The sequence below is a fragment of the Amblyraja radiata genome, chromosome 33, assembly GCF_010909765.2.
Source record: "Amblyraja radiata isolate CabotCenter1 chromosome 33, sAmbRad1.1.pri, whole genome shotgun sequence".
NCBI lineage: Eukaryota > Metazoa > Chordata > Chondrichthyes > Rajiformes > Rajidae > Amblyraja > Amblyraja radiata.
In genome coordinates this window covers 19,590,217-19,710,000 of record NC_045988.1, presented here as the reverse complement: position 1 = coordinate 19,710,000, position 119,784 = coordinate 19,590,217, and the positions used below count along the sequence as shown (strand labels likewise).

The 119,784-nt window shown below is 43.5% G+C and overlaps 1 protein-coding gene across 2 annotated transcripts; it reads left to right on the top strand.

Moving 5' to 3' along the window:
• Nucleotides 1–17,338: 17,338 nt before the first annotated feature.
• esam (endothelial cell adhesion molecule) lies at nucleotides 17,339–112,401 on the top strand. Of its 2 annotated transcripts, none has more exons than XM_033049634.1 (7): nucleotides 17,339–17,643; nucleotides 98,839–98,987; nucleotides 100,757–100,958; nucleotides 102,648–102,803; nucleotides 106,504–106,626; nucleotides 108,405–108,546; nucleotides 111,364–112,401. In XM_033049634.1, exons 1-7 carry the CDS (start codon nucleotides 17,589–17,591, stop codon nucleotides 111,758–111,760), a joined length of 1,224 nt encoding a protein of 407 aa, XP_032905525.1. In that variant the 5' UTR covers nucleotides 17,339–17,588; the 3' UTR covers nucleotides 111,761–112,401. The 2 variants fall into 2 exon arrangements, with proteins under 2 accessions (XP_032905525.1, XP_032905526.1); XM_033049635.1 differs by lacking the exon at nucleotides 17,339–17,643 and adding an exon at nucleotides 92,443–92,662.
• Nucleotides 112,402–119,784: the final 7,383 nt, after the last annotated feature.

Here is a 119,784-nt window from a genome sequence, read left to right as displayed (position 1 = left end):
TTGATTGATATCTGCCCCCTTCCCTCCACCCAATAAATATTATTTTCTATACTCATAATGATGGTGATTCTGCTCCATCCTCCCACAGCTCATTATCCAAGTCGAGCTATATTTTATGTAATGGGTGATCAAACTTTTGCACACATCAGTTCATTGACCTTAGGTGGATAAAAATGCTGGGGAAACTCAGCAGGTGAGGCAGCATCAATGGAGCGAAGGAATAGGTGACGTCTCGGGTCAAGACCCTTCTTCAGAAGTTCGTTGACCTTGCTACATTGATGCATGGCACCTTAAATTACTTTCTCCCTGGTTCTGAGTTTCTTAATATGTAAAATTGGAACATAAGGCTACCAGTGCTCTGTTTTCCAATGAACTCTGCTAGAGAAAAAAAAATATTAGGTTGCTCTGTGACACAACAGGTAGAATCGCTGTCTCACAGTGCCAGAGACCCAGGTTCAATAAAAGCTTTGGGTGCTGTCTGTGATTCAATCTCCCTGCATGAATTTTCTGCGGGTGCCCTCATTTCCTTTCATAATTCAAAACTCTGCAAGTTTGTAGATTAATTGGCATCTGTAAATTTGCTGCAAATGTGTATCGAGTGGACGAGAAAGTGGGATAACAGAACTAATGTGAATGGGGATCGATGGTCAACATGGATTCACTGGGCTGAAGGGCCTGATTCAATGCTATTTAAATTAAACTAAACAAAATGGTTTGTCTTTCTTAGGCCCAATCATACTTTTACACATTGAACTCCATCTGACATTAGCTTTGCCCTCCAATGTGTTCTTTCCTTGTCGATCTGCAACTTTGATCTCATCTACACTAATTAGAGCTACCTATCTTAGTGGTGTTAGTAAACTTCAATGTATTTAAATGCTCTTCAATCCTTCAAGTAATTATATTTTAAACTGTTACATGTAAATCGCTGAATGTGATCATTGTCTCTGCGCTATAGATGATAGAAATGTAACAGACCACCAAAAAGTCTGGCAAATATGTTTATTAGATGGCTTCAGACTATTACATCACTTGGATATTTCAGGCACCACAACATTGCTCATGTATTGCTATGTATTCTCTGTTCAGCTTGGTCACATAATCACATGAAATTGTAGTTTTCAGTGTCAACGGGTTTCAAAATGATCCCTGTCCTTAAACGAGTTCTTTGCACTGATTTGTTCTGTCATCTGATTTGCTATTTTCTGGTTACGAAGGGAGTTGTCAGAGCCAAGGTTTTGTTCACTGGGCTGAGTTATCCCTTCCCAGCAACAAAATCTTTGCACAACAATAGGTTTTCTGCCTATACTAGAATGCAATTTGTGGCCTGACATCTAAGTAGCGATGATAATCCCCTTCTATGTTGTCAATCAACAGATTATCTGCTTTATCTGGGTTAAAAATTATCAGATGCAATCAAATTTTGCTAACTTGGCCAACTCAAAGAAATATTTTCCAGTCAATAAGATCCTTAATTATCCACCAACTAATAAGAGTTCAGTACAACTTGCTACGGCAGTAGTACAATTTTCATTTTAAATTCAGTTTTAGCCCTTTCTGACCCCTAATAATTGGTTATTATGTATTTTCTCCTGAATATGGTTTTGACTTAATTCATAATTTATAATCTTAATTGCAATGAAAGCTAATACATATTTTTCATTATCCTTGCTCTTACTTCAACACCATGTTTTTTGACAATAAGAATATATTATGGGAGGTTTTAGAGAGGTTTAAATGGAATGGTACCAAATTGCTATCTTTTTAAAAAAAAAATTTTTTTAAAGGCTTCAATTGCATGGACCAAAGAAAGTTGTTCACGCAGTGAATGTTGAAGGGCCAAGAGACAGTCATGTTCAAAATCTTGATGGTTTGGTGGAGTGCATAAACTCTCCATAGGTTAAAATGATAGTAATCAGAGACAAATTTAAAATCATATTTTCAAAAATCCAGAGGAAATGTGACGCTTTTATGTGGTGAATTACAGCCTGGAATATTCAGCCTTGAAGCTATGGAAGCTGATTCAATGATAACTTACAAAATTCTTAGTGAAGGAAATACTGCATTACAGCGAATTTCATTTATTAAATACATTACAATAGGGCAAAATTCACTGAAGTGCACCTCCTGTACTTCAAATTCCTGGTGTGTCAATATTTGCTTTCCAATAATATGTGAATCCCATTTTTGCTAAATCTTCTGGAATACCCACAGCTGCTTTGTCATATTAGTAACAGGAAAAATATGTCTTTCCCATTATAGATCCATGTTACATTTTTTTGGACACCTCATTTGAACAAGGGTCGGTCATTCCAAATCTAAATAACTATTATTAATAACATTAAAACTATTAATAACATAAGGTGATGTGATAGAAGCAGAATTTGGTCATTCATGTCTACTGGCTGCTTCGGGTCCCTCAAAGTCCAGTTGGAAACCTCCTCTGGCCATCCTCAGCTCCAGTAAAGACGCGATGGAGCAGGAAGGGGCGGACCGTCCCAGGGAGTGACGGGGGAAGAGACTTATCCAAGCGGCGCCAACTGGCAGGAGAAGAGATCGATCTGCGCACGTGTGGTTTTAAAGTTTTTAAACATCGCTAACTTTTACGACATTCAACCGATCGGAACGAAACTTGGCATACTTGCAGCACAGGAGAACGGTGAGTGAACTGGCAAAAAATCGTTGCGCTATTTTCAGTGCCCCGGAGTCTAAATTTGGTACAGGGAAGTAGTTGCTATGTTGTCTCCTGAGGGTATATCCTGCTGGATGGGGAATGGGAGGGGGAATCCAAAATCTAATATGTATTGAGTTCACATTAAGTGGGATGGGGAGGGAAGAGATTGTAGTGCTGTGAATTATTGAATTATTTCTCCAGGGTAGGGAACAAGATTACCAAATTTGGTAAAGAAGATTTTGATGGCTAGTGCCTTTTAACATAACATCATTGAAAAAAGTAACAATGACGGAATCTTGAGGCAGATTATCAAATTAGAAATTGGGAACGTTTCCTTGAATATCATATTGCAGCGTAAGAATTATCTGGGTTCACACCAGCATTATTTGTTTCAATGGGTGCAATTTTTAGTTTAGTTTTTTTTTGTCACATGTACTGAGGTACAGGAAAAAGTTCTTATTTGCATGCTATCCAGTCAAAGAAAAGACTACATTATTACAATCAAACCACCCACAGTGCACAGATAAAGGGTACAGCGTTTAGTGCAAAATAGAGTCTGATTAAAGATATATCAAAGGTAGATGGGAGGTCAGGACTGCACTCTAGCTAGTGAGAGGAAAATTCAGATGCCTGTTATTGCTGGGAAGAAACTTCCTGAATCTGGAGGTATGTGTTATGAAACCTCTGTACCTTTTGCCTGATGAGAGGGGGAGGGGGGGGGGGGGGGGAAGAGGGTGAGACTTGTCCTTGATTATGCCCGTGGCCTTGCAGAGGCAGCATAAAGTGAAGATGGAGTTAATGGAAGGGAAGTTGGTTTAGAGTGGTCTCCTACCCTCTGCAATTTCTTGCGGTCTTCGATAGAACGGTTCCCAAACCAGGCTGTGATGCACCCCCATCAAACGCTGTCTACCGTGCATCCGTCAAAGTTGGTGAGGGTTGTTGGGGACAAGTCAAACTTCCGAAGTAATGCCTTTCGTGACCCAGGGTAACAGTCCTTTTGCAAACTTATTGCACAGAAGAGCAGTGGCATTGATATCCTAATGTGTATTAAATATGAATCAGGCCTTATCTTCTCAATAAGAAACAGTAGAGGATTGAACAATTCAGATTATTCCTTGAAAGTTAAAGGTTCCTAAACTGAATTATTTAAATTAGTTTAATTTCATTAAAATGTCCCCCATAACAGTCTTTTCGATCCATAATCAAGTGAATTCATTTAACATTTGGTAATTGTCAAAGGGTCACCAAAGCTGTAGTTTTGAACCCGAACAATAATCTGTTCAACTTTGTCATAGTTAACAGTATTTAAATTGAAGGAGTGCATATATATTAATTGGGAACAGCTGATTGCCAAATAGTTTCAAAGGAAGTTCAGTTACATTAATCTTAAATTTGTTTTTTGGTGTTTGGTGGTCGTAAAAAAATGCTGATTTTGTTAATTCATTGTGTGTGTGTACACCGTGCCATTGGACGCATGAGATCCATGGATTTTTGACGTGGTGATTCATGGTGGAGTATATTTTGGATATCACACTAGGACCAAATTGGACTTGGTATTGCTTGCAGTTGAATAGCCGCCTTGTGCCCGCTCCACAGGACCACACGTGAGGTGTAACTGGTTGTGATAGGTAACAGAAGGCTGTGTTATACAGCTACAGTGACGAGGTGAGGGGGAAAACTGGAGTGTGTCATGTTTTAGGAATCTGCTCAGTAATGACTGAATCTACTATCTGGCAAGGATAACTCAGTGCTGAAGTTTGCCAAACTAAACTGTTGATCTTACTGTTTTACATTATCTTGGCTCTGGACAGACCAAGTTAAACATTGCATGAAATTAAAAGCTGCCATTCCAAATGCCTTATCTTTCTTGTATTTATTATTTTGATGTGTGCATGAAGATTAATTACGGAGCATTGCAACTCTTCGCGGAATTAGATCAAACTAAAATGATAGAGGATCTCATAAGATGCATGTGCACACATCGCTCACAGCTGTTCACTCCTGTCCTCTGCTCTCCAGATGAAGATGATGGGCTTTGGATGTGTGTAGCACAAATGGACATATTCAAGTGCAGAAAGGGCTAGGTCATATAAAGGGTGAGGACGCATTGCACATAATAGACACATTCCTTCTAACTAACTAATTGAATGGCAGAATGTGCTGGGGGGGAGGGTGTGGTTTGGCTGCAGTGGGGTTGCTGTCCCAACATTATCAAACCACTCTCCTTGTCCCAGCTGGCCCTCAGTAATGTCATCCTCTCTTCCTACTATATGGTGGGAAGCTACCGAGACAAAGTCAATTGCAACAGAAGGCCTGGCAACAGAAACCACTCTTCAAAATACGAGATACGATCAAACTTTATTTACCCCAAGAGGGAAATTGATCCGCCAACAGTCATAAAACAAGATACATGGAACATGAAATTAAAGGGACGAGTGGGAATGATGTGCGAGGGGAGGAGAGTCAGTATCCTGACAGTCTAACATGAAATAATCTCCAACAGACGCTCAAGTGGAGAGAGTTCTAGGGGGAAAAAATGACATGTCAATCAAATCTTTTAAAATATGCTGCCGTTATTTAACCATTTTATCCCCTCTATCTCCAGCTTTATATTTGTATGTGGATTAATATCAATCTTTTTGATGGTCACAGGCTTTCCAATGATTATCCCCACTGATTACGAGGAAGGTACTTGCTACAATTATTAATACTCACGACATTTGTATTTTTCAGTATTTCTAACTGTTCGGCCACTGAATGCTTTTAGCTTTGGAATCTGGTCTGTGTTAATAGCAAAGCTATCATTCTAACAGGTCTAATGTACATTGAATAAATGTGCTTGAATTTGGCTTGATCACTAAGCAGCCCGGAGTTTAATGATGTAACATCTTTTCCTAACTTACCATTTTGCCACTCCTTTCTGATAAATGTTAATTAGAAAAAATTGCCTAGTTGTTCAACTACAGAGGCATCACGAGGCCAGTCCTCACTCAGCAACTATGACTAGCAACTCCAGCACAGGTCAGTAGACCACAAATTGAAGCATGAAATCTGAACTGTAATTTCCATTGGCACGGGTCCAAATTGGTGAAGAACCAGTGGCTGAGATCAGCTGTATCAAAACGTAATCTTCTAGGGCCTTGGCCTGAATGACACTCGCTCTTTGAAGATTGGATAGCTTGCATCTGGATTTGATTAGTATCAATCGGGATCATTCAAGAATAAACACTTTGATTCATTTAATCCCTTTAAGTTCTCTCATGTGATGTGTCAAATTTTGTTTGAAAACATCAGGCCACATGAGATGAGGAGGAAGTGCCTAAACGTTTGTAGAAAGTGACTTAGTGTAGTATAAGAGTCGTGTTTTAGTATAGAAATTATGATGCACCTTTATAAGACTGATTAGGTGACATATGGAGTACCAGGCACTCACCACCTTCTGTATAAAAACTGCCCTCTGCAGTTCTGGTTACCCCATTAGAGGAAGGATGTGGAGGTTTTGGAGAGGGTGCAGAGGAGGTTTACCAGAATGGTGCCTGGTTTATGGGGTATTAGTTACAGGGAGAGATTGGACAGACTTGGATTATTTTCTCTAACGCTGGAGGTTTCTTGAGACACCTGATGGAAGCATCTAAAATTATGAAAAGCATGGAAAAATTATATGCCAGAGGGCATAGCTTTAAGGTGAGGGGAAAGATTATTGGAAACGTGTGGGGTAAGTTTTATTTGGGTGGTGAGTGCCTGGAACGTACTGCCAGGATGCTGGTTGAGGCAGACACAATAGTGGCATTTAAGAGACTTGGATTGGCACATGGATATGGATGGAGATGGATTATGTGCAGGCCAATAAGAGTTGGTCTAGATATGTTCAACACAGACACTGTTGATTCCGGATCTAATACTCTCTCCCATGTCTGGTTCAGTAAAACCACTGAGTCAAACTCTGGAGTCCAAACCCTTCTTTATTTGTATACAGTATTTGTATTGCGGGGTCGTCCTCGGATCTACTCACTTGAGCCCTCAGCAGCCTCGCGTAAACAGAACAGAAGGAAAGCCAACCGACACGCGCCAACGAAACGATCGCCCTCGTATACCCCTCAATGGCGGGAAAACTAACACCACAAAAGTAGAGAGGGAGGCAACCCCAACAAACCATTCACAGCGTCTATTCAGTGCACAGAAACAAAGTAAAACATATTAAGTGAGGTAACCCCTCTAGACCAATCACCAACATGGAACAAGAGTCAATGTATTGAAACATACCAGAAACCTCTTTAGGAACCCAGACTTGGTGGGTCACATGGGCAGAAGCTTCCTGGAGCTTCTTCCGGGGTCCAGACTTACTGGTGACAGCCAGGTCACATGGGTCTCCAGCACCTTGCAATGTATTGTCACTATCAGTGAAACCTAGGCTTTCACAGACACCTGCCATTTTCCAAAGCACCCAAATCCCTGCATGTTCACAACACTGTGCCGAGGGGCCTTTTCACACGCTTAACTATTCCATACAACAGTGAAAGGTAGAGAGGATGAGGTTTAAGGGCCTGTACCACTTAGGTAATTTTTTTTGGGGGGCAATAGCAGAAAAATAGGCTGTATTGTCATGAGCCGTCTCCTCAAGTGTTATTTATTTCTTGTCACCACTGGATTTTGAAATGTTCAAAACCTTTCGGCCACTGAACTTGACGTTGCCTGTCTTCTCCTGTCATAGGTTGTTGCCGGGATGACGCCAGGTGACGTTGGTTATTGCCGTGTCATGACCTCGGTGAATTCCATTGGCGACAACCTACGTCAACCGGCGACAGTTCCGGCATCAAGAGAAGTATTCAGTTGTCTTCATTTGTCGCCGACAGTCGTAGCTTGTCGTTGGTGGAGGTAGGTTGACTTTGGGTGTCGTAGGTGTGGACGTCCCAAGTCGCGAGGAATTGTGTCGCCAGTTGACGTAGCTTGACGTCGACTAGGTGGTTGCTTGTCATGGACATTGTCGTGGGGTGGGTGCAAAAAGCTTCTGACGTCACACCGTGACAGTGACTGTCGCCACAGTTGCTTAAAAAATCGCCTAAGTGGGACAGGCCCTTTAGATAGCCAAATCCACAGCAATGTGCCAATGGAAATCGGAAAAATTAAACAAAGAATAGCTGTTTCTTTACTTGGTTAGTGTTGGTGTTTAATAGCTACATTTTCTTGCATTTCCACAGCAGCTGCCTGTGTGCAGACTCGAGCATCTGGGGAGTTACACCTAGGCAGGCACATCCTGCTGATATCAACACAATGAGTAGAAGTTAAACAGTAATAATGCTACTTCTAAAAGATTTCCCTGCAGGCTGCTATTTCTTTGTGATAGACAAGTGTTTGTTATATAGAAATTATTCATAGAGAAATAGATTTGCCTGAAAAGTCCTTGTTTCACCTCATTTAGGTGGCACCTCGTTTTAGTTTCAGGGCAAAGCACACATTATAACAATCCAAGTCAACCTTAATGTGAGCCCACAGATTCCAGATCGATGCCATTACAATGTCGAGCTGCCCTTAGCAATCGCTCATTAATACACTCTCCATCATATGGGCCCAATTAAATGTTATTCACCTTGTGCTTTCCAAAAACAATCAGTGTGGTGCCAAATGAAAGGCGTGCTGGCTTGTAGGTTCATTGGCTTCTGTAAATTGCCCCTAGGGTATAGGATGCAAAAGTAGGATAACATAGAACTAGTGTACAGGTGATCGATGGGTGGCATGGACTCAGTGGGCCAGAGGGCCCGTTTCCATGCTGTATCTCTGAACTACATTTTAAAACTTGGGATCCCCATACATGTGGCATTGGTTAAAATTATCGTCTAAAGTGCAAAATATTGAGAAGAGATTTGAATTGATTTGAATTGAATTTGAATTGATTTTATTAGGGACAGTGCATATTAATAAACATTTGCATGTAATATGCAAGATTGTAGCCAGTAGCTAATTTCCATCTTTAGTCCCAACACAAGGTAAACACATCCCAAACAAGGTAAAAACAAAAGACAAAAACAAATCAAACAATAAAGTAAAAAAGTAGCAATTAAAGAGTACCATAGGTTATTTTTAATGTAGATTATGATTGCAATTTTGATTTTGCAGTAACCATGTTTTTAGATGTTTGGTAAATGAGGTAAGGGTTGGCAGATCCCGTATGACGCATGGTATCGCGTTCCAGGTCTGCGACGCTCGATATGAAAATACTGACTGCCCAAAGACACTTTTCCTAAACGGGACTATACAATCACCCCTGGAGGCTGCTCTTGTCGACCTATTTGTGTTTTTCTTTATGAAGTCCTTTAACGGAGGTGGGGCTAGTCCACGGAAGATTTGAATCTTAATTCTTTAATTACCACAATATTAAGTTGAACATTTGCAATCGTGTTGCATCATAGAATGCCGCGAGCACAAAGGTGACCATTCAGCCCATCATGTCCTCTGGGGTTCCCTGAGAGCAGTTTGCTCATTCTTCCCTCTGGCTCCTCCATAGCCTTGCCGCACATTTCTAAAATGTCCTCCTGAAGGTTGAAATAGAACCTGTTCTATCACATCTGCAAGCAGAGTTCCAGAATCCGCCACATGCTATGTAAATGTTTTTCCTCATGTCGCTGTTAATTCTCTTCCCTTTTATGCTTGTGACCTCTAGTCTTTGGCCTGTCCATTAATGAGAACAACCTGCACTATTATATGTTTCTATCGAATCCCCAATGTTTTGCCACCCCCAGCTCCTTCAAAAAGCATATCCATCCTTTCCGCGGGGGGGGGGGGGTCCAGAACCAGGGGTCACAGTTTACGAATAAGGGGAAGGCCATTTAGGACTGGGATGAGGAAATACATTTTCACCCAGGGAGTTGTGAGTCTGTGGAATTCTCTACCACAGAAGGCAGTAGAGGTCAATTCACTGGATGTTTTCAAGAGAGAGTTAGATTTAGCTCTTGGGGCTAGAGAAATAAGGGATATGGGGAAAAAGCAGGAACGGGGTACTAATTTTAGATGATTAGCTAATGATGGCCTACTCCTGCACCTATTTATCTATGTTCTATGTTTCCAATTTATCCACATAACCAGCTCATTATCCAAAGAACCATTCTCGAATGTCTCCTTTGGACCCACTCTGTACCTCACCACGCTTCCTGCAATGAGGTGTCCAGAATTGAACACCTTACTGCAATGGATGCTGGACTAGTGTTTATAAAGGTTCAGCACCCCCTTCCTTTACTTTGATCCTCAATGCCTCGTGATAAAGCCATGTACGTGTGTGGTGTTAACATTTTCTCAACCTACCCAGCCAATTTATGCATCCTTATCCCCTGGTGCCTCTATCCCTGCACCCTTGCAGAACAGTATTCTTTATTCAAAATTACCTCTCCTCGTTCTTCCTATCAAAATGCATCACCTCATATTTCTCCACATTAAACTTCATCTGCCACACATTTGCCCAATGCACCAGTCTTGTGTTCTGTAGGAAATTTTCATGATATCGCCAAGTTTTGGCCATCCTCACAATGTTATTTGTCAAGCCAAATAATTAAGGCAAGCGCAGGGCATCACTGGGGACTATCTTTTTTTATGCATCTTTGGGTTTTAACAGGGCACTTCTATAGGAGTTGGGGAAATGAAAAACCTATGAAAATAAATCTAGTAGCTTGAGCTGTAACTTGATGCAAAGCCACAAGAGGGCAGCATTGAACCAGTATGCTTGGGACCCAGTCCATGGTGAATTGACCCCTGATTTACACAAGGTCACTTCAACCTCATTTTTTTTGGTGTGTTGGCATCTAGTGGAGAAGACTATGGAATGATGTATGGAGAAGGGTTGGAATTGGGCCCATTCTAATGCTTGAGAAGATTGAAAAAGAGTTTCTGAGATCACTAATTGGACCATTTGTTTATAACATTTTGTCATTAATCCCCTCCCCAGGGAATTGTATGGCTTTCAGGTAGAAGGTGTGTGTGGGTCAGACAATAGGCTACCTTTACAGATAAGCAAGGTCATCAACTCATTCGGGCAGTCACAGAGGTGGCGGGAAGTTCTTCAGGTGAAAACATTATCTGACGATCTGAAATTCACTTGGAAGTAAAATGTCCCAGCAGGGTTAGGAAGAGTTGTCATTAGGGCATTGATTTTCCAATATTTTACTGGATGCCTGGAGACCGTAAATCGACTGAAGGATACAATGCGTGGACACTGACATCATGTTAACTTATGTTGCCAATGGGCATTTGAAGTGAGATCCAGGAGAACCCTGACGACACTGAAGGTAACCGTGCAGGAATGGGAAGAGAAGCCATCGCTGATGATTCATGGCAACTATTAGATGGGGGAAGAATGTTACTCCCTGCTGGGTGAAGGTGGTGGGGACTTGGAGAATGGCCATGGGAGGGGGGGGGGGGGGCAGGGGGGGGCAGTAGACTGCTCACAAGGAAGGGCACTGTCACGCCCACAGCACAGGATGTTGTTTTTTAGTGATTGCAATGAGCTGTTTTGGCATTACTACAGGCATTAAAAAAAAAAAAAAACTTTAATACTTGTATGTTCTGTCTCACGCATGAGCTCCTCATTGCCAAAGGATAGATACAAAAAGTTGGAGTAACTCAGCGGGTCAGACAGCATCTCTAGAGAAAAGGAATAGGTGACATTTCGGGTCGAGACCCCTCATGGTCCCAACCCGAAACATCACCTATTTCTATTCTCATGAGATGTTGTATGACCTGCTGAGTTACTCCAGATTTTTGTGTGTACCTTCAGTTTAAGCCTGTTCCTTCCATAACATTGCCACAACACCCACTTCATCCCTTCCTGGGTCTGCTTCATTTACAGCCATTCTCGTTTCCTCTCTGGCTTCAGTCGATTCCCTTCAGAGTTATGGGTGGTCTAATCTTTCCACCACTGCCACATCAATGGTGTACAAGTTGAAAATAGGTGATCAATCCATCAACAAACATTTAGGTGGAAATCATCAATCTCTTCCATAATTACCTCCCTGAGGCCTCTCCTTGGCCTTGAAGTTGCTTTGCCTTCAGACCTAGTCCTCTGCCATCTTTCTGGGGCTTGGAATCATTTAGCGTAAATAGAATTTATAAAATTATCGAAGACAGATGGGAGGATGAGAATGAATTAAATAGATGATTGGGAAAAATCAGCTGTGGACCAGCTTGATTGGGCTAAAATTGCCACCCTCTGTTGTAAGGATGTAATACACGGAAGCAAGTGGCCTGATTTAACAGAGTTTCAATGGAGCAAAAGCAGATTTCTTTGTAACTTCAGTACTTCCAAAATATGCTTTTTATTTGCTAAATTATTTCATTTATGCTAAACATCTATGATTGTGTTTCTTACTGAATTGCCGTAAATCTATCAATTTGAAAGATATTTTTAAGCTGAAGTCACAAATTAAGTTTCTGCATACTTGACAAATCCTAAATCCACACACTGAAAAAGATCTGTCTACTGACATGCCAGTATAACCTAATCTGGATTTAGGAATTTTCTTACAGTACAACAGTAATGTTATTTAATGCCGGGAAAGCATTTTGGATGTCCTTAAACCATGTACATCATACAGTTTCAAACATTTTCTTATTCCATAAGGCAAGTTAATACCCAATAAACCATTTTTTCACGTGAAACCTCTTCTTATTGAATTTTACGGCAGAGACCAAAAGGAAATGTTTTTGAAAGTTAAAAAATAATCAGATCAAGGACATTTATTAAAAAATTCAATATGCCATTTTAAGGAGACACTAGAAACTGCAGATGCTGGAATCTTGAGCAAAACACAACATGCTGGAGGAACTCGGCGGGTCAGGCAGCATAGATACATAGATACATAGAAAATAGGTGCAGGAGTAGGCCATTCGGCCCTTCGAGCCTGCACCGCCATTCAATATGATCATGGCTGATTATCCAACTCAGTATCCCGTACCTGCCTTCTCTCCATACCCCCTGATCCCTTTAGCCACAAGGGCCACATCTAACTCCCTCTTAAATATAGCCAATGAACTGGCCTCAACTACCCTCTGTGGCAGAGAGTTCCAGAGATTCACCACTCTGTGTGAAAAGGTTTCTTCTCATCTCGGTCCTAAAGGATTTCCCCCTTATCCTTAAGCTGTGACCCCTTGTCCTGGACTTCCCCAACATCGGGAACAATCTTCCTGCATCTAGCCTGTCCAACCCCATAAGAATTTTGTACGTTTCTATAAGATCCCCTCTCAATCTCCTAAATTCTAGCGAGTATAAGCCAAGTCTATCCAGTCTTTCTTCATATGAAAGTCCTGACATCCCAGGAATCAGTCTGGTGAACCTTCTCTGCACTCCCTCTATGGCTATAATGTTCTTCCTCAGATTTAGAGACCAAAACTGTACGCAATACTCCAGGTGTGGTCTCACCAAGACCCTGTACAACTGCAGTAGAACCTCCCTGCTCCTATACCCAAATCCTTTTGCTATGAAAGCTAACATACCATTCGCTTTCTTCACTGCCTGCTGCACCTGCATGCCTACTTTCAATGACTGGTGCACCATGACACCCAGGTCTCGCTGCATCTCCCCTTTTCCTAATCGGCCACCATTTAGATAATAGTCTGCTTTCCTGTTTTTGCCACCAAAGTGGATAACCTCACATTTATCCACATTATACTGCATCTGCCAAACATTTGCCCACTCACCCAGCCTATCCAAGTCACCTTGCAGTCTCCTAGCATCCTCCTCACAGCTAACACTGCCCCCCAGCTTAGTGTCATCCGCAAACTTGGAGATGTTGCCTTCAATTCCCTCATCCAGATCATTAATATAAATTGTAAATAGCTGGGGTCCCAGCACTGAGCCTTGCGGTACCCCACTAGTCACTGCCTGCCATTGTGAAAAGGACCCGTTTTATTTCCGGCAGATTATTTATGTCTTCCTTAGTGAAGACGGAACCAAAGTAGTTATTCAATTGGTCCGCCATATCCTTGTTCCCCATGATCAACTCACCTGTTTCTGACTGCAAGGGACCTACATTTGTTTTAACTAATCTCTTTCTCTTCACATATCTATAAAAACTTTTGCAGTCAGTTTTTATGTTCCCTGACAGTTTTCTTTCATAATCTATTTTCCCTTTCCTAATTAAGCCCTTTGTCCTCCTCTGCTGGTCTCTGAATTTCTCCCAGTCCTCTGGTATGCTGCTTTTTCTGGCTAATTTGTACGCATCATCTTTTGCTTTGATACCATCCCTGATTTCCCTTGTTATCCACGGATGCACTACCTTCCCTGATTTATTCTTTTGCCAAACTGGGATGAACAATTTTTGTAGTTCATCCATGCAGTCTTTAAATACCTTCCATTGCATATCCACCGTCAACCCTTTTAGAACTAATTGCCAGTGAATCTTTGTCACTCTCCATCCTAATGAAGAACTCAACCATATTATGGTCACTCTTGCCCAAGGGGGCACGCACAACAAGACTGCTAACTAACCCTTCCTCATTACTCAATACCCAGTCTAGAATAGCCTGCTCTCTCGTTGGTTCCTCTACATGTTGGTTTAGATAACTATCCCGCATACATTCCAAGAAATCCTCTTCCTCAGCACCCCTGCCAATTTGATTCACCCAATCTATATGTAGATTGAAGTCACCCATTATAACTGTTTTGCCTTTGTTGCATGCATTTCTAATTTCCTGTTTGATGCCATCCCCAACTTCACTACTACTGCTAGGTGGCCTGTACACAACACTCACCAGCGTTTTCTGCCCCTTAGTGTTTCATCTGGGAAGGGAATGGAGAAGCAAAGTTTCGGGCCAGGACCCATGTTCAGACTAGAAACGTCGCCCGCCCATTCCCTCCCCACATGTTTCCTGACCTGCTGAGTTCCAAAAGCACTTTGTGTTTTGGCACATTAAGGTTAATGTTAGTGGTTTAAATTCAGATGGAGAACAGCCACTTTAAAACTCCTTTAGATTTTTATCGTAAAACCATGTTAATTTAATGGGAATATGTAACTATTTGCACACCTTGTGAAAGCAAAGAATTTCACTGTGACTTGTCACATTTGACAATAAAGTATTCAATTCAATACAATAATTTTAATGTGCGACCTTTAAAAAACAATGAATCATAACAGGATTCCATTATTGGTGTATATGACATTTAAGAACCCTTGATTGACACAAAAAGCTGGAGTAACTTAACGGGTCAGACAGCATCTTTGGCGAGAAGGAATGGGCGACGTTTCAGGTCAGAAGAAGGTCTTGACCTGAAACATCACCTATACCTTTTTTCCAGAGATACTGTGTGACCTGCTGAGACTCCAGCTTTTTGTGTCTGTCCGGTTAAAACCATCATCTGCAGTTCCTTCCTAAACACTCTGGATTCTTGGCTTTGGAAAACAAATGCATACAAACTGCAGATATAAGCTGCATTCAGATTGCTTCTTGTATTGGATGAGAAACTAATTTCACTTTAGTTTGGCTTCCGAGCAACGGTTTCAGCTGGTAATTTAAGCCAGTTACCATCTTTTAAGGTGTTTGCATCCATGGAGCTCTGTTTGAGTTGTAGCATCAATGGATTATATATCTTGAGTATTACTGCTCTTAAAAAGGAAGGATGGATGAAAACAAGGAATTTATTTGCATATAATGACTGTTTTAATATGTAGTATGAGCTTGCACATAGGAAACTCTCACAGGTAGTAATTACAGTGATGAATGCATTTTGAGTTTCAGATATTAGTTGGACAATATGCAATAGGCAGGTAAACCCACCACCCATCCACATTACTGTTCATTAAATAGTGCCCGTGGTCATGTAAGTGGCCAGAAAAGGTTAAAGATTCATGTTCCATCCAAAGTCGGTGCTTCCAATAGAGTATCATCCCTCGGAGCTCCACAGAACACCTTGAACCATTTCCTCTGAACTCTAGATAACCCAAAACAGTGAAAACACTTGGAATGAAATGTCTGTTTTGGCATAGCTTCAGGCATAAACATTAAGAACCCTTGATTGACACTACCTGTGGTAGGGACCCACCTGAGTGTTAGTAGGGTCCCAGTGCTGGGAATTTTGTACTGGGAAATAATGTTGCCATTGGATTGTTTGTCCTGCTGGGAGGTATAGAGGATTTTACAGTTGGTGCCATCTCTCCAGTGCTTTGAAGGGCCTTCTGTGTATACGACTCCGAAGTACACAGGAGGGCAGGGACTGCTGAAACCTACGAGAAGATGGGTCTTACATTAAATCTTGACAAAATAAAGATCCTCTGTCGGCATGCCCCACTGTCATCCATGAGTGTTGTGGCCAGTTTGAGGTCTTGATCTTCAAACACTTTCCTCACATGACCAAAAGCTGTGCTATCGGACTGAAAGTGATGTTAAATATCTTCATCAATGTCTGCCTTCAATGAGAGGTGGCTTCTGAAAAATAGGTCAATATGTTTGACGATCATGTCTAACTCAATTACTGTCAGTGGGCAGTGTTGGTCAGTGGGGAAGGACATTCATTTCAAGGGTAATGAAGACCTTCATTTCTTCTGAACAAGCTGACCATGATTGGGACTTGGTCTCCCAACAAGCTTGATCACTTCTCTGCAACTTCATGACTGAAGGTACAAGTATCACCGCCAATTTGATCCAGTCCAATCACTCTGACACTGTGGCCAAGAAAGTAGAACAAACACTCTATTTCTCCAGAAGGCTATGTAAATTCGGAATGTCTCCAGTAACTTTTACAAATTTCTATAAAGCACCATAGAAAACATTCTACCTTAATGCATCAACTGCTAGAAATTGCAGAGAGTTGCGTACACAGTCCAGTCCATCCAACAACCCATCTACACTTCAGCCTGCCAATAAACAGCCAACATAATCAATGACCAGTCAAACCCTCTTCTCCCCTCTTCCTTTGGACTAAAGATGTCAAAGCAGGAAAGCTCATCACCAGATGCAAGAACAGTTTTTTCCCCCCAGTTATCAGAATATTGAACAAGGCTGAATTGCCCAATCTTTCAATCCAACTCAAAGACATCCATGCACATTTTTAAAAATCTGTACTTTTGCTATTGTAATACTTTATTTTGCACCCCATTTATTTTCTCCATTGGACTGCTTGATCTACTCATGTACGATATGATGTCTCTGGGCAGCACGCAAAACAAATATTTTTCACAGTATCTTGATACACGTGGCAAAAATTAAACAAGATTATTGGAACGACTCAAAGAACAGCAGATTCTGGAATCTTGAGCAAAACATAAATTGCTGAAGGAACTCATCAGGGCAGGCAGCATCTCTGGAGGGAATGAATGGGCAACCTTTTGGGTCTGAAGTAAGGTCTCCACCAGAAAAGTCGCCTGTCCATTCCCTCCTCAGATGCTGCCCGACCAATTGAGTTCCTTTAGCACTATGTGTTTCGGCTGTTTGTGGGATTGTTTAGCTGCATGGGGAACTTTATCTAAAGGACAGGTCACAGTAACACACAAACACAAGTCTTTGTAAAGTTAACAACGGATAGGGGGGCAAATTCCCTCCAGTTATTTTGAATTTGTAGATGACGTGTTGCAGGTGCACAAGGAGGAACAAGACTGAACCCATTGCACGACCAATGCGTTGCCCCGTGTGGCGATTGTCAAGTGTTTCTGCAATTGGGCGGCGCATAGTCCAGCAGGTAGGGATTTGATTGACCGTCTGCTGCCGGGGATCAGAGAGCGTTGCCATTGCTCCGGGCCATCCGAGGCAGAGTTGATTCTTGCTCGCAGCCTTCAGTGGCCAGTGTGGTTTAATCGCATCAGCGCAGTTTCTCGAGGTCCTACAAGCTGGGCTCTTTGCAAGATTTTTTCTCTCCAAGCGATTACCTTGCGGGAAACTAATACGGAGCTGCGTGTTGCTTTCCCCTGAGCCATTAGGATATTAAATCGGAAGAATCCCCATGGATGCAATGAAATTAACACTCTGGTTCCTGGTGGCTGCAGCTGTAAACGACGGTAAGTATTTAGTTTTAATTTCATTACCAGCGGAACGGAATTTACTTTATTCATAGAATGGTTTATTTGTGCCAAATTCTAGATTAAAAAAGTATCTTTACCTCTTCACTTTTGCAATAGTTTACAGCTCGAGAAAACACAAACCGCGTCATTATATTTAATAGTGTATTTTAAGTCCTTTCAAAGTAGCTCTCTGCAATTTTCTTTAGCCAAACACACCAGGGATTTCCCTGGCCATTTGTTTTCCAAATAAACTTCACTTTAGCTCCCGGGGTTTGGGTGTGAATTGGTTTAAGGCAAGCTTTAAGTGGAAGAATGCTACAGGTGGATTAGATATTAGACAGCTCTTGTCGACTCGCTCTGTAAGTACTGCGGGAACCGTGATCTTAAACCAACTCCCCTTTGACGCGTTTTACTTTTGCTGAAATAAAAAAATCTGCACGTCAAAAAATAACTATCCGATTCGAAATTGTTTCATTTTTCTGGTGACACTCGCAAAAAAATGTGTCTTTGAAGGAGCGATTGAATAAACCCCGATGCTGACTTTAATGAACGGCGATCGCTCTCTCGTTCCACCCAACTCCTAGTTCAGCAAACGGGCGATATGGATTTTGGTGGAACTCAGCTGGTCAGGCAGCATGTGTGGAAGGGACCCTTCTTCAGACTGATTTCAACTTTGGGGTCGGAAGTTTATGAAGTACAAATGATTTGAGGGGTTTTTAACATCTGTTAAAAGCCAGGATTTTGTGAGCTTGGTTTTGTTATGGAACAATGTCTTGGTTTCTCCACTTATGCAAAGGAATTAAACTAGCCTTTATGTTCCCAATGAAAGACACACAGTGCTGGAGAAACTCAGTGGGTCAGGCAGCATCTCTGGAGAACACGGATATGTGACTTTTTGGAGTTGGGACCCTTCTTCAGACTGACTGTGGGGTGGGGTGGGGAGGGAGAGAGTTATGTTCCCAGTTATCACGGGTGACTTGAATCGACATATAGATTGGGCCAAACTGATAGTAGCGCTGAGGAGGAGGATTTCCTGGAATGTATACGGGATGGGTTTTTTAAAACCAATATGTAAAAGAACCGATGGAGAGTGACAAGGTTAATTCAGAGACTAGGGTCAAGATTCAAGAGAGTTTATTGTCACGTGTCCCAGATAGGACAATGAAATTCTTGCTTTGCTTCAGCACAACAGAATATGGTAGGCATGAATACAGAACAGATCAGTGTGTCCATATACCATTATATAAATATATACACACATGAATAAATAAACAGATAAAGTGCAAATAAACAGATAATGGTCTATTAATGTTCAGAGTTTTGTTTGAGTTGAATTTAATAGCCTGATGGCTATGGGGAAGTAGCTATTCCTGAACCTGGACAATCTCCCAGAAATACTAGGGGACCAAGGATCTAGTGGGAGGGAGGAACTGAAGGGAATCCGTAGTCAGGAAATGGTGTTAGGTGAACTGTTGGTACTAAAGGCAGATAAATCCCCAGGGCCTGATGGTCTGCATCACAGAGTACTCAAGGAGGTGGCCCTAGAAATCGTGGATCCATTGGTGATCATTTTCCAATGTTCTCTCATCTCAGGATCAGTTCCAGTGGACTGGAGGGTAGCCAATGTAACCTCACTTTTTAAGAAAGGAGTGAGAGAGAAAACAGGGAATCACAGACGAGTTAGCCTTGCATCAGTTGAGGGGAAGATGCTGGAGTCGATTGTTAAAGATGAAATAGCAGCCCATTTAGAAAGCAGTGACAGGATCTGTCAAAGTCAGCATGGATTTATGAAGGGGAAATCATGCTTGACTAATCTTCTGGATTTTTTTGAGGATGTAATAAGTAGAATGGATAAAGGAGAGCCAGTGGGTGTGGTGCATCTGAGCTTTCATAAAGCCTTTGACAAGGTCCCGCATGAGATTAATGTGCAAAATTAGAGCACATTGTATTGGGGTAGGGTATTGACATGGATAGACTGGTTGGCAGACAGGAAGCAAAGAGTAGGAATTAATGGGTCCTTTTCAGAATGGCAGGCAGTGACTAGTGGGGTGCTGCAAGGCTCAGCGCTGGGACCCCAGTTATTTTTAATTGTATTCTACTATTATTCTACTAATAGCATTATTTTAAAAATATGCTATTTTTATTCTACTAATGTTTTCCAATATTTTCTCTTTTTATTTCTGACTTCCAGCATCTTCATTTAAAAAAATAATGACTGGCTATATTTCTTAAAGTAATTTATTTTAGTAACAAAATTGCAACACAATAAATGCTGAGCATCTGGAATAAAAGTGGAAAACACTGGAATCTCCCAGCTGGTCAGGCAGCATCTGTGGAAATAAGTATGGTTATCATTTTGGACCATATCTGCCAAAGGTACTTCAATTTTAAACATTGCTTCTGGTCCTCTTTCCGCAGATGCTGCCTGACTGGCTGAGTGTTTAATTTTCCTTGCATCACCAGCTTGCATTTATCACTGGTTTTATAGTGGCAACACATTTTAAGATACTTCAGAGCTCGACACCAAGCCAGAGGTGGAAATATTAAGATGGGTTATCAAGTCCTCAAACCATTGGTTTTAAGCGTTGGGTAGGAATGAGGGCGGCACGGTGGCACAGCGGTAGATTTGCTGCCTTACTGCTCCAGAGACCCGGGTTCAACCCTGACGATGAGTGCTGTCAGTATCGAGTTTGTTCGTACTCCCTGTGATCGCGTGGTTTATTTTTGGGTGCTCCAGTTTCCTCCCACTCCAAAGACGAGCAGACTTCTGTAAATTGTCCCTAGTGTGTCAGATCGAACTGGTTTATGGGAGGGGGGGGGGGTTGCTGGTCGGAGTGGGCTTGGAAGGATGAAAAGCCTATTTTTCACACTGTATCTCGATAACTGAAAGACATACATTGAATGGCTGAAGGCAGTGTTGGGGCAAAGGAAGTGAATGAAGCTATTGGCTATATTTTGGGGGAAGATATTCCGGAGAGCTTGAGATTTAATTTTGGATGAATGCGCTGATGTGACTGATTATAAACTAATGTTTTAGGATGGTTCTTCACCACTATCAGGATTTAGAATCTCTGATCACACAAGCTCCTGGGTGTCACAAGGTGGAATATACTCACAAAGTGCTGGAGTAACTCTGCGCGTCAGGCAGCATCTCTAGAGAAAAAGGATGGGTGACGTTTCGGGTCGTGACCTTCTTCAGACTCCAGGGTCTATATCAGACTCCAGGGTCTATATCAGACTCCAGGGTCTGAAGAAGGGTTCCGACCTGAAAGGTCACCCATCCTTTTTCTCCAGAGATGTTGCCTGACCTGAGTTACTCCAGCACTTTGTTTCTATCTTCCATATAAACCAGCATCTGCGGTTTCTTTCTATTCTCAAGGTGGAACGATGGGCAATTGATAGCACAAGGCAACAGAAACCTCTCGCTTTGAGAAAATTATACTAATTCTGGCACTTTAAGATCAAAATATGTATTTATTCAGTTTCATTTTAAAAATGGACATATGTATTACAGAAAACACAGAAAATGTTACAAATGAGCATGTTATTTTAATTTATTGACCTCAAATTATTCGAGTAAAATAACTAAACGCCAGCGTCATTGAACAGAAGTGAGACTAGCTAAATGGAATCCTTTACAATGATTAATATTTCCCAGTTTAGTGCTAAACAACTAAGGAACACTTAGTTAGGAAATCAAGTGAATAAAATGGAAGTCATGCACTATTATCATTCACCAAGGGTGTAGTAATTTAGGATCTTTGGAACTTTTTCCAACAATTTGGTTCTTATTTAAAGATTTTTAATATGTACTTTACATAACATAGGAGTCGTGAGGTCTATATTAGATGGCAATCAGTGGCGGACTGGCCAGGGTGTCAGCTTGCCCGAAGGCAAGTGGGCTCCTGATGAAGTGGGCCCCTGATGAAGTGGGCCCCCTTTGTCTCCTGGCAACCAATATTTTTAGACCCAGTCCGCCACTGATGGCAATAGTTGCTGATGAGCGGTTGATTCAATTAATCTCCTCCCCCCCCCCCCCCCCCCCCACCCACCCAAAATGTCTCATCATCCTAGCCCCTTTACCCACAACTAATGGCTGGGCTATTTTACACAGCACCTCTTCCAGAACCAGAAGCACCAGCAGGGTCAGGGAAGTCCAACACACAGTTCAAACCCACAAGGTAGTGTCCGGAAGAAGAACTCTTGCTACATCCCTTTCCACGTCCAAGCTTTGTGCTTGCTCGGTGCTTCCCCGCTGAGCTCATTGTCCAGCACATTTCCTCACAGCAGTTCAAGCTTCCATTGTGTTCCTTTGTTTCCACAATCAGGAAATTATCTTTGCCGGAATATTTCTGTAGCTCAGAGATTAAAGTTATCACCCACCATCTTGATTTAGACCAGACATTCTGGCACCTATTCTGCTTTGGATGTGAAAATGAGTGGGATACACTTTATGTAAAACATGCACCAGTAACCTGGAGTACGTCTGGATCCACGCCGTTGGAAAAGAGCAGTCCCTAGTTCCAATTCATATCCCAAAACTCAGGGCACACCCTCAATACCAATTGTGAAATATGAAAAGTGTAGGAAGGAACTGCAGATGCTGGTTTACATTGAATATAGACACTAAATGCTGGAGTAACTCAGTGGGACAGGCAGCATCTCTGGAGAGAAGGAATGGGTGACGTATCGGGTTGAGACCCTTCTTCGGACTCGTATAGAATATGGAAATACTCGCAATACTTCATTTTCATCTCCATCCATGTCCTCCAATTATGCTGTCTGACCCGCTGAGTGACTCCAGTTTTATGCGTCTATTCTTGCTTCGACATATCTCTTTAAAACGTTTGTGCTGACTTTAACTTGTTATATCTCAGTTTCCAGCTGCAATTATTCTGTAAATACGATACTCTGCCGGTCGCACCACAGGTTAGGCCGAGTGTCCTGTGCAGGCTGGGTTCATCCCTTGCTCTTTTCTTGAATGAGGGGTGAATTCTATCCTCTTTCCTCCTATATCTAAAATTGAAAAATCATGGTTGGAGCTTCCAAAAGATGAACAGATACTTCTCTCAGTAAACGGGGATGCTTCCCATTTGGGCTGAGTGCTTCTCTACTTTCCGTGTTTGGTATACCTAGGTAAAAGGATAGCACAACATAGCAGGCCGAATAGTCTGTTTCTGCATTATACAACACTTTGGCTCCAGCACATGGTGTCTATTTACATTCTGCCGGATAATGGCACTGCCTTTCCCTTTCCCTAATGCTTCATCAGTATTAACTTCTGATGAAGATAGATGGAAAGTGGTCATTTAGTATCTCGGCCATGTCCTTTGTCTTCACAAGATCTTTTTATTTCTAATTGTGCATCTTCTAGATGACTATTATTTCACTGGGCTGACAGTGGTTCAATCCTCACTACGGGTGCTTGTCTGTATGGAGTTTGTGACCGTGAGGGTTATCTCCGGGTGCTCCGGTTTCCTCCCACACTCCAAAGAGGTACAGGTGTGTAGGTTAATTTGGCTTCAGTAAAATTGTAAATTGTCCCTAGTGTAAAGGACAGTGCTAATGATCAGGATGATTGCTGGTCAGCGTGGACTCGATGGGCTGAAGGGCCTGTTTCCGAGCCGTATTTCGAAAACCTGCTAAAGATGTGATTATAAGCTGGTATTTTATTTTATTTTTCCACAATGTGAGTGCTTGCAGAAATATTCCTGAGGCTATGTGTCTGGGGATGGCTGAAGTTGGGGACAACTATGTTTGTGTGTGTGTCTCCACGACTTACTTGTGACGGATTATGGAAACTTACTGGTATGGTATGTTTGACACTGGTATGTTTGCTTTTAGTGCTGACGTGATCTGTGTTACTGTTGGGAAACTTGCCCACTGTTTTTCTCACGACCCTGGGGCAGTGGGGCGGCATCTCACTGAAGAGAAAGGAAACAAAAATAACATTACTGTATATAAAGTGACATTAGAAGGAGAGACCGCCCCCTCCATTAACCCTCCACGGGCCAGTGTTTACATCACAGAAACCCAGGGAACATTGTACCACATTTATGTCATTTCACTCTATAGACAAAACAGTTGCAATAAATTTGATTCTAAACAGTGCTATGTGAGATTTTGAATATTTTTCTGATAGCTCAATCATTATGTATTTTTAATTTCACCAATACTTTGCATTATACAGAAACAAAATAGCAAAGTTTAATTTTGTACCAACAACATAATTATGAAGTAATTTGAATTGTTTTTTATACAGAGAATAGTGGGGGCCTGGGAAGCACGGCCAGTGGGGGTGGGGGTGGGAAGGAGTGGAGTTACCTTCCTCCCTTCCCATCTCCCTTCCCGCCGCATCCCAGATTCCACATACTAGGAGCATTTTTACAGTAGCCAATTCACCTGCCAACTTGCACATGTTTGGGATGTAGGTGGACACTGGAGCACCTGAGTGAAATGCACAATATCACAGGGAGAATATTCCTATTCAACATTGAGTCACTGGAGCTGTGAGGCAGAAACTAAACTAATTGTAGCACGTAACTATTCCATCCTCCCCCTCTCCAACCGACTTTATGTGGAGCATAGTCTGACTTGACCCCTTCCTGAGGAATCATAAACCTGCTGAAGCAATTCTTAACCAACTCTGGGAATGCTTCCAGATCAGTGCTCGGACAAGTCACAATATCCGTTACGCAGCACAAAAGGAAAAGATAATGCAGGAGTCTAATACAGATCTGAAATGAGAAATGAAATGCCTTTAGTAGTGGAGAAAGTGTCTACTCCTGTTACATTAAGCAAAGTCATTATACAAGATAGAGTAGCTATCATGACTAAAGTGCAACGTGGACAATGTGATGAGCATGGTTATTAATCTAATCTATGCCCTGAACAGCAATTCAAGCTCCATTATTGAATTATTCATTCACGGGACATGGGTGTGGCCACAAAGCTTTTATTGTTCATTTTCAATTGAATCCCAGGGCCTTTGGAGAGTAATTAGGAATCAACCGCACTAGTGGCTCTGAAATCACATCGAGGGAATTCAGCGAAAGATTGCAAGTTTCCTATGGCAAGAACATGTGAACTTACAGAGATTTTATAACAATCCAGAGTCACCATTACTGAGGCTAACAACATGTCATGGAGTCACAGACTTCGTACAGCCCAGGAATAGACCCTATGGCTCGACTCTTACATGCTGACCAAGATGGTCCCACGTTCCTGTATTGGGCTGATTATGTTTCTTTCTTTCCTATCCATGCACCTGTCTGAAATCCTTTGAATACTTTGATTGTAGCTACCTCCAGCACCTCCTCCAGAAGCTTGTTCCAGATACCCAGCACCGTCAGTGTGGAAAATCTCCTCCCCTCTACCCCCCCCCCCCCCCCCCCCCCCCACACCCAAACCAAATCGCCTTCAATTATTTCCCCTTGACTTTATGTCCATATCCAATTTCATCGTCATTTCTTAGCTGCCATCAATCACCTTCAAGTATGCGCCCCAGGTTTAATAATCTGAATTTTTGGATACATGTACAGTGACTTAGAACAGTAGCGCCCAAAATCAGGCCATTCAGCCCATGACTTGGCTCTACATCTCCCAACCCAAATCTAAGCCATGCTTGAAGGGTAAGGCCAAACATACTTCAATCCGAATCATCATCTAAATATGAAACCTCTTGAAAATTCTACATTAAGATTCCCCATCCTCCCCAGAACCACAGTGGTGCAGCTGGTAGAGCTACTGTCTCACAACGGCAGAAACCAGGGTTCGATCCTGACCTGGGGTGCTGTCTTTGTGGAGGTTGAACGTTCTTCCTGTGACCGTGTGGGTTTCCTCCGGGGTGCTCCAATTTCTTCCCACATCTTCAAGCCTTGTGGGTTTGCCTCTACAAATTGTTCTTAATGTGCAGGAAGGGGATGACAAAGTGGGATAACATAGAGCCAGTATGAATGGGCAATTGATGGTTGGCATGAACTCAATGGGCCGAAGGGCCTGCTTCCATGCTGTATCTCTGAAGCCAACTTAAACCCGTTAGCCAGGCAATCCATTGGGCAACAAATTGGTTTTACATTTTTTTTAAATTGGCTGCTTCCATTACTGCCTCTTCTTAGATGAAACCCCCCCAGCAAATAATTTTGACTAATACATCCTCAAATGTGTGAAATTACTCAGCCCAGTCAGTAATACATGAAATGTAAGCCAGTCATGATATGCCCTTTATTCTTCTGAGGGAACTAGTTAGGTCAAACCAACAGCCGGAGGAGAAATTCTCCAGAACCCAAGGAGGTTAAGAATAGGCATGACTAAAACAATCCCAAACTTTTTCAAAATTAATCAACTATTTCAAGCCAACTAATAATAGGAGATTAATAGAAAGTTTTAAAAAAAAGCCCCACAGTGCTGGAGGATCTCAATGGGTCAGGCAGCATCTGTGGAGGGAAATGGACAGGTGACATTTCCGGTTGTGACCCTTTTTCGTTTAGTATTTGGTTTAGTTTAGAGATACAGCATGGAAACACGTTCTCCAGCCTACCGAGTCTGCGCCAACCAGTGTCCCCGCATATTAATACTATCCGACACACACTAGGGACAATTTGCATTTATACAAAGCCAATTAACCTACAAACCTGTACATCTTTGGAATGTGGGAGGAAACAGAAGATCTTGGAGAAAACCCACGTGGTCACGGGGAGAACGTACAAACTGCGTACAGACAGCACCCGTAGTCGGGATTGAACCCGGGTCTCTGGCACTGAAGGTGCTGCAAGGCAGCAACTCTACCGTTGCGCCACCCTTTATTCGTTCCTCCATATTTTTTTTTCTTCACGATTCATCATCTACAATCTCTTATGTCTCTAATAAATTTTGGACAAAGCTCACAAATTGTATCTACATACCTTAATTTAATGCTTAACTCGTATTTCTAGACGTCCTGCCCCATGTAACCAAACGTTGAGCCTGTAATTTCCTCCTGTGACCGCATGTGTTTGCTCGGGTGCACCGGTTTCCTCCCAAAGACGGAGGAAATTGCCATAGACAATTCCAAAGATGTGCGAGTTTGTAGGTTAATTGGCCTCTGTAAATTGCCTCGAATGTGCTGATGAGTGGTAGATTCTGTGGGGAGTTAATGAGAATGTGAGGAGAATGGAATATAATGCATGATTGATGTTGTGGGTTTGATGGCCGTAAGACTTGTCTCCATCGATGACTCTCTCCATCTATAACTCTTTGCATCATTTTCAATGGGAATGGAACATGTGGTGGAGATTCATAAGATACATATCATTTTCCCATAATGTACAGTGTTGGACTCCATGTAGAAAGGTGTATCTATTTGCCATGTAAATAATATGAGCATGATGTATAATATTTTTTTTACATCATCTTCCAAATACATAGGTGTCTGGGAAAAAAAGAAAGCTAGGTAACTGTGACAAACGATGCTGGCCAGTACCTTGAGATTGGTTAGCTTCCAAAGACATCTGGATGAGGTCCAATCAGCTGTATATGAAGAGAGCAAAACCATCAGAGTTCCTGCTCCAGATTGCCCATCCCCTGATGTCCTATTGTATTGTTCAAGGATGTGGATGTTGGGGAAATAGCTATAACAGGCTCAGAAGGTCAATTTGTGTCCCTGCACTGTTTGCCTACTGTTATGTAGGAAGGAAAGCTGCAAATGGGGCAAGAGAGCCTGCAATGTTTGATTTTTTATTTTAGTGATACGGTGTGGAAACAGGCCCCTCAGCCCATTGGGTCCGTGCCTACCAGCAATCATCCAAACACTAGTTCTGTCCTGCACACCAGGGCCAACTTACAGAAGCCAATTAACCTACTGACACGGTTTTTTTAATGTGGAAGGAAACCGGAGCACCCGGGGGAAACCCGCGTGATCATAGGGAGAACAGACAAAGGACAGCACCTGTAGACAAGATTGAACCCAGACCTCTGGCGCTACAAGGCAGTAACTCTGCTGCTGTACTACTGTGCTGCATCCTGTGGCCCATGTAGTTCATTGCAGTAAGTCTATCAATGGAAGAAAAAATATAAAGGGGGAAAGGTAAATAAAAGCTATGTTGTAAACGCTCTGATAGAACTTGCACCTCAACTTCTCAGAGTACCTTTCCTTGGCAGCTCCTCTTCTTAGCTTGTACTTGGCCTGCCTGTAGAGGTCTGCATCCCCACGCCTGTAGGATCTACCCCTGCAAGCGTCAAAATGCCTAAAATCAAGTCGATGCCTTGTAAAAAACTGAACGATTTGGTGAGAGTATACCGGAGTGATATATTCTCTACAGCCAACTGTGTGCTGTTTTGCAATGCATGTGAGAAAGTAGTGAATCATGAGTAAAGATATTTCATCTCCATTCATGTACAGACAGCTAAACACAAGTTGGCGGCAGAGAAACTGAAGGTAGGAAATATGCAACCTTGTCTCCTCACTACATTTACTGCTGGCTCGAATCGCAAATCTGAGTTTTCGAGTGATCTGTGCAAAGCATTCATTGATGCTGGAATTCCACTGTGGAAATTAGAAAACAAATCTCTCAGAGGTTTTATAGGGAAATACACAGAGAAACATATACCAAGCGAGTCATCATTACGGAAAAATTATGTTGACAGCAACTTCAAATTGTCGTGCAGAAAATTAGAGATGAAGTTGCATGCAACAAAATATGGATCTCAATAGACGAGATAACTGATGATGTGGGGAGATTTGTTGCCAATGTGGTCATTGGTACACTGGAGGCAGGTCAACCATCAAAGGAGTATTTCTTGACATCGGAAGTATTGGAGAAGTCAAAGAGCTGAACTATTGCTCAGTTGTTTACATCTTCACTTGCTGTACTTTGTACTTAAAGTTCCTGGCGATGTAGGTGAAGACATACAAGGAAAATTTGAGAGGGTGATTTTAGCTAACAAAGATCTTGAAGAAATACAAAACATAGATAAAGTTCTCAAAGGTAGTTGTAATGCACAAGATATCGACATGAATTTAGAGTTTGTGGCTTGTTTCAGGTGTGCACCAGTGACCTCAGCTGGGGTAAAAAGACGTTTTTCACAACTGTAGCATATTCTGCCTGACAGACGGCATAGTTTAGCACCAGATCATTTGAAAACATGCTGGTTAGTTATGTGCAACCAGGCAACTTTGGTCATTTAATATAGTATATCTTTATACTATCATTTTTAACCATATTTTGGTGGTGGAAATACATGCCTTTTTATGCCTTTTTTGTGAATAAATGCCTTTTTCGTGCCTTTTTTGTAATTTTAATATGCCTTTTTGCCTGCCTATTTCAGAGATTTTTAGCACCTAAACATCCTGGCTCTAGTGATGAGATTCTCATCAAGTTAATGTGATGTTGATGACTCATTTGAATCTGAAGGCTCTAACACTCGTTCTCCTTGCAATGTTAGAAAGGTGAACTATTTGCTTTGATAGTGTCACCTTTTGACTTCTACTTGACTAATAGGAGGGCGTGGAGGGCTGGCAAGGGAAGTTCAAATTCAGAAAATTCCCAGCCCAAAAATAATCTATAGTATGATTTAAAAGGGGAAGTGGCCCTGAGAATGCATAATAAGGAAATGTAAACAATAGGCATTCAACTCTGTTATATGGTAAGCACTCTGCCCAAACTGTGAGCTCTATCAGGATTGCACTATATACAGCCTTGAACCCCAGCAATCTAACTCTAGACACACATTCTTCATGTATGCTCCCCACAGCACTTCTCAGCCTGCTAATCATCACAAAAGTCTTTCACATAATCCACTTTTGAATTATTGTTACATTAGCAAACATTCAGTGATGGAACTGTCAGTGAAATAAATGAACTGGTTTTAGTGGTGGTATAAAGCTAGGAATATGAATCACTCAACAGTGGAAAAACATGTATTTACATATGTTATATACATTATCCTATCTGACACTTTCCCTGTGGGCCACCTGGTATTTTAATACTAATCACAGGAATAGTCAGATGCAGCCATGTCCAAAGAATCACATCATATATGTTGATTATTTTATTTATTATTGTCTTTTACCTACCAATGTCACTTTTATCTTTTTTTAATTTTATCCTTGTAATATCATTGCTGAGATGACCCGTTGTCTTGTCAAACACACTTCATTGTACCGTTGACCCTGTGTTAACCCACATATGACAAATAAAACTGAACTGAACTGAGAATACCTGCAAGGGTTTGAGGTCTGCTTGAGGATAAAATGAAAACTTAAGCCTGAAGACCTGTATGTTTTCCCTACTCAACCTAACCCAGAGATATAGGATATTGTACTCCAACATTGCCACTGAGTTGAATTTGATATCAACATTTAAGAAAATGCAGGGTGGGTTTTCTTCTTCTTGCGTATGGCATGCACAGCCTAAAGTTGTAGGTCAACTTGTTCTATTTGATCTTATTTGATTGTGCACGCCGGGTTGATTGCATTAGTCAAAACAGGGTGGACCATGTGAAGGTTGCAATCTCCCACACCACAGGATGGGTGTCAGTGCATAACTGGGGAATAACCCCCTCATATTACCTGGCCAAGGATCCAGGTAATACTGTTTCCAATGAAGTTACCAGAATGAGTTGAATTAAGAGAATATGTAAAAAATATGTGGTAAATATGCCTCTTTATCATGTTGTGTTTTTGGAACACATGGAAGTACAGCACAGGCAGGTCCGTCAGCCCACAGTATCTGTGCTAAATGTGATGCCAAACTAAACTAATCTCATCTGGTTGAGCATGAACCATACCCATTTATTCCCTGCATTTCCATGTGCCCATCTAAAAGCTTCTTAAATGTCACTGTCATATATTTTTCCATTACCACCTCCGGCAGTGCATTCACCACCACCCTCTGAGTAAAAACAACTTGTCCTGCACATCACCTTTAACCCCTTTTGCCTGAAAGTTAATGTAGTCTTTCTAAAACAATTCACAATCTACTCTGAATTAATCCAGGGTGAAACCAGCTCCTGTACGATTCCTCAAATGTGTGTGTTTTTTTTTTTTACCCCTTTCCTTCACGTGGGCACCTAGGCACTCACTTGGACATCTGAAGTTGAGGCACAATTGCTACATGAAAGCGAATGTAGCAATCTCACAGTGATTAGGGCTTTTTGGAAATGGGGAGCTAATACATTGAAATAGCTGAGTATGTTGTATATTTCATGGTTATTTCAATGCTCATCTGACAATTTGATAAGGAAAAGAAAAAATGGAAGGCTACTAATTCTTGTGACAGCAATATCAAATTTCCTATAAAACAAGACCATTATTCTACAATAGTTTATACGTAAAGATAGTGGCAGACAGACATAATTATGCCATGTTCCCTCAACCAAGCTGATCAATTACTTAATAAAATGCTTCCCATAAGCACAATAGTCATGAGTTTGGAGCAGTCATCCTCTCATCTGTTCCACTACTTCTTTGCATTCTGACAGATCAGAAATCTAATAGCACTTTGCCTCATAATTCATGATGCTCATTTATTGAAATTAATTATTGACTCCGGTCATTCAAAATTTAAACTGCCGCTGAGAGTTCCAATTACAAGCATGTGACCGTGATAGACCCTCTTCAGGAAGCTGCTGTAGTGTACCGATGGTTCATCTGGGAATTAACCTATAAACGTGGGATGAAAGCAAACCCAGTGGGATTAAAAGAGAATCGTATCACAAATTCTGATGAAATCTGGAATTAGGATGATACAAGGATTGGGAGTCTCTTGATATGTCTCTTGATATAGGAAAACTTCAAATTCCTGGGTGTGCAATTTTCCGAAGATCTTTCCTGGAGCCAGCACACTGATGCAATCATGAAGAAAGCACATCAGCGCCTCTACTTCCTGAGAAGATTACGGAGATTCGGTATGTCAAAGAGGATTCTCTTGAACTTCTACAGACGCACAGTAGGGAGCATACTGACTGGTTGTCTCGTGTCCTGGTTCGGCAACTTGAACGTCCAGGAGCGGAAAAGGCTGCAAAAAGTTGTAAACACTGCCCAGGCCATCGCCGGCTCTGACCTCCCCACCATCGCAGGGATCCATCATAGTCGCTGCCTCAAAAAGGCTGGCAGCATCATCAAAGACCCATACGATCCTGGCCACACACTCATATCACCCCTGCCATCGGGAAGAAGGTACAGGAGCCTGAGAACTGTAACGTCCAGGTTCAGGAACAGCTTCTTCCCTACAGCCATCAGGCTATTAAACACTACAACCTCATAAGCTATGAACTGCAATAGAGTATTATTATTATTATTATTATTGCACTGTTATTGTTTGGGGGTTTTTCTGAGTTTTTGTTATATTATTTATTATGATTACATATTCGGTTGTGCTGCAGCAAGTAAGAATTTCATTGTTCCATCTGGGACATATGACAATAAAACACTCTTGACTCTTGATATGTTTTATTTGTGCTAATACACTGTAAACTACCAATAATCTAGCACCTTCATGAATTTGGTACCAGATTTTCTGAATTATCAGATGTTACTTGTGTTAATATACCGCAATGCATTTTCAGTTTGCTTTTTTTCCGATGTTGCACCGTACTATAACAAATATTTCTGTGAATTAATGGCTTTAAGCAGAGTGTGGGAAACAGGCCCTGGTGAGTTTAGAATAAGTGCAGTAAATATCAAGCAGCGAGCCATCAGCGTTTCTGAACAACCCTTGTGCTGAATCATGAGAATCCCTGCGCAATCAGATAGTAAATTAATGGAGTTCTATTGTATCAAGCAATGAATAACCTCAAGGAGGTCTGTAATTGTGTTATACTCTCTAGTGCTCTCTGGACCGCTGTTCAAAATAGTTTAAAGATGAGGAGCTGGATCTCTATCCTTGCTACTGTGAAGGTGTGAGTGAATGTAAGATCAGCCCTGCTGCAAAGCCACTCTATGAGATTGCGACTATGTGTGTCCCACAGTGGAACAGAGGGTGGTGCATTGCGAACCCTGGTGCTGTCTGTGTTTAATTTTCATGTGACAGCATGTGCTTCCTTTGATGCTCAAGTTTCCAGATACAGCCCAAAGACATGTTAATAACTCAGTTTGCAACAGAAAATTGCCCCCAGTACAGATGGCCATCTGAGAGCGAATGGGTGTGGGGTGGGACTAATGTATTGATATGGAGTCATGATGCTGCTTTACAGGACTTTTGTTTGGTTGCATTTGGAGTATTGTTGTGAGTTCTGCTAGCCCCATTGCATGAAGGTTGTGGAGGCTTTGGAAAGGGTGCAGAGGAAGTTTACCACAATGCTCCCTGGATTTAGAAGGGTTTAGCTACAAGGAGAGGTTGGACTGACTTGGATTGTTTTACTTGGAACGCCAAAGTTTGAGGAGAAACCTGATGGATGTATATAAAATGATGAGAGGCATAGATAGGGTAGACAGTCAGAAGATGGACACTAAAGGCTGGAGTATTCTTCTTTTCGTGTCCATCTATCTTGTTACAAATGTTGACCTCGCTGTCATCGTCCATCCTGAAAAGGACGCAAGCTTCCAGCGACAATCAGTGGGAGCCATCACTTGTCGCAATAGATGATGGTGGTAGCAGAATTAGTTCAGGATACTAACAGTTTCCAGACCCACGACGTGGACGTTTCTGCTGTGGGGCCAAAGCTGGAGTAATTCAGTGGGACAGGCAGCTTCTCTGGAGAGAAGAAATGGGTGATGTTTCTGGTCGAGACCCTTCCAAACAGACTGAGTGTCTCGACCTGAATCATCATTCCTTCTCTCTAGAGATGCTGCCTGTCCCACTGAGTTATTCCAGCTTTTTGTCTATATTCGATTTAAACCAGCATCTGCAGTTCCTTCCTACACACATAGACAGTCAGAACCTTGTTTCCAGATTGGAAAGGTCAAATACTAAAGGGCATAGCTTTAAGGTGAGAGGGGCAAAGATTAAAAGAGATGTGCGGGGAAAGTTTTATAGGCAGAGGGCGGTGAGTGCCTGGAACCTGCTGCCGGGAATGGTGGTTGAAGCAGATATGTTAGTGGCATTTAAAAGACTTTTAGATAGGCACATGAATTTGTGGGGAATATTGGGATATGGATTATGTGCAGGTTGATAAGTGATGGTCTTGGTGTCATGTTCAATTAACATTGTTCCAGTAAAAGGCTTTAGAAGGGATTGATTTAAACTGCATTGAATTAAGCAAAGTGTTTCCTATGTAGATTGCAGCTTCTAATTAATTTAAATTACTGATCAGAAAAACAAGTCCACTAATGGACCATTTTAAGAGCATTTTAACCTTTTTCTGACATTGACCAATGCTACAATACTATTTGCAGCTAATTTTAACAACCTCCATTTTAATTGTTAAGCAAATAATTGGCAGTTTAAACCAACTTTAGTAAATTTGTAACTTGGAATTAGTCATAGAGTCATACGGCACAGATGCAGGCCCTTTGGCCCATGCCGACCAAGATTCTCCATCCAAGCTAGTCTTATTCGCGTACCTTTGGCCCATATCCCTCTAAGCGTTTCCTATTCATGCATCTGTCTAAGTGTCTTTTAAATACTGTTGTGTTACCTAAAAGGTCATATCTAGAATTTAGAAAGAACCTGGAATTCTTTGTGAACGTAATGCAAAGTTGCTTGATATTTTCAAGAGAGCACAAACAGCAATCCTCAGCGTTTAATTTCTACATGGAACATTTTGGTCTGAAGTCTTTCCCGAACATCTTAAGTGATCTACTACAATGCAATGCAATTGTATACTGCCCAGTCTTCAACAGATTCTCCAACTATTGAAACTTTCATGTTATTGTGGTTTTTGGCCCATTACATAGCAGGCTGAGGAAGTTGGAGACCCTTGAAAGTTGGCAGGTGTTCCTGCCACACTTTTTTTACCTGGGAGCTGAATGTGGACGGAGGCTGTGGGCAACTTGCATTCACTTGTGTGCTTTGTGTGCGACTTTCAGTTCTAGGTTTGGCTTGGCTACTCAGCCGTCAAATATCTCAGGTCATTGAACAAGCTGTGTTCTCATTGTTGTACCATGTTGAGGGCACTGTATATATGCAGATTGGGTGAAGCACATAACCCACGTAGTAAGCCATTTGTCATAACATGGGTGATGATATAGGAGGAAAGGAATGGGTGGAAAGATGGTGAAAATATTTTTTATCTACAGTGCAGTAAGATGAATAGTGTTTTTAAGCTTATTTAACATTGAACGAGCTGGATGGAAAAAATTACTAAGGTCAAAGATTAGGAAATTGTGGTCTGAAAAATCGGGGAGACTTTGCTGTTATCTCCTGGAGTTATGTGACAGTGACTGTTTCCTCCTTAGAGACGTCAACAGCCTCTCTTCACAGGGAATGGAGTCATCTCATGGGAACAGAGTGGCTAACTGTGTCTATGTTGGTGGAATCAGGCAGTTGTACAGTGCATGAGAAAATAGGAACAGGAGCAGGCCACTCGGCCCCTCATGCTTGGTCAACCATTCAATATAATCATGGCAGCTCTGACTCACAAGTCCTCTGACAATTCCATGCAGCCTTCAATTCCTTGACCTTAACAAAATATAATTCTACTTCCGTTCTAAATGCCTGAATACCTGAAAGCCCATTACCCAAGTATCATCCATATACCGAGGTATAGGAATACCCAAAAGTTCAATATTGGGGAAATCTCCAGCAATATTGCATCTCTTCCAGATGAGCTTAATGTATTTTGTGGCCATTTTGAACAGCTAAACAAAGCTCCAACTTGACATGTCCCCCCCACCCATTGTTGGCACTGTTCCATTCATCATGGTGGAAGAAATCAGATCTGCTCTCATGTGCATAAACTCTCGGAATGTGGCTGGCCCAGGTAGAGTCCTTGGTGTGGTTCCGAAATCATTCATTCATCCATCAACTGGCCACAGTCTTCACCGACACCTTCAACCTCTCACTTCAACAATCATCTGTCTCCATAGGCTTCAAGGAAACTTCCATCATTCCAGTCACCAAGAAAAGTAAAGTGACCTGTCAATGATGACCACCCGGTAGCTCTAACGTCCACCATAATGAAGTGCTTTGAAAGATTGGTAATGGTCCACATCTGTGCCAGTCTTCCGGACAATCTAAAATTGGATCCTGACCCAAAATGTCACTCATCCATTCCCTCCACAGATGCCTCCTGACCCGCTGAGTGCTCTAACTCTTTGTGGTTTTGTGCAGCAATCCAGCTTCTTCAGTTTCTTGTGTGGTCTGGCCGATCCCTGTTATTGGTATTCAGGAAAAATTGGACTATGATGTACACGATCTTTTTAGCATTACATTCAACCCTGGATTACCTGAACCACCCCCCTTCTCCCCCCCCCCCCCCCCCCCCCCCCCCCCCCCGCCCCCAAGTCAGAATGCCGTTTGTCGATTACAACTCTTGACTTAGTAGACTACATGCCTTCAATAGCAAAATATTGAATAGGCTCACGCCTAAACCCCTGACCTTGGCCTTGGGATTTCCATCTGCAACTAGCTTCTGGACTTCCTGACTTACAGAGCTAAGTTGGTTAGCATTGGGAATAATACTTCCCTCCTGCTCTGACCCTCACCGCTGGTGCCCCTCGGGTTTGTGTGTTACTATATTCCCGGGATGCCTACGACAGTGTGGCCAAACACAAAGCCGCCTTGATTTAAGTTGGCCTGTGATATCATTGTTGTCAGATGGAAGTACTACAACAATGGGACAAAGTACAGAAAATAAATCAAGAACCTAGTGTCAGGTAAATAACCGAGAAGAGGTGGTTGTTGACCTTCGGCAGCAAGGGGCAGAACACAACCATCAACTGAGCAGCTGTAAGGATTGGCAACAGCTTCAAGCTCCTCGGCGTCCATGTTAGTTTAGTTTAGTTTAGAGATACAGCGTGGAAATAGGCCCTTCGGCCTACCGAATCCGTACCGACCAGCGATCCGTGTGTTAATCCCCGCATATTAACGCTATCCTACACAACCTAAGGACAATTTACACTTATACCAAACCAATTAACCTACAAACCTGTACGTCTTTGGAGTGTGGGAGGAAACCACAGATCTCGGAGTAAACCCACGCGGTCATAAGGAGAATGTACAAACTCCGTACAGACAGCACCCGTAGTTGGGATCGAACCCGGGTCTCTGGCGTTGCAAGTGCTATATGGCAGCAACTCTCCCGCTGTGCCAGGTAATCCAACCTTGTCTCTGCACACTCTGTCGTAAGTAAGAAAGTGCATCAGCCCTAGTCCCATCTGCCCATGGGATTTTACTTCCTCAGGCCTCAGAGAAGTCCAGAGATATGTTTTACACTCGTATTTAGTATTACTGCACATATACAGATCTCTCTATGAACTTCATGTGAACATGGAATTTCATTGCACCTTGTGTATCTGACAACACTAATATAATTTTTATAAGGATGCTGCCATGGCTTAAGGGTCTGAGCTATAGGGAGAGGTTGGCCAGATTAGGGCATTATTCCTTGGAGCAAAGGAGGATGAGGGGTGACCTTATAGAGGTGCATAAGATCAAGAGGGGAATGCCCAGTGTTTTACCCAGAATAGTGGAATCAAGGACCAGGGACATAGGTTTAAGGTGAGAGTGGAACTATACACTAGGAACCTGAACGTTAGGGATAGGAACTTTTTCACACAGGGTGGTGGGTATATTGAATGAACTGCGAGAGAAGGAAGTTGAAGCAGGTAATATAACACAGTTTAAAAGACATTTGGACAGGTATATGGATAGGAAAAGGTTAGAGGGATATGGTGCCAAAGACGGGCAGGTGGGACTAGGGCAAATGGGGCATTTTGGTCGGCATGGGCATGTTGGGCCAAGTGACCTGTTTTTATGCTACATGCCTCCAACTCTAATTTAGATTCCACACTCACTGTGGTAGAGAGTTCAAGCGATTCATCATGCATTTTAAATGAGTCTGCCTTGTAATTGTGTCCCTTCATTCAGCACTGTCCCAGAAGTGGTTTGATTGCATTAGCTTTAAATGACCTGCTATTTCTTCCTTGATTATAGACTCCAGCATGTTACCAACAACATGATTGATGTTTAGCTAGCTGACCTATGGTTTCTTGCTTTTGTCTCCTCCCTTCTGAGCGTGAGTCACATTTGCAGTCTCTAATCTACTTGCACCCTCTTAAAACTCAGCAACATGAAGAAGTTCAACCGTAGTCTCGTTTCTCTACTGCCATTTGCTTGGATGTAGATAAGTGGGTCCTGGCGACTCGTCTGGCCTTAGTCCCATTAGTTTTCCAATACTTTTTCCCTATGTGTTTGGAATTGTTACATATTCTCTGTTATCTGTAACCAACCCATATTCTATCCATGGGATAGTTACAGTGCCCTTACATAGAAACATAGAAAATAGGTGCAGGCGTAGGCCATTCGGCCCTTCCAGCCTGCACCACCATTCAATATGATCATGGCTGATCATCCAACTCCGTATCCTGTACCTGCCTTCTCTCCATACCCCCTGATCCCTTTAGCCACAAGGGCCACATCTAACTCCCTCTTAAATATAGCCAATGAACTGGCCTCAACTACCTTCTGCGGGAGAGAATTCCAGAGATTCACCACTCTCTGTGTGAAAAAAGTTTTCCCTAAAAGATTTCCCCCTTATCCTTAAACTGTGACCCCTTGTTCTGGACTTCCCCAACATCGGAAACAATCTTCCTGCATCTAGCCTGTCCAACCCCTTTAGAATTTTGTAAGTTTCTATAAGATCCCCCCTCAATCTTCTAAATTCTAGCGAGTACAAACCAAGTCTATCCAGTCTTTCTTCATATGAAAGTCCTGACATCCCAGGAATCAGTCTGGTGAACCTTCTCTGTACTCCCTCTATGGCAAGAATGTCTTTCCTCAGATTAGGAGACCAAAACTGTACGCAATACTCCAGGTGTGGTCTCACCAAGACCCTGTACAACTGCAGTAGAACCTCCCTGCTCATATACTAAAATCCTTTTGCTATGAATGCTAACATACCATTTGCCTTCTTCACTGCCTGCTGCACCTGCATGCCTACTTTTAATGAATGGTGTACCATGACACCCAGGTCTCGTTGCATCTCCCCCTTTCCTAATCGTCCACCATTCAGATAATAATCTACTTTCCTGTTTTTGCCACCAAAGTGGATAACCTCACATTTATCCACATTATACTGCATCTGCCATGCATTTGCCCACTCACCCAGCCTATCCAAGTCACCTTGCAGCCTCCTAGCATCCTCCTCACAGCCAACACTGCCCCCCAGCTTCGTGTCATCCGCAAACTTGGAGATGTTGCATTCAATTCCCTCGTCCAAATCATTAATATATATCGTAAATAGCTGGGGTCCCAGAACTGAGCCTTGCGGTACCCCACGAGTCACGGCCTGCCATTGTGAAAAGGACCCGTTTACTCCTACTCTTTGCTTCCTGTCTGCCAGCCAGTTCTCTATCCACATCAATACTGAACCCCCAATACCGTGTGCTTTAAGTTTGTATACTAATCTCTTATGTGGGACCTTGTCGAAAGCCTTCTGAAAGTCCAGATATAACACATCCACTGGTTCTCCCTTATCCACTACTAGTTACATCCTCGAAAAATTCTATAAGATTCGTCAGACATGATTTACCCTTCATAAATCCATGCTGACTTTGTCCAATGATTTCACCACTTTCCAAATGTGCTGCTATCCCATCTTTAATAACTGATTCTAGCAGTTTCTCCACTACCAACGTTAGACTAACTGGTCCGTAATTCCCCGTTTTCTCTCTCCCTCCCTTTTTAAAAAGTGGTGTTACATTAGCTACCCTCCAATCCTGAGGAACTACTCCAGAATCTAAAGAGTTTTGAAAAATTATCACTAATGCATCCACTATTTCTGGGGCTACTTCCTTAAGTGCTCTGGGATGCAGCCCATCTGGCCCTGGGGATTTATCGGCCTTTAATCCATTCAATTTACCCAACACCACTTCCCGGCTAACCTGGATTTCACTCAGTTCCTCCATCTCATTTGACCCCCAGTCCCCTGCTATTTCCGGCAGATTATTTATGTCTTCCTTAGTGAAGACAGAACCAAAGTAGTTATTCAATTGGTCTGCCATGTCCTTGTTCCCCATAATCAATTCACCCGTTTCTGACTGCAAGGGACCTACATTTGTTTTAACTAATCTTTTTCTCTTCACATATCGATAAAAGCTTTTGTAGTCAGTTTTTATGTTCCCTGCCAGTTTTCTTTCATAATCTATTTTCCTTTTCCTAATTAAGCCCTTTGTCGTCCTCTGCTGGTCTCTGAATTTCTCCCAGTCCTCTGGCAGGCTGTTTTTTCTGGATAATTTGTACGCTTCATCTTTTGTTTTGATACTATCCCTGATTTCCCTTGTTATCCACGGATGCACTATCTTCCCTGATTTATTTTTTTGCCAAGCTGGGATGAACAATTGTTGTAGTTCATCCATGCAGTCTTTAAATGCCTTCCATTGCATATCCACCGTCAACCCATTAAAAATCAATCGCCAGTCTATCTTGGCCAATTCACGTCTCATACCCTCAAAGTTACCTTTCTTTAAGTTCAGGACCCTTGTTTCTGAATTAACGATGTCACTCTCCATCCTAATGAAGAACTCAACCATATTATGGTCACTCTTGCCCAAGGGGCCACGCACAACAAGATTGCTAACTAACCCTTCCTCATTACTCAATACCCAGTCTAGAATAGCCTGCTCTCTCGTTGGTTCCTCTACCTGTTGGTTTAGAAAACTATCCCGCATACATTCCAAGAAATCCTCTTCCTCAGCACCCTTGCCAATTTGATTCACCCAATCTATATGTAGATTGAAGTCACCCATTATAACTTTTTTACCTTTGTTGCACGCATTTCTAATTTCCTGTTTGATGCCATCCCCAACTCCACTACTACTGTTAGGTGGCCTGTACACAACTCCCACTAGCGTTTTCTGCCCCTTAGTGTTTCACAGCTCTACCCATATCGATTCCACATCCTCAAAGTTAATGTCCTTCCTTTCTATTGCGTTAATCTGCTCTCTAACCAGCAACGCTACCCCACCTCCTTTCCCTTTCTGTCTATCCCTCCTGAATATTGAATATCCCTGGATGTTCAGCTCCCAGCCTTGGTCACCCTGGAGCCATGTCTCCGTGATCCCAACTATATCATAGTCATTAATAGCTATCTGCACATTCAACTCATCCACCTTATTACGAATGCTCCTTGCATTGAGACACAAAGCCTTCAGGCTTGTTTTTACAACACTCTTACCCCTTGTACTATTATGCTGAAAAGTGGCCCTTTTTGATTTTTGCCCTGGATTTGCCGGCCTGCCACTTTTACTTTTTACCTTGCTACCTATTGCTTCTACCCTCATTTTACACCCCTCTGTCTCTACGCTCACACATTTAAGAAACCCTTTCCCTTTAACTCCATCCTCCACTATCCCATTCGACACCCCACCCCCCTTATTCAGTTTAAAACCACCCGTGTTACACCATGAAGACAAATGGAAACTATTATTTCTCAGAAATATCCAACCCAAAGCGCCATCTGTCCATGTTCTCCAGGGATGCTGCCTGACCCGCTGAATTACTCAACCCTTTTTGTGGGGAGATATCAAATGGAAACAAGGATTGGGAAAAATAGCCTTCCCCAATTCAGGAACACAAAGTCAAGTTAGTGTATGTGAACAGCAACTTCCTTCTCAGGAACACCACACCCTAGCAAGCTTGATGAACCCTTTTTGAACATTTCCTTTTTAGAATGTGCAGAGCCCAGTGTCAATGATTAAATCATCTGCATTTTCTCATTGATGGGCAACAGGTTGGCTGCTTTATTACTAAAGGACCTGTCTCACTTGGGCGTCATTTGCGCATCATGCAGATGGCGTGCAAACATTTTGTACATCCCAAAATCCTGGGGCACCATGCGCGACCCTGCCTACGTCACCACGCACCATGCGCGCATCAGGACGCGTGCGTCGTGACGCGTAAATGAGGTGCAAATGACGCCCAAGTGGGACCGGCCCTTATCACTTTCTGACTTTTACAGTTGTACCAACCTCTCAAAGAATGTTGTTAATTCTTCAAATTTCTTGTGCAAACAAAAACTTGATGGTAAAAGGATACCTCAGGACAATTCAAAGAGGTATACATCTTCTACAAATTAAATTAGTTTAGAGATACAGCGTGGAAACGGGCCTTTCGGCCCACTGAGTCCACACCAACCAGCGATCCCCCGCACATTAACACAATCCTAATTGGGGCAATTTACATTTTTTATACCAAGCCAATTAAACTACAAACCTGCATGTCTTTGGAGTGTTAGAGAAACCCACGCAGGTCACGTACAAACTCCGTACAGACAGGCACACGCAGTCAGGATCGAGCCCGGGACCCGGATGTCTGGCGCTGCAAGGCAGCAACTCTACCGCTACGCCTCAATGCCACCCATAAGTGGACCAAGATGCCCCATTTATGCTAGTCTCACCTGCCCACATTTACCCCGTATCCTTCTATACATTTCCTATCCATGTACCTGTCAAAATATCTATTCACTTTTGTTATAGTTCTTCCCTTGACTTCCTCCTCTGGCAGCTTGTTCCATATACCCACTACCCAGAGTAAAAAAGTTGCCCCTCGAGTTCCTATTAAACTTTTCCCCTCTCATCTGAAATCTAAGTCCTCTGGTTCCTGATCCCCCAACTTTGGGGAAAAGACCGTGCATTGGCCCTATCTATTTCCCTTATGATTTTGTATACCTCGATTAGATCACTCTTCAACCTATTGCGCTCCAAGGAATAAAGTCCTAGCTTACACACCCCCTCCCCCCCTCGCTCCTATAGCTCAGGCTTTTGAGACCTGGCAACATCCTCGTTAATCTTCTCTGCACTTCTTTCCACCTTAGCGACATCCTTCGTCTAGCAGGAAGATCAAAACTGAACAGAATGCTCCATATGCAGCCTCACCAGTGCATTTGTCCAACTGTAATGTTGCTTCCGAATTTCTTTGCGAGAGTATGAAACGTTCCAGGTGAAATGAAATGCTTTTTCATTCACATAGTGGTGTCACATTTTCTTCTTCTGACACCCATTCTAAATCTATTTTAGTGGATTTAATATAGTGTGAGCCTGCGAAATATCTGTTCTGCACAGGACTCCATCTGTTCAGTCTGAATTTTTAGATTGCAAATTTTATGCAGGCACTCAGTGGTTACACACTTGTTCTGTATCTTTAATGCTGAAACATTACTTAGTGACATTTCCAATGAGTTTCTGCATTATTCATATCATGTTTATTGCTCATTGCTATTGATACTGGGAAAGCAAATCGCAAAACGAGAGATAATCCCACGCTTTGTCCCGTTCTTATCTCACCAGCCTTGTTCCAACTTGGCAGAAAACTAAATTCTAGGGATAAGACAGAGATTGCCAAAATATCACTCAGCCACATACATCATTTAAAAAAAAAAAATGAACGCTGATAAAACATTAGTTTTGTGGACTAAAATGTACTGATTGGGACGAGCACATTTGGGACGAGCACATTTTAACTACAGTTGGAGCTAGTTCTAACAGACTTCCAGGTAATCTCAGGATTTTCTTGGGTAGCACAGGTGGCTAATTCGAGTTTACTTTTGGAGTACATTTGTGGACTTTTTTGTCCCGCCGCTATGAACTTAAAATGTGCATCAGAACCCTGCATCTGTTACAGAATAATTTACACTTCTGAGTTAATGCTTTGCTAATCTACTATTCTACAAGACAAAATGATTGCACATTTAAATTAATCCTTTTGCTTTCATCTCCAGGGCTGAGTTGTGTGATTATAGTGGAACACAAGGTGCTAGAGTAACTCGGCGGGTCAGGCAGCATCACCGGTGAACATGGATCCATGACTTCCAGAGATGCTGCCTGACCCGCTGAGTTACTCCCGCACTTTGTGTTCCACTCATGATTCCAACCTGCACTTCCTTCTGTCTCCATGTGTGTTTAGTTTAGCTTAGTTTAGTTTATAGATACAGTGTGGAAACAGAAAACATATATATACATATACATATGCATTTATATGATCTAATATATGTCAGATCTAATGTATATTACTAAAAGTCTGTTCTTGACTGGTTTTGGCCATCTGTGCTGCGATTTCCGAGAGAACGCCGCCACCTACGGCCGTCATTTTTGGCCACTTTGCTCAGAGCCCCCCTCCGCCGCATGTGTGGCGAGGATTTTTCCCGTCGATTAAAAATGACAGAGATATTAATGTTTTAAAACAATTCCCCATTCTCTCTGCTGCCCCCGCTGGCGGCAGGGGGGAGGGACTATAAAACCAGGAAGTGGTGTGCCTCACTCACTCTTCAAGGTGGAGGAAGGCAGAGGGTCACGTTTCTCTGAGCTGTGAATAACACTGAACACATGTCTACTCAAATGTAAGTGCCCTTAGTGGTTCTAAAATGCTTGCAGAATATGTCTATTGGTTCTAAAGCTTGCAAAAAAATGTCTATTGGTTCTAAAGCTTGCAAAAAAATGTCTATTGGTTCTAAAGCTTGCAAAAAGGAATGTCTATTGGTTCTAAAGCTTGCAAAAAAAATGTCTATTGGTTCTAAAGCTTGCAAAAAAATGTCTATTGGTTCTAAAGCTCGCAGAAAATGACATTGGTTCTAATGCTTGCAAAAAAATGTCTATTGGTTCTAAAATGCTTGCAAAAAAATGTCTATTGGTTCTAAAGCTTGCAAACAAAATGTCTATTGGTTCTAAAATGATTCATACTAGCGCTCCAGAAAGGCGCCCGGTTGGCTTGGCTGTGTCTTGAAATTGAAAAGCACTACTTACTGCAAATGGTGGCTTGGTTGCTTTGGCTTGAAGTTGAAAGGCACTACTTACTGCAAATGATGGCTTGGGTGTGGCTTGAAGTTGAAAGACACCACTTACTGCAAATGGTGGCTTGGTTGCTTTGGCTTGAAGTTGAAAGGCACTACTTACTGCAAATGGTGGCTTGGTTGCTTTGGCTTGAAGTTGAAAGGCACTACTTACTGCAAATGATGGCTTGGGTGTGGCTTGGGTGTGGCTTGAAGTTGAAAGACACCACTTACTGCAAATGGTGGCATGAAGTTGAAAGGCACTACTTACTGCAAATGGTGGCTTGGGTGTGGCTTGAAGTTGAAAGGCACTACTTACTGCAAATGGGTGTGGGTGCATTGGCCTGAAGTTGAAAGGGACTACTTACTGCAAATGGTGGCTTGGGTGTGGCTTGAAGTTGAAAGGCACCACTTACTGCAAATGGTGGCATGAAGTTGAAAGGCACTACTTACTGCAAATGGTGGCTTTGGAGCTTTGGCTTGAAGTTGAAAGGCACTATTACTGCAAATGGTGGCTTGGGTGTGGCTTGAAGTTGAAAGGCACTAATTACTGCAGATGGTGCCTTGGGTGCAATGGCGAGGTTAAAATGCATTACTTACTGCAAATGGGGGCGTGGGTGCATTGGCTTGAAGTTGAAAGGCACTACTTACTGCAAATTGTGGCTTGAAGTTGAAAGGCACTACTTACTGCAAATGGTGGCTTGGAGATGAAAGGCACTACTTACTGCAAATGGTGGCATGAAGTTGAAAGACACTACTTACTGCAAATGGTGTCTTGGGTATTTTGGCTTGGGTGTTATAAAACCCGGTAATGTGGGTGTGGCTCAGTCTCTGCAAGATGGAGGAGGGAGAGGTCACGACTCGCTGTTAATTAGTGGCTTTGCACCCTACTTCAAATGGTATGAAACTGCCCTTGAATTTGGTGGCCTTGCACCCTGCTAGAAGTGGTAAGAAACTGCACTTGAATTTGGTGGCCTTATACCCTGCTTGAAATAGAATTTCAAGGATTAGCCGTGAGTCAACTACCAGCCCACCAACCGTGAGTGAGTGAGTTGCCAGCACAACAGGCTTGATTGACTGAGACGCCAGCCCAAGAATCCATTTGGCGCACAATTTGCATACTAGCCCTCTGGAAACCAGTCCCTTCAGCCCATAACACCCATACTAGCGCTCCAGAAACCCCCCCCCTCCCCCCTTCCCCCCCCCCCCCCCCCCCCCCCCCCCCCCAACTGGCCACCAATATTAGAATTGGTGGAGAGGTGGAATATTGCGTTGGATGACCAGCCCTCCTGTGTGATGCTGGGACCCAACGGGTCCCACTTAGTCTAGTATATTATATATCTCGATACTTGAAGAGTTTTTGTTAACCATCTGTATTGTAGTTTCACCACTAAGATCAGTTTTTTAAATAGAAAATGGGGGAAAAAACTGAGTAAATGCAAGATAGTTACTCAAACTAGCAAATAGTAGGAAGTGGGGTTCCATAAATTACAAATGTAAAATTCACTATTTTGTGTAAACAATTTGGCCTTTGGAATTGGAAGTACAATCAATGAGAAGGATTTGGTTAATGAAAAGAACAGTAACAAAGTACATCAGTAAACATAGAAATTAATTTAATTGGAAAAGTAATTTCAATACAGACAAGTGAGAGGTTAATACTTTTTAGGATACATAAAGAGAGCATGTAGACCTCCTGAAAATGGTTAAAATGTCTCTGCCCATGGTTAAATAAATGGGCAGAGTCATCTGGGAGTGCAGATGAACCATCATTTAGTACAACACGTGTACATGGTCATAACAAACCATGGGTTCAATCATACGCTGACCAAACTGAAAAAATGAGAATATCGCGTAATATGGGTTCTTTTTGTGTAAAGGAAAGTTCACGGTTAATGGTTTTAGGGTCATTTAGTGTAGAAGTAAAGATATTTTTAGATATGAGAAAAACAGGAACTGGGGCTCCAAGTATAAGATGGTAACCTGGAAATACAAAAGGGAATTTGGGGTGAAAATTCCTCACTGAGAGAATTATTGCAAAAGGGTATGTGCTGCCACAGAGAGTAGTTGATGCAAATCGACATGTGCATTTAAGGGGCTTCCAAAGAGGTACATGAGGGAGGAAAGGATATACTGATGGAGTAGCACACAGTGGGCTGAGAGAAGGTCCAGATAGGTTGTAAATATCAGCGTGGACATAATGGGCCAAAATACTTTAATTGATTGATAGATACAGCATGGAAAGAGGCTCTTCGCCTCACCGAGTCCACGCCAACTACTGATCGCCTGCTCACTGGTTCCATGTTATCCCATTTTCTCATCCACTAGGGCAATTTACAGAGGCTATTTAACCTACAAAACTTGCACATCTTTGGGATGTGCTAAGAAACCGCATCACCTGTAGGGACCCCATATGGTCACAGGGAGAACGTGCAAACTCCACACAGACACGATGTCAGGTTTAGAGCCCCGGTCTCTGGCATTGTGACCAGTGGCTCTACCAGCTCCACCACTGTTTTGCCTGAAATGTTTTTGTTGTCGAAACAATGCAATTCATGTCTTCAGGGTGACCCAAAGTGCTTTCCAATAACTACGCTACTTCTGAAGGGTTACATTTGATGTGTGGCAGTGGTCAATCTGTGCAAAGAAATATCAGACAGATTTGCAACCACATCATTCACAATATGTATCGGTGATACTGGTTGTTGACTAAAGGCTGCAGCAGATTCTCATGCTATTTGTCAATCCTTTATCTCACACCTGTTTTTTCATCTCTGGCCTTTGCCCAACCATCGGCCAACCTTGCCCACGCTGACCAACATGCCTCATCCACACTAGTCCCACCTGCCTGTGTTTTGCCAATATCCCACTAAACCGATCCTATCCATGTGCCAGTCTAAATCTTTTTAAAACGTTGTGATAGTACCTGTCTCAACTACTTCCTCAGGCAGCTCGTTCCAAATATCCTTTGTGCAAAATAAATTGCCTCTCAGATTCCTATTAAATCTTTCCCCCCCTCACCTCAAACTTATCTCCTCTGATCCGCCTACTCTGGGTAAAAGACTATGTGGACTTAAACTATCTATTCCTCTCATGATCTTATACACCTCTATAAAATCACCCCATCCTCCTGCGCTCCAAGGAATAAAGTCCTAGCTTGGTCAACCTCTTCCTGTAGCTCAGGCCCTCGAGTGCTGGCAACGTCTTCATAAATCTTCTCTGCACCCTTTCAATATTAGTTTTGTGCTGAGCTTGGACAACAATATTTTGCCTGGTATGTAAAGAGTGGTGAGCCAAGACTATTGCAAAGACTCGTGAGTCAAGACTCAGCGTCCATTAATGAACAATTCAGGGTGGCACGCTGGCGCAGCGATGGAGTTGCTGCCTTAGACGCTTACGGCATCAGAGACCCGGGTTCGACCCCAACTACAGGTGGTGTCTGTACGGAGTTTGCACGTTCTCCCCGTGACCTGCATGGGTTTTCTCCGAGATATTCGGTTTCCTCCCACGTTCCAAAGACGTACGTTTGTAGGTTAATTGACTTGGTATAGATGTAAATTTTCCCTAGTGTGTGCAGAATAGTGTGAATGTGCAGGGATCGCTGGTTGGTGCTGATTCGATGGGCCGAAGGGCCTGTTTCCACGCTGTATCTCTGAAAAAAAATTCTGCTCTTTTTATCAAGCCAACAGACTTCCCATTCAGCTGCAAGGTGACAGATGAGCTAAGGCAGGATTTGTTGGCGGTGAACTCTGAATTAATCTCCTGATCACTCTAATCCTTCTCATCATGCTTTCACCTTTGAACAGCCCAGTATGCGAATAAGATTTATATTGCAAAGTGCTTTATTGACACGATGCACATCTATGAGTTTATCTCAGCTCAGTTTAACTTGTTTGCTTTTTTGTTCAATGTGGATGGTGCAGGCAAGATGAGATTTAAAGAAATCGTCCAAATGATTTGGCGAGCTGTGGTCTTTAGACTTTACAGGTACAGCGGGGAAACAGGCCATTCGGCCCACTGAATCCATGCCAACCAGCAATCACCCCGTACACTAGCACAATTCTACACACTCCGGACAATTTACAATTTTCACTGAAGCCAATTAATCTACAAAACCTGTACGTCTTTGGGATGTGGGAGGAAACCGGAGCACCCGGAGATAATCTCGTGTGGTCCATACAGACAGCACCCGTAGTCAGGATCGAACCCAGGTCTCTGACGCTGTAAAGTAGCAACTCTATCGCTGAGCCACCATGCCACCCCTATCCTGCTCTGCTGTTGTCAGTGTTATGAAGGTACAACCACAGCACAATTGGCTAGGGAGTTGCAGGATTCTGAAGGGTCAGCGGTATACAATATTTCCAAGTGAAGATTTGGTGTGAGGCGAGTAACTTGCAGATTGTAATCTTTGTCCTTCTCGCTAGTGGAGGTTGTGGGTTTTAAAGGCACCTGTTGTAGAAATTTGGAGTTGGGTCCGTTCATTTTGCTGCTTGCAAAAGCAGTGTGATTGATTGGTTTACAGCACGCAAGGCTGATTGGAATTCACTTCCTTCTCTGGAGGGAAACATATGGGTGGAACTCAGGTTGCAGCTTCTGCTGAGGACTCCACGATGAGCTCAATAGCAGTAGGTGGGAAGGAACTGCAGATGCTGTTTTAAACCGAAGATAGACACAAAAATCTGGATTAACTCAGCGGGACAGGCAGCATCTCTGGAGAAAAGGAATGGATGACGTTTCGGGACACGACCCTCCAGTCTGAAACATCACTCATCCCTTTTCTCCAGAAATGCTGCCTGTCACGCTGAGTTACTCGAACTTTTTGAGTCTATCTTCAGCTCATTAGCAGTGTTTCTTTCCTTAGTCATTAAAAACAAATAACGTTCTTTCCTCGTCAATTCTAAGCAACTTGGCAATTTTTAAAAATATTCCTTCTTGAGTCACTCATGTTGTGAGAAGCTGGTGATGCTTGAATTCATGAGGGTGCATGGCAAGGAAAAAAAACAGTTTCAGAAGGTAGAAGGCTTTGAACAGAAACTTTCCTAGAGAGGTTAACTTTACTAGGGTGGTCACGGTGGCACAGCGGTAGAGTTGCTGCCTCACAGCGAATGCAGCGCCGGAGACCCGGGTTTGATCCTGATCGTGGGTGCTGTCTGTGTGGAGTTTGTACATTCTCCCTGTGATCTGTGTGGGTTTTCTCCGAGACCTTCGGTTTCCTCCCACACTCCAAAGACGTACAGGTTTATAGGTTAATTGGCTTGGTTAATGTAAAAATTGTCCCTAGTGGATGTAGGATAGTGTTAATGTGCGGGGGTCGCTGGTCGGCGCACCCGGTGGGCCGAAGGGCCTTTGGCCCACTGAGTCCACATCAAATAGTGATCTCTCACCCCATACACTAACACTCTTCTACACACTAAGGACAATTTACAATTTTACCGAAGCCAATTAACCTACAAACCTCTACGCCTTTGGAGTGTGGGAGGAAACTGGAGCACCCGGAGAAAAACCCACGCGGTCACAGGGAGAACATACAAACTCCGTACAGCACCGGTAGTCAGGATCAAACCCGGGAATTTTGGCACTGTCCACGAGTCTGTTTCCACGCTGTATCTGGGAAGTCTAAAGTCTAAAGTGAGAGAGTAAAAGAGGTGGAAATAGGATGAAAGATGAGGGGAAAGATGAAGCATATCCATAAAGTCTCCAATGAGGTGGATGTGAGGTTATACGAGTGGATTCCTCAACTGTTTCCGCACGTGCTGGAATTATGTATCACTTGAGGCCAAACCCAGGAAGTTCAAGGTGGTTTCATGTAGGACACAGTTTCATGGGGGACACAGTTTCATGGGGGACACAGTTTCATGGGGACACAGTTTCATGGGGGACACAGGGCATGTTAGTTTGGGTCAGATTAGGATCCAATTCTGGACTTGCCTTTTGCAGAGTAGCAAATTCACAGACAATCAGAAATGGAATGGTGTACCCACACCCTCCCTTCCTTGTCACTATCAAACCACAGCACTGTTGGAGTGCCTGCCCCTTTAAATGCCTGTAAAATCATCAGGCTTTTTCTTTCCCAGGAAGTTAAAAATATCCAGCATCATACTTCGAACTGCTCTTTAACAGGAAGAGAGTTCCCAGAATGGAGGGATTTTGTGATAATTAAATGAGATGAAGTCGCCAAAGAATGCATAGAATGCTCACATCATGTATGTTTGCGAAACTTGGCTTATTTTTTTGCTGAAGTTTCGACACTACTCACACGTTGGCCCTCAGTAGCCCAACAATTCCTATGTGGCTCCACTAAATGTTCAGTGTTTTCCCCGTGAGATTTGTAAACACTTCCTACATTTTTACATGTTTTAAAGCTGTACAGACTTTGGATGAAATTAGTGTTGATTTCACTGCCTGGGAACAAACATAAGACTATTATAGCTGAGTTCATAACACAGAAGGGAAATCATTAAACACAGGTATGTTTTCATGTCAGAACTTTCCTACCTGTGGAGACAAAGATGACCAGTGAGAGGTTGGTCTTGGGGATTTTGTGATCATAGAAACACATCACAACGAAATGCCATTCAGCCCATCGTCAAGTCAAGTTTATTCGTCACATACACATACGAGATGTGCAGTGAAATGAAAAGTGGCAATGCTCGCGGACTTTGTGCAAAAAGACAAACAAACAAACAACCAAACAAACTACAAACAGAATGTAACAGAATCACATATTCTTTTTCATATTAAATATTGTGGGCGGAAGGAAAAAGGGAAAAAAAACAGCAATTAAAAAAAAAAAAAGCAGTAGAGTGGTACAGTAAGGTTAGTCCCTGGTGAGATAGGCGATTACAGTCCAAATGGCCTCTGGGAAGAAATTCCTTCTCAACCTCTCCGTTCTCACAGCATGGCAACGGAGGAGTTTGCCTGACCATAGCAGCTGGAACAGTCCGTTGCAGGGGTGGAAGGGGTCTCCCATGATTTTATTGGCTCTGGAGTTGCACCTCCTGATGTATAGTTCCTGCAGGGGGGGGGGGCGAGTGAAGTTCCCATAGTCCGAATGCACTACTCTCTGCAAAGCCTTTTTGTCCTGCCAGAGCAATTCCCAAACCAGATTGTAATATTTCCGGACAAGATGCTTTCCACAGCCGCCGAGTAGAAGCACTGGAGGATCCTCGGGGACACTCTGAATTTCCTCAATTGCCTGAGGTGGGAAAGGTGCTGCCTTGCCTTACTCACGAGCGCTGTGGCGTGTGATGTCCATGTCATATCTGTTGTCAAATCTGTCATATCCATGTCTGTGTTATGGCCGGCTCTATTTCCAGATAATGCTGCAGTATGATTTCTACCTTTCCAACATTTCCCTTTAGAAAGGTAGTATTGAATTTGCTTCCATTGCACTTTCAAAATGATTCAGAGGTACAGCATGGGAAAAGGCCTTACAGTCTGCCAAGTCCACGCTGAACATCAGTCACCCACTGGTTCAACGTTATCCCACATTTTCATCCACTCCCTACAAGCCCCATTGTCTTTGGGATACGGGGAGGAAATCAGAGCACCTGGAGAAAAACCACATGGTCACAGGGAGGATGTGCAATCCCCACCCAGACAGCACCCAAGATCAGGATCAAACCCGTATCTTTGCCCTGTTTTGTGAGGCAGCAGCTCTACCAGATGCACAACTATGCCACCACCAGTTGTGTTCTAGATTAGATATAAAATATAGGTTTTGCTGATTATTTTATATATTACCTAAATCCTCTGAATGGGGGGGAATTACCTAGTATGACTCGATAACTAGTGGGATGGAGGTGGGGGGAGACGGGTTTGGTTGAAGTATTTGCAATAAATGCTGTCCTCTGATATCTCCGTTGATGATGACCGTATTTATCAATCTTGCTCGCAACAGGAGGGAGATGGATAGAGAGGGAGGCGAGCATTATTAGAAAATCGATATTCTTGTTGATAATTTATAGCCTGCTAAACAACTAATAATAATAATAATATATTTTATTGTCATTGCACATCAGTGCAACGAGATTTAGTATGCAGCTTCCAACCGATGTAAAAGAAAAGTAAAATAAATAAATAAGCTGTGTGAAGTGACCATCCGAGGGAGACAGTCCAGGGGGGATCGGGGGCACTCAGCAGGGCCGGTTCAGAGCTGCTATAGCTCTGGGAATAAAGCTGTTACTGAGTCTAATGCCTTTTGTGGTGTCGATAGATATTCCGCGGGAATGCTCCACCATTTTTACTGTTCGTTTTGTGTAGGCTTGTTTCAGTAGCGGGTTTAATGTGGTTTAGTGGTAGAATGTGGGTTTCTTTGGTGTTCTCTGAGGAGATGGAGAGCTTTAGCCTGCGTCTTGAGAAGGGTGAGGTTACTGACGTAATCCTGTAACTTGACACCCTGCCAAGAGCTGCTCTCGGGGCCCAGAGCTATTGACCTCTATTCCATGGGCAACTAATGACAGCATCTCACACTCTACTTTCCCAGGATTTGGTCCCTCCTAGCCTGGATCCCTACTCTTGACAACATTGTTTTTTTCCCTCTGTGAAAGTCACTGAATTAATGTATGTTGTCCTCGCGAAATTGCTCCTGTGAGTCAGTTCCATTGTGAAGTTCAACATGTCTTTAATTAGAAAAAGCAGTCAAATGTTGAGGTGGAAAAGAAAGACCCTTGAAGTTTAATGCAGGTCAGTATGAGACGTTACATTTTGGGGAAGTTCAACCACAGATTTTCCAGCATTTTTTTTGTTTTTATTTTGCAATTTTAAGCTTTTAAGGAAATAACACTGTAGGCTAAATCATTTCATGTAGCAAGTATATCAGGCCAGAGGGTAAGAAATGTGATTTTGGACTTTGTTTCTCAAAGGTCTACAACATAGGTTATTGTTATGACACTCCTTGGATCTGGCATTAATCAACAGATTGATTCATCAACAATTTTTTAATATTTCATAGAAACATGTTTTATAGGTATACGGTGAGGGGGGAAGGATTTAATAGGAATCTGAGGGATAACTTTTTTACGCAAAGGGTGGTGGGTGTATGGAACGAGCTGCTGGAGGAGGTAGTTGAGGCAGGTACTATTGTGTTATTTAATAAACATTTAGACAACTACATGGATAGGATAGGTTTAGAGTGATATGGGCCAAACTCAGGCAGTCGTGGGCAAGTTTGGCCGAAGGGCCTGTATCCATGCTGTATGGCTCTATAACTCTATGACTATAACCACCACAATGACAGGAGGTAAATTGTGTGCTGATACAATTAATCTTGTGTTCTAATATGTATTTGGTTTGTAAGTTCTGGACAATATGGCTTCACAAAGTTTCTTCAGATTTACTTGGTCACTGAAGTAGGAATAAAGTAGGAATATTGTCAAGCTTGAAAGGGTTCAGAAAAGATTTACGAGGATGTTGCCAGGACTAGAGAGTATGAGCTACAGAGAGAGGTTGAGTAGGCTGGGTCTCTATTCCATGGAGCGCAGAAGGATGAAGGAAGATCTTATAGAGGTATACAAAATCATGAGAGGATTAGATCGGGTAGATGCACAGAGTCTTTTACCCAGAGTAGGGGAATTGAGGACTAGAGGACATAGGTTCAATAGTAACTTTTTCACGCAAAGGGTGGTGGTTGGGTGTATGGAACAAGCTGCCAGAGGAGGTAGTTGAGGCTGGGACTATTCCATCGTTTAAGAAACAATTAGACAGGTACATGGATAGGACACGTTTGGAGGGATATGCACCAAGCACAGGCAAGTGGAACTAGTGTAGCTTGGACATTGTTAGTCGGTGTGGGCGAGTTAGGCAGAAGGACCTGTCTCCACACTCTCACTCTATGATTCTGTGACTCTAAAGACATACCTGTAGATCTTGACAGCCGCTAACTGGACCAAGTCAAGGAAGACTCTCTCTAACTTCTACAGGTGCACAGTCGAGAGCATGCTGACCGGTTGCATCGTGGCTTGGTTCGGCAATTTGAGCGCCCTGGAGAGGAAAAGACTACAAAAAGTAGTAAACACTGCCCAGTCCATCATCGGCTCTGACCTTCCTTCCATCGAGGGGATATATCACAGTCGCTGCCTCAAAAAGGCTGGCAGTATCATCAAAGACCCACACCATCCTGGCCACACACTCATCTCCCTGCTACCTTCAGGTAGAAGGTACAGGAGCCTGAAGACTGCAACAACCAGGTTCAGGAATAGCTACTTCCCCTCGGCCATCAGGCTATTAAACCTGGCTCGGACAAAACTCTGATTATTAGCAACCACTTTCTGTTATTTGCACTACCAGATTATTTATTCATGTGTGTATATATTTATATCATGGTATATGGACACATTTATCTGTTTTGTAGTAAATGCCTACTATTTTCTGTGTGCTTAAGCAAAGCAAGAATGTCATTGTCCTATACAGGGACACATGACAATAAACTCACTTGAACTTGAAGTGAAGCTTAATTTACTAAAGGACTGGATCTCATCTGAAGGTCACTCTCAGTCTGAGCAATTGTCGTGGAAATGGCTTGTCTCGGGGAAATAATGTGTTATGACGAACACGCTGTCTGTTCTCAAGGCTAATGGCAGGAAATGGTGATGAATCTCACATTGATCCTCCCAATTGGCCATTCTTCAAAGGTTTCAATGATTTCAATTTATTGTTATATCTACCAATTAAGGTACAATGAAACTCAAATTATCATACAGCCATACTAAAAAAAAAAGCACGAAGACACACAACTACATATGTTAACATACATATCCGCCACAGTGGATTCCCCATATTCCTCACTGTGATGGAAAGCAATAAAGTCTAAACTTCTTCCTCTTTATTCTTGCGCGGTCAGGGCAGTGGTACCATATGTAGTCTGGGCGATCGAAGCTCTTGCAGCTTGGAGCTCCTGAAGTTGGTCCCTAACTAACCAGGGATCGGGAGCTCCACGATGTTAAAATCGGCAGGCACCCGCGGTTTTTAGCGCCAAAAGTCGATCTCCAGCAGAGGCCACCAGCTCCTCGATGTTAGGCCGCAGTGCGAGAGGAGATACGACACGGAAAAAGTTGCATCTCTGTCGAGGTAAAATATATATTTTTTAAGTTTCCCCCAACCCCACCCCCCACATAAAACAAGCTAAAGAATTCTAAAACATTAATTTAACGCACACTATAAAAAAACAGAGAAGGAAAAAGGCAAGACAGACTGTTGGCGAGGCAGCCACTGTGGCGCCACCCGGTGGTCAATTGTTGGTAGATGGATTGTGATGATGTGGCGAGGGAGTCGAACTTTGCATCAAAATCACAAACAGTCTCACGCACTCGGGCCACTTCCCTGTGGGCAAGGCCGGTGAGCTATTCGGACAAGAGATTTAACACAATCTTTTGTTCTTTTAAAGTAGGGAAATTGGGAACCAATGGTGGGGAGTGGGCTGGGCAATTTCCACCACCTTCTGCAGGCTCATTCATTACTGGGGTTTCAAATGACCAAACCAGGCCGTGATGCAACCAATTAGTAAGCTCTCCACATAATTATTAAATAGGGTGTTCTATCACTGTAGAAGGAGAGGTGTTGGTGAGGTTTCTTTGGAATTGTATCAATGTGCAAATTGAAATTTGGAGTTTTCATCCATTGCATTTTTCCAAAACCAAAACCAGTATTAAAATCCCAAGAAAATCGTTTGAACAAAAATGTAATGAACAAAAAATTGTTTATGGAAATTTTTTTCTAAATACTTTGGATGTATTCAGAGCTAAAACCAAAACGGATTGCTTTGTCTGGACCACCGGTTGTGGGGGGACCTGATAGAAGTATAGAAAGTTATGGAAAAGCATAGATAGGGTAGACAGTCAGAACCTTTTTCCCAGGATGGAGAAATCAAATATTAAAGGGCATAGCTTTAAGCAGAGAGGGGCAATTTTAAAGGAGATGTGCGGGGCTGCTTTTTTTTTTTACACAGAGTACTAAGTGTTTGGTACAGGTTGCCAGGGTCGGTGGTTGAGGCCGATATGATCGCGGCATTTAAGAGACTTTTTAATAGGCACATGGATATGGAGGGATATGGATTATGCACAGGTAGCATCGAACAACTATGGATTTAGCACTGAGGTTGTATCATGTACTACGGCTTACTTCGGCATGCCTTGGTTTAACTGATAATTTTATTTGTTGTGTTGCGTTTAATCTACATGTAAAGCTGCAGCAATTAATACTTTCATTGTTCCAGTCCCAATGTATGCAACAATTAAACACATTTAACTACACTTGAAATTGATTAATTGAACGAAGAGTTTCAAGGACCTCTTCCAAGTTGTACATTTTACATATCCCGAAGGAAGTACATCGTCCTCTAACAGACGGACCAGCTGTTAAAGTCTGCATACTCACAATGCACCAGCACACACGCAAGCTGGTCTTTAAATGACTAAACACATGTACCCAAGATTGACACAATCTCTGATTTACTGCATTATTTACCACTCGCACATTCCATGTGGAAGAATAATGTTTACCAATCGTTATAAGCCTGTGAAAGGAAGGGGAGAAAAGCAAATGTGATCACTGCAACAATGTGTGTTAACATTTTAATTACTTCTCTTTATCTTTAGGTTTTCCATCTAATGGTTACGTAAAATGTGCTCAACAACTATCTATTTGTAAAATAAACGTACCTAGATCAGCACTGTTCTAGAGTCATAGAGACACACAGCACGGTAATAGCATTCACCCAACTTGTCCATGTCCACCAAAATGCCCCATCAACACTATTCCCATCTGCCCATGTTTGGCCCATATCCTTCTAAACTACGACACAGGCAGTGGCACAATGGGAGAGTTGGTGCTTCACAGTACCAGAGACCTGGGTTTGATCCTGACCACAGGTGCTGTCTGTCCGCAGTTTGTATATTCTCCCTGTGACTATATGGGTATACTCTGGTTCCCTCCTACATTCCAATTTTGGTTAATTGGCTTCTGTAAATTGCCTCTAGTGTGTAGGTTGCGAAAAATGGGATAACATAGAACTAGTGTACGGGTGATCAATGGTCAGCGTAGATCTGGTGGGCTAAAGGGCCTGTTTCCACACTGTATCTCTAAATCTTTGTGCATCCATGTACCTGTCGAAATGTTTTTTTAATGTCATCAGGGTACTTGCCTCCACTACCTACTCTGGCAACTTGTACCATATACTACCAAATTTAATTGCAATGTTTATATAATGCAATACAAAAGGAACTGCAGGTGTTGTTACACCAAAGCTAGACACAAAGCACTGGAGGAACTCAGTGGGCCAGGCTGCATCTCTGGATAACAATCAGCACGGGAGCACCTCAAGGCTGCGTGCTCAGCCCCCTGCTGTACTCACTCTATACTCATGATTGCGTAGCCAGTCACAGTGCGAACTCCATCATCAAGTTCGCTGATGACACCACTGTTGTAGGACGTATCACTGATGGGGATGAGTCAGAATATAGAAGAGAGATCGAGCAACTGTCCATATGGTGCCAGCGCAATAACCTGACCCTCAACACCAGCAAAACCAAGGAACTGATTGTGGACTTTGGAAGGAGTAGGAGGGAGACCCACAGCCCCATTTATATCAACGGGTCGATGGTTGAAAGGGTCAAGAGCTTCAAATTCCTGGGCGTGCACATCTCTGAAGATCTTTCCTGGTCTGAGAACACTAATGCAATTATCAAGAAAGCTCATCAGCGCCTCTACTTCCTGGGAAGATTACGGAGAGTCGGTTTGTCAAGGAAGACTCTCTCTAACTTCTACAGGTGCACAGTAGAGAGCATGCTGACCGGTTGCATCGTGGCTTGGTTCGGCAATTTGAGCGCCCTGGAGAGGAAAAGACTACAAAAAGTAGTAAACACTGCCCAGTCCATCATCGGCTCTGACCTTCCTTCCATCAAGGGGATTTATCGCAGTCGCTGCCTCAAAAAGGCTGGCAGTATCATCAAAGACCCACACTATCCTGGCCACACACTCATCTCCCTGCTACCTTCAGGTAGAAGGTACAGGAGCCTGAAGACTGCAACAACCAGGTTCAGGAATAGCTACTTCCCCACAGCCATCGGGCTATTAAACCTGGCTCGGACAAAACTCTGATTATTAATAACCACTTTCTGCTATTTGCACTTTATCAGTTTATTTATTCATGTGTGTATATATTTATATCATGGTATATGGACACACTTATCTGTTTTGTAGTCAATGCCTACTATGTTCTGTGTGCTGAAGCAAAGCAAGAATTTCATTGTCCTATACAGGGACACATGACCATAAATCAACTTGAACTTAAACTTGGAGAAAATGGATGTCTTAAAAAGGACCCTGTCCCGAAACGTCACCTATTCATTTTTTCCAGAGATACTGCATGATCCACTGAGTTACTCCAGCACTTTGTTTCTACCTTTGCAATGTTTACATGTTCAAATGATCTGAGATCGCTGTAAGCGTGTTAGTCACTTTGTAACTGCCTAGAGGTCGAAGGTTCTTGTACGTTGTGGCCGGTGCTGACTGGTGAATTTCATTGGCTCATTGGGAGAAAAAAGATAAGCAGGAGTTTTCAGAACCAAGGATAATCGACCTGTAATGTTAAATGTCTGCCGAGCTTCACAGCCGTGTATCTCTGGCTTCTTAAAAATTCTCCACTCCTTCTCCCCCCTCTTTTAAAAGACTTAAAGGCCGTCTTAATTACAGAGCCCGCCTTCCTGTTCATCACGGTGTGTCTGTATCATCTTGGCTTTGCACCGTGTGAATTTCACTCAGGTAGCGCTCCCCCCCCCACCCCTCCACCCCATTTGCCATGTCCCCTGCCTGCATAACGGGCTGGTGAAGGAAGCGATGTGTTAGTGTGTGTGTGTGTGTGTGTGTGTGTTCCACTCTGACAATCGCCGTTTCAATTGCCGGTTTTTCAGGCAACCGCTGGCAACTTGACAGTCACTGGCAGTCGCCTGGAAAATCACCTAAGTGGGACAGGCCCAGAAAGCTTTCACTGCATAGTTGACAATTCTGATCAGCTGCTTATGTTGTCACTGTATCTGGAATAATAACGCTATGTCTTTTTTGGTCAATTCGCGATCCAGAACTTCCATATAAAGTGATTTGGTTTGAGGCAGTGCTGATATTTAGTTTGGACCCCTTCCATTTATACAGAATTACTTCATGCCCTTTTACAGGGGGTAGTGATCTAACTCATTGGAACAATATATAAAAAAGGAGTGAAAATCAACAAAAAGCCTTCAGACATTAGAAATCTGAAATAACAACAGAAAACGCTGGAAATATTAAATGTGCCAGGGCGCTGAGTGTTTCCAGAAATTTCTGTTGCTATCAGAAAAGACTTTCCAAACTACAGGGTAACAGAGGAATGGTGGAGATTGATATTCAGACTTATTCTTCAGTTTCCTTTCAAGTAGTCAAGGCTTTCACTGAAGTATCATCTTACAAATAGACCTGTGATTTGTTGTACCTAGAATATTGTGGCAGAGTAGAACAGAATATAGAACATAGAATCTATAACAATACAATGTGTTGGAAGGAACTGCAGATGCTGGTTTAAACCAAAGATAGAGATAAAAAGTCTTATGAGTTACTCCAGCTTTTTGTGTCTATAGAAAGAGACAGCACAGGAACGGGCCCTTCGACCCACAATGTTTGCGCCAAACATGTTGCCAAGTTAAACTGATCTCTTCTGCCTGTACATGATTCATATCTCACTATACCTTGCATTTCCATGTACCTGTAGGCTGTGGGCCGAGCATCAAAAATGTGTCTAGAAATAGGATTTCGTGACCCAAGTCACCAAACTACATGAAATTTTCACATATTGTGTAATTTTTTTAATATAAATCACCCCTGAAACTCGATATGAAGAAGACTTGCACATTTTTATTAAATTAGAGAAAAACCGGAAAAATGTCGGGAATTTTTTAGTCCAATCAAAGCACGTTTGACATTGAGTTGTCTGCCAGTTGGCCAATCACCCGCTTTGCTTCAGGCTAGCACACAAAATGGCTGAGGGGGCTTCACAGATGCCTGTTTTACTGGAGATTCCGATTTGTTGTTCTGTGGAATAAATGTCGTGGAAACTTGCAGCAGGTTAATTGTATTTAGTGGAAAAAGCATTAAAAAGGCTGAAGAAAGTGCTGCGAAGTGGATTAAAGTGCAAGAAAGCCTTCAAAGTCCCTGCTGATGTGCTGGAACACAAAGAAGACCCCCATGAATCAACTCTAACTGAAAGGTAAGACTAAAGTCTGAATTTATGAAAATCTCTCTGTATGGACTTTAATTAATTTAATTGCACCCTTTATAATGTGAATAAATTCATTCATTCATTCATTCCTTATTCATTCACTCACTCACTTACTCATTCATTCATTCATGAAATTGAGGGCCTAAACTATAAGACAGTCAATTAAACATTGTCACTAATGCCAGCCTGTTGTAGAGTAATAAGTCTTTAACAGCTAATCTCGGAGCTGCCTGCGAAAACTTGCCGGGAAAAAGTGCTCCGATCGCGGGGCCTAGGTACTCACGGTAAAGTGAAGCCGCGGTCTCAATTAATAAGCGGCCGATTCGCGATCGCGGAGCCGCGGACCATCTCCGCGGGCGGGGGGGGGGGGGGGAGGCTGTACATAGTGCCGTCTGTAGCGGTCGTTTTCAGACCCTGATAACGGGAGAAAAATGGAGGGATATCGATCGCTCTTTACCGCGAGTACCTAGGCCCCGCGATCGGAGCACTTTTTCCCGGTAAGTTTTCGCAGGCAGCTCCGAGATTAGTTGTTAAAGACTTATTACTCTACAACAAGCTGGCATTAGTGACAATGTTTAATTGACTGTGTTATAGTTTAGGCCCTCAATTTCATGAATGAATGAGTAAGTGAGTGAGTGAATGAATGAATAAGGAATGAATGAATGAATTTATTCACATTATAAACGGGTGCAATTAAATTAATTAAAGTCCATACAGATAGATTTTCATAAATTCAGACTTTAGTCTTACCTATCAGTTAGAGTTGATTCATGGGGGCCTTCTTTGTGTTCCAGCACATCAGCAGGGACTTTGAAGGCTTTCTTGCACTTTAATCCACTTCGCAGCACTTTCTTCAGCCTTTTAAATGCTTTTTCCACTAAATACAATTACCTGCTGCAAGTTTCCACGACATTTATTCCACAGAACAACAAATCGGAATCTCCAGTAATACAGGCATCTGTGAAGCCCCCTTAACCATTTTGTGTGCTAGCCTGAAACAAAGCGCACGATTGGCCAACTGGCAGACAACTCAATGTTAAATGTGCTTTGATTGGACTAAAAAATACCCAACATTTTTCCGGTTTTTCTCTAATTTAATAAAAATGTGCAAGTCTTCTTCATATAGAGTTTCAGGGGTGATTTATATAAATATTTTTACACAATATGTGAAAATTTCATGTAGTTTGGTGACTTGGGTCACAAAACTGCAGAATAAAGCTCCTCGGCCCACAGCCTACTGTCTGAAAGCCTCTTAAACACCACTATCATATCTGCCTCGACCATCACACCTAGGCAGTGCTTTCCAGGCACCCACAGCTCTCTGTGTAAAATCTTAAAGCTATGCGCCCTTGTCTTGACATTTGCACTCTGAGAAAATGGCTATCCTATCTCTATGCCTCTCATCATGTTGCGCAATTCTATCAGGTCTCCCCTCAGCATCCAGTGCTCCAGAGAAAGCAATCCAAGTTCATCCAACCTCTACTTGTAGCAATCCAGGCAGCCTTCTGCTAAACCTCTTCTGCATCCTCACCAAAGCCTCCACATCCTTCCTGGAATGTGGTGACCAAAACTGCACACAATACTCCAAATGTGGCCCAAGTAAAGTCCAATAAAGCTGCAGAAGTGACTTGCTGACTCTTATACTCTTATACTTAATGCCCAATGGAGGAAGGCAAGCAAAGAAGGTGTAAGCCTTCGTTATCTCTATCTAAATGTTTTTTGGTTTTTGTTTTAGAGATACAGCGTGGAAACGGGCCCTTTGGCCCATCGAGTCTGCGCTGACCAGCAATCCCCATACACTCGCACTATCCTACACACTAGGGACAATTGACTATTTTTATCAAAGTCATTTAACCTACAAATCTATACATCTTTGGAGTGTGGGAGGAAACTGGAGCACCTGGGGAAAATCCACGCAGTCATAGGGAGAACGTACAAACTCTGTATTGACAGCACCCATAGTCAGGATCGAACCCGGGTCTTTGGTGCTCAAAGGGCAGCAACTCTACCATTGCGCCACGGTGCCGCTCCAAATGTGTTGCCCCTTTCAAGGGGCTATTGACTTCGATCCCGAGATCGCTCCGTTCATGTGACCAAAACAGCAAATCTGCTCAAAATGATGTTGCGGTTTTGTAAGAGTTTGATGCAAATTAACTGCTGCCTTGAGATGGCAGTATGTGATTCTTTAGTTGTCGTAGCTTCAGTTTTTTTGTTATCTCCCTTGGGAAATGGCAGCCTAAGCTGCTCTGCTCAGTCTGTTACGGGGATCATGAACTCACAACCTTGTGATGCTGAGGGCAGAGTGTTCCCACAGTGGGGAAGAGATGTAACCCACTGACCAGTTTCCCAAACAGACAGAAACAAATGAAAAGAAACGAACTAAGACTTCTTTCCCGACTTTCCCGCAGTCGCTAGTAATTGACTGTGTTGGACTGATAGCGATTGAGCTGAGTGCTGCGAAATTGTTAACCATGCAGACAAATGTGGAGGTTAAAGATTTTTAAACCACTTATCCGCACTCCCTATAATGTTTCCTGCAGAGCTCACTGTTACTGCCTGACCTGTGGAATTAACACTGTTTGTTTTGACTTCTGTTGATTTGATCTTTTTAAGATCTGCTTATCTCCTGTTGGCAGCTCTTCCTGCCATTGCAAGTTACACTGCAGAAAAATATAGACCTAGCTGAATGTAGCAATTTAAAGGATACAGCTGCTTCCTTGTGATAAACTAAGGAGTGGGAAAAGGAGACCCAAGATATATTTGCAATTATCACAACCCTGTTTAACCTAACATGCTTCCGTTTCTAACTCTGCATTAAGATCTTTGAATGTATAAAATGGAATCTAAAGTGCTAAGAACAGTTTGTAAATGTATAATAAGACTGTATTCATCACAATATGAAAGATTTTTGGTAACATTGGTCATCTATGCTGGCATAGTGGTGCAGCGGTAGAGTTGCTGCCTTATAGCGCCAGAGACCTAGGTTCGATCCTGACTATGGGTGCTGTCTGTACAGAGTTTGTGCATTCTCCCTGTAACTGCGTGGGTTTTCTCAGGGTGCTCCGGTTTCCTTCCACATTCTAAAGACGTGCAGGTTCATAGGTTAATTGGCTTCTGTAAATTGTGCATAGTGTGTGGGGTAGAAGTAATGTACGGGTGATCGTTGGTCCGTGGGCTGAAGGGCCTCTCTCAACACTGTATCTCTCACTAAACTAAACTCACTGGACTCCCATCAATTTGCATACAGGGCAAATAGATCGACAGAGGATGCCATCTCTCTGGCCCTTCACACTGTCCTGACTCACCTGGACAGACAGGGCACGTATGTGAGGATGCTCTTCATTGACTATAGCTCTGCATTCAATACGGTCATCCCCACCAAGCTCACCACCAAACTCCACCAGCTAGGCCTCAGCTCACCGATATGCGCTTGGATCCTGAACTTTCTCACGGAGCGACCGCAGGCAGTGAGACTGGGCCCGCACCTGTCCTCCACCATCACCCTGAGCACCGGCACACCACAGGGTTGTGTACTAAGCCCCATGCTCTACTCCCTCTTCACTCACGACTGTGTCCCTGCATTCGACACCAACACCATCGTGAAGTTTGCAGACGACACAACAGTGATTGGGCTGATCACCAACGGTGGTGAAACAAAATACAGAGCGGAGGTGCAGAACCTGGCGGACTGGTGCGCCAATAACAACTTGGCACTAAACACCTCCAAGACCAAGGAGCTGATTATTGACTTCAGGAGGTCCCATTCTGGAGAATACGACCCAATCTCCATTTATGGGGAAAGTGTGGAGAGAGTGTCCAGCTTTAAGTTTCTGGGCACTCACATTTCAGAAGACCTCACATGGTCCACAAACACCGCCGCGCTGGTCAAGAAGGCACAGCAACGACTGTTCTTCCTGAGGACATTAAAAAAGACTGGTCTGCCCCAACAGCTGCTGACAACGTTCTACCGCTGCACCACAGAGAGCATACTAACGTATGGCATCTCTGTGTGGTATCTCAGCTGCACGGAGGCGGAGAGGAGAGCTCTTCAGCGCGTCGTCAACAGAGCGCAGAGGATCATCGGGACAGAGCTACCAGCCTTGGAGGGCATCTACCACACGCGGTGCCTCAGGAAGGCCCTCAGCATCCATAAGGACTCATCACACCCCTGCCACGGTCTGTTTCAACTACTTCCCTCCGGCAGACGTTACAAGGCCTTCTACGCCCGAACCTCCAGACTCAGGAACAGTTTCATCCCAAGAGCTATAGCGGCTCTGAACCGGCCCTAATGAGTGCCCCCCCACCCACCCCCTTTGGACAGTCTCCCTCAGATGGTCACGTCAATCAATTCAGCTTGTTTATTTATGTATTGTATTTATTTACCTTTCCTGGACATCAGTGGAGCTGCACACTAAATCTCGTTGCACTGACGTGCAATGACAATAAAAGATATATTATTATTATTATATTATTATTATCAAGTATGATGGCCTTTCTGGGTGGGACCATTTTGAAGAAAGGTCCCGACCTGAAATCTCGACTGTCCATGTCTTCCACAGATTCTGCCTGACCCACTGAGTTACTCCAGCACTTTATGTTGAAGTTTGCAAGACTTTGCTAATACTTAATGAGTGCAACTCCCTAATGAAGGGTCCCAGACCTGAGACATTGACAGTTTTACTCTGTTCACAGATGTGCCATAGATCTCCTGGATGTTCATAGTATTTTCAGTTTTTATTCATTTCCTTTCATTTTCACTCCTTGGTGAATCAGTCGACGAAGGGACTGGCCGTTGAGCCTGGAAAGAACAGAGCACTCCGGTTCATGTTGGATAGTTCGCCCAATGGCCTCAGCAATACTCGAGTCTTTGCTCCTAACATCAGAGTTAAAATTTGAAAGTTGATGACTTTGATGCAAGTTGAGAATTATTCTCCCAATACCAGCTGAGAGCCTCGTGCAATACCACATTTAATGGTTGTAGTCAAATCAAACATTAGCAGAGGAACATTTTTTTATGGAATATTCTTAAATCACAGGATGCCTATTCTTGACTGAATTCTTAACACTCATTTCCGTATGGTTACTCTGACCTTCAGCACAACATTTGGACCTGCCACTTCAAAAGATTCAACAGGGAAGGGAAATCATTAATGGATGAATTAAATCCAAGATATAGCTAACCTGGAAATGAATGTTTATTTGTGATGAACTGGCAAAGGAAATGTATCCCTTGCAGTTTGGAAGGAAAATTGGAGGTCGATTCTTACAGTGAAATTACTCTGAAGTCAATTGAAGGTTGTGGGAGGATTTGAGAATGAAGCAGAAGTAAGATTAGATCAGATTGCTCTTGGAATAATGGCCTTCAATTTACTCAGATAATGCTGTGGGGACCAGAAAAGGTTGAGGTTCTTCTTTTGAGAGGAGTGGGGTACAGAGTGACCTAACGGGACTGAGTGACATTTTCTATGTATGTATGTGTTTCGATGTTATCCTGACATCCACCATCTGACATCATGGTTTGTCCAGTGTCTCTCTTCTTCCTAATGTACAATGTCATGGGTTAAATCGAAGTGGTGTTTCTGCAATAATGCTTATCTGTAAATAAATGAGTTTTACTCCGGGATGAGTTCAATTATTATTGTTGAGGAAGTTTCTCAGTTATTATTAGAAGGATAATCCATCAAATGGCGTAGAAAAGAAACGACCTCCGGGAGGGAAGGGAAGTGAGAGGTTAGCAGTGACCGATTGATTTTGGAAATACATTAGGGATAGAGAAGCTAATGAATATGAAAGTCGATAACCTTCAAACCCCAAGGGCAGTCAATTGTGAGGCTCTGCTCTCCACGTAGTGCAATATAGAAACATAGAAACATAGAAATTAGGTGCAGGAGTAGGCCATTCGGCCCTTCGAGCCTGCACCGCCATTCAATATGATCATGGCAGGACAGTCTTTGCAATATAGTGGACGTGTACTCGAGAGTTAGGTTTAGCTCTTAGGGCTAACGGATTCAAGGGATGTGGGGAGAAAGCAGGAACAGGGTACTGAATCTGGATGATCAAGCCATGATCATATTGGATGGTGGTACTGGCTTGAAGGGCCGAAGGGCAGAATGGCCTACTCCTGCACCTATTTTCTCTGTTTCTGTGTTTCTATTTATATGGAAGTGAGATGGCAAAGATTGGCCCAGAATGCGGCTCCACCCTGGCTTTCTATGGGCCTTGTGCAGAAGGCAATCATGGTTTTCTATTGCGGAGAGGCTGTGGCTGGACAGCAGTGGATTACATGGAAACAGCCCCTATGTGCAGCAAATCCTGCACCATCTAACAAGTACACATTTGCTTGAACCTTAACTAACCCCAATGCATTGTGCCCATATTCTCATCCATACCACGAATGTTCAACATCCACCTACATGAGGGACAGCCCAATTAATCTACTTACTTCCTTGTCTTTAATATGTGGTCAGAACTGATGGACACAGAGGAAACCCAAACAATCAAAGGGAGAATGTGCAAACTCGCAGACAGCACCAGAGGTCAAGATTGAACCCAGACCACAGGAGCTGTGAGGCCGCAACTCTGCTTGAGGGTTGTTGGAATGACAAGGGAGCGACCCTTCCTATTCTCAGTGTTTATGGCCTCAGTTATAGTTCTCCAGGCGAACGTGGGGAGGGAGTTGACGCAGCCGAGAATTCAGGTGTGGACAAAATAAACATGGCTGGAAGAAGCTGCTTGGCATGGATCTAATTAAGAACCTTGAGCTGGCTTGGATCTTCAGGCAGTTGTGATATTTCCACCACACCAGTCTTACATGTGTAGCGCTTCTTTGCCCTCTACATGAGCTGCGCCCCAGGTTCGTAAACTTTAATTCCCTTATAGGTGTTAGTTAACCCTTAATTTAAGTATTTATGCACTCTCTTAATTTGGACAATAGGGCACCTTTAATTTCAATATTAAATGGTATACCCTACTGTAGAAACAGTTAAAATAAATCAACTGACAACTATGTTCCAATGAATTACCTTCACATTTATTCTATTAATTAAAATAAATGATATGTTGGTCAGGGAAATACAAAATAAAATATCAATAACCAAAAATATGGTGTTTTACTAGTGTTTCTCACACAGATATTAAAAAAAAAACAACACTCAATAAATAAATATTTTATAGTACCTTTAAGTATTAATTACTATGTGGGCCCACACACTCACTCACACAAGCCGGCAACATTAAAAACAAAACAAGAATAACCCCACGTTGCAGGCCTGGTCGAAGCTGGAGAGCGTCGCGGCCAAATACAGTGGAAGCCGACAAGTGCACCGTGCAGAAGCTCACAAGATGGCGGGGAGTTGGCTGACCAGAGAGGACCCCATGTGGCAGAAATCTTCCTTCTCCCTCGTTGTTTCCAGGGCTCAGTTAACCGCTGCTCTCACTCTCCTCGTAATCACAAAGTCCACACAGCGACAGTCTTTAATCCACCCCTCCGAGCTGAAGGGGTAGCAGTTAGCCTAGGCTTCTTCTGTCTTCTTCTGGACTTCTTCTCTCTTTCTCTCCTGGACTTCGATTACCCACAATTCCCAGCTCCCGCCCCCAAACCAATCACCACACAGGAAAAATGATCTAACTCATTAACAACAAATCAAATGCAGAACACATATTCACAGCAAAACTTATATAAATCTCTTAATAAGAAAAACTAATATGAAGTTACACAGGGCTACACCTGCGAGACACCAAGAATGTATCTATCCCTCTGTGCAATTGAAGTCTGCCCTGTGATTCGAATGGGAGAGTTGCCGAAGTGTGTACTGGGTCACATGATCCCAGAGCAACGTCTTGCATCTCACTGTTCTTGGGTACCATGCAGTGTTGGCAGGGTGTTTGGTGCTTTGATTTTGGGTTAAGAAATGGCTTAAAATAACAAACCTGCTGCAAGAACTTTATGGTTCCATTCCAGTACATATGACAATTAAACTGTTTTGACTTGAAACGCCAAGAGATTCTATCTGACCCGTTGAGTTACTCCAGCACTGTGTATTTGTTTTTTTTTAGTATGAATTTTGAATTAACCAATTCTAAGTAACACCACCCCAATCCTTTTTTCCCCCTCCCTCCCCCAGCAGAGCACCCATTTCTCCCACTATCCGAGAATTCAGATGTGGACAAAATAAATACCCTGTTTTCCCCTTCCACCTACAGTATATCCCTTCCTCTAGTTTCCCATTTCACTCCTCTCCTTATCATTCACCATTTTGTCTTCTATTCATCTCTAGCCTTGGTCCAGTTATATTCCAATCAACCTCCCCTCACCTCTATCCAACTGGCATATCATTTGCCAGGCTTTGTCCCACACCCACTTTTTCTCCTGTTTTCTCTCCTCCAATCAGTCTGAAGAAGGGTCCCGACCAGAATCGTCATCTAACCATGTCCTCCACAGTTGCTGCCTGACCCACTGAGTTACTGCAACATGCTGTGTTTATTTTTAAAACGTTAATGGACTGTTTGGCTCCTTCTTATCCTCAAAAACACACCGGGTTTCAGCAGTCAGCTTTCCAATAGTTGCATTTTGCTGCACTAAATGCTGATACGTATTCTATTTAAATTTGAATTTATGACAACTAAATTAATGCGATTTCTGCCTGTTTCCTGCCCTTGCTATCAATTGGCTCATCAGGGCAGGGTATTTTTTTTACAGGAAATGAGTTGAGTTACTCTTTCTGTGAAAAAGATTAATTAGATGAAAGATTAATTTATTTTAACTCCTTAGAAGGTAATAAAAAGAACAGTGATATTTTGTAAACCATCTTAATCTCAGCGTTGGAGAAAGTTGTGGAAACAACCGTCGACAATGTTCGCAGTGCAGATTGATTAGAAAAAGTGGCATGGATTTAGTAACAGGCAAATAATGGCTAACCAATAAACTTCTGGACGTAACAGAGAGGATCGATGGAGGAAATGTGCTTGATGTGATAGTGAATGGATTTCCAATTTGAACTTGATAAAATACCACGGCAGATATCGTCATGTGAAAGCCATAAAATAAAAGAGGCTGTAGCGACATTGGTCAAATATTGGCAAAGTAATAGGAATAATAGGGAAAAGTATTGCTCTTAGACAGATGTGTATAGCAGCGTTCCCTCCCGGTCAATAATAAGCCCACTGTTTTTCTTTACATGTTAATATCTTAAAAGGACACAAAGTGATTCAATGGCTCAGACAACATCTTTGCAGAATATGAATGTTACATTTTAGGTTCAGACCTTTCTTGAGACTCAATATTAATATCTTAACTTGGGAGCATAAGGCTTTATTTCCAAATTTTCACAAAACATGTGATAAGTGTGAACCGTGAGGAGGATAGTTTTAGAACCCACAGAGAGATTAATGGTATGGATTCTCAGATTGAAATTTAGTACCGAAAAATGGGAAGAATTATGTTTCGGTCGGGGGAAAATAGAAGTTGCAATATGATCCAGGGGACCATTTCCTAGTGTGTGTGAATGCATACAGCTCATGTCAAGTGGCTGGAAGGACTGAGAAAGTGGGTAAAATACATGCAGCTGTTTGGACGTTAAAATAGAAGCAAAAAGTGCAAAAGCAGGAAAACCACAAATCAATAGTGTTTAATTATCACATGGCCTGAACAAGAACAATGATGTTCTTACTTGCTGCAGCTTTACAGGCATATTAACGCAACACCACAACAAATAGATATGTAATAAACAATAATACAGTAAATTATCAGTTATATTACATAAACAGACCATAACAGGGCAAACTGATACCTTTCAAGTCTTAAGTAGTTCTGTGTTGAGGTTGGGTTGTGCAGGGTGGTTCAAGAGCCTGATGCTGAAGGGCAGAAGGTGTTCTTGAACTTGGAGATAAGCAGCCGTGTGCATGGTGTGGGTTTTTGATTCTATTGTTGACTTTCTGTTTATCCCTTCATCGGTGGGGAAGTCAATATTCATCCAATGTCCAGTACTTTATTTTTAGTTTAGTTTAGAGATACATGGCATGGAAACAGGCCCTTCGGCCCACCAAGTCCGCACTGACCTGCGATCCTCACACACTAACACTTGCCTACACACATTAGGGACAATTTTACAATTTTGCAAAGCCAATTAACTTACAAACCCGTACGTCTTCGGAGTGTGGGTGGAAACCAGAGCTCCCGGAGAAAACCCACGCAGGTCACGGGGGGAACGTACAAACTCCGTACATACAGCACCAGAGGTCAGGATCGAGTCTCTAAGCAGCAACTCTACCGCTGGTCTGCAGAAGGGCTCCGACCTGAAATGTAGTCTGTCTATTTCCCTCCACAGATGCTGCCTAAACCATTGAGTTCCTCCAACAATTTGTTTTTTGCTCAATATTCTGCAGTTTGTGGTGTCCTGTTGTGTTGTAACCATTTTTGTGATTCTGTGATTAGTGGATGGTCCGGATTAATCCCATGTCAAATCCACTGGAAGCTGCTAGTTTAGAAGCACAGATTGTGCTGTGTTGACTGACCTGAGTTCACCTGACAGTGGAGGTTGTGTGGTGGGTTGTCTGGATGCCCCCCGACTCAGACTGGGGAATAAAAACGTCAGCCTTTTTTATTGTTGATCCTTATCCAATTACACTTGTGCTTGGAGGGCTGGGAGACATTCATTATGTTCCAACCCAACACAAGTTAGGACATTCAAAAGTAAACCAGATGACAGAATATCTTCCCACACGTGGCAGCATACATTTGAAAGAATAGAGATTTTATGGGTAAAATAGATTTTTGTAGGATTGCTTTCTTGCAGTGTGCATGGTTTGCACAAGGTTTGTAGTCCTGTCTATTTAGTTATATTTAACCTGAAGGCATTAACTGTCAACCACCATAAGAGTATTTGTATATCAGTGCTCATATTTGAAATCTCTAATCTTTTTCGAGACAACTTTGTTCAAACTTTGCCTCAGGCCATAAAGTACATTAATCGCAGCTTTTTGTGATAACCTTCATAAACTAAAAATGACAGAGATGCTTCCTCTGGCTACATTTATTGTGGTTTGTTGCTGGTGCATTGGAACCAAGATATAACATGCCCTCCAGATCATGAGTTTCATTATTAGTACCATGAACACGGTCATGTCACCAGTCCCCATTTTACACATAGGCAGACTACTTGTTAGATTGCATCACTATGTAAGGACCGAGGAGCTCCTAGGCCTTTCTAGGCCCTGACTGGGGCTTCACATTGAATTGAAGATGAGTGAAGCAAGTGCAGAAATATCTGCTTGAGGAAGTCACTTGCTCATAGACAACCATCAGCAACTTGCTACTGCAATTTTAACTGGTGTTCATCCTTCAAAGTATAAGGATTCAAAAAAAATGCAGCTACTGGTTTTCTTAATGCAACATGGCCTTTCCTGTAAAGACAGGGTGGTACAGTGGTGCAGCTGGTAGAGCTACTGCTTCACAGCACCACAGACCCCAGTTCAATCCTGACCTCGGGTGCTGTCTGTGTGGAGTTTGCTCGTTCTCCCTGTGACTGCATGGGTTTTGGCTGGATAATCTGCTTTCCTCCCATATCCCAAGGACATCAGATTCAGATTCAGATCAACTTTAATTGTCATTGTCAGTGTACAGTACAGAGACAACGAAATGCAGTTAGCATCTCCCTGGAAGTGCAACATAGAATATGATTTCAATAAATAAATCTATTTACATGCATATAGTCATAGTGTTTTTCCTGTGGGAGGAGTGTCCGGGGGGGGGGGGGGTGATTGGCAGTCACCGAGGTACATTGTTGAGTAGTGTGACAGCCGCAGGGAAGAAGCTGTTCCTGGACCTGCTGGTCCGGCAACGGAGAGACCTGTAGCGCCTCCCGGATGGTAGGTGGGTAAACAGTCCATGATTGGGGTGAGAGCAGTCCTTGCCATACCATACTGTGATGCAGTTGGTAAGGATGCTCTCGATGGTGCAGCGGTAGAAGTTCACCAGAATCTGAGGAGACAGATGGACCTTCTTCAGTCTCCTCAGGAAGAAGAGACGCTGGTGAGCCTTCTTGACCAGAGTTGAGGTATTGTGGGTCCAAGAGAGGTCACCGGAGATGTTGACCCCCAGGAACCTGAAGCTGGAAACACGTTCCACCTCCGTCCCGTTGATGTGGATGGGGGTGTGCGTGCCGCCCCTAGACTTCCTGAAGTCTACAATGAGCCCCTTGGTCTTCTTGGAGTTAAGGGCCAGGTTGTTGTCAGCGCAGCATGCTGCTAGGAGCTGGACCTCCTCCCTATAGGCCGACTCATCGTAGTTGCTGATGAGGCCAATCACCGTTGTATCATCTGCGTACTTGATGATGGTGTTAGTACCATGTACAGGTGTGCAGTCGTAGGTGAAGAGGGAGTAGAGGAGGGGGCTCAGCACACAGCCCTGTGGAACGCCGGTGTTCAGGGTGAGAGTTGAAGAGGTGTGCTTGTCTAACCTAACAGACTGTGGTCTGTTGGTTAGAAAATCCAGTATCCAGTTGCAGAGGGAGGGGTCGATGCCCAGGTTACCGAGTTTGGTGATCAGTTTAGAGGGTATAATGGTGTTGAATGCTGAGCTGTAATCGATGAACAGCATTCTTACGTAAGTGTCTCTGTTGTCGAGGTGGGAGAGGGCGGAGTGAAGTGCCGTTGAGATGGCATCCTCCGTACCCCTGTTCTTGCGGTAGGCAAACTGATAGGGATCCAATGTGGGGGGTAGGCAGCCTTTGAGGTGTGCCAGGACCAGCCTCTCGAAGCACTTGGTGATGATGGGAGTAAGTGCAACTGGGCAGAAGTCGTTGAGGCTTGCCGCAGTGGAGTGTTTTGGCACCGGCACGATGGAGGTGGTTTTAAGGCATGTGGGGACAACTGCTTGGGCAAGTGACAGGTTGAAGATGTCAGTCCAGACGTCTGTCAGCTGCGAAGCACAGGCTCTGAGGACGCGCCCGGGGATGCTGTCAGGGCCAGCAGCCTTACGTGTATTAGTCCTACTCAGTGCCACGTACACGTCGTAGGGGGTGAGTGTGAGGGTTTGGTGATCAGCAGGGAGCACAGCCTTGATGGCTGTCTCTAGATTGTCCCTGTCGAAGCGGCCATAGAAGTGGTTAAGCTCCTCTAGGAAGGAGGCGTCGCTGGATGTGGGGGTGGTGTTGGTGGGTCTATAGTCCGTGATGGCCTGGATGCCTTGCCACATGCGTCGGGGGTCGGAGTTGTTGTTGAAGTGCTCCTCAATCCTGAGCTTATGGCAGTGCTTGGCCTTCTTGATGCCCCTCTTCAGGTTAGCCCTGGATGAACTGTAGGCTCGAGCATCGCCTGAGCTGAAAGCGGTGTCCCGTGCTTTCAGCAGTAGCCTGACCTCGCTGTTCATCCATGGCTTCTGATTCGGGAATATGGTCACCCGTTTGAGGGAGGTGACACTATTGATGGTGGAGTTTATAAAGTCCAGAACAGAGGATGTGTAGGAATCAATGTCTGTGTGGAAGTCAAGGGTGGCCTGGGCTGCAAACGCCTTCCAGTCAGTGTTTCCAAAACACTGCTGAAGTGTGGAGTCCGCTTCCTCTGACCAGACTTTAACTGTCCTCACAGTGGGTTTAACCCGTCTGATGAGTGGGGAGTACTTAGGGAGCAGGAACAATGAGAGGTGATCAGACTGACCAAGGTGGGGGAGGGGGACGGCTTTGTAAGCTTCAGCCATGTTGGTGTAGACTTTGTCCAGTGTCTTGTCTACTCTAGTGGCGAAGGAGACATGTTGGTGGAATTTGGGGAGTACAGTCTTCAGGTTGGAGTGATTGAAGTCACCTGCAACAATGAAGGCTGCCTCGGGGTTGTGAGTCTGTTGTTTGCTAATGGCAGTATGCAGCTCTTTCATTGCAAGCTTGGCATTAGCATCAGGAGGGATATAGGCTGCAGTCACAACAGTGGAGGTAAACTCTCTGGGCAGATAGAACGGTCTGCATCTAACCAAGAGGAACTCAAGGTTAGCTGAGCAGTGACTCTAGATGATGGTGGAGTCCGTGCACCATGCTTTATTTACATAAATGCTCGGAGTAAATGATGCCCTGTTAGCTGGATGCCGCTATCAGGAACGTCGATGCAGGTTTGTTGGTTAATTGGCCTCTGTAAATTGCTCCTAGCTGTGAATCTCCCTCAGCCATGGTACCCTGTGGTTTCTCCATGTGTCCTCTACTTCTAACCTCTCAAGCAACCCCGTGTAATCACAATTGTAGAGACAGATGAAGATACAGCATCCCAAGGACCTAAACTCCATCCTGATGAAAAGTCATTGATCTGAAACACTACCATTTATCTCTCTCCACATTTTCAATGCCTGAGTATTCCCTCCTTCTCTTCAATGAATTTGCCAAACTGCCCCTTAGTATCCAATCTTCCTGTCTAAATTTGCTCAATATTTCTATGAAATGGTTTATGCTCTTTTGATAGATTAATGATGACACATAAATGCATGTTATCACTAAATGGCCATTTGGACAACTTATCGCAAGTTGTGGAGTTTAGGAAACAAAAACACAAATCTTCCATTGTTAATTTGTAATGGCTTTCCTGTGCATTCCTAAAAAATAATGAATTGATAAGTGTCCAAAGTTATGTCAACAGATATAGTAGCCAAATTTAGTATCGCAGCTACTCAGTAACAACAGATGATTGAAATATTAAATAGTATTTTGAAGGATTGGATTGAAGGAAGAATGAATATGAAGAACTTGACTAACTTTGATAAAAGTGCGGAGCAAGAAAGAAAACAACAAAAAAAATCACCAGACATCTGTTTGGAATGGGAGAAAAATATTCTGCTTCCTGAGATTAAAAGTTAGACCAATTTTCGGAAGGTTGTGTCAACTATTTTCGGCTCTGCTTCTAACGAGGCTTCCTTTCCATCGGCTGCTCTGTGTAAACAATCAAGTGGTACATTAAGGAGAACTCTAGGACATTCCTATTCATCCCTACATGGTAAACGCCCAACACTCCCCTGGGCCTGGCTGTGGATCAGAGATAAAGTATCATTCAATGTTTACTGCTCTAATTGGGTTCTGTTTTTAAGTGAACAAACTTAAGTGATGGGTAATAGACATCATAGTTTGTAAATGGTTTGCTCTCATGGCATTTGTGCCCTGCTGGCCTTGTATCTGCAGCTAACATTGTGCAACGAGGAACTTTATGTCATCGAGGGAGGAGGAGCCATCTTGGAGGAACGGCTGCTAACCAGCAGCCGTCCGTTAAATTCGCTTTTTAAAAAGTTTTTTAGTTAGTCCTGTCTCGTCCGTTTGGAGAAATGGACTTTTTAATGTGGGGGGTAGGGGGCAATTTTATTTCTAGGTCCCTACCTGGTCGGTGAGGCAGCTTTTTCTCCGGGCTGCCCGTCGACCCGTCCTCGCGGCCTACCAGCGGGCTTGGAGCGCTGTTTCCTGGCGGGGATCGCCCAGCACCTCGGCCTCGGTGGCGGCACAGCGCTGGAGCACTATCGTGGAGCGGAGCGGGCGATGCCTTGCCTGGGTCGCTGCGATGGAGCTCCGGTGAGCTGGACCGCCGAGAGCAACACCTCCGGGCTGCGGGTCTGCGGAGCGGAGCGGGCGGCGCCGATTTCAACATCGGGAGCCTGGGAGCTCCAAACCGGCGCGGCCTTGTCGGCTCCGGAAGCCGCGGTCTACAGCTTGGAAGCGGCCGTTCCAGGTGGCCCAGCCGCTGAGAGGACTCTCCCGACGCCGGGGCAAGACCACCCGGTGAACTTGGGGTTGGGGACTTGACATTGTGCCTTCCCCCACAGTGGTATCCATTGTGGGGGGATGATTTTCTGTCTCTACGTAATCCTGTTAGTCTGTGTCCAAGATGGCTGCCGTGAAGGGAGAGTGGACGCTGGCGCGCTTTGGCTGCCGCTGCTCCCTCTTCACATTGTGTTCTTGATTTTCTGTTTTTGGACTGAATTCTGTTTTTAGTTTGTGTCTCTGTGATGTCTTTATTATTTATTTTACTCTGATTATATGTTTATATTCCTGTTAATCTATGTAAGGTGTCCTTGAGATGTTTGAAAGGCGCCCAACAAATAAAATTTATTATTATTATTATTATGTTGAAAGGACAGCAAGAGGGAAAAGAGAATGATGGGCTTGCAGATTGACACAAAAAGCTGGAGTAACTCAGCGGGTCAGACAGCATCTCTGGAGAAAGGGAATAGGTGACGTTTCGGGTTGAGACTAAAGAGTGTAGAATGGACTTGATCCGAAACGTCACCTATTCCTTTTTTCCAGAGATGCTGCTTGGCCCGCTGAGTTACTCCACCTTTTTGTGTCTACAGTTTAACCCAACATCTGCAGTTCCTTCCAATACGATGGACTTGCATTTGTGCAACACCACTCAAAATTTCAAAATGCTCATTGGAAGATTACTGTTAATTAAAGTACTTTTGGATTGTGGTCATTGCGAAAACGCAATCTCAACTCAAATTTTTAAACATCAAAAGAACCCAAAGCAGTTTACAATGGATTTGTAGCATAGTTACACTTGCAGGAAACACAGAAGCCAATCTGCGTGCAATAAGATCTCCCATGGGGTAACTTAACATTAGTTTATTGATGTGGGTTGAGGAGACAAATATTGGCCAGAACATTAGAAATGATTATCTGGAAGCGTCCAAGATTATTAATTTTATCTCCCACACTAAATCTTCATGGTACAGATATACATAATACTGCCCCAGGCTCGGCTTCCCCCCTAGTCATTTCGACATTTTGTGAGCATCTGATCACCCTTTCCCACAGCACGCTGTGCCCCAACACATTCCCACAGTTTTTCTAAACAGTTAGTACAAGAGGAAAGAGCAGGATTTTTCAGAATAAATTTAATAACTTTAAGTAGATTACGTGACTATGTTTCCTGCAAGAATGAGTTCCACCACTTCCCCCTGCCAGTCTTCTGCCTTCCTTTCCATAATCTGTTTAAGTCTGGTTCCTGGGGGCAACTTCCCTCATCGGAAGTTGGATCTGAGTTTTGTACGTCCTGTCACTAAAGAGCACATATATCTTCTCTACTTTCATTCAGGAAGTCTGCTTTAATAGAACAGGTTATATACCATCAGACCACAGAAGGGGTAGCTCTGCTGATGGAAAATACCCACAGTGGGAGGCAGCTTCGAATCTTTGGTCAACTATGCTGACTGGCGTCAGAGCTGATGAACGAAACAGCAAAGTACCAACGACATTTGTTTAAGATGTTAAACGATGGTTGCAGCTGTGGCACTGTGGTAGAGTTGCTGCCTGACAGCACCAGAGACCCAGGTTCGATCCTGACTATGGCCGCTGTCTGTACAGAGTTTGTAAATTTTCCCTGTGACCGCGTGGGCTTTCTCCAGGTGCTCAGGTTTCCCCCTACACGCCAAAGATGTACAGGATTGCAGGTTAATTGGCTTTGGTAAAAAAATTGTAAATTGTCCCTTATGTGTAAGACAATGCTATCGTATGGGGTGATCGCCGAATGGCATGGATTCGGTAGGTCGAAGGGCCTGTTTCCGTGCTGTATCTCCAGTCTAAAGTCTTAAATCTAAAGCTGGACTACCGATAGAGAGTAGGATGACTTCCTGTCCTCAGACAACACAGGTCTGGAAAGTAACAATGGTAATTTAAAACAAGACAATTAGGCTGTGTATCTAGACAGGGAAAGTTATTTCAGCAATCTGACTATCACAGTCGAGAAACTGGGAACGCAGATTCATTAATTAAACACTTTAAACATTTATAGACATTGTAGGGAGATTTGAGAGGACAGTTGTGAATTTTGTAACTACAGAGATCTTACACGTTATCTAGTTCATTCATTCACAGGGTGTGAACATGGCTGGCAATGTGGCATCATTCTGTGGCCCTAATTGTCCTTTAATTGAGAGTCATCCACATCAGTAGGTGTGGAGTGGTATAGGGACTGTCGTAGACTGGATGGATTTTTACAACATATCTGGCTGTTTCATGGTTAACAGTACAGAGTTTTTTTTTAGACTTTAGGTTTTATAGATGGCACAGAAACAGTCCCTTCAGCTCACCGAGTCCGCGCCAAGCAGCAGTCACCCTGTACGTTAGCACAGTCCAACAAACGAGGAACAATTTACAATTTTACCAAAGCCAATTAACCAACAAATCTTAGTGCGCGGCACTGTGGCACAGCGGTAGAGTTGTCGCCTCACAGCGCCGGAGACCCGGGTTCGATCCCGACTACGGTTGCTGTCTGTACGGTCACAGGGAGAAGGTACAAACTCTGTACAGACAGCACCCATGGTCAGGATTGAACCCGGGTCTCTGGTGCTGTAAGGCAGCAACTCTATCTCTGTGCACTGTGCTGCCCAGATTTGAATCCATATTGATTTAATTACAGGTGGAGTAGATCTCCTGGATGCTAATCCAGTAATTTAACTATTACTTGCATTGTACATGAAAATGTAGGCAGAATGGCGGGTATTGATGGTTGAAGAAGTCATTAGAGAAGACTATCAAGGGTAGTGGACTTGGAGAACCATTAGTTGTGAAGATGTCATGATCTGCTGGGAATGAGGAGGAGATGCACCCCCGGCCAAAGTTGAACAGAGGTAGAGGTTTGTACAACAATAGGACATTCCAGAGATTGATTGAAAGATACGGCATGGAAGGAGGCCCTTCGGCCCACAGTCTATGTCGACCTTCATCACCCTGTTCACACTATCTCTCTGTTATCCCACTTTTGCATCCACTCCCGACACACCAGGGGAAATGTAATCAACCTAGAGGCCAGTTAACCTACAAACACACACTTTTTTGAGATGTGGGAGGAAACTGATTCGTTCACAGGGAGAACATGCAAACTCAACGCCCGAGGCCAGGGTCAAACCCAGGTGTCTGGTGCTGCGAGATAGCAGCCCTGCCGGCTGTGTCTCAATGCCATGCTTTGCTGCTTGTGGGGAACGTTAGAGGTATAAAGTTATTTAATCAAACGTTTGATATTCTTCGGATTGAAATAACAAGTGATAGGTGGATACAAGTGAGGGGGAGAGTTTGATAGGCAGATGTTTGGACAAAAGCCAGAGATAAAAAGGCAGGTGTGAGATAAGGATTGAAGGGTTGTTAATTGTGAAGCCAGAAGAAGGAATATAGGTGGAAGGGAAGAGATAAGGGAAGAAACAACAGTCGCAAAAAAATGCTAGGAACATTCAATAGGTCAGACAGCATCTGCAGAAAAAGAGACAGAGTTCAGGCCAGAGACTCTTCATCATGAATGGGAAAAATATCATTTAAAGTTGCAGAGAAGGTGGCTGGAGGGATGGGTAGGGCACAAGGATTATCTGCAATAGGGTGAGGTCAAAGACTGATTTGCAGGGTCCATCTGCTCCATCTGGACAGTTGTAAAGTGGTCGTCTAATATGGGAACTTTCAAACAAGTATTTATCAGAAAAAGTGACTCGCCCTGAAGCTGATAGAGCATTGTTAGAACAAAGCAATTCCTAATGACATTTGTCATGGCAATGTGAACCAGTCAGATTTTACGCCTGGATGCTTGTAAGGTTTTTGCAGAGGATTGAAGCCTGGCTCTGTCAAGGGTTCTGGCAGTGAGACAACCCCTTGAAGTGCCATGGATGGCCTGATGGTAATTAACTCCTACCAGGGATGGGACATACGATATTATTGGGAGGAGGGTGCGGTTGGAGAGGGAGGTGGCCACTTCTAGCAGAAGGCCCAATGGCTTTTGGAGATGTTTCCTACTTGGTCTCATTACCTGACAGCTGTTATAAAGCACATTTGGATGTCTAATCGACCATGTTGGAACTAGAGCTTCCAGTAGGGCAGGCGCAATGGCGCAGCGGTAGAGTTGCTGCCTTACAGCGCCAGAGATTCAAGTTCGATCCTGATTGCAGGTGCTGTCTGTCTGGAGTTTGTACGTTCTCCCTGTGACCGCGTGTGTTTTCTCCGGGTGCTCCAGTTCCCTCCCACACTTCAAAGGTAGAATGTATAGGTTCGTACGTTAATTAGCAAATTTTCTCTAGTGCGTAGGATAGTGCTTGTGTACAGGGTGATCGCTGGTTGGTGTGGACTCGGCAGGCCAAAGGGTCTGTTTCCATGCTGTATCTCTAAAGTCTAAAGTCAATAGTGAACTGTGGCTGCAAGAACTCCCATCAATGGCAAAATACTCCACTTCATGTGCTTGCATTTCTCGACAGATGCATGAAGTCTGTGCATTATTGCACAGAGATTTGAAATTCTAATGTGCATTATAGTTTGCACAAAATTCCGTCTCAGCCCTACATGGAACTGATGTGGATTTCTTGTAATTTTGTACACTTTAACACACCTTTAAGGAAAGACAGACTGTGTTGGACAGACTGACTTGTCAAAGCACCTGTTCCTTTCTGTCATGAATTGTATGTCTTTTGCTGAACTGAATTTCTAGTTTGGGTCTTATCAAAGGAAAGTTGACATGGTATTTACTGACTTGGGCTCTCCACACGGTTTATCATCTGACCTACATTGATATTACACTACACAAGTGTGCTTATGCCAAACCAAGGCCGTAGGGTCATAAGTGACAGGAACAGAAATAGGCCATTCGGCCCATCAAGTCTACTCCGCCATTCAATCATGGCTGATCTATACCTCCCTCCAAAACCCATTATCCTGCCTTCTCCCCATAACCCCTGATACCTGTACTAATCAAAAATCTATCTCTGCCTTAAATATATCCACTTGCTTGGCCTCCACAGCCTTCTGTGGCAAAGAATCCCACAGATTCATCACCCTCTGACTAAAGAAATTCCTGTGCCTTACAGCTTTACAGGGCAGCACAGTGGCGCAGTTGATAGAGCGGCTGCCTCACAGCGCCGGAGACACGGGTTCGATCCTGACCTCGGGTGCTGTCTGTGTGGAGGTTGCACATTCTCCCAGTGACTGCGTGGGTTTTCTCCAGGTGCTCTGGTTTCATCCAACATCCCAAAGACTGCAATTTGCCCTGAATGTGTAGGACGAGGATGCGAGAGTGGGATAACATAGAACCAATGTAACCGGGTGATCGATGGTCGGCGTGGACCCAGTGGGTCGAAGGGTCTGTTTCTGTGTTCTATCTCTAAACTCTAGACTCAAGAATGTCATGACAGAACTGAAGCAATTTTGGATTATTTTTTTAAATGAGTTTGGTGCAGAAAGGAAGGAACTGGAACAAATTCAAAAGCATTTTAAAACAAATTGTACTTCTAGGCGTGACTCGTTGCATGTGTCTTTGTAATAATGGAAGTTGAGGCATAGATCCCAGTTGTTATAATGGAACTACTGGGGATTCTCAGAGGGTTAAACAGGAACTCAGTTCCCGTCTGTTGGGAAGCAATTTTCTCAGCAGCCTCTATGCGTCTTTGAGCTAAAGGTTGCGGCCTATCTGTGGCGTGGGAAATTATCAGCACGTACTCAGTCATATCAATGGGCCCCATATCCTGACATTGTCTGGCAGAGTCTATTTCTTCATTAGGCCAAGTAGCTGCTGGAGCGGCAGGACAGAGAGAATAGCGTTGCCGTGGTTGTTCTGTACAGGGCTGTTCCGCCAGCTGCATTCTCCCATTGTCCAGCTGCATTCTCCCATTGTATCGCATTCTGACGCAAATATTCAGGACTGAATTTATTTCTCACAAGTTACCACTCCCTATTGTTTAGTTTACTGCCAGGTGTATATATGTTGTGTATATACATGTTGTAATGAGTGAGATGGAATATGTTGGTCAGTGTGGGCAAGTTGGGTCCGGAGGGCCTGTTTCCAAGCTGTATGACTCTATCACTATGATTACAATCAAGCCGTACACAGCGTACAGATACTGGATAAAGGGAACAACATTTAGTGCAAGATAAAGTCCAGTAAAGTCTGATTAAAGGTAGTCCAAACGTCTCCAATGAGGTAGATGGCAAGTCAGGTGCGCTCTCTAGTTTGTGAATATTGGTTGGTCGGTTAGTTCATTATATTCACTACATAGGAGAAGTGGGGAGTAAGCCCCCATTCCATGTCCAGTGAGGCTGCTAAAATATTGCAGTTACTTCAACCAACACTCTCGAAAAATATGATAGCTGTAACTTTTGATACCGACAGCCCAAACCTCAGAGACGCAATTGTGGAATGTATTACTGAGTTGAAGAATTCATCATGCACTCTCATTTCAGGATAGAGATGAGCAATGAGAGTTTGGTTTGTCTGTGGGCTTGTAGAAAGCTGCCCTCAAGACAAACATCTTCATACACAGGAATTCACATCCAGTCAGGCAAGCATGACCGCTACTGCTTTTTTAAATGGCGTTGAAGAATGGGACAGGGTTCTGTTTAAGACCGGTTGAGTCTGAAGAAGGGTCTCGACCTGAAACATCACCCATTCCTTCTCTCCAGAGATGCTGCCTGTCCCACTGATTTACTCCAGCATTTTGATGTCTGTCTTCGGTTTAAACCAGCATCTGCACTCCCTTCCTACATGGAGTTCTGTTTTATGCAGGATTCAAATGGGCATGCTATGGTAATGCTAGGGGTAAGCTGAACAGGGTAATAATGGCAGTGTTTGGTTTATTGGGCTCAACTCATGTGGAAAGCAAGAAGGCCTATTATTAATGCCAATACTGTGTCAGCTGTGGCCATTGGCAACAGCCCTTTTATATCACCTGTAACAAAATGGGACAGGGTCTAAGTTTGTAAAGGTAAACAAAATACAATGAGCACAGAAGATAGTAGTCTACCATTATCCCAGTGGCAATCTTCATTATATAATCTGTCTCCCCAAGTTCCCAGATTTTTCTTTGTAGCCCTTCTTAAAAGAAAAAGCACAAAGTTAGCCAGAGTACCAGGACCTCACCTGTGGCTAGTGTGTTGGTGCGACTGTGTGTGTGCATGCGAGTGCGGGTGTGAGTGTGTGTGACTGAGTGTGTGTGCAACTGAGTGTGTGTGAGTGTGACTGAATGTGTGTGCGACTGTGAGTGTGTGACTGAGTGTGTCCGTGTGTGTGTGACTGACTGTGTCTGTGGGTGTGTGACTGAATGTGTCCGTGAGTGTGTGTCCGTGTGTGTGCAACTGAGTGTGTCCGTGAGTGTGTGTCCGTGTGTGTGTGACTGAGTGTGTCCGTGTGTGTTTGTGACCGTGTGTGTGCAACTGAGTGTGTCCGTGTGTCCGAGTGTGTGTCCGTGAGTGTGTGTCCGTATATGTGTGTGTGTGCAACTGAGTGTGTCCGTATATGTGTGCGCTTTTACTATTCATAGAAGCTCATAATTATTCATTTAATAATGAAACCAGGGATCTTTGCTGAAATGAAATATTGATTAAGGATGCAGTTGGCATTATCTTTAATCCCAGCCCAGGTTACACACCCTGCTGTCATTAGATAACTAAGATCACACATTCAGGTGGGGTACATGTTAGTAATGCTGAACTGTCATTGACCGTAGAAGGAGAACAATGGAGTGGAGATACAAGAGACTGCAGATGCTGGAATCTGAAGCAAAAAGCAGATGGCTGGAGGAACTTGGCAGATCAGCATCTGTGGAGGGATTGTCAGTCGAGGCCCTTCATCTGTACAGGAGACAGAGGGGGTTTGTGCAGAATTTACCAGAACAGGTGGAGCTAAACTTAATCTTCTTGGAAACCTGCCACCAATCTGACCACATGTGCTTAAATAGGGTTTACATAGTCAAATTATGTGTGAGTCTTTATTTGAGATTTATTTGGATGGAAATTAGGAACACAAATGTTTTCTTTTAATGCGGTATCATAAATCGGTGGAAACAAGGAACTGCAGATGGTGGTTTACACAAAAGGACACAAAGTGCTGGAGTAATTCATCTCTGGAGGATATGGATAGATGACGTTTCTGAAGAAGGGTCCTGAACCAAAAAATCCACTTTGTGACCTACTGTATCTTGAATTTGTCTTTTTTTTAAATATCAGTGTTTGCGGACGTGATTCTGTCCCCAGCTGTGACTATAGGAAAGGGAAGTTTGCTGGGGTAGTTTGGAGTTGTGTACTACAAAGCAGCATGACATAGTGCAATGCTTTTGAATCAAAATCAAATGTTTATCTGGTATCCAGCATCAAAGACTTTCCACAATGAGCTGAGACTCCACAAAACAATTACTATGTTACACAAACAAAGTCTGGTAATACTAACTGCCGACAATTATTTGTTATCATATTATGCTGTCTCTATGTGTGGCCCCCAGTGTGATGCTCTTTGCAATTAACCTCACACTCCCACAACCATTCTTTCAAACTATTTCTTCAAGGTTCGAACAAAATAATAATTTGCCCAATAACCGTGTCAAAACGGAAGATTATACAGGGGAGTATATTTAACTTCAATGGAAGTGAAAGGCAACGTGAAAAGGTGTTCTTTGTTTCACTCGAGTTTAGTGGTTAAATAGATTGAGTGTGGTGTAAGTGATTCATGAACTTGTAAATTCCTCATTCCTTATTGAGCTTTACACATAAGATGTTCTTATGAAGGAACAGAATGCTGACTGTGTCAGTAGCCTCAGCTTTGGTGTGCAAGTGAAGTCTGGAATCGATACTTTACTTCTCATATTATCTCACAACGTGCCATTCAGCCTGTTGAGTCAATGCCAGATCTCAAAGCAATCCCAATATCCTGTTTACTATTCTGTAATTTTCACCTCTTCCGTATCCACTAACTCCCCGTCTCCCCCCCTCCAACGATGTTCCTTCCACCCACTTCCAATGGGAATAATTTACAGCAGTGAACTAGCACGGCAGTCAGCAGCATCTTGGGACGTGGAAGGAAACTGGAGTGAACTGAGAGATCATCCTCGTCCAAAGAAATGAAGTACTACATGTGATATTCAAAAAAACAAAGTGCTGGAGGAACTCAACAGGCCAGGCATCATCTGTGGACGGAATAGACATTGGGTTGGGACCCTTCCTCAGTGTGACGAAGGGTCCTAACTCCAGACGTCATCTGTCTATTCCTTCCACAGATGCTGTTGACCCCCTGAGTTTCTCTAGCACTTTATTTTTTTTGTTCAAGAATCCAGCACCTGTGGATTTGTGTGTCTCCATGAAATGTTCCAACCTATATTTCATCAGGATCACTGAATCCCAGACCTTATCACACCCATAATCAGAATGTGCACCAAAGAGATGAATTTCATAGATGAGGTGATATTGTCGAGCCCCTGGCCTCAGACTGAGTGTGGCATCGGTCTTAGTATAGTAGGCATCAATGAGAAAGCAGTCCAATGGCCAGAGTTATCGAAACAAGGAACTACAGGTGCTGGTTTACAATGAAAGACACAAAGTGCTGGAGTAACTCAGCGGGTCAGGTAGCATCTCTGGAAATCATGAATAGATAACGGGCTGGGAAGTTCTTCACGTTGATTGAAATGGGGGGGGGGGGGGGGGGGGGGGGGGGGGGGCTGGACAAAGCCAGACAGGTAATAAGTTCCTACAGGGGTGGTGGGGGGGGGGGGGGGGTGGGGGAATATAGGTTAACGAAAGGCAGATATTTGGACAAAGGCCACTACAACTGCATTAAATATTGTTAATCCAGCAAATTTTTAGCAAAATCTCATTAAACTACTTTTACTTTGTGGAACATTTGCATCTATTCCTTTTATAATATATATGTACCTTCTGCAATGCTTATTTTAAAACAAAGTGGTGTCCCCCTTGAAATATGAAGGTTTACTTTATTTAATTACACAATGCTGCCCCCTGGTGTGTCATTTTATATTGACTATCAATGAACAAATGCCTTTGACTTTACTTCTTCATAATAAGTGTATTTGTTTCTGTTGATCAGTTTCTCAGTACTGAGTGGCATGCAGAGAAATTATTTTCCTTTTATTTTTGTCAAATGGTAGATGCTGTATGAAGCTTCAGGTGGAATGGGTGGTAGATCTGCACTTTTATATTGTACTAGACTAAGTAGGTCCCGTTGGGTCCCTGTCACATGGGAGGCCTGGTCCCCCAATGCAACCCATTCCCCAATGCAATATTCCACCACTCACCCGTTCCCCCAACGCAACCCATTCCCCCAATGCAATATTCCACCACTCACGCCTATCCCCCTCCCATCAAATCCACCCCTCCCTGTCCCCCTCTCCCTCTACTCCCGCCTTGCCCATCACCCCGGACCCCTTCTACACCTCTCCCTACTCCCCCTGCACTCCTCTACCCCCCTCCCTCCCTCTCATTCCCCCCTCCCTCCCTCATCCCTCTCTCCCCTCTCCCTCCTTCATCCCTCATCAGCGGGTAGACAGCGGAGCTCAGAGCTGCCACCCCCCCCCCCCCCCATCTCCCTCAACCATCCCATCTCCCTCCTTACCATTGCCCTCATCATCCTCCCCTGCCACCCCCCCTCCCTCATCCCTCATCCCTCCTCCCCATCATCCGCAACTTCAGCGCCCAGGAGCGTAAAAGATTGCAAAAAGTTGTAAACACTGCCCAGTCCATCATCGGCTCTGACCTCCCCACCATCGAGGGGATCTATCACAGTCGTTGCCTCAAAAAGGCTGCTAGCATCATCAAAGACCCATACCATCCAGGCCACTCACTCATCTCCCCGCTGCCTTCAGGTAGAAGGTACAGGAGCCTGAAATCTGCAACATGCAGGCTCAGGAATAGCTACTTCCCCACAGCCATCAGGCTATTAAACTCAACTCAAACAAAACTCTGATCGTTAATAGCCCTTTGCACTTTATCTGTTATTTAGGTGTATATATATATATATATATATATATATATAAAATATGCGCATTGGTATATGGTCACACCGATCTGTTCTGTATTTATTTATGCCTACTATATTCTGTTGTGCTGAAGTAAAGCAAGAATTTCATTGTCCGATCTTGGACACATGACAATAAACTCTCTTGAATCTTGACATGAAATTAAAGTGACGAGTGGAATGGATTGGGGGATGTACAAAGATTGGGGAGGGGGAGAGGGAGGGAGGGATGAGGGAGGGAGGGAGGGAGGGAGGAAGGAGGGGAGTCAGTCTCAGTCTACCCCATGACAGAAGGGGGATGAGTTGAAAAGTTTCCTAGCCACAGGGAAGAACGATCTCCTGTGGCGATCTGTCCTGGGACTTTGACAATATTTGCTGCCTTCTTGAAGGACCACTTTCTGTAGATCCCTTTGATAGTGGGGAGGTCAGTACACGTGATGGACAGTGCAATGTCCATCACTTTCCGCAACCTTCTACATTCTGGGTATATTGATTGCTTAGACAGAGCAGAAAGCTGTCTGACAGAGCTTTGTTCACTGAGAACTCTAACCAATCCAAATACATGTAAATAAATGCTTCTGATTGATATTTAGGAGCTTAAAATGACAATCCTGTTTCAGGATGCAATCAAAGAAATTGATCTGGTTTAAGTAAAAGGATGGTTTAATTTCAATTGAAGTGTTTTACTATTTTTGTAGCGTAATCCCTTTTAGGTGATGTTTAATGTCTGTGAGTCATATATAAGTATGCGCTTAGCAATATCTGCAATTTGGAATTCATAAACCATTGTAAATTTAGCTGCAACATTTGAATCAACGGATTTGTCATCTATGTTTATACCTGTGAATGATATCTTGCCACAGTCTTAAGGGGCTGTCCCACTTTGGCGACCTAATCCGCGAGTTCTGGCGACTTTGCCCTCGACTCATACTCGCAGCATGGTTGACACGAGGTCGTAGGAGGTCTTTGTAATTCTCCTTCATGCTCGAGAGTAGTCCCCGTATACTCGAGGCCTCAGCTAGGTCGCGGTGTATTTTTCAACATGTTTTACTCGTAGGTTTAGTTGTAGCAGGTCGGCATGTTAGGCGTAGGTAATCGAGGGTAGTCGAAAGTATTCGTAGTTAGTATTCATCATAGTCGAAGGGAGGTCGAAGGAGGTTGTCTTCACTCTCCACTATTCGGTGTCTAATTTTCCCGAAGTTAGTCGTAGCTAGTCGTAGCGAGTTGAAGCTAGTCTTCTATATTGTCGAAGGAGGTCTTCAGCATGGCATTTTTTTCAAACTCTCCTAAACTCTTCTAAACTCGCCAATAAGGTCGCCCAAGTGGGACAGCCCCTTTACAAAATATTTGTTTTTAACGTTGAGAATAAAATCACTTTCGAGATAGAGGCAGGTTTGAGAAGAAATTTTGATAAGTGCAGGTATCAGAGGTTATGGGGAGAAGGCAGGAAAAAGGGGTTAGGAGGGAGAGAAAGATCGGCCATGATTGAATGGCGGAGTAGACTTGATGGGCTGAATGGCCTAATTCTGCACCTAATCCTTATGACCTTAATAATGTTGAATATAGTGAAGAAGGGCCTAGACCCAAAACGTCACCTGTGAGTGTTCTCCAGAGTTGCTGCCTGGCCCGCTGAGTTATTCCAGAACTTTGTTTCCTTTTTGTTTAACTCCATATATCTTTATGTTGTTGTTCTATTTATTACTTTAGTAGTTTAAATCTACAGCAGGGCAATAGAATGTCATAGAAATGTGCTGGTGCATGGATTAGTCTTTCGTAAGTCATATAAATTGTATTGTCAGCTCCACGCTTTCTCCCCTAAGACATGCCTACTAATCGAAATAAGAAGAGTGATTGAAGATCGTAGGAACACTGAGGGGTGGAAATCCAATGAGAGAGAATAAATTACAGAGCAACGATGTGATGCTCTGAGAGCTGGTGTAGACTCGATGGGCTTAGTTCTAGAGAGGTCCTTTGGCTAACCAAGTCCACACCGACCATTGATCACCCATTTATACAAGTGAGTTCTCATAATAGTTCTATGTTATCCTACTTTCTCATCAACTCTCAACACACTGAGGGCAATATACAACGACCAATACCTACAAAACTAAACATCTTTGGGATGTGGGAGGAAACCTGAGCACCTGGAAAAGTTCCACAGCGAGAACCCCACGTAGACGGCACTCAAGGTCAGGATCGAACTTGGTTCTCTGGCGCTGTGAGCCAACAGCTCTACCTGCTGCACAGTTGCGCCACCTTAAATGACCTTTATATGACAAAAAAAATGAGAAGTAAGTCGTCATGAAGTATGACTAAAGCAGCCTATTATTTTAAACGGACTCTACATTGTGTTCATCAGGAAGTGAGCTAAGGAGAATTCACCAGCTGCCACAATGAGCTGCAACTAACTTGGTAATTTTCCCATTTAGCTCACTTTGGCTCAGAGACAGAGAGTTTGTTTAAAGGACCAGTCTACATTAGTGCCTCAAATATCATACCTGTTTCCACACTTCTGATGAGCAATGGGAGCTCGCCAGTGACTGCCTCGGTAATATGTGCGTTTATACAAGGGGCCTGTTTCTGTGCTGGTTGGGACATGCCATAGAGTCACACAGCATGGAGCCAGGCCCTTTGGCCCAATTCACCATGACAACCAAAGTACCCCATCCAAGCTAGTCCCATTTGCCTGTATTTGGCCCATATCCCCACCAAAATCTTTCTTACCCAAGCACCTTTTCAAATGCATTTTAAACATTGTAATTGTACCCACCTCAACCACTTATGTGAAAAACTTGCCTCTCAGGTCCCCTTTAAATCTTTCGCCTCTAGGCTTCTATTTATGCCCTCAAGTTTTAAACGCCCATCTAATATATGTGTGTGTTCATATATATATTCGTGTTTGTGTGTATATATATATTTATACACATACACACGCATACATATATATTATACATATGTATATTTTATGGGGTTTTTTATGACTTGGCAATTTAATTTCCCTCCTGGGATTAATAAAGTTCTATCATATCATATTTTATATATACATACATACTTATACACACACACACACACACACACACACAGTTGAGGCAGGTATTATCGCTATGTTTAAGAAACATTTAGACAGGTCCATGGATAGGATAGACTTAGAGTAGTATGGGCCAAATGCAGGCAGGTAGGACTAGTGTAGATGGGCATGTTGGTCAATGTGAACAAGTTGGGCTGAAGGGCCTATTTCCAGGCTGTACGACCTCGAGACTCCGGAGGCAGTCAGTCAGGGCTCACCCTGGGCTCACTCCCATGAGGGCGGCCCAGCTCGGGGCTGGAACGGCGCTCCCGTGAGGGGCTGTGACGCTCCCATGAGGGCGGCCTGGCGAGGGGCTGAGACTCTCCCGTGAGGGGCTGTGGCGCTCCCGTCGGAGCGGCCTATCCCGAGGGTGGAATGGCGCTCCCATCGGAGCGGCCCAGCTCGAGGGCGGTACGGCGCTCCCGTCGGAGCGGCCCAGCTCGTGGGAGGAACGGCACTCACGTGAGGGCGATCCGGCTCGGGGCTGGAACGGTGCTCCGGTGGCTGGGACGGCGTTCTGGCGGCGGTGGCCTGAGTCCGGGGTTCAGCCGCGGGCCAGCGGCTGCGTACGCTGGACTGGAGGGCGGCAGCTTCGACCACCCCGGGCCGCGATGTTTGAGCCGGCCCGTTTGCTGGGTTCGGTGAGCCGCGGGACTGTTTGTACCATCGCCCGGTGGGGAATCGCCTCAGCGCAGAGGGAGAAGGGGAGGGAAGAGACTGCAGCCCTAAGATTTTTGCCTCCACCACAGTGAGGAGGTGCTTGGAGGATACACTGTGGTGGATGTTAATTTGTGTTTGTTGTTGTTTATTATTGTATGATTGTATGTATGGCTGCAGGCACGAAATTTCGTTCAGACCGTAAGGTCTGAATGACAATAAAGAAATTCAATTCATGACTCTATGGCACTATGTTGCTGGGTAGTCGCATTTCAAACTCTTTGGGTTGGGAACAGTGCTCTGGAACAGACTGTCACAATGCAGGAGAGACATGGATAAGGTCAACCTTCAGCTTCCTTTGTTCATGTGACACCAATCCCAGGCTGTCCAGTCTCTCCATATAACTCAAGTGCTCCTGTCGCAGCAACATCCTTGTCAAACCCTCTCACACTTAATCACATCCTTCCTACAAGGTTTCAAGGTCAGTTTATTGTCACATGTACCAATTAAGGTACAGTGAAATTCAGATTGCCATAGTCATACAGATAAAAAGCAACAAGACACCCAAACATTTTTTTAACAAGAATATCCACCACAGTGACTCCTCCACATTCCTCACTGTGATGGAAGGCAAAAAATTTTAAATCTCTCCCCTTCTTTGCTCTCCTGCGGTCGGGGCACTCGAACCTACCGTTGTCGGGGCACTCGAACCTACCGTTGTCGGGGCGATCTTGACTCCCACAACCGGCGGTCGAGCCCTCGGCATCGGGGCGATCAAGCTCCCGTATCGGGGGGAACCTCAGTTCCTCGTGCCAGGCGATCGGACCCCGGGTCGAGGCTGGTCGAACCTCCTGCGGCTTGGAGTTTCCCGACATCAGTCTCTACCCGAGACTGCGAGCTCCTCGATCTTGAAATGCGTAGGCCGCGGTTTGAGCGTTATCACTGGAACTACACGCCACACTCCAGTTGCAGTGTCACCAACATCCCTTGCAGTTGCAACATGACAGCACAACTCCTGTACTCGAGTGAGCCAAAAACATTTTTTTGTAGACTTTCAAGAATCAAGATTCAATTTAATTGTCACATGTATCAATTAAGGTACAGTGAAATTTGAGTTACCGTACAGCCATAATAAGTAAAAAGAAAAAATACACACAGCACATAAAATAATGTTTAACATAAACATCCACCACAGTGGAATCAACATTCCCACTGTGATGGAAGGCAATAAAGTTCAGTCATCTTCCTCCTTTGTTCACCTGTGGTGGTCGGGGCCTTTGAAGGGGGCCGTTGCCGGCAGTCCGCTGTTCAAGCTCTCTTGTCGGGTTGATCGAAACTCCAGGACAGATTGGATTACTCCGCGGCATGGAGCTCCCGAGTCGGCCGCTTCTCACCGAAGACCGCTGCGTCACGGTGTTAAAGTCTACAGGCCTCGCGGTCGGAGCTCCCACACTGGCGATCCTTGGCAAAGGATCCCAGGCTCTGCGATGGTAAGTCTCGCGCCGCACCCGCGGCTTGGAGCTCCGGGCCGGTCTCCAGGAAAGGCCGCACCACTCCATGTTGTAGGCCACAGGGGAAGACGGAGACGGAAAAAATGACGGTAAACACAATTAATAAACACGCGTACCACATGGCCAGAGAAGAAAATAAAGATGTTTCGCTTTTTAGAGGAGCTGGTGCATTATACCATCACAAATAAAGCAATAGTGTTCAGAAATGTTTGTTTTCTAAATTGGCAGTTACAGCCCTGTCTAATACGTTTGGAGTAATTTTGGGGTTCCCTATCCAGCAGTTTATATTATTGATCAGTAATACATTTGTAGTGTGACTGTGAACACAATATATCTTTTTGAGTCTTTTGCCTGCATATTTTCTGAAGGGGCGGTGTTCTGAATGAGTTTAAAAAGTCACTCAAGGTTGAATTTCTTATGGCAAGGAAAAACTACAGATTACTTGTGATTTTTCTGGGTCATTGCTGAGGCAACATCAATGGAAATTTTGAAGTTATGGAAATCATATAAATCTGTTTGACAGAATAAACTGAAGTAATACTTGTTGAAATTGCCGCAGCCTTGTGTAAATCAAGAAAGCTAGATTATTAAAATGTTTTTGTATTTGATATTGAAAAGTATTACAGCTCAAATATCCAAGCAATAAGGATTCAATCCTTTTTATGAAAATAATATTTTCTAATCCAGGCACCAATCAAAATGAGAACATGTCTTTGATCCATTGCAGTGACATTTATGCTGCTTCTTATTCCTTCATGACTGTACAAATGTATTTCTTTTAACTGTTATAGGGGAGAGTTATAGGAAATCATGTAATTATTTTATGAGTTTTCAATGCAAATTGAACTTAAAATGCCAGCTGTCAATAATTCAATTACTTTTCAGTGTTGTTTTCAACTATCAGTATTAATCAGACCAACTTGCATATCAATTATACATGGGCTAAATGTCTTCATGAATCACAATTTTCCATTAGAAGCATCTATAGGGTCTTGGGATCATTGATAATGCAATGCAGAATTGGAGGAAGAGCACCATGCATTGATCCCACACCTATTAATTGGAGAAATGCTTCATCAGAAGATATTTTATACCATGCACATTACTTAACATTCACCTCAGTGAAAGATGAATTAAGGAGTGGTGTGGAAATCAAATGTCACTGTGCCTGCTTGGTTTTGTCGGTAACAGTACATCCGATACTAAAGGTTCGATACACTTTTATGTAATTGTTAACTCCCTGCACTTGTAGCTGGTAAATACAAGGAGAAAAATCTCAACTTTTAGTGTCAAACCTTTTAGCTGAAATCCCTCTCTCCTGCAGCCATTCCAGTAATTCTATCTCTCTAAATTCTTTCTCTCTCGAGACTTTAAAAGCTACAATTTTCCACAAAACGTATGGTTGGCATTACAAAATACATTGCCAACAGAGATTTATCAGTGTAATGAAGCACAAAGCAATTTTCTTATCAGTGAGTTTTTTTCAGGTAGAAAATTTCAAAACCTTTATATAGAACAGGCCATAATGAATCAAACTGATAGCCAAACAATGGATAAATTCAAGAAACATTATCCTCCACAAAACAATCTCTTTCCATGCATAACTTTGGTGAACTTTAGAGTTTAACTTTAGATTTCAGAGATACAGCACAGAAACAGGCCCTTCGGCCCACCGTCCATGCTGACCAATGATAATACTGTACACTAGCACCATCCTACAATAGGGACAATTTATAATTTCTACCAAAACCATTACATGTGAGCAAATTTGGGCCCTATATCTGAGGGAGGATGTGCTTGTTCTGGAGAGGGTCCAGAGGAGGTTTACAAGAATGATCCTAGGAATGAGTGGGTTAGCATATGATGAGCACTTGACAGCACAGGGCCTCTACTCGCTGGAGTTTAGAAGGTTAAGGGGGGACCTCATTGAAACTTACAGAATAATGCAAGGCATAGTTTGAGTGGATATGGAAATGATATTCCCGCTGGTGGGAGAGTCTAGGACCAGAGGTCATAGCCTCAGAATTAAAGGGTGCCTTTTCAGAAAGGAGGTGATGAGGAACTCCTTTAGTCACAAGGTAGTTAATCTGTGAAACTCATTGCCACAGAGGTCTATGGAAGCCAAGTCAGTGGAAAGGCAAAGATAGACAAATTCTCGATTAGAACGGTGTCAATGGTTATGGGGAGAAGGCAGGAAAATGGGATTGGGAGGCAGAGAACAGCCACGATTGAATGGCGGAGTAGATTCGATGGGCCAAATGGCCTAATTCTACTTCTATAACTTGTGAACTTGTGAACCTACAAACCTGCAGATCTTTGGAGTGTGGGAGGAAACAGGAGCCCCTGGAGAAAACCCATGCAGTCACAGGGCGAACGTGCAAACTCCATAAGACAGTACCCATAGTCAGGATCGAACCCAGGTCTCTGGCTCTCTAAGGCAGCAACTCTACCGCTGCGCCACTATGCCGCCCCAACCATAGAGGCAACCTTGCTTAATGATGGAACACATATGTGAAGCATGAGGGTAAGGAATGAGCGTTGAATATTATGGTGATATTTAGAAGGGTAATGAAGAGTCGAAAATGTTAACCTTCATGAACCTCTTAAAGTGGCCAGATTAGGTTTAAGAGAGGAGATTCTAGATAACTGGTGGCTCAGAATTCAGTGGTGGAGCAAGAGATGTTGATGCATGGGGTCGAGTTGGAGAATGTGATGAGTGGGGTTAGTAGGAGATAGGTGGGGGGTTAATAACAATAGGATTGAAAAACAGCTTCAACACAAATATAACAAAGATATACTGAAGATAATGTTTCATGAAGCCCACAATGGCTAACAAAGACAAGGGTGCTGGCAAAGGATATTCAGCACACATGATGTACAGTAAGCAGCATGTGTTCAGCAGGCTTCATTCTGAGAACAGCATGGAAACAGGCACATCGGCCCACCGTGTCCATGCCAACCATTGACTAGTTCAATGTTATGCCACTTTCAAATCCACCCCCTACACACTAGTGGCAATTTTACAGAGGCCAATTAACCTACAAACCTGCGCATCGTTGGGATGAGGGAGGAAACCGGAGCACCCAGAGGAAACCCATGCAGATCACAGGGTGAGCGTGCAAACTCCACGCCGGCAGCAGCCAAGGTCAGGATTGAACCCAGGTCTCTGGCGATATGAGGCAGCAGCTCTACCAGCTACGGCACTGTGGTTGAATTTAAATTTACAAAATGGAGACACAAGGACTACAGCATGCTACAGAAATTGAGCAAAACACAAAGTGCTGGAAGAACCCAACAGATCAGACAGTATAGGTGGGGGGGAATGGACAGACGGTGTTTTGGGACCCTTCTTCGGATGGAAGGGTTCCAATCTGAAACATTGCCTGTCCATTCCCTCCACAGGTGCAGGCTGATCTGTTGAGTTCCTCCAGCACTTTGTATTTTCTGTAGTTTGCTAGATGAAAACAGCTGAGGCAATTTTATACTTCAGATTTTTGTCCAATACAAACTAGATTCTGAATCCTCAAACTCAACTGATGAAGGAATATAAGTCTGTGTTCCATCATTAATTTGGTGAACCTTACTTCAAACATGTATTGAGATTTGTTTTTGAGAAGTATAATGCGTCTTGTTCCTTGGACCTACTGTCTGCTAATTGGTTTGGTTCATTCAACTGCCCTGCCCCTCACAGCAGATTGGAGTAGCCTGAGACTTGCCCACAGTCATTTGGGATAAAAACTGTTTGGTCCCTCTTTCTAACATTAAGAATGCAGTTTGGCTGTTTCATGGACAAACTGCAGATGCTGATTTACAAAATAAAAACACAAAACTTCACCTATTCATGTTGACCAGAGATACTACCTGACCTGCTGAGTTACACCAAAAGGTTTGTCTGTTCATTGTGTTCTTCTTGTTCATGATCGCAGAATTGTATTAGTTGTGTTCAGGGCTAATGTGCATTTTGTCGAGGTTGCCTAATTAACTAGTGCTTGCATTATTTCAGCAGAAAACTAAAATATTTTAACGCTAATGAGCTCTAAAACAACTCCTGCTGTAGTTTTTTTTTTCTTAATGAGCTGTTCAGCATAAATTGTCCTCTTGATCTACAAGCAGGATGCGTTTCCAGCACTAAATCTTCACTAATTTATTATGTGTAACAATTTAAACTATCTGATAGAAGGAACTGCAGATGCTAGAATCTTGAATCAAACACGGGGTGGGAGATTGCAACCTTCATGTGGTCCGCCCTGTTTCGACGAATGCTATCAACCTGGTGTGCACAATCAAATAAGATCAAATAGAACAAGTTGTCCTACAACTTTAGGCTGTGCACGCCATACGCAAGAAGAAGAAGAGTCAAACACAAAGTGCTGGAGTAACTCAGCGGGTCAGGCAGCATCTGTGGAGAACATGTCCACCAGATTGTATTTTAACCTAAAATGATCTAATCTTTGTATTAACAAGGGGTGGGACTAAGGGGGGTCACCTCATGAAAATAAAACATTGTTTGTTTTCAGCATTTAACAGTTTGTCATTGGTATCTTAGGCAAAGTAGGACTTGCAGTTAGAGAAATGCTCCCTCAGAACTTTTGGTCTAAAACATTCCAACGAGGAGCAACAAATAGAGGTTCCACCACAGTGCCAATCATAGCAATTCAACTGTTCATTGATCGGATCGTCCTAACTAATAATGGTTCATCTTTGAAGCCGATCTGACCATGTGGTGAGCTAATATGAGGATATGACCTCTTATAAGCTCGACGATGAGATGCTTTAGACAACTCGCCCACATCTAGTTGAGGGCAAGTGGAGTTTTGTGAATACATAGACTGGCCGATTTTGTGTGCATCTTTGAGAAGTAGCAGATATTGCTCAGCCATGATCGCCTGATTTCAGATGCTGGATAATCTGACTATCTTATCTGCCTTACGTTTATGTTTACTTATCTCTTGTGCTGCTGCAAGTAAGAATTTCATTGTTCTGTTTCGTGACTTTACTTTAGAGATACAGCGCGGAAACAGGCCCTTCGGTTAACCGAGTCCACAGTAACCAGCAATCACCCTGTACGCTAGCATTATCCTACACACGACGAACAATTTAGAATTTTACCAAAACCAATGAACCTACAAACCTGTAGTTCTATGGAGTGTGGGAGGAAACCGGAGCACCTGGACAAAACCCGTGCAGTCAAGGGGAGAATGTGCATTTGGCGCATCGAGTCTACTCTGCCATTCAATCATGACTGATCTATCTTTACCTCTCAACCACATTCTCCAGACTTTTCCCCATAACCCTTGACACCCTTATCAATCAAGTATCTGTCAATCTTTGCCTTAAAAGTACCCAATGACTTGGCCTCCACAGTTTTCTTTTTTTTTTCTTTTTTCAAATTTTTTTAAAATTCAATTATTAAAAATAATATTTACACTACAATAAAACAAGCCAGAACCCACCACCATAATACAATGCAAACATGTAATAAACTACTATACAACTATGATACAATCCTTATTGAGGATACATTCAACACCCTGCGGAGCCCAGCGGTCCCGGAACTCCCTCAGGGTGCCCGCAGACAGGGCGTATTCCCTTTCTAATCCCACCCGGGCACGGACGTAACCCCGGAAAAGGGGCAGGCAGCTGGCTCGGGTAGAGCCCTCCACCGTCTGGCGCCGTGACTCGCGGATGGCCAGCTTGGCCAGGCCCAGGAGCAACCCAACCAGGACAACTTCAGCCCTACCCTCTCCCCTACGCACAGGGTGTCCAAAGATGAGGATGGTGGGTGAAAAATGCAGCCAGAAGGCAAGGAGCAGCCCCTTTTGGCCTCCACAGTTGGGTGTGGCAATGAATTCCATGGATTCACCACCTTCTAATATATTCTTCTTCATCTCCTTTCTAAAGTACTTCCTTTTATTCTGAGGCTATACACTCTAGTTCTAGACTCTCCCACTAGTGGAAACATCCTCCATACATCCAGGCATTTCACAATGTGGTAAGTTTCAAAGAAGTTCCCCCTCATCCTTTTAAACTCCAGCGGGTACAGGCCCAGTGCTGTCAAACGCTCATCATATATTAACCCAGTCACCCTCTGTGATTTACTGGTTATCCTAATTTGTATCTCAGAATTTTAAAAGAGCTTCTATTGTCTTTTGCAGATGTGCTCTCACAAAAAGTACGGCTGGAGATGCCAAGCACCAAACGGGTCTCCATTGGCGATAGAGTTGTCTTAACCAGTCTGATTATCACTGCCTCGTCAGATATGAACGTCACGTTTGTCAGTTGGAGGAAAGAGAAGAGCAGAACGGTAAGTTAACAGAGGTTCAAGTGATATCATAGCAACAAAAATTGAATGTCTAAACTGAGGTGACTTCATCCATTTGGAATTTAAGTCTCCAATTATTCAGCAACAAATGGCTGCGTTTGCTTCTTCTTCTTATCGAGCCCACACACAAGATTAGAAGTTGTTCAGCCAGAGCTGAACACACTTCTCGTCATCTGCACAATGGTGCCTGTCTTGCGCTTCTTGTGCATGGTGGTGGATAGATTGATGGAAACAGGGCCGTGACATGAATGCTCTTTCCTTGACCCGAGTCTTTGCTAGGCCACAGTTATCGATTCCAGCTTCCAATTTCCGTTTTACTATTAGAAGGTAATACGTTGAAACATATGCTGAAGTGGATTCTGACAGTAATCCAGATATCAAGATTTCCAAATGTCTATATTTGTGTGGTTTGCTCTTGGAATGGGTTTGGTGTATATGAGAAATTTAGTTTAGCTTGGAGCTACAGTGTGGAAACAGGCCCTTCGGCCCACCGAGTCCCCGCCCACCAGCGATCCCTGTACACGAACACTGTCCTACACACTAGGGACAATTTACAATTTTACCAAGCCAATTAGCCTACAAACCTGTACGTCTTTCAGAGTGTGGGAGGAAACCCACACGGGTCATGGAGAGAACATACAAACTCCGTACAGGCAGCACCAATAGTTAGGATCAAAACTGGGTCTCTGGTGCTGTAATGCAGCAACTTTATCGCTGTGTCTCTATGGCTGCCCTAATGTTGATGAACGGTGAAGAGAAAATCTAATCTAAGCTACATTAGAAATGGCACAAGAAAGACCACAAATAAGTGAGTAACTGGGCAGCAAAGTGATGCAGCAGGTAAGACTGCAGTTGTAGAGCACCAGAGATTCAGCCTGGATTCTGACATCCAATGCAACCTTGTGATGTTTGTGACCGCAGAAATATCTCCTGGGTGGGAGAGGTTGGTGGCTGGGGGTGAAGTTGGGGGGCGAGAAGGAAGAGAGACCATTGTGACTATATTGAATCCTTTCGGTGCCCTTTACATGGTGACTCTTTGCATACATGTGTATTTTATGCAAAACAAAGAATGTCACAGTACCAAGTACATGTGACAATAAAATATCAATCAGTCAAGTGGAGCTGGTGGTTGCCAGGGGATCCTTTGCCTCATCATGGTGGGGTTGTCCAGTGTGAGAATGATCCTAACTCTGTCTCATTTACATTTGTGTTGTAATGTTGCTGCAGTTATGACTTTGCTCTGCACTGGGTGAAGTTAGCTAATCCAGTAGCAAGATCAAGTATGCGGGGGTATAGTAAAACCGATCCCTGCACCCACTGCACCTGAAGTTTCAGTCGGCTCACATGTCCCTCAGTGGGTTTTCTCCGGGTGCTCCGGTTTCCTCCCACACTCCAAAGATGTGCAGGTTTGTAGGTTAGTTGTAAATTGTGCCTGGTGTGTAGGATGGTGCTAGTGTATGAGGTGATCACTGGCTGGCACGGACTCGGTGGGTCGAAGGGCCTGTTTCTGCACTGCATCCGTAAAGTCTAAACCCTCAGGAGAATTGATCTGAGAATTGAGTCTTTAAATGTCTCTTTACATTATTCCCAATCATTTAAAAGATGAGTACAGTTCTACATCAGTAGTTATTTGCAAATTTGCTTAGTACATTTCTGTTAGTGTTAAAGAATGTACAGATTTAGTTTGATTGTTTTAGTCAGCATGCTGCTAACTTTCCTTTTCTAAGGTGTCTTATGTTTCTTCTTCCCAGATGTTAATTTACCAGGACAACAGAATTATAGCAACGTCTGACTATCGTAACCGTGTTGGTTTCCTGCATTCGAAGCTAAACAGAGATGTGTCTATATATATCAACAACACCACTTTAGCTGATACAGCTCTCTATACTTGCATGATAATTACTACAAATCCTGATGGCGTTCAAGAGAAAACAACCAATCTGTCCGTGCTGAGTATGTACAGTCTGCTCTTATTATTACAAACCTCTGTATAAGGGTTTCCGTCATAGCATCCAGCGCCTCCCCATGGTAATCAGACAGTACTGTCTCTTTCAGGACACAGGCTGCGAGTTACACTGCGGGAGGTCACTGACATTGACTTCAACATGACAGCTTTTGTTTAGTTTAGAGATACAGCGTGGAAACAGGCCCTTCGGCCCAACCAATCCATGCCGACCAGCGATCACCCCGCACACAAGCACTATCCTACACACTAGGGAAAATTTACAATCTTTACCAAAGCCACACGTACAAATGTTTGTACAGCTGGCATATGTACAAACCTGTACGTCTTTGGCATGCGGGTGGAAACCAGAGCATCCGGGGAAAACGTACAAACTACACACAGAGAGCACCCGTCAGCACAGCGTTAGGACGAAGCCCAGGCCTCTGGCGCTGTGAGGCAGCAACTTAACAGCTGCACCACCATGCTGCCCCTTAGCACAATTATACTCTATTTATCGATGTATCAAACACCATTTAATTTGCAGTAACAACAATATTTTTTTAGCTGATAAAAAGAACATTGCATTTGTATAAAATTCCTTTCATGGAATGATTGGATCGAATCCCTTACTCGGTTGTAGCGGACATTCAGCAATTATAGATACCGTTCCTGCCCCATGGTCTGTTATAATGAGGGTTATCTGCATAACAATCTGCTCCCTCTGGCTCCAATCTGATTTAATGACTACAATTCCCAGGATGCTCTGCACCAGTGGGACTTGGCTAGGGGGTGCACATGTGCTGAGAAAAAGGTGAGAGTGGCAGGTTTCTTGGCAGGACAGACACGATGTGGGGTGCCTGAGAATAATATATCAGGATTGCTTGAGTGGATTCCTTAGTTTTAAGGCAATGATGCCCTGCTCTTCATTACGGAGACTCCCTCTGTCATTGTTCGGTTCGGTGTAGGATAATATACTGTGATGCTAGATCATACTGCTAAAAGTACGGTAGAATGCAAATATCCAAACGTATCGTCACCATCTGTCACCACACTGGCAAAGGGCGCATGGTAAAGCCAAGACAAATTCCCATACAAGTCTTGAACCCAGCCTGACTTGGAGATTTGTCATCACTCTCTGAATCCTGAAATACTCATGAGCACCATGGGAGAGCCTCATTCCAATGGGCTGCAGTTTCCAGGAGCAAATAGTGAAGGGGAACACATTCTGGCCTTCCCTACAACACCACAATCTGAGCAGTAGAGTTGCTACCTTACAGTCCCAGATCCTGACTACAGGTTCGATCCTGTCTTTGTGTGCTTGTCTGTACGGAATTTGTACGTTCTCCTCGTGACCTGTGTGGGTTTTCTCCGAGATCCTCCCACACTCCAAAGACGTACAGGTTTGTAGGTTAATTGGCTTGGGATAAATTTATTAATGTAAAATTGTCCCATGTAGTGTTAATGTGCGGGGATCGCTGGTCGGTGCGGACTCGGTGGGTCGAAGGTCCTGTTTCCGTGCTGTATATCTAAACTAAACCACAAACTGTAAATGAATTAAAAAGAAACATTTATTTTGTCCAGAGATTCTTATGTTTGAAAAATAGATTCACTCTGAGTATTGTAGCAATTGCAATATGCTCCACATGTTCTAAGCATCTGTCTCATTTTATTTTGTATTCCTCTTCCCCTCAAAACAGTTCCACCCTCAACACCAAAATGCTACATGTACGGGACTCAGTTTATTGGGCATAACGTGACTCTGACCTGCCGCTCGACACGGGGAAAACCAGTCCCCACCTATACCTGGCAACGCAATACCCCCAAGCCGCAGTTTTTTAACTTCCCAGCCCACAGTGAGTATGGAAACTAAAGTGCTTTCATTGATTTATGTAATCTCTCGCTGAATTCTCATGAATAAACACGATGAATCATAAAGATTTCATACCGTGCACCAGAGACTACATTTCCAACACGCTTCTTGTCTGTAGACTGTTTAAGGTGTCCTGATGTTGGGATAAGCAGGATATGTGCATTGAGAGAGTCATAGAGTCATACAGCGTTGAAAGAGGACCTTCAGCCCAACTTGCTCACGCTGATCAAGATGCCCCCATCTGCACTCCCAGCTCACTAGGCCTTCCTCCCTCACACTCTGTCCAAGCTCATGGGTAACTTTCTCTCACCCAGCCAGAGGCTCCTCATGGTGTCTCCCTTCTACACCTGGAGTTCCCTGGGTCTCACTCGCCTGTATTCTCCAAGGTCCCTTTGTCTCTCTTTCTCTTACTCTCCCCTTCAACTTCTGAGGTCTCTCTTTACTCCCCCCCTCCCCCGTTCCCCAGGCCTCTCTCTTTCCTTCTCTTCCCCATGTTCCGCAGGACTCTTTCCTACTTGTTTTGTTGGACCAAACACTACTCCCTCTGGCTTGATATACTTTGGTGACCCATTTTTGACATTGCCAGGGATGGTGACCTCCCAGTTTAAAAATCTCTGATATAACTGGATCATTAATCTCAAAAAGAGACTTGCATGATGTATTTGCATGTTGGCCTCCATGGAATAGAGGGATAGAAATGTATTGTCTATCAGTGACTATGATAACTCCTCTGAAGTTAATGGAATTGAAATTCTCTAGATGTTCAAGTTCAAGTTCACATTGATTGCCACATGCACCAATTAAGGTACAGTGGAATTAGACTTACCATGTGGCCATACAATCAAAAGGGCATAATAGACAATAGAATACAACTTGAACATCCACCACAGTGGCATCAACATTCTTCAAGGCAATAACGTTCAGTCACTCCTCCTCCTTTGTTCATCTGTGGTCGGGGCCATGAACCCTCCACAGTCGCCGCTACGGACAGCCCGATGTATAGACCCTCTCGTCGGGATGCTCGAAACTCCGACTTCGGGACGGACGGACACTCCGGGGCTTGGAGGTCCTGAATCGGCCTGAAATGTGAGCGCACGCAGACACAGGCACACTTGTACACACAAACACATACACGTACACACACGTGTACACACACACATCCTACTCTTTCCACATAATCCCTTTATTTTTTTAAATCTCTTTAACTCTTTATCCACTTTCTTTTCCTTTTTTCAAAGTTACAATTGAACCAGTGAATTTCCTCATCAGAACTTAAAAGTGGTTAACAAAAAGTTCTTCATGTTTTTAAATCCTTTTACATTCACCGTATCCATTTCTTCTGGTTACTCATACTTTGGCAACTGAAAACATCTCAATTTGTGGGCTGTCAAAACCATTTCTTGGCTCGAAATTGATTGCACAAGGTTATAATTTAATATGCTAGATAATTCCATTTCTGTGAATAAAATATTAAACGGATTGAAAATTTAGCATGAAGATTTGTGACTGGTTCTGGGTTTCTTCGTGTGTCTGAAGATATACAATGGTATCTAAGATTGTGCATCTCGCACTGAATGCTGCTCTAAGATTTTCATCAGATTATCATCACATCAGTTTGAAGAAGGGTATCGACCCGTAACGTCACCCATTCCTCTCCAGAGATGCTGCCTGTCCCGCTGAGTTACTCCAGCATTTTGTGTCTCTCTTTGGTTTAAACCAGCATCTGCAGTTCCTTCTTACGCACTAAGATTTCCATTGTTGGCTTGGGTAATCGACATCAACTGAGTCCCTTGCATTGAACCAGGTTTTCAACGCATCTGTGAAGACTGAAAGACACAAGGGAATTTCATGGAGCAGATCCAGGCAACGGGAACTGGGAACTTGACTTGGACAGGCTCTCTCCAATTCTTTTACTTACTGATTCTCCTCCTGATTTACCACTATCTCCCCCACGACCCCATATCACCCAAAACCAAAGTACAGGTAGTATCAACTCCAAGAGCTAGGATCTTGACACGAAACGTCACCCATTCCTTCACTCCAGAGATGCTGCCAGATATTAACCCAGATATGAACCAGTACCAAGGTGTGGGAATATTTATATATGCATGAAACAAGAAAGTTAATCTCCAGGTGTTCAAACAGGATTTTGTGCTGAGCAGCAACACTGAAAGTGACTGATTTTGTAGCCAGAATACAAACAGGGTTCATTGTTTATGTTGAGATCTTGCTTTGATGGTCCAGGCACCTGACCCAACCATTGCAAAGCTAAATATAAAATGGGAGATTATTTTCAGGAATTATTAGGATCAGGAATTTTATTGATTGGAGCAACTGAAAATATTTTTGGAATCCTCTGAATGGCAAAGATTTTAGGATGTTCCCGATGTTGGTGGAATCCAGAACCAGGGGTCACACAGTTTAAGAATAAGGGGTAGGCCATTTAGGACCGAGATGAGGAAAACCTTTTACACCCAGAGAGTTGTGAATCTGTGGAATTCTCTGCCACAGAAAGCAGTGGAGGCCAATTCACTGGATGTTTTCAAGAGGGAGTTAATGTAGATTTAGCTCTTAGGGTTAAAGGAATCAAGGGATATGGGGAGAAAGCAGGAACAGGTACTGATTTTAGATGATCAACCATGATTATATTGAATGGTGGCGCTAGCTCGAAAGGCCCAATGGCCTATTCCTGTTTCTAAGCACATTTAAATAGAAAATTAAAAAAAAAATGAAATAAGGACAGAAAATATTGGAAACATTTTGCAGGGCAACACAGTAGCGCAGTGGTACAGTTGCTGCTTTACAGCGCCAGAGACTCAGGTTTGATCCTAACTACACGTGCTGTCTGTACTGATTTAGCATGTTCTTGTGACCGCACAGGTTTTCTCTGTATACTCCGGTTTCCTCCCACATCCAAAAAACTTACAGGTTCGTAGGTAATTGGCTTCTGTAAATTCTAAATTGTCCCTGCTACGTAAGAGTGTGCTAGTGGACGGGGTAATCGCTGGTTGACGCGGACTCGGTGGGCCGAAGGGCCTCTTTCCGCATTGAATCTCTAAAGTAAAGTCTAAAGTCAGGCAGAAAACCAGAGTTTCAGGTCAAAAACCTCATCATTATTGCGGCAGAGAAAGTGAGTTTTAATTTGCAGAGAAGGGAGGGGAGGGATGTAAAGGTGAATATCCGTGCTGGTTCAGGGCCAGGGTGACTGTCAGGATGGGTTGCTGATAAGACAGTCAGAAGTTGAGAAGGAAATATGATGAGCATACATCACCATCAGCTCTTACAAGATCATCATTTCAAGATATCTTGCCCATTTAATAGTCCCAGGTCTTGCCAGAGAATGTTTTGGTATTCGGATGGTGCGTAATCAGGTTATATTGAAGAAGGGTCATATCCCTGGACCTGAATAGGAATACTTCACTTCAAGGCAAACATTCATATCATGGATAAACACAGAATGCTGGAGTTACTCAGCAGGACAGGCAGCATGTTTGGAGAGAAGGAATGGGTTCATCATGGGCTTTAACTAAGTGGAAAATGAAAAAGAGCATATTTTCTGATCTAATTCTAGTGGGTATGAATGAAAAGGCACTTGGGATGTATTTGTGACTTTATCCAGCAGGTTGCCGACCTTTGAGTCTTAATTGCATTTTGACTTTCTTAATATAATGTTTATTTTCTAGACTCTCAAATGGGAACTCTGATACTGAGGAACCTCACCAAGGAGATGTCTGGATTATACATTTGCAGGTCCATAAATTCAATAGGGAATGCATCATGCTCAATACAGATGGATGTGACAACTTGTAAGTACAGCAGTGTATTTGGGCCGTTCCTCGATTGTAATCATGCATTGACTTTCCGCTGACTGGTTAGCATGCAACAAAGCTTTTCACTGTACCTCGTTACACGTGACAATAAACTAAACTGATGCATTTTGTTGATCCAAGTCAACTGATGTTAGTGATCAATTCTGTGGACATATTTTATGCTCTCTCTAGTTGTGTAACCCATTCATTCATGCACTGAGTATTTATTACCGAACAGACTTTTAAATAATGTTATCATCATTGTAGTGGCAGATTATTATATCGTTCAAGGAATTTTTCCTCTAGCCACTATGATTTAAGACAGGGGTGAGGAGATAGCCTCGTTACGCATGCGAGCTCTCCACGAGACATTCAAAGCCGTCCAGTGATAAATCTTCAAAACAAAGTCTCTTAATTAATAGTTTCTATATGGTCGTAGTAAAAACAGTGAGATATTAATCCAAACGTCTTCTTGTTTAAGTACATTTTGATCTTACTCGTAGTCAAACTCGTACATGGTTGAAAGCTGTGCCTTCCCCACGCTTCTCCAAAACTAAAAACTAAAACTACTGGTGCATCTGCGCGAGAATCCCAGACTCAAACACGCCTACGTAATAAATCCCACCCACATAATTACAGGTAGATAACATTTAAAGGTAACTGGTTATAGTTATAACATACTCAATGGCTACTACAATCATGATTGTTATCGTCCCCAAGCCATGCCTGACCCCAAAATATATCTCCCAAATTCCGAATGTCTTTAAAGCAAGACTGGGTAATGCAATGCTGTGGGCCTGTATTTGCTGGAGTTTGGAAGGATGAGGGGAGACTCATTGAAACTTAATGAACAGTGAAAGGCCTGGATAGAGTGGATGTGGAAAGGATGTTTGCACTAGGTGGAGTGTCTAGGACTAGAGGACACAGCCTCAGAATAAAAGGACGTATCATTAGAAAGGAGATGAAGAGGGATTTATTTAGTCAGAATGTGGCGAATCTCTGGAATCCATTGCCACAAACGGCTGTGGAGGCCAATTCATTAGGTATTTTTGAAATGGAAGTTGACAGGTTCTTGATTAGTAAGAGTGTCAAAGGTTAAGGGGAGAAAGCAAGAGAATGGGTCTGGGAGGGAAAATAGAGGCTTTTGGCCTAATTCTGCCCCTAAGTCTTATGAAGGAATCTGAAGGCTTTGGAATAGAATTCTAGCCATCACAGCAGGGATTAGGGATGTACTTCTACCTCACCCTTAGTCCTTCTCACCTCCCACAGCTCTCCCAGGATGAGAGGTTACAGTATAAGGAACGGAAATGCTGCACCTGACAGCGTTGGCTAGCATGCTCAATCGGAAATGTGAAGATTCATTGAATAACATTGCAGATAGTCATTTGCAGGTTTCTTATACCCAAAGAAGCCTCGAGTACAAATCCAATTTTCAACAGATGAAATGTGTAGGAAGGAACTGCAGATGCTGGTTTAAACTGAAGATAGACACAAAATGTTGGAGTAACTCAGTCGGACAGGCAGCATCTCTGGAGAGAAGGGATGGGTGCCTTTTCAGATCGTGCCCATTCTTCAAACATCTGAAGATGTGTCTCGACCGAAAACATCATCCATTACCTCTCCAGAGATGCTGCCTGACCCGCTGAATTACTCCAGCATTTTGGGTCCAATTTTCAGCATCTTGTTAAAACTCCTGTATTTCTTGTTTTTCTTTGCGATTTGAGTACCCGTCACGAAGGAATGATTCATCTTCAATTTGTTTCCACTTTCCACAGCAAATAAAGCAGGATTCTTCGCTGGGGCTATTATTGGGGCATTCTTGGGGATATGTTTGCTGGTCGCTATCATTGCCTTCTTCTGCATCTATCAAAGGAAAAGAAAATTTGAAAAGGAGGAGGATCTGGCTAATGAGCTAAAGTAAGTATCCAAGTTTCCATGAAGTTTGTGGAGTTTAGTTTAGGTTAGTTTCAGAGATACCACATTGAAACAGGCCCTTTGGGCCACCAAGTCCATGCCGACCAGCGATCCCCGAACTCTACGTCTATCCTACATACTAGGGATAATTTACAGAAGCCAATTTACCTACAAACCTGCACATCTTTGGGATGTGGGATGAAACCGGAGCACCCAGGGAAAACCCATGCGGACACAAGGAGAACATACAAACTCCATGCAGACAACACCCGTAGTCAGGATCGAACCTGGGTCACTGGCACTGTAAAGCAGCAACTCTACTGTTGCGCCACTGTGCTGCCGCATTTGATGCGTTGGATCACAGCATATAGGCACAGTTACATACTGTATCTATATACATGAACCAGAAACAGCGTTTGTCACTTCAATAAGCAATTCCCTTGAATACAACAGCAGTTTTGTTGATGTCACCTATAGAGCTAATAACATCTTAAGTCATCACTGTGAGATCAAACAAGCAGCAATTTTTCTGGGTTGGGGAATGTAGGAAGGGCTCGTGAGAACAATTTGGTAGTGACAGTAAAAAGAAAACAGGAAGCAAATATGTTTGGCTACTTAATTTTCAATTATGGAGGATTGGAGAACTCAACACCGATTATAGTCCTTTGAAACATCTGTTGACCCACTCATAACTGCCTGTCACATTTATTTCTACACACTAGAGCTTGCCATACACTTTAACCTTACTGATTTCCTACTACAGGTGCACAGCCTTTTATCCGAAAGCCTTGGGACCAGACACTTTTCGTAATTCAGAATTTGTCGGTCTTCGGAATGGAAATTTTTTAGCGTAGTTTTAATGGCTGGCTCAGTGGTAGAGTGCTCGGCTCATATCCGCAAGGTCGCGAGTTTGCGCCTTGATCCTGGCAGTTACTCGATCGCGAGTTTGAGTCTTCAATGTCGTTTTTTCTTGCAGAATAAATGTTTGTATGAAATGCAGTGTAGGAGAGGTGTACTGACTGTGTGGGCAGAACTTTGGAAGTGATTGCCCACCAGTCTAAAAAGCCGATGTGTCTCCCTGTCCCTGGGATAGCAGGGGGCGATCAAACAGCACAATACCCCCTCCCCCTCCAACTCCAGAGGAATCCGCTCCCCGATGGGCCGCTACCAAAGATCATAGAGGAGCTCCTCTATGATCTTTGGCCGCTACGGCGACAAGTGGCAGTTCGCCCACAGCCCGAGCTGCGCCCCCTCATCCGCCACCCCAAGAACAAGACGTACCTTGCACACCATCAGCTTCTGCCCCTACATGTTCCTCTGGAGTTGGAGCGGGGCTGGGCTGGAGTTGCTGCTGGCTGTGGGTCTCTGGGATCTCCGTGCTTGCAGTGGGCCTGGGGGTCGGTGGGCGGCGGTGGGAGCTGTGGACCTACGGACCTACCTCCGTGGAGCTAGCCAGCTTCGGAGCGTGGAGAGCTGCGGCGGCGACCTGCTGCGACCCGACTCCGGTGGATGGTGACACCGGGAGCTCGCGGGTCCCCGGTGGGAGACTGCTTTGCGGGGCACCGGCAACGGCGACTTCTCCAGCCCGAATTACGGGGTTGAGAGTGACCTGGAGGGGGGCCTTACAACGCCCGGCGCGGCTGTAAATTGCCGCGGACTTGCTAGAGCCCGCCGGGGGCTCCAACATCAAGACCGGGGCAGGGCCCATCGCCCGGCGTGGCTTTGAGTGGCCGCTCCCCGATGGGGCCCCTACGACGCCCCGAGCTGCGCCCCGTCATCCGCAACCCAGGTTCCTCTGTAGTTGGAGCGGGGCTGGGCTGCTGTGGGTCTCTGGGATCTCCGTGCTTGCGGTGGGCCTGGTGGTCGGTGTCCAATTGGTCCTGACGTCTCCGGTGACTAGCACAGTCCTGCTGCAATCGCCGACGTGAAGACAGTGCAAAGCCCCCGCGACGGTGCAATGGGCGGGGAGCTGGAGAGGGGAGCGAAGGGGTCACACACATGGCCGGGAAGCAGAGGGGCGTAGGTGGGGTGAAACTGAAGGGAGCGACAATCTGCACGGTGTATCGTGAGTCTACCGTGGGAACTTTTTAACTCAGCGGGCAGGCAGCAGCAGATTGTCAATTATTAACCCTCCCGCGCAATATACCCTCACCTTCTCTTTTATGAATGGGGATTTAGTTCCCCTTTCTTCGAGGACCGACCGGAGGTTCCGCTGTCACCTCTGCGGGCCGCCCTCGGTGAACGTTTTCAAGGACCTTTCTTCAAGGACCGAAAAAATGGCCGCTATTCGGAGGTTTTCGTTATTTGGATCTTCGGATAAAAGGTTGTGCACCTGTAATAACTTCTTGGTTACAGTAAAACATTCACCCAAGATTTATTTAACTTTCTGCAAAAATGTTGTGATTTTAACTCATTCGACCCATTCGATACATATGTCTCATAGCGTTATTTCACCAGCCATTCCCACAACCTCATGAGAGTAAAACAAGGGTCAGTTTTCTGGTGGAAAAATATGTTAGATTAAAACAACCAAGGGATATTTACAGAGAGTACAAAGAACGTTGTTTCACATATGAGCAAAAAAGTAAGATGCGAGTCCCAGAGATCATAAGACATAATGGAAGTTTTGTATAGGATGCTATACTTTCTCACCTTGCTCCATCCTGTTAACATATTACACATTATTAATACACATTATAGTCAACGTTTGCGTTGATGAGCTAAACGTGATGAGCTAAAACAATTTAAAGCAATGATCCTCTCTGTCCCTACTTGGATTGTTGTAAATTGCACTGATTTTAACGCTTGTTTTATTCAAAGAGAGGATTCTCAGGCACCAGTGGGAAACGTATGGATGAAGAATGGGAGCTCTGACATCATCTCCAAAAATGGCACCCTGTCTTCAGTGAATAGCACAATGCGCGCCTACAAGCCGTATCCCGCCAAGCCACCGTCGGACACTGCGTCAACTATCACCGCAATGAACGTCAGTCGCGCCGGAAGTGGCAAACGTCCAAAAAGTGCCCAAAGACCAGCTACTGCACCGACTGTCAACACTCACCACTCTAGTCCTTCCCCCAAGTGGCAGAACGGAGCCCGGCAGCAGACACCGGAACAGGAGCCCACGTTGCCCCCAATGTCCTCATCAAATCTTGCCAGGATGGGGGCGGTGCCAGTCATGGTGCCAGCTCAGAGTAAATTCGGATCACTGGTGTAGGGGCACCTTGGCAGTACCATGGCACGAGATTCTCCAGTGATTTTCCTCATGTTACCAAACAATAGGCTTCGGATGCAACCTATTCATGGTTGCAGTACAACATTGTTTACAATTACCTGAAGTCTCGTAAACCTCGTTTTAAAACATTTTACAGCTAGAAATCTAAAGAAGCCAGAAGTAAAACATTTAGTGGATTGATGAGCTGAGAACTATTTCTACCTTGGTATCCCACTAACATTTCAAACATACTACTTTCTCCAGACTGAATCCTTATAATCCTAGCTCTACTTCTGGTTGTTCTCATCTTGACACCAAACTAACGTTCCTCAAGCACTTCAATTCAACATATGGCTTGTTTTAAAGGTTATCCATTCAATTTTAGTTATACCCATAAAAAGTACTGAGAATCACACTTGCTAATCCCCACTGAAGAGGAATTCAGACATGACTACTGACTCACATCACAATGTATCATTTTTCTGGGCAGTTTACATTTTCTTCTTTGTAGCTTTTATCCCCCAGCTCTATAATATGAGATAACAGCATGACAACATAATCTAATGCTTTTGTCAGCATCACTTCACCTTTTAGGTTGAATCATCCTTGCATACAGAAGATTATGATGATCAGATCAAAGCAATTAAAATAAAATAATTGAGGACCCAACAGTACAGAAAAAGCAAACACTATTTCCTTCAGCAGAAATTGATACCAAAGCAATGTAATCACAACACTGGAGCCAAATGAATATGCTCTCTAACTCACGAGAGTGTATGAATTATGAAATTACCTCACTCAGAAGGCTGGACAATAAATGCAATTGATCTTGTGGTAGATTTTTGTTGCACGGTCAAGTAGGGGGCAGATCGAACTGAGCACCAGAGCCCCCTGAGAGTTGAATGAGCTACTGTTCTCACTCATGATGTTTGCCATTCGTACGCGGGGAGTAGGCTGCATCAATTACAGTTGGCTGCCAACAGAGAGAAATGCAAACTTGGAGAATTGGTGCATGAGAGGGAACAAAGGACATTGACATCAGTACGGGAAAGACTTGGAATGAAGGGGATCATTGGTTATGCTTCATCTTGTGCTATGACTGCCATGTTGATCCAATTACATTTTCATAAACGTTTTCAGCTTCCCTATACTACACGTCGACACAAGGAACTGCTGTTGCTGGAATCTTACGTAAAATACAAAGTGCTGGAGTAACTCAGTGGGGTCAGGCAGCGTCTCAGGAGGTCATGGATAGGTGACATTTTGGGTCGGGAAAGTTCCACAGATCATCCGTATGTTGGAGACAAATCAATAAGCTCTTTAATACACGAGTGTGTATTAATCATGAAATGCCTCACTCTAACGTGAAGAAGGATCCTAACCTTTCTAGATGATGCCTGACCTACTTAGTTACTCCAGTACCTTGTGTTCCCTGTGGTAAATGCTAGAACTATATTATCTGGTATAAGCAGAGTGCATCCTGAGGACATACAAGAGCTGGAAAGCTGGAATGTCTGCAGAGCTGCTGTTGCCAGGACTCGAGGGCCTGAGCTATAGGAGAGGCTGATGAGGAGTGATCATCTAGAGATGTACAAAATCATAAGAGGAATAGATAGGGTAAATGTATACAATCTTTTACCCAGAGTGGGGGAATCAAGAACCAGAGGACATAGGTTTAAGACAAGGGGGGGGGGAGATTTAATAGCAACCTGAGGGGCATCTTTTTTACACAACGGGCGGTAGGTATAAGGAACGAGCTGCCAGGGGAGGTAGATGCGGCAGGTACTATCATAACATTTAAGAAACATTTGGACAGGTGCATGGATAGGATAGGTTTACCGGGATAAGGGCCAAATGCAGCTAGGTGGAACTCTTGTAGATGGGGCATGTTGGTCGGCATGGACAAGTTGGGCTGAAGGGCCTGTCTCTCTGACTCTAAGAGGCCAGTTTTCCTAGCATCACAAAGTATTCCGAGATGTTTGGAATAGCAGATTGTTTATCTGCCATTATTCATGAAATGCAGTGACAAACAGTTAAAGATATAACAGACAATTCTCCATGTGTTTTCCAGTGGTACAATTGGCAAGATATTAAACACCATCCATGAATGAACCAAGAAATAGATAGGAGGGAGAAAACAAAACTTGAGAGTACACTAATTAGCAATGAAATGGGCTCGTTCATAAAAAGAAAGTGATTAACACAAGCTAGCATGAATAAGGCAGAGGCAGAGGCAGTAAACATTATAATAAGGGATAAAGAAATGGCAGAAAGATTAAAACAAATATTTTGCATTCATTTTAACTGTAGAAGACGTAGAAGATATATAGTGTGGGGGAATCATAAGTTTGACAAGGCTGAGCAATAAAAGATAATACATTTAAGAAATAAATATATTCCAGGAATTAATCATAATTAAACCCAACAAACAAACATGACTTACATCAAGGGTTTTAAGTACACAGAGAGCAGATGCATTCATTTTACTTCACCATAATTCCCCAGAGTCTTAATTGGCTCTCATGAATTGGAAGACAGCAAATATTCAAGAAAAGATGGAAAGCAAAAATGGGGAATTATAAACCATCGACATCAATGTGGAGTAAATAGCAATACCAGAAAGCATTATTAGGATGAGTAAAGGAGCACTTAGGAAATCAATGTTATTATTCGGAATCAACGCAATATTTTGAAAAGGTAATTGTGTTCCCCAAATCTATTCATTCTTTGAGGAAGAAACTAGCAAGGTACATTAAGTAGATTTTCAGAACGTACTTTGTTAATGTGCCAATAATTGGTTACTACACAATACTCATGGGATCCAGGTAACAAATAAACATGAAGAAGCAAGGAACAGCAAATGCTAGTTAACCAAGGAAAGACAAAATCTTGTGCTGGATTAACTGAGCGGCACGGTGGCGCAGTGGTAGAGCTGCTGCCTTACAGCACTTGCAGCACTGGGGACCTGGGTTCGATTCTGACTACGCCTGCTGTCTGTACAGAGTATGTATGTTCTCCCCGTGACCGTGTGGGTTTTCTCCGAGATCTTCGGTTTCCTCCCGCACACCAAGGTTTGGTAGGTTGATTGGCATGGTATAAGTGTCAATTGGCGCTAGTGTGTGTAGGATAGCGTTAATGCTATACAATACAATACAATACCTTTTATTTGTCATTTGAACCTCACATGAGGTTCAAACGAAATTTGGTTTCTGCAGCCATACAAAAAAAGAACCAAGACACACACCAACACAATTCAATTCACATAAACATCCATCACAGTGAGTCCTCCTCACTGTGATGGAAGGCAAAACTTAAACATATCTCTCCCCTGCACTCCCCTCTCCCCCCCGTGTCAGAGTCAAAGACAGAGTCAAAGCCCCCGGCGGGCGATGTTAAATGTCCCGCAGCCATTAAAGCCACGCCGGGTGATGCAAGGCCACGCACCGGGTCTTGGTGTTGGAGCCCCGGCGGGCTCTTGGTGTTGGAGCCCCGGCGGGCGCTCACAAAGTCTCGCGGCCATTCCAAGCCGCGCGGGGCGGTGATGTAGGCCCCGCTCCAGGTAATCTTTAACCTTGCGAATCGGGCGGGAGAAGTCGCCGTTGCAGAAGCCCCGAAAAGCGGTCTCCCACCAGCGGTCTCCCTTTGGTGGGCCGAAGGGCCTGTTTCCGCGCTGAATCTCTAAATTAAACTAAACTAAATCTGATCAGTCTGAAGAAGGGTCTTGACCCGAAAGGTCACCCATTCCTTCTCTCCAGAGATCCTGCCTGAGTTACTCCAGCATTTTGTGTCTATACACTAAACTAAACTCAGCAGGTCAGGCGACATCTCTAGAGAACATGGATGTTGGGTTGGGACCTTTCTTCATAATGCATGTATAAACATGGATTGGTTAAGAATAAGGGTAAAAGGGTAATTTAAAATAGAGCAATGTGAAAGTAGCTGATTTCCTCATAGATCGATCCTTGAGCCTAAACCAGACAGAATAATTAAGTGAAACCAACTATAATACTGTATAGAAGGTAGAAAGTAACTGGAGTAACTCAGTGGGACAGGCAGCATCTCTGGAGAGAAGGAATGGGTGACGAAAGATGCTGCCTGTCCCGCTGAGTTACTCCAGCTTTTTGTGTCTATCTTCGATTTAAACCAGCATCTGCAGTTCTTTCCTACACATATAATATAGAAGGTTTGTACATGATACAAGGCTAGTTGGGTAAATAAACGTTGTTGAGATTAGTAAGTATTGTGGTTTCAGATCCATTTTGAATCCTTTACCTGAAGCATAAAACTTGAAGGTGTCACAAGCAATTAGGAAGGCAAATAGTATACAGGAGTTTCCTTATGTTCCTGAAACTCGATCATAAGTCAATACTGACACACAAAACCCTGTCCGCACTACTCCCACTTATATTGCTGGGACCCACCTCCCTTGCAATAGATAATAATGCCCTGCTCACATTGTTTCTGGTGCTGCCTCCTCTTCTTATGAAGCAGGTTTTTTTTTTACACACCAAAACATCACCTATTCCTTTTCAACAATGCAAGGCACATGTTAACTGAAGAGTTTAGCTTAAGGATAGTCTTGGGGTAAGGGGCTGGACATTTGAGGCTTGGGTGAGTGGACATCTTTTCACAGAGTTTCACATATCATCAGTCTGAAGAAGGGTCTCGACCCAAAACGTCACCCATTCCTTCTATCCAGAGATGCTGCCTGTTCTGCTGAGTTGCTCCAGCATTTTGTGTCTACCTTCAATTTAAACCAGCATCTGCAGTTCTTTCCTACTCCTTCATATATCATCCGTCTCACCCTGTTGTGTGGATAAGGTGCCCTAATGTCATAAGGAGAACTTAATGGAGGTGCATGGAAAGCCCCAGAAATGCCTTGACCAGATTGTAAAGATAGACACAAAGTTGGAGTAACTCAGCAGGTCAGGAAGCATCTCTGGAGAAAAAGGATGGGTGAGAGTTTGGATCGGGACACCGGTTTTGTTTGTTGAGCCACTCCCTTTGATCTTTGCTGTGGACATTTTCATTAGATTCTAGAAAGGGCTAATTTGATGGGAGCAAATAGTCAAACTGCCTATTCCCTGAGAGCATGCTGCTTCTCTTTATGCCAGAGCTATATGATCAGATATTTTGGCTTTATCAGTCGATTATTTGTTTAATTTGAGACCCCCAAATTTAGTACACCTTTCACCTACATAGATACATGGAAAATAGGTGCAGGAGTAGGCCATTTGGCCCTTCGAGCCATTCAATGTGATCATGGCTGATCATCCACAATCAGTACCCCGTTCCTGCCTTCTCCCCATATCCCTTGATTCTGCTAGCCCTAAGATCTCTATCTAACTCTCTTTTGAATGCATCCAGTGAATCGGCCTCCGCTGCCTTCTGAGGCAGTGAATTCCACAAATTTACAACTCTTTGGGTGAAAATGTTTTTCCTCATCTGTGCTACTCTCTTTTTACTCACCCCCACCCCACCTCCCCACCACCACATGGACAGGTCCTTGACATCAAACAGAAGGCAGGGTGAAGGCACTTACAAATAAATGGTGATCAACGATGCACCAGGGAGATGATGATCATGAAGAATATTGCTATTAGCTTAATGTTGCTGCTTCTCAGTGTTGATCAAAAACAAGTATCAGTTGATGCCCAAAGCTACCAACCTGACAGAAGCCTTCCAGACTTGTATGCTTGTGGTTATTACCAAAATGCAATAAAACTTAAGGTGCCAATCCTACAACATACCATTTCCATGATTTCCATTGGAGAAAGCTTGGACATTTAAGGAACATTGCCAAGTTGATGTTCTGATAATGACCAGATAATATATAGAGTGATATGGTCATCACTTTACATCTCCTCAGTTCTTCTTGTCGATATGGATCTGAGCTCCAACTAAACTTAAGGGCGGCACGGTGGCGCAGCGGTAGAACTGCAGACCCAAGTTCGATCCTGACTATGGGTGCTGTCTGTAAGTAGTTTGTATGTTCTCCCCGTGACCCCGTGGGTTTTTCTCCGAGATCTTCGGATTCTTCCCACACTCCAAAGACGGACATGTTTGTAGGTTAATTGGCTTGGTGTATGTGCAAACTGTCCCTAGTGTGTGTAGGATAGTGTGAATGTGCGGGGATCGCTGGTTGGTGGCTTGAAGGGCCTGTTGCGTTGCTGTATCTCTAAACTACACTAAACAAAGAAGCATCATAAAATACATTTAAGTCTGAAAATTGTTTATTACTTAGCATTGTGTTTTACATGCTATCTGATTAGTCTTCTTAAAATGTGACTTTATTTTGAATCAACATGGATATTCCCATTTCTCCTGGGGTCCGACATTGTCTTAAACTTTTTTGTAGCCTTTTCAGTTTAAAAGAAAAGGAAATTTATTAAAGCCATGGGTCAGGGTTCAGTAGAATCTAACACATAGGAATTATTTACATTAGTTTATCTGCAGTTGATCAAAACTGGATGGAGGTCCACATTGTAAACTGCACACAATGTGTTGGAATTATTTGCCTGGGTGTGGCTTGAATTGAGTTATTGTTGTGTAGAAATGTCCAATACATTAGTTGTGGATGACAAACACTTCGCCATTCACGAACGGATAGCATCAAAGCACGGGATTTTGTTGAGGGCAGGTCATTCTCACTGTACAATGAGATTATGTTGAGTAATTATTTGCTGAAAGCCATTCAGATGCCTCATATTTAATTACACCTCACGACTTCTAATCTTGATTGAATCCTCAAGCCTACCAAACCTCCCTTCAGTTAGGATGTTTGCTATTGAGGTTACTGGGGGCATGGGAGCCAGAGTTGGGGGTAGTGGAAGAGTTGTTGAAGCTAGTTACTATGTTGATAATTATTAATATAAGATAAATGAAAAGATATTGGTTAATTAAGGTTACTGAAGTAACTTTGAAACCTACCACTTTGACCTAGGAAATTGGAGCATAGATTAATGTTTATATTTGAAAGGTTTACAGAGAGTATACATCTGATTTCATGTGTACATTGACAGTGGACAGAGTTGTGCTCCCCTTTGAAAGAAGATTTTACTATCGTGTTGCCTTTGGTTTTATCTGAACAAGGTGAATTTATGATGATAGAACTTTGTGAATTATGATGAAGAGGAACAGGAAGCTGTATTAATATAATTTTGGAGTTTTAGAGATGCAGAATGGAAACAGGCCCTTCATCCCAACGAGACCACACCGACCATCGATCACCTGCACACTAGTTCTGACATCCCACTTTTGCATCCTACACACTAGGGGCAATTAATCTTAAGGCGAGAAGCCAATTACTCTAAAACCTGCACATTTTTGGAATGTGGGAGGAAACCAGAACACCCAGAGAAAACCCACACGGTCACAGGGAGAAAGTACATACAGCACCCGTAGTCAGGATCAATCCTGGGTCTCTGGTGCAGTGAAGCAGTAGCTCTACCGCTATGCCACAGTGCCGACCTCAGCTGAATTTGTGCACCACAGTTCTCGATGAGAAAGTAGGATAATGTAAAAAGTGGTGTGATGGATGATTGAGGGTCAGTGTGGACTCAGTGGGCTGAAGGGCCTGTATCTTTTAATCAATCAAACATTTCCCTCTCTCACCTTAAAGCTATGAGCTTTAACATTTGATATTTTCAACCTGGGTGAAAGTCTCTATCTACCTTATCTATGCCTCCCATAATTTTATATACTTCTATCAGGTCTCCCCTCAGCCTCCGATGCTTCAAGTTCAAGTTCAAGTGAGTTTATTGTCATGTGTCCCTGATAGGACAATGAAATTCTTGCTTTGCTTCAGCACACAGAACATAGTAGACATTGACTACAAAACACATGAATAAATAAACTGATAAAGTGCAAATAACAGATAATGGGTATATTAATGTTCAGAGTTTTGTCCGAGCCAGGTTTAATAGCCTGATGGCTGTGGGGAAGTAGCTATTCCTGAACCTGGTCGTTGCAGTCTTCAGGCTCCTGTACCTTCTACCCGAAGGTAGCAGGGAGATGAGTGTGTGGCC

Bases quoted from the DNA above. Each gene is read 5' to 3' on its own strand.
- esam (XM_033049634.1), top strand. From the start codon at position 17,589: ATGGATGCAATGAAATTAACACTCTGGTTCCTGGTGGCTGCAGCTGTA. The intron at 17,644-98,838 runs GTAAGTATTTAG...TGTCTTTTGCAG, and splicing joins GGCTGCAGCTGTAAACGACG to ATGTGCTCTCACAAAAAGTA. The intron at 102,804-106,503 runs GTGAGTATGGAA...TTTATTTTCTAG, and splicing joins TTTTAACTTCCCAGCCCACA to ACTCTCAAATGGGAACTCTG.